This window comes from Schistocerca americana, chromosome 7, assembly GCF_021461395.2.
Source record: "Schistocerca americana isolate TAMUIC-IGC-003095 chromosome 7, iqSchAmer2.1, whole genome shotgun sequence".
NCBI lineage: Eukaryota > Metazoa > Arthropoda > Insecta > Orthoptera > Acrididae > Schistocerca > Schistocerca americana.
In genome coordinates this window covers 260,753,020-260,897,198 of record NC_060125.1, presented here as the reverse complement: position 1 = coordinate 260,897,198, position 144,179 = coordinate 260,753,020, and the positions used below count along the sequence as shown (strand labels likewise).

The following is a 144,179-nucleotide window of genomic DNA, read 5'->3' as shown; positions in this document are numbered from 1 at the left end:
TTCGCATACAAGACTACTTTCAAGTGCCCCACACGTAAAAATCTGAATGGTTGATGTGTGGAGCCCCTGGCGGGCCACGCCACTGGATCATCTCGTCCGATCTATTGACTATAATAGATTTTGTCGTGACACCTCTGCACAGAAAAGCGAAAGTGAACTGTGGCACCATCATGTAGTAACCAGATTGCCGTTCATGCCACCAAAGCCACGTCTTACATCAGAGAAGGCAGGGCCACCTGCATAAAATGCAGATGTGCCTCGCCTGTTTCAACGATATGGACAACATAACCACCCTTTCGAGAGTGGAGCTAAACCAATACTACAGATAGAACGTTCCCACTTACCTGGCGTGTTCTAATATTTACTTTCATTTAATGGACCTTACATCTACAACTTCGAATGGCTGTATCTCTCTTGGAACACAATTTTGGCCATACGTTCATATGACTTTCTTCTCGTTATCCTCTCAATGTTTGTTTTCTACAGTTTGTCTTCATTTAGTAAAATCACCCTGAACAAATGTAGAGACACTTCTGTGTGCCACATTTTTCATTACTAGTCTGCATGGGAAGAAATAACGAGGCACAAATTTATATAAAATATATCCCAGTTTAAGATCTTAATAATTCAGTTAAATTCAGTCTATTGCCTGAAAGCGTACGTCTGTGCCTTAGTCAAAAGGCTTAACTTCTTTCCTAGGACGATTCTAATGAAACGGATTCTATATTCTGTGGTGGAAGGAGGATGTACGATGAGGAAAGGCATTTCAGATTTTATAGGAACCGGTTTTGCTCACACTTGTAGGACTAGCATGGTTGGTATAAGCTACGTGTATTACATTAGACTGGAACAGCATAATGGGACGATGTCTTACAAGGGGAGGCCGCCAATTGTGAAATTCAGATTCGATTCATACTGCGCATAATAAAAGCTCATGGCCAGAGGTGTAACGTGGCAAAGCACCAAGATGCACTTCTCAGCCGTTGTCGAGAAAATCGACAGTTAAAAGAAACTGTTGCAGTGAAATACTATCTACGATTAAGAATTTTCTACAGCGTCGTGGCGCAGCGGTAAGCGCTCTGGTTTGTAATCCGAAGGTCGCCGGGTCGAATCTCGCACCATGCAACTTTTTTTTTTTTTAGTATTTGTTTTTTGTAATTCAAATGTCTATACACACACACACACACACACACACACACACACACACACACACACATTTCCTTGCAATCAGTAGCAACAATTATGCATATAATAAGTTGTTGAATGTCGTTTGTCGTGGAAAACCTGGCGACTTCGAACATCGTTATGTTTTCCGCAAACAAAGTTGTATTTCACAAATGTTATTAATTGTCTTCATAATGTTAACCACGTATAGTTAACTGAAGACGTAGAAACGATATTCCGAAACGAATACGCATAGCGTAAGTCAAACGTTCGAATTAGAATAGAGACCCCACGAACACAAATTCGCTGTGGCAGGTATGAAATATAAACTCCGTTACTCGCTCGTTGCACTTGAAGGACAGATGTGGAATGGGCCGAAACGAGCCGCCGCATAACAGCGTAGTTGCCTGCTAACTTCGAAAGAAGGTAGATGCGGTCCCTAGCGCAACTTATAACATCGTCGAAAATCAGTGCGGACGGGAGAGCTTTGGTACACCCTGTTAAAAAAACGGAAAAATGGACGCGGTACAATTGGAGAGCGACCCGCCTTCACCAACATGCATAAGCAATTCATTAATATATATATATATATATATATATATATATATATATATATATTTGAATTACAAAAAACTAATAATAAAAAAATTGCATGGCGCGAGATTCGATCCGGCGACCTTCGGATTACGAACACAAACGCTTACCGCTGCGCCACGACGCGGTGAAAAGTTATTAATCGTAGAGAGTATTTCACCGCAACGGTTTCTTTTAACTGTCGATTTTCTCGACAACGGCTGAGAAGTGCGTCTTGGTGCTTTGCCGCATTACACCTCTGGCCATGAGCTTTTATTGTGCGCAGTAAGAATCGAATCTGAATTTCACAATTGGCGGCCTCCCCTTGTTAGAAGCTTTTTGACTTTGCGATAGAGACATGTGGGCAGATTTTATACTCGGTTGGGGGGGGGGGGGGGGGAGGGGGCTTCTATATTGTGACTAAGGTTGTAAATTGGTAAATGAGTGCGCCATAGGGAATTGGGAATGTAATACTGAATGGAGATGATAAACAAACATGGACAAGGAATGTGGGACTAAAGTTATTAAAGACAGATCACAGACTAAGTTCCTGTACAATTTCCTCAGCTGCTATGTCTGTGTCTACCCTCTGAACACGGCAATGATTAGTAGGTGGCATGGGTGTTGAGGGTAGCCTGAAGTTTACAAGAATGCGTGATATACATGAACTGTATGTTAAGGAGATACTTTATTACTTCAAGGTATTTTTGAGTAGAGCACAATAGGACAGTGGAATAGGATAGAATAGGATTTTGGAATGAAATCAGGACCAAGTTCACTGGTTCGGAGTCAGCAGATTCCAGAGGATATATATGGGGGGACGGGTGTTTAGTATGCCAGTATTCTATTATCTCTGAGAACTGTTTTTGGGTAAAATTTTTGCGGAAGTTTATTGATTAGTGGATTGGGGTTGTTACAACAGGGTGTCTTACATGGGGAATAACCTGGCTGATGAAACAGTGCTGACGACGCAGGTGCAATGGAGGTTTGTGAGACTGTGGCAGGCGCAGATGTGACTTTTTATGAAGATAAGACCTGTGTGCCACAGCTAATGTTGCTACCGTTGGGTGATACTTCTGAAGGTTTTGGGTAGCAATGGAGTGCCGGCTCATGCTAGTGCAATAACAGCTTCAGGGAAACGTAAATAGAGCTGGTTACTATGGATAAGGTGTAAATGAGCGTAAGGTGAAGTAATAACTGGTGAAGTCACCCAGTGGGTTTTCATATTCTTAGGTTACGGTGTCGTATTAAAGGAATTTTAACTTCCGTGTAGTTGGGTATTCACATAAAAAAGAGCACAGTCGTCAACAGCTACGTAAATAATGCACGGAATAAATAAAGGCCAGGCTACGAAAATTCTAGAAGAGATGGAAATTTGTAATCATTTAAAAAGGTCAGAAGGTGATTTGGTAAACGAATTGACAGGTTTAGCAAATGAAAGATTCCTATATAATTTCAGTATGATCTTAGAGTATATTAGAAAATTCAGTAGGTTATGATACAGAAGATATCAACTGGTTAGGTCCTACAATCATAATTATTTATATTGTAACAGATATTTTCTGCCTCTAGTAGCAGAAATGTACACAATTCATAAGGTTGATAGAGTTGCGTTATCCAGGCACCATTCGTTATGGATTTCATAAAAACTTTGCACTTGTGTTTTCAAGTTGTTGCCTGGCAACTTCAACAGCGCCTGAAAGATAACACAGTTTCGCACAAAATAGCTTATAGTTCACTAGGTGCCGAATGTTTATCGCTGCAATTTCCGAAATATTACTGACAGTAAATAATAAATAACCGCGATGCCTAATAAATATACCTCATCGTCGCAGTTGAGGAAGCTGTCAGTTTACAGTTGGCGGTTAAGGTAAAACTTCCTGAAAGGAAAATGTATTGGATCGTAAACTCTCTTTCTCCTACAATTTTGCTTGAAATCTGATCGAAGACAGTACAGTTTTTACGATTCAGAGCGTCTGACGCTCCATTCCGTAAATTTGGCATCAATGTTTTGCTTCGATCTGCTATGGCAGCTGGTAGGTCCTAGCAAAGAAATGCAGGAATTAGGTTTTATAGATTGTCATTTCTACTAGTAAAGCATTATTCTTTGTTGCTACTGCAGCACAACCGTATCTGCATCTCCATCTGTACTCTTCATGTCACTTTACAGTACGTGGCAGAGGGTACTTTGTGGAACACCATGGCTTCTTCCTTTTTCTGTTACTGCCACAAATGGTTTTTTTTTTTTTTTTTAAATCCAGCAGGCAAATACAGTCAAATTGTAACGTCCCCTTAGAAATCTCATTGATGACTGTGCTTAAACTGACATACAATATTTTTAGCGCAACGCAATCTGACTTTCAATAATCCCTACGAAAGAATGGCCCTGACTAACATTAACCTATACCTTTCACAAATCACGTACCTCACAATAATCTTCGTTACTCGAACTACTGCAATACAGCGAGCGCCACTACTACCAGCTAAATAAAAGACTCAAACTACTGAAGGCACTAACTACTGATAGGCATAGTTAGCAAATGAAAGATTTTGATAGAGAACAAACAATGTATTTACCTTAATAGTGTTCAAAAGTCATTATATATATATATATATATATATATATATATATATATATATATATATATATATCCAATCTTACAAATTTACTGACTCTGATGGACACACGTCCAGATCATCCGCTCTCAAAACTCCGCCATCTCTCTCCCCACATCCACCACTGCTCGCGGCTCACCTCCAACTGCGCAACGCTACGCGCTGTTAACATCCAGCTGCCCAACACTACAAAAGCCAACAACAATGCAAACCAGCCACAGACTGCACACAGCACAGCCAGTGATTTTCATACAGAGCGCTACGTGGTGTTACCAATAAAAAAAAAAAAACCTAAACAGCCTACATACAAAATCTCAGCTCCAGGCCTTTCGTACCGGCGGCTTCCGGTGGCTCGCTGTTGGAGAGTTCATGCTGAGTCTGCACCGCACCGCAATGCTGTCCAGCAGCTACCAGCAATCTTCGTGGGACATTGTTTGCGTACTGAATAAATGTACTCATCATAACTGACGTTTCTACGGACTTCGATATGTAGTCACCTCTGATCAAGGACGAGAATTTCAGTTGTTGCTGTTTTATGTTGAATTTAACTTTCTGTGCTGTGTTGGTAAATAGAGGCCAACGACCTTGCCGCAGTGGTTAACACCGGTTCCCGTCAGATCACCGAAGTTAAGCGCTGACGGGCTGGGTTCGCACTTGGATGGGTGACCATCCGGCCTGCCCAGCGCTGTTGGCAAGCGGGGCGTAGTCAGCCCTTGTGAGGCAAATTGAGGAGCTACTTGATTGAGAAGTAGCGGCTCCGGTCCGTAAACTGACATACGGCCGAGAGAGCGGTGTGCTGACCACTTGCCCCTCCATATCCGCATCAAGTGACACCTGTGGGCTGAGGATGGCATGGCGGCCGGTCAGTACTGGTGGGCCTTCCAAGGCCTGTTCGGACGGAGTTTAGTTTTTTTAGATGGTAAATAGAAGTGTTTTGTCGGACTATGTGGGAAATAATTAATCACAAAATACAGTATACAAGAACTGGTGATGAGGATAGTCCAGAATCACAGCGGTCGCATCAGTGCACTACAAAAGGTGGCGACGAAGATAAACGCTCACTGGCTCCAAGGGCCAGCGTCAGGTTCACACTCCAGTGTCTCATCCACACCCGACTTCCATCCCCATCCATCAGTGTCTGCTGCTCCTACAGCCATGTTCAATCCTTTCCTCAAGCGTGGCACTGCTCGGACAAAAGATGACGACAAGGATAAACGCTCACTGGCTGCAGCTCCAGCTTTTTTGTGTTCCAGTGTCTCATACGCCATCCGGCGGCCGCCGTTTACCAGCCAAGCCCAACACTCCTGCAGCAATGACGGAACCCTTTCTCGATGATGGCACATCCCAGATGGAATATGCTGGGAAAGTACCTGCAAGATTTCCCAGCGTGCTTCTCCACGTCACAGCACTCGGACTCCGCTCCAACCATTTCCTGCCTGGTGGTTTCCCTCCGTCTGAGCCTGATGCTGCTAACTGTCATTGTGGAACCCTTATCCCAATAAGGAACAATATCTGGACAATACCCACTCACATTCATAGCATACTAGCTTACAATTTACATCTAATCATGAACTACTTCCACTCACTACACCACCTAGCAGTAATGGTGGCATCCAAAGCAGTGATACCAACTCAGCATATGGTGCACTGTTCCTTAATGGATTCCACTGTAAGCACTTTACTGGTTACAAATGGTGCTCCCTACAAGTGCCATGACATTGTGTCAGATCCACCGGTTCCTCCGTCTTGATAAATACTACTCTCAAGTTATGATGACAATCCTGCCTAGAACTTATCCTCTGCCCATAAAAGTAGGAGAAGAAAACAACACAGTCTGTCCTCTCAGCCCACTGTAGCTCTCGATGCTAATCACTGCAGCCGCTACATCATGCTGGGTCCAGCTGCAGATGCCGGTAACAGACAGCCAGTGGCCGACTGGCAGCCAGCTAGCAGCTGGGTAGGAATGAAATCATGAGACGCCGGCCGCGACATGTAAACTATCCTGTCGCAATTCCGCGGTTCAGGGCAGGGCTCGCCTGCAGACGTAGAAAGCCGCCGTGATTCTTGCAGAGCAAGACAGCGACCACTGATGATGTCTGCCCTTGCTTACAACGTCAGTTTACTTACACAAGTACAGGCGGATAACCTGCTGCACTTCCCAGTCACCAATGGCTGTCCTCGAAGGCAGAAGTCCAGCTGTGGCTAAAGTGAGCTCGAAGGTGCCCGCCAGCTGAAAGGCACCAAGTCCATGGGTGTGAACTTAGAACCACGTCAGTTTGTCAGTGATGGAACCCCAGCCTCCTGGGGGCACCTTGCAAAATCATGTCGCCCCGTCACCTGGCGTAGGCTATCCCTCGTAGTAGGTGCTCGCAAACTAGGATGTCTTTGGCTAAAAACATAGATATTAATACACATTTGGTGCTGCTTGTTGTGCAGAGGCACCACTTCCAGCTACTTGCACCAAAATGGGGCGGCGGCCAGAAAGCGTGCAACTGACCTGCCATTGGCGTGGTCGGCCTGCCCAACTACTGTGCCGTTTGTACAGCGAGCGCTGGCCCTTGGCCCACAATCCGGAAACAGGGTGTTCGTATTGCTGCATATGATGTAATGGTATATACTAAAGCTCAGATTGCTGCTGTAGCACACACCTCAACAGAAGTTTGGAACATCATAGTGTTTAATACTATGACTTCTTACAGTACACCCATTGCGGTTGGTACAATATCTTATTAACAAAATAAACATAATTTCTTCTGAAAACAGATCTTGGTTAGTTACAAAAAAACAAAACAAAACGAAGTAGGCTCTCTCCTAAGTGTACATCTTGAAAACAATAAGAGTGAAAATCTCTACCTCACCGTGATAATTATGAGTCTTTAGTAATGAGCATGTTCTCCTCGAACGCGGATGAGATCTTCCACTCTGCGAGGCATGCTCTGGATGAGACAATAAAGTTTATCTTCGGGTATGAGGTCCCACTCCTCAATGGCAGCTTCAGTGAGGTCCCGAAGATTGTCAGGTGGATTCGGACTCCGCACAATGCCCACCTTCAACAGGTCCCATGCACGCTCAATTGCATTCATGTCTGGGGACTGCTGGCCTGTGCATTCGGTTGATGTTTCTTCTTTGAAGATACCGAGACGCTGCTAGAGCACCGTGCGGTCTTGCATTGTTATCGACTAGGATTTGCTTGTACTTCTGTAATGCTGATGCTCGGTTCAGTAAGGGAAAATCTATTCCAAGTACCTATGCAGGGGCACCACTTGCAGGAATAAGCTTCACCCCCAGGAAGAGTTTCCTAACAACTTCACAGCCCTTAGAAGGGTCAGCTGCGGCTACCCGACTCACCAAGTGGAAAGAAAGTTGCCAACACCTGTCTACCTGGATGACACCACAAGAATCCCTGCCGCCTGGACACATGGAGAAGTGGGTCATCTGGAAGTCCTTGAACAGACTACGGACTGAAGTCGAGGGACAATCTCCTTAAATGGAACTTCCAACTGCCAAATGCCAATACAACACTGTGCGAATGCGGTGAATTGCAGACAACCCGGCATCTCTTCAAATGTAATTCATGTCCAACCAGCTGTAGCATGAAGGACTTAACGTCTGCAGCACCCAGTGCTATCAAAGTTGCCCAATTCTGGGTGAATACTGTATGGTTTTCTTTGTATGTACTGTATAGGTGTTTATTTTAGTGTACCTCTGACACGAATAAAAAAATCGACTAGGATGGAGTTATCACCGACTTAACGAGTGTAGGGCCTTACAGTCGTCTGTAGGACCTCTTTGAGGTATCGGGGACCAGTCAAATTGCCGTAGATGTGAATTAGGGGGATCCGCCGTTCCATCGTTATTGACACCCAGAACATTACCCTTCCACCTGCAAACGGATGGACTTTCTGGACGTATCGGTGTTCCTGGCGTCGTCTAGCGCTTCTAGGGACCCTCACACGTCTAGATTCCGATCACAAACCAGTCTGGGTCTCGTTAACAAACATAATTTTACTCTATTCTGCAATATTCCAATGCTGGTGTGCAGGCGCCCAGGTCCTTCGACTGCGTCGGTTCCGTTGGTTCAATGCAAAACTTGCCATTCGTCTTCTGGAATGAGGTCCACTCTGAGACAATGTTCTACGCACTGTTTGGTCTGAGATACGAATCCCTGTTGCCAGGGAGAAGTCATTTCCAATATTTCTAGCAGATGATGTTGGGCAGCTGCGAAACTACAGTTGGAGGAAACGACCCTGCATTGGTGTTGTCGTACGGGGACGACCACTGCGAGGTACTTTCTCCACACTTTAGACACACCACTTAGACTGACATGCAACCTATCGGCAATATCTTTCCGTGTATGAGTTGCTCAAAGTAAAGCCACTACTCTGACTCTATCAAAGTGTTATATGGCTCAATGTGGCATGTTACTGCAGTAATGAACACAAACTGAATGTAGCTGTTCTAGGTACTGGACTGCTGGTGATGTGCCGCTGCGGCGTCGGTATGTTTACGTGACTGGGAAACGGCCACAGAGCATGCCAGTAATAAACGCCATCCCGGATATGTGTTCTAGCTGAATAATGCGTGCAGTGTCTAGGTCAATGATACCTGTAGTATCGAAGACTACATTTTACGACAGTATTCAAAACCTTTGATGAGCGGTGGAGTTTAATGATGTATTTATGTTCAAATGTGTTTGAAATCTTAAGGGACTTAACTGCTAAGATCATCAGTCCCTAAGCTTACACACTACTTAACCTAAATTATCCTAAGAACAAACACATACACCCATGCCCGAGGGAGGACTCGAACCTCTGCCGGGACCAGCCACACAGTCCATGACTGCAGCGTCCTAGACCGCTCGGCTAATCCCGCGCGGCTATGTATTTATGGTGGTGGGTCTATTTCGGCTAGATTTCCATCTTCAGACTATCTGCGAAAGTTACGTAATACTTTGTGTTTTATTATAATGTTGGTTAGTCGTATTTTCACGTGTACAAATTTGGTACTTACGTCCATACATCATCAGTGGTCGCTGTCACTGTGTATTGTATTAGAACACGGTGTAGATTTAGGACCCTCATGCTGTAAGCTATTTTGTGGTTTGCTGCTCTTGTTATTCATTCTTTCTAGAAATTTTTGTAATTTTCCGTTTCATCGTCAGATTTGACAGCTATGACAGTTAGTCAAAGATGCAATATGGTTACGGTCGCTATCATGAAGGTAAGAAAAGAACGTATATGTCATTACGTCACAAACTTGAAGCCGACGTCTACCACCATCTTACATAGCCCAAAATATTATGTTCACCGCGTTTATACCTCCATGTTTCACCGAGGTCATACTTCCCCGTGATGTCACTCTGACGTGCCCTTGCCAGTTTCCACCGTTGGGAACACATATCGACTTTTGTGGTCATATCTCAAATAGCACCTGCTGCTTTGACTGTGTGGAGACGTAACTGATTCATCAAAAATGCCAGCTTGCGTCGTTTGCGATTGTAGTAATCTATCCGACCGTAATCTAAAGTTTAAAGGAATCACATTTCATTCGTAAGTTGGGCCGTTCAAGCAGTACTTCTTTTGTATATGTGAATTACGGTTCCACTTTTTACTTTTATTCCGTCCTGTGTTTTTCGTTGCCTTCGCAAACGCTCCGCCATCTGAGCCACAATGTATCAACGGCTCGCCCCCTCACAACACACGGCTATGTGATCGCACAAATTATTGGTGCAGCATCTCACGTCCTAAATTCCTTCCGCTGATAATTACACTACAGGCCATTAAAATTGCTACACCACAAAGATGTCGTGCTACAGACGCGAAATTTAACCGACAGGAAGAAGATGCTGTGATATGCAAATGATTAGCTTTTCAGAGCATTCACACAAGGTTGGCGCCTGTGGCGACACTTACAACATGCTGACATGAGGAATATTTCCAACCGATTTCTCATACACAAACCGCAGTTGACCGGCGTTGCCTGGTGAAACGTTGTTCTAATGCCTCGTGTAAGGAGGAGAAATGCCTACCATCACGTTTCCGACTTTGATAAAAGTCGGATTTTGCCCTATCGCGATTGCAAAATGGTTCAAATGGCTCTGAGCACTATGGGACTCAACATCTGAGGTCATAAGTCCCCTATAACTTAGAACTACTTAAACCTAACTAACCTAAGGACATCACACACATCCATGCCCGAGGCAGGATTCGAACCTGCGACCGTAGCGGTCGCACCGTTCCAGACTGAAGTGCCTAGAACCGCTGGGCCACACCGGCCGGCTATCGCGATTGCGGTTTATCGTATGGCTACATTGCTGCTCGCGTTGCTCGAGATCCAATGACTGTTAGCAGAATATGGAATCGGTGGGTTCAGGAGGGTAATACGGAACGCCGTGCTGGATCCCAACGGCCTCGTATCACTAGCAGTCGAGACGACAGGCATCTTATCCGCATGGCTGTAACGGATCGTGCAGCCACGTCTCGATCCCTGAGTCAACAGATGGGGACGTTTGCAAGACAACAACCATCTGCACGAACAGTTCGACGACGTTTGCAGGAGCAGGGACTATCAGCTCGGAGACCATGGCTGCGGTTACCCTTGTCGCTGCATCACAGACAAGAGCGCCTGCGATGATGTACTCAACGACGAACCTGGGTGCACGAGTGGCAAAACGTCATTTTTCGGATGAATCCAGGTTCTGTTTACAGCGTCATGATGGTCGCATCCGTGTTTGGCGACATCGCGGTGAACGCACATTGGAAGCGTGTATTCGTCATGGCCATACTGGCGTATCATCCAGCGTGATGTTATGGGGTGTCATTCGTTACACGTCTCGGTCACCTCTTGTTCGCACTGACAGCACTCTGAACAGTGAAAGTTACATTTCAGATGTGTTACGACCCGATTAACCGAGAAGCAGGATACCAGCTAAGCACTGCATGGAACCCGGCATTTGAACTGATGAAGCAATACCGGAGAAAATATGTTTCCAACACCAACAACGAGCCTCAGACATCCACACACGGCGGGCACGAACCAAGAAGGGAACACCAGGAAGCCTCACTGTCACTATCACTGTCACTTGTCCATACGGGTCTGCCCTGACCCGTGTTGGGAGCAGGCTAAGCATACACTGCTGTTCCTGCATAATCCTGTATCTGTGGTGTGGCTTCCTCACGGTACGAATTGGCCTGAGGTGTTTACTGTGGTGGAGTTGTCCTCTCTCTGCCACGAGATATTAATCTCGTAACAGGTCAGGCCAACGCGTGGTTGGCCTGTGGTGAATAGGATGGCCCAAGTCCCTAATGACCCTATTGTCGGACTGTACAGTCTGCTCATAGAAGAGCCGCGCCGATTGTTTAAATCGGTCGCGGAGGAAGGGGATGCCGGTTTGGCGGTGTAGCCGAGCGGTCGAATAGAGCCTCGGGAGGCTCAGAGCGAGCTTGAGCGCCCTGTTCTGCATGCTCTGCAGCTTGTTGATGTGTGTGTCGGCTGCGTTGCCCCACACCACAGCTGCATATTCCAGCACTGGACGAACCAGCGCCAGGTACAGCGTGATGCCGTGGTGGGGAGGCAAGGCAGACGACGGGTTGAGCAGACGGTACAGAACGCGTAGGCGCCCTATTGCTCTGCCACTGACGTCCTCGATGTGGGCCTTCCACATTAGCTTCTGGTCGAGAATGACTCCCAGGTAGCGGCCAGTCCTGCTCCATGGGACAGGGCTTCCCATGACGGTGACTGGCGGAAGATCTGGAGGCAGTGGTCTTCGTGTGAACACCACTGCCTGGCTCTTCGCCGCATTCTGTTTCAGGCGCCACTTGGTCGACCATGCACCAAGGGCCTCACATCCACGCTGGAGCAGGCGGCGCATCTCGACTGCCTTCATACTCCGCACGAATAGCGTCGTGTCGTCGACGTAGAGTGCCAACTTCACCGGCGCCACGCGCGGAGCGTCGGCCGTGAATAAGGAGTAGAGCAGGGGGCCGAGAACGGACCCCTGCGGCACTCCAGCACGGATGGGTCGGTGCGTGGACGTCCCCTCGTCCAGGCGGACGTGGAAAGTCCTGTCGGCCAGATACGACTGGAGTAGGACCCCGTGCGACGTCGGGACCCCGTGCACAAAAAGTTTGTACACGAGGCCGTCGTGCCACACGGAGTCGAATGCCCTGGAGACGTCGAGGAACACCGCCCCAAGGTATTCCCGCGTCTCCAGGGCGCGCATGGCCTCTTCCACCAGCCGCATCAGCTGATGGACCGTGGAGTGACCCCTCCGGAAGCCGAACTGCTCATCCGGTATCACTCATTCTGCTGTCACGTGGTGAAGCAGGCGCCTGGCGTAGAGGCGCTCGAACACTTTGGAGAGGGCTGGTAGCAGACTGATGGGTCTGTAATTGGCAGCGTCACGCGGGTCCTTGTTTGCACACAGAGGGGTAGACACCCGAGCGAAGGACCTGGTTGAAGATACCCGCCAGCAGCGGATGGGCCCCTGCTGGAAGGTTCCTCAGCAGGTGGTTGGTGACCCCATCAGCGCCTCCGACCTTCCTACTATTGAGCGCCTTCAGCTGTGCGGCCACCTCCGCCTCGGAGATGGCTTCGATGACGTCCCCGTCGTCCCTTGCCTCCAGGAACACTGGGAGTTGCTCGGCTACCCGCTGGATGTGGTCTTCATCCAGATTGTTATCCGCCAGGGTGAATGACGATTGGAATTGGTCCGCCAGCACACCTGCTTTGCCGTCTGGGCTGCAGACGACATCTTGCCCAACCAGTATTGGTGATATGCGCTGTCGTCGGTGCAGGAACGACTTCACCGTGCGCCAGATGCTGCCGTCCTCTGGGTTGAGGGAGGCAACGAAGGCCGACCACATGCCGTTCCTGTGCACCTCAGTCGCTGCTTTGATGTCTCTCCGCGTGCGGTTGAGGCGTCGCTTCGCCTCGGGTTGGCGGGTGAGCTGCCACTCGGAGGCGGTAGGTTGCGGGAGAAGTCCCTGGGCCCCTGTGGCTGGGGGGGGGGGGGTGGCTGCGTCGGCTGCGGGAGAGGACACGCAGAGCGGCGTCCGCGCCCACTGCGTCGGGATCGGGTGTGTCCGCGATCGATTCCAGGACTATCTCCTGGAAGCGCTCGCAGTCCATGCGCCGGTACGTCTGTCGGCGTAGTGGCAGCGTGGCTCCGGCGACATCTATGTCGAAGACCACCGGCAGGTGGTCTGACGACAGTGCACACCGTGTGTAGGCGGTCGTGTGGTGCCCGATGCCTTTTATGACTGCGACATTGAGCACGTCCGGCTGTCCCCTGGCTGGGTAGATTGTGGGCTCCTGTGGGCCCAGGATCAGAGCGCCGTTCCTCGCGGCAGCGCGGGAAAGTCGGCGGCCACTGACATTCGTGAGGCGGGAGTTCCATTCCGGTTGCTTCGCATTGAAGTCACCCGCAATGAACACCCTCCCCCCAACTGTCAGCAGCGCGTCGACGTCCGCCTCCTGGAGGTGTCCGCGTGGTGGCCTGTATACTGCCACGAATGTGATCTGCCCGGCTGTCGTGGTGACCGTCACCCCAGTGGCTTCCAGGGTTGCCAGGTCCGGAAGTTGCACCGGGTGGTGCCTGAGTGATGCACGTACATAGATGACGGTGCCACTGCCGGCTGTTGGCTTGTCATTGCGGTAGCAAACATAGTTTGCTACACGCACGTGGACCCCAGGTTTAAGGTGAGTTTCGTCGACCAGGCAGAGGTCAATGGCCATGAGCTGGCGAAACTCACCTTGTTGGGGGAACAGGCTGTTTGCATTGAAGCCGCTAACGGTCAGTCCATGGATGAGTGGATTATCCATGGTGCGGCTTCATGGTGACGGTAGCAGCCTGGAGGGCCTCCGTGACTGCCGTGACTGCCGTGACTAGCACGGGCAGTTGTTGGAGCAGGGCAGAGAGAGAGCCCAGAAGGGCTCCCAAGTCTGCGGCTCCTGGTCCTGTTGATGTTGCAGGTACAGCCGCAGCGGCGGGCGCGGGGACGGCCGGGTGCGGCGTCGCCGTCGCGTCTGTTCGCTGGACCGCGCACCCAGCAGCCTGCGGTGCGGGAGTGTTGAGTGGACGGGCAGTGCGTCGTCCACCCTGGTGGTGGTCGGCCTGGGAGGCAGCCTGTGGGGCTGACGAGCCAGGCGCGGTGGATGGTGCGGTCTCGTTCGAGTCCCGTGGCGGAAGTGGCGGGAAGGCCGCTTGTCGCCTCGTGGTGGCGTCAGCGGACTCCCCCTTGGTGGCGGAGGCGTAGCTGGTGCCAGGTTGCGCCTTCCTGGCAGGTGCTGATCGTCCGTTCTGCCGTGGGCGCCGGCGGAATGCAGCGCAGCCCCTGTAGCTCGCCACATGTGGCTCGCTACAGTTGCAGCACTTTGGCGCCTCCTCTCTCTTCTTCGTACAGTCCCGACTCTGGTGGGAGTCGGCGCACTTGACACAGCGGGCCGGCATGGAGCAGTAGCGAGCCACGTGGTCAAGGCCCTGGCAGGAGAAGCACTGGGCGCGCCTCCCCTTGGCCTTGAGCGGCTCCACTTCCACCCCAATTCGGGCCACCATCTGCAGCTGGAAGATTTTTCGGTTTTCGAAGTTGTCTGGGAGGACAACTAGGAAAAGAGGCATGTCTCGCCTCGTCCTGGGTGACTTCATGATGGTCACGGAGCTGGCCATGTAGCCCAGCTCAGCCAGTTCTTCTTTGAGGTGCGAGGGCTCCATTTTCAGCGGGAGGCGGCGGAAAACCACCTTCAGCTGCTTCACGGGCTCCTCATTATGTGTAAAGCAGTGTAGCTTGTCGGTCTCAATGATCTTCATGGCTGCACGGTAGTCATCCATGGTGGCGGTCGAAACCCGGCATAGGTCTCGCCCAACACATTTGACCTTGGCAGCGGACGCAACTGTCTCAAATTTATCAAGGAAGGACTTGTAAGTGCGCGTCCATGAGACAGTTATCGGCGGTGGGGCGGGTGCCCGCCTCTTGGGTGGCTCAGTGGCCTCCATGGCCTCTGGCTCGTCGACATCGATGAATGAGTTCGTCGTCGGGAGTGGCTGTACTGTTTGGAGCCGTTTGGCCCGAGCAGTGTGCCGCCGCTTCGGGACGGTGAACCCGTCGTCTGGTGTCTGGTCTGCCTCAGTGGGGGCAGGGTCGTCTGCCATCTTCTGCTTCTGGCTTCTCCTGCAGGCAGACTGAGAGAATGTGGAGGAGTCGTCCTCCTCTATTGCTGCCGGCCTCTTCCTGGAGGGCTGCGGTGTTGCCATGGCTTCCACCTCGAGCAGGTCGCCAAGGTTGGCCTCTATGATAGTGTCGTCACGTGGCAGGACGGTGACTTCTCTCGTCACGCCTGGCGGGACAGTTTCCAGTATATCTGTGGACTCTTCACTGGAAGAGACCGGAGTGGCATCCAGCAGTACACCAGTTTCTTCTGGAACTGGGACTGGTGGCGCAACACTCATCGGGGCCGCCGCTGACAGAACAGTGTCGTCTGTATTCAACACGCCTGTCAGGGCTCCCGACGGTACTCGTTCCTCTTCATTGACCACGCAACCGAGTGACTTGAGGTACTGGTGGAACAAGTGGAGAGCTCGTTCGTCGGCTGCTCGTTCCCGGTAATCAGTATCCCGTGACATTCGGTGCAGGATGACGTACAATTGCGCCGCTGTAAGCGGGCCTGTTTCCCTAGAATATGCCGTCTCGTGGTCCATTGTCGTTTGCTGCGTCGTCGTACGTGGGGGGGCCGGATGGGGCCGCAGACGGGGCGGACTCGGTCGCCCGAGCCCGTCCCGCCTGGCGGCGATCCGCCACACCCTTCGCTTGAGTAGCATGGTCCTGCTTGCACTGCATCGCTTACTCGAGTGACCAGGAGGCCTCAGCCGCAGTCGGAGGCGGCCAGAACGGGGGCGGACGGAATAGGGAACGTCCAGAGCGGCAGGGGAGCGCCACTCACGGGCGCGGACCGAGAAGGCAACACCAGGAGGCCACGACCGCAGTTGGAGGCGGCCGGAGTGGGCGCGGACGGAATAGGGAACACCTAGAGCGGCAGGATAGCGCGACTCGCGGGCGCGGACCGACTAGGGAACGGCAAACAGAATACCAGGCACCGGGCAGGCATGAATATGCGACCCGGTCCAGCAAGCAGCCAGTCTCAGGGAACACCTGATGAAGACGTCAAGTAAGCACGTCGAAATATCGTGTTTGGAAGACGCTGATATCCGGCAGAAAACCCGATTTCCACGAGACGTCATTAAAAATGTTGTGGATACGAGTTGAAAGCTGAAAACACTGGCTTCAAAACAACGGGCAGCGTAAGTCTATAGTGCCATCTCTCTTCCTTTTTTTTACTTCCATGGTTGCTGTGGTGTGTTGATGTTACCATTTTTGGCTGTATGCATGTTCCTTGTAATCGATGTGTCTATGGATAGTTGTTTATCCGTCATCTTGAGTTAGAATTTCAATAAAATTGCGCCGGCCGTTGTGGCCGAGCGGTCCTAGGCGCTTCAGTCTGGAACCGCGCGACTGCTACGGTCGCAGGTTCTAATCCTGCCTCGGGCATGTATGTGTGTGATATCCTTAGGTTAGTTAGGTTTTAGTAGTTCTAAGTTCTAGAGGACTGATGACCTCAGATGTTAAGTCCCAAAGTGCTCAGAGTCGTTTGAACCATTTCAATAAAATTGTGTATGTAAAGTTTACACTTTAAATCCGTTTGTTCATTTAAAATGTCAACAATGCGTTGCACTGTGTGAATGTACCACGAAGACAAACAATAGACACTCTCACCGTGTGCGGACAGGAATTATCTTGCTGAAATATAAACCCAGGATGGGTTGCTAGGAAGAGCAACTAATCAGAGCGTAGAATGTCGTCTATGTATCGCAAAAGTGCCGTGGGTGACAACTGTCTATGAAGACAAATGACACTCCAGCCCATCACTCCTGGTTGTCGGGCCGTAAGCCGGGTGACAGTAAGGTTGGTATCCCGCCACTGTCGGGGGCGTTCCCAGGCACCTCTTCGCTGGACATCGGGGCTCAGTTACACGCGGGACTCATTACTAACGACACCTCTACTGCAGTCAATGAGATTCCAAGCCGGACAGCAGTGGATACCAACCTGACTGTCACCAACCATATGGCCCATCTACCAAGAGTGGTCTGGTGTGCCAGTTCATTTCATAGCAAGACCCCTCTGGTTGTCATCCTCTGCGCTCTTACAACACAGTGGTGTGTCTACGATACCCCACGCCCTGCTTTGTTGGCCCTCATCCAAACCATTCTGGACTTATATTTCAGCAAGATAATGCCCGCCAACACACGCCAAGGGTTCCTTCTGCTTGTCTTCTTGCTTGCCAAACCCTACGTCGGCCAGCAAGGAAGCTGGATCTCTCCCCAGTTGAGAACGTTTGAAGCATTATGGGGAAGCCCTCCAACCAGTTTGGGATTTTGATGATCTATGGCGCCAATTGGGCAGAATTTGGCAAGAAATTACTCTGGCGGACATCCAACAATCCTATGAATCAATGCCAACCCGAATAACTGCTTCCATAAGAGCCAGAGGTGGGCCAACGCATTATTGGCTCAAATGGCTCTGAGCCCTACGGGACTTAACTTCTGAGGTCATCAGTTCCCTAGAGCTTAGAACTACTTAAACCTAACTAACCTAAGGACATCACACACATCCATGCCTGAGGCAGGATTCGAACCTGCGACCGTAGCGGTCGCGCTGTTCCTGACTGTAGCGCCTAGAGCCGCTCGGCCACTCCGGCCGGCCCAACGCATTATTGACTTTCTCAATTTGTGAAGCTCTTTCTCTTGAATATATCATCCATTTTTCTGAAACTGTAATCATTTGTTTGTCTGTACATGTACATCACATCTAGCGATTGCCGTTCCATTCGGATAACTCCTTCGTAATGCGCCATTTTTTTGTGTCTTACTTGTTAGGTTGTATGTCGAAATTGATTCGCTGACAGCGAATTCATTGAAATCAACTGTATTAGATATAGATACACTACCCAACAGCGACACATGAAAAAGAGTATATACTGGTAAAGGCGACTGTTCGCGTTTGCTGAAAATCCCAGTTCTGGGCCCGGTCCGGTATAAATTTTCATTGTCATCCTTGCATGATACAGCTGATGAACATGCATGCATGTTCGAAGGAACATTACGTCGTAACTCGGAATAACACAGGCACTGCAATTTCGTATCACGAAATTCCGTTCCATTTGCTAATGCCTGTTTGCATATTATATCGTCTCCACTTCTTCAGTCGTTAGATATTTTGCTGAGATCAGATCTCATCAACCACATTTAGTGTTTCATGTGCTGATCTTATTCCCTCAGCATCATTCAGTCCGATTCCACTTCATTACGATTGTTTCACTTTCATTGATGTTCATCTTATATCCTATTTTCAAGACACTATTCAGTTTCCCAGTTTTTCCAGTTTTCCGTGCATAATTCATGTTGTTATTATACAATTACAACTAATTAAACTGATGGTTCATTAATATTCACACCAGTCAGCACCTATGTTGTTTGGGATTGGGATGATTACTGTGGTATCCGCCTGGTAGTCGTTCTCCCGCAAACCAGGTAGGCCTTATGGGCAGCCGCCCCATTAGGAGGATGGGCGTAAACGGCTCTCGTCAAAACAGAGATACACTACTGGTCATTAAAATTGCTACACCACGAAGATGACTTGCTACAGACGCGAAATTTAACCGACAGGAAGAAGATGCTGTGATACGCAAATGATTAGCTTTTCAGAGCATTCAAACAAGGTTGGCGCCGGTGGCGACACCTACAACGCGCTGACATGAGGAAAGTTTCCAAACGATTTTTCATACACAAACAGCAGTTGATCGGCGTTGCCTGGTGAAACGATGTTGTGATACCTCGTGTAAGGAGGAGAAATGCGTACCGACTTTGATAAAGGCCGGATTGTAGCCTATCGCGATTGCGGTTTATCGTATGGCGACATTGCTGCTCGCGTTGGTCGAGATCCAATTACTGTTAGCAGAATATGGAATCGGTGGGTTCAGGAGGGTAATACGGAACGCCCTGCTGGATCCCAACAGCCTCGTATCACTAGCAGTCGAGACGACAGGCATCTTATCCGCATGGCTGTAGCGGATCGTGCAGCCACGTCTCGATCCCTGAGTCAACAGATGGGGACGTTTGAAAGACAACAACCATCTGCACGAACACTTCGACGACGTTTGCAGGAGCAGGGACTATCAGCTCGGAGACCATGGCTGCGGTTACCCTTGTCGCTGCATCACAGACAAGAGCGCCTGCGATGGTGTACTCAACGACGAACCTGGGTTCACGAATGGCAAAACGTCATTTTTTCGGATGAATCCAGGTTCTGTTTACAGCATCATGGTGGTCGCATCCGTGTTTAGCGACAACGCACATTGGAAACGTGTATTCGTCATCGCCACACTGGCGTATCACAGGGCGTGATGGTATGGGGTGCCATTGGTTACACGTCTCGGTCACCTCTTGTTCGTATTGACGGCACTTTGAACAGTGGATGTTACATTTCAGATGTGTTACGACCCGTGGCTCTACCCTTCATTCGATCCCTGCGAAACCCTACATTTCAGCAGGATAATGCACGACCGCTTGTTGCAGGGCCTGTACGGGCCTTTCTGGATACAGAAAATTTTCGACTGCTGCCCTGGCCAGCACATTCTCCAGATCTCTCACCAATTGAAAATGTCTAGTCAATGGTGGCCGAGCAACTGGTTCGTCACAATACGCCAGTCACTACTCTTGATGAACTGTGGTATCGTGTTGAAGCTGCATGGGCAGCTGTAACTGTACACGCCATCCAAACTCTGTTTGACTCAATGACCAGGCGTATCGAGGCCGTTATTACGGCCAGAGGTGGTTGTTCTGGGTACTGATTTCTCAGGATCTATGCTCCCAAATGGCGTGAAAATATAATCACATGTCAGTTCTAGTATAATATATTTGTCCAATGAATACCCGTTTATCATCTGCATTTCTTCTTGGTGTAGCAAATTTAATGGCCAGTAGTGTATTTTCCTTGTATGGCCTGAGCTGTTATCACGCAGTTACACGTCGCCTCCACAGTGTCTGGGGACGATAACCTCACCGACATGTAGCGTGCCTGTCGCAGCAGAGAACGCTGTCGACAGGGCACTGTTTTGCTACTGTACATAATGTGCCCTCGCAGCGCCACGCGGATATCCGTCCGCGCCCGACTATTTAGGCCACCCCGCCGGGCCGCGCTAGGTCAGTCGCCAGTACCAGCAGTTCAGTTCCAGCGTCACCGGTTAGGCAGTACCATCAGTTTCGTCTCAGCGCTCGACTCCGGCACACACTGTCCAGCTCGTCCTGGACTTCACCAGCAACACCTCAGCTGTCACACGCCACCGCTACAGCCCCAGCACCGTCCCAAGTCTTCACACAGCCACCTTCCACGACTCAAAGATTCCGTCGTGTAGGCACATCACAGATAACGCCACAAGGAGAAATTTCTGTTGTGTGTATTTGCGTGTATATTAATCTAACGACATTATAACTGAGTTTCGTTTTGTTAATAAAATTATTCTTTTCGAGGTGTCTTCGATCACTCCTCCATACGGGGATACTCCAGTTACGTTCTCCTTTAAGTCTGAGAATAATTCGCATGCCTCATATATCTTGCATATCAGAAGAAACGGTTTCGTGGTGGTTGGTTCTCCACAAGGTCTTATGAATTCTGTGGTGCATTATATTTTTTCTTTTTTTCGACAAAGCTTCCAGTGCATTGCCAAATTCCTATCTAAGTATCACTTCTCCCATCTCATCTATTTCTTCTTGCATTTCGATAGTAATGCATTCCTCTAATATCAACAACTAATGTGTATCACACATCTTAATCTAACATAAAAAGATAAGCTAACTTGTATATCCTTCCTCTGCAGATATTTCAGCTTTCCCTTCTTTTCTTCGTACTGGCTAGCCATCTGAAGTCTTGATATTCATGCAGCTGCAATTTTCTTTCTTTTTTTTCAGTGGTTTCATTAATTCTCCTGTACGCTACATTAATCTTTCCCGTAGTCATACAATCGTTTACAGCTTTGCATTCCTCCTCTAGCCACGCTGCTGTGCCATGTTGTACTTTCTGTCAGTCTCAGTTTTCAGAGGTCTCTATTCTCTTTTGCTTGTTTGACTTGCTACGTTTTTATACTTTCTCCTTTCGTTGAGTAAATACTGTATCTTGTGTGTTAAATAAAGCACTTCTAATAAAACTTGTCTTTTTGCCTAGCTTTTCCTCTGTTGCCTTCACTACTGAGTCGTCTTCTATTATTCCCTTTAAAATTATCAACAGCCTCAAACCCTTTCGGCGTGTGTCTCACAGATTGTTCCTTCCATCTCGTCCTCTGAGCGTCAGTGATCTCAGCCGAAATCTCACTCACATCAGGGATTTGAGCGATGCGCAATTAGCGAGACAAATTACGAGAAATATTGCCCTGCAAATTTACTCGAAAGCGTTTATTGGCAGACCGAAATAATTCTCTAAATTGCTACACTCTTAAATAACAGCAACCAGCCTCGCTTTTATCCGCGGTACATGGCTAAACCATCCCACAGTTAATGTCAAAAATCCTGTAACTATGTAAGTAATACTTTCATTTAAAAAATCTCAGCTCTGACTACTAAATTGGAAAGCAAACACCAAAAAAGTCACTACACGATCCCAACTGATTTCTAGCAAATTCAGCCGGTAACTCCCACCATAAACAAAACAGACGATGCTGAGGAAATTATAGGATATTAGACGCTTAAAGTGGTACACGAGTTTTGTTATTTTGGCAACAAAATAATTAACATCTGAGTTCATCAGTCCCCTATACTTAGAACTACTTAAACCTAACTAACCTAAGAACATCGCACACATCCATGCCCGAGGCAGGATTCGAAACTGCGACCGTAGCAGCACCGCGGTTCCGGACTGAAGCGCCTAGAACCGCTCGGCCACAGCGGCCGGCAAAATAACTGGTGATGGCCGAAGTAGAGAAGATATAAATTGCAGGCTACTTACAGCGAGAAATGCATTTCTGAAAAACAGTAATTTGTTAACACAAGGGGTAGCGTCAAAATCATAGAACGTATAATTGTGCAAATGCAACTACAGAATGATAAAAATTATCATTCTGTAGTTGCATTTGCACAATTATACGTTCTATGAATTTGACGCTACCCCTTGTGTTAAACTCATGACATCCCTACCATCTCTCCAATCAGCCTCACTTCCATTCTCCATACCCCCCTATCTCCCCTAACTCCAATATATACCTATTTGAAACACTGACTACAGTTGCAAGACACAGTACTCTGATGTGTGGTTCTGAATAGACAAGGCGGGTTGCTGACGCAACTGCTTAGGTAAATTCTACATTTATGTCCAATTCTTTTCTGTTCTACTTATTGTAAAATATTAGACGATACATATTTAAATTTACTTCGGTTTAGATCTTAAGATAATCCAGAGTGATCGAAAAATGTAATCCAATTAAAAATGTGTGACTGAGACGGAACAATAAATGAGAATTATCTTACGTACCAATATGCTTGCTGTATCTCTCAAGACTATCATATCGGCTGTACTGACTACAGGAGAATGGTGGAGATAAGATAGATAGAATGAGTAGTTAATGAGGAGATACTGAAAAGAATTGGGAAAAAAATTATCACACAACCTGGCTAAAAGAAGGGAAAAGTTGATCACATTCTGAGGCACCAAGGAATCGTCAGTTTGGTAATGGACTGAATTGGTGGTGGCGGGGGTGGAGAGGGGGGGGGGGGGAGGTTAAACATTTTAGAGAGCGATTAAGACATAAATATAGTAAGCAGGTTCAAATCGGTGTATGTTGCAGCTGTCATTCAGAGATGAAAATGCTTGCACCGGTTAGTGTAGCGTGGAGAGCCGTCTTCGGACTGAAGACCACTACAACAACACAAAATGCGCCGACCTCTCCTCCTCCATACCAAAAGTAAACTTGTGGATATCTTATAGATACCGGAACCATTATACCAACGGGATTCACCCTGGTCCTTGCCGCCCTTTAATGGGCGTTCCATCTTTCATGATGGGCTGTAGGCGGTAAGGGGCTTTAAAAACATTTTCGTCTGGTTTTTATAAAATTCCCGGTAGCAAACTAAATATCAGACAATATTCCATCACTGTCGCCCACTCTTAATTTTATTCGATATTGCATCAGTGAAACTAAATGGCGCTGTAGTGCAACCTGAAACAAACAAGCCTCGTCCCAGAATACCTCGCGCCATCTCCTCCCACACCACCCAACTCTAACAGACAAGCAGAGCCGGTGGGTGGCGCCGCCCACACCACAAATCCAATCTACAATGTGGGACGGGCACGTACAGACGACAGTATAGGGCACAGGCTCTTTTGTTTGCCGTCATGCAGGTCAGTACTACAGTACATAGTGCTGCGCTTGGGCATGACCTCACAGCTCGACAAATGTTGGACTTTACTCGAGCTTTCGATCGCCGTACGATCTAGCAGCTTTCGTTGGTACTGTCTTCAAGATACGTCTTTTTTTAGAATTATCTTTGTATTATGGATTTGAATCACAAAAATAAACTTGGGACGCGTACTGCAGTATCTTACAGAGCGCAGCAAATACGTAAACAGAGCACTAATAAATAAATGAATGATCACATTCACCCGTCAGTCTAATACTCTAATTCTCGAGCTTCTTATAGACTCTCTGTCGATATTTAGCTCGTCCTGCGATTTAGTGACGTCTGTAGATATTTAAACATTTTTTACATGTTTGATTTTTTATCTTTATGAGGCTTTTAGTTCCTAATTAACTTTCTTCCTCGTTTGATTTGAATTTAACACCTTATTGTGAAGATGATTACAAATTGGTAACTTCTTTACAGTTTTTTCCAATATGTTAACAGAGATCGAAATATTCATTTCCAGTTCACTTGGTAAATCATTTTAGTTTCCAATAAATAAATATTGTACTGTATTGGATTCAGAGTCGAATAATGTTTTAAAAGCACAATACCTTCATCTTTGTCTGTTAGCTTTACATACAAGATCTCTATAAACGTCTGTATACGGTATCTTTATATGTGCTGTATGAGAACTCTTATTGTAAATAAGTTCGAGTACAACAGGAGTTCGTGCGGTGGTAGGAGTCATTACCATTTCCATCTGTGTTTCACGAAACTCTCAAATTTCAAGAAGAACTATAGCTAGTTCCGCAATCGATTACATTCGCGCCGTATCACTCCAAGGTCCGTCAGCGAGTCAAATACCACGTGATTGTTCGAGCAGCATTCGATACTGAATCGAGCTCTGTGGCGTATCGGGAAATCTCGAGCCCATTCGAAAGCGAGTCAGTAGGCTGTTAAGATTTGCGAGGCCACGTGTCCAGCACTTCAACAAAATTCTGTGAGCCTATGTCTCAGAAAAAGAAATGTTTTCGTGGCTATCTGGCAGAATCTGTTGCAATTAAACAACTTCCAATGCGTTTGCTGCGTCAGAAAATACCCAGTAGGCAATGATAGCTAATTGCAAGAACATCTTGCTACAAAATATGCAAAAGATAAGAACAAGCCCGTTGAATATTTTCAAAAAATTTAAAATCGTTCGATAATCGCTGTATTATTTAAGAAACAACAGATAGCGAATGAAGATATATTAATTGCTACTTATTTCATTTCACAGTTAATTGCGAAAGGTCATGAAAGTTGCAATGTTTGAAGAAGTGTAATATTACCATTTATTTCAACAATAGTGCATGAAGCAAGTCCAAAATTTTAAAAACGTTGCCACTAAGCGACTGCACAGTAGAGCAGCCGACTGAAGAACTGGCAGTTTATGCTGAGAAAAACTTGTAAGTATTCTTTAGAACTCTTCATTTTCCTTGCAGACGGGTGAGTCAACCATTGCAGACAATAATGCTTCACTAATAGCATAAGTATGTTATTCTGATAAAAACAGTTCATTACGAGAAGAAACGCTACTCGGAAAATATCTCATTATGGATACAACTGGATTATCTATGTTTAATACAGTGAAATCACACTTCACAAAAAAAATCGATGGCTGTCAAAGGGTACGTCTTTGGCTCGTTTTGTAGCATTATATCACAGTGTCATACAATTTTTTAAAAATAATAATGAGACAGTCTTCGTTAAAAGTTAAAAACAGTGGAATACTGTATAATTCTTTTTATTTGGCAGATATTTTGTAGAGATCTTGCGATGTTAATATGCAGCTTCAGCGAGATAATAAAACTCCTACAAGTTTCCAAAGTATTGCGTTACTAGTTATTGACAACCCTCAACTACTTTGTTATAATCTATTGCACAGAGAATATTATAACTTTCCTGAATTGTCATATACAAAACTCGAGAGGAAGTTGACTAAATAGTGGTCACTTAAACGAACTTAAATTAATATGCAAAAAAGATTTGAAGATATTTTGAAACTGAAAGTGTGCGACTGATGAATAATCCTTTTACCAATTGAAGAGACTGATAAAACCTACCAAGAAGAGCAGTTAGAAATTAGATACGCTGAAGAAAGTAAACATACATTCGATAGTGGCGGATATGAAAACCTAAGGCCAAATAAAGAAGTGCTTGTCTTATATCGAAATATGTGAAAATGATATTTAGTTTATACCTCTTCTTGCCTCATATCTTGAGGAATGAGAATTTAGTGCCGCTAATCACGTTATGACCAAAGAAAGAAACCCCCTAAAATTTCCAGAAGACGAGACTTTCGTTTGTTCCCTAGAAAAATTGAGCTAGTCTTTAGTTTCTCAGCATCAGCCTCGGGGATCTCATTAACAATACACTATGTGATCAAAAGTATCCGGTTATCCCCAAAAACATACGTTTTTCATATTAGGTGCATTTTGCTGCCACCTACGGCCAAGTACTCCATATAAGCGACCTCAATAGCCATTAGACATCGTGAGAGAGCAGAATAGGGTGCTCCGCGGATCTCACACACTTCGAACGTGGTCAGGTGATTGGGTGTCACTTGTGTCATACGGCTGTACGCGAGATTTTCACACTCCTAAATATCCCTTGGTCCACTGCTTCCGATGTGATAGTTAAGTGGAAACGTGAAGGGACACGTACAGCACAAAAGCGTACAGCCCGACCTCGTCTGTTGACTGACAGAGACCGCTGACAGTTGAAGAGTGTCGTAATGTGTAATAGACATCTATCCATACCATCACACAGGAGTTCCAAACTGCATCAGGATTGACTGCAAGTAGAATGACAGTTAGGCGGGATATGCGAAACTTGTATTTCATGATGGAGCGGCTGCTCATAAGCCACACATTAAGCCGGTAAATGCCAAACAACGCATCGCTTGGCGTAAGGATCGTAAACATTGGACTATTAAACAGTGGAAAAACGTTGTGTGGAGTGACGAATCATGGTACACAATGTGGCGATCCGACGGCAGGGTGCGGGTATGGCAAATGCCCGGTGAACATCATCTACCGGCGTGTGTAGTGCCTGTGGTAAAATTCGGAGGCGGTGGTGTTAGGGGGTGGTCGTGTTTTTCATGGAGGGAGCTTGCACCCCTTGTTGTTTTGCGTGGCACTATCAGATCACAGGCCTACATTGATGTTTTAAGCACTTTCTTGCTTCTCACTGTTGAAGAGCAATTCGGGGATGGCGATCGCATCTTTCAACGCGATAGAGCACCTGTTCATAATGCACGGCCTGTGCCGGAGTGGTTACACGACAATAACATCCCTGTAATGGACTGACCTGTTCAGAGTCCTGACCTGTATCCTATAGAACACCTTTGGGATGTTTTGGAGCGCCAACTTCGTACCAGACCTCACCGACCGACATCGATACCTCTCATCAGAGCAGCACTTTGTGAAAAATGGGCTGCCGTTCCCCAAGAAACCTTCCAGCACCTGACTGAACGTATGCCTGCGAGGGTGGTTCAAATGGCTCTAAGCACTATGGGACTTAACATCTGAGGTCATCAGTCCCCTAGACTTAGAACTACCTAAACCTAACTAACCTAAGGACATCACACACATTCGTGATCGAGGCAAGATTCGAATCTGCGACCGTAGCAGCACCGCGGTTCCGGACTGAAGCGCCTAGAACCGCTCGGCCACAGCGGCCGGCTGCGAGGGTGGAAGCTGCCAACAAGGCTAAGGGTGGGCCAACACCATACTGAATTCCTGCATTACCGATGGAGGGCGCCACGAACTTGTAAGTCATTTTCAGTCAGGGTACTTTTGATCACACAGTGTATAAATACCTAAATGTGATTTCATAAGACTTGATGCTTCTATGTACGCAAAATATTAATAAAAAGATAGATTTAACTACTGTAAATTGCTTTATAAAGATTTGTTTTGTCAAACTTAGCGAAAGTTTGACGTAAGGTATTTGGTAGCAACTCTCATTATATGCCTTAACATGTTGCAACTCTGCTTTATAATTTAGTGAAGTGACCTCCCTCCTTTATAAATAACGATTACTATGGAACTGGTAGGTGGTGAGAAAATTTTACTACTAACAGAGATATAAAAGTGGGTGAGAAGTATAAAAAGGTTTACTACCACTGCCTTACACCAACCATGCCATTGTTTCCTTCGTTATTCCCATTCCAGTGTTTCTATCAGAGGGCACGCGCGCGCACACACACACACACACACACACACACACACACACACACACACACACACACACACACACACATCTCTCCTCCCCCACCCTACTCATAAAAATAATTCTCATTAAAATATCCAACCACTATCACCCTTAACAATTATGAACTCAGTTCATATCATTTATTCTCGATAATCTGCTGAAATAGGCCTTTTTTTTAATCTTTTTAAAAACTAATCCAGATATTTTAATGTTTAATCTTAACACTTTTTCCAAACAATCTAAAACTATTTGCACATACTTTAAAATGCTGTAGATAAAGACTAGGTGCGATTAATGCAAGCGTATCACCCCAACCGTGTGGTGCGATGGACATGAAACTACGAAAAAAAATGTTCTTTGGATCTATTACGCTGTAATTTTCGGAGACAAATCTACATTTTCTAGTCCTGCGAACAATTTAATACTCAAGGAATCTACGATAAATTGTTGTCAAGAGATGAGTTAACTAACCTTCAAATCTCATATGAAACCTGACAGGAATACGTATTGTTCATTTTTTTCAGTGGTATGATACAGCAAATGATTGATTTTTATTTACGAAGGCTATTTGTAAATGAAGTTCAGCGTTTCGGTTTTCGTTTTGATTTTGCCTGTATTGACCATAATTTTGCTCTGCTGATGGCGTTAACGCGTGAACAAAATTTATCAGGTTTTGGCAATTGTCCTGAGATAGTATGTCACTGGTTGTTTCGTCCATTAGAGCCTACCAGTTTAGTAGCGAAGTCTGTTTCAATTAACATCTGCCGCTCTGCAGATCAATACTTAGTTTACTACAAGCATTTCCAACATACCATGTTATGATAATTGACGGTGGGTATATTACATATCACATCCCCTCCTCTCCCATTCACATCACTACCCTATGCCCATTACAAATGGGATGTTTGGGGAAAACGACTGTCGGTAAGCATTTGTCTAATTTGTGTGATTTTCAAAAATGGTTCAAATGGCTCTGAGTGCTATGGGACTTAACATCTGAGGTCATCAGTCTCCTAGAACTTAGAACTACTTAAACCTAACTAACCTAAGGACATCACACACATCCATGCCCGAGGCAGGATTCGAACCTGCGACCGTAGCGATAGCGCGGTTCCAGACTTAAGCGCCTAGAACCGCTCGCCCTCTGCGGCCGGCTATGTGATTTTCCTTCATAATCACGTCCTGCGTCGCGTGAGGGAAGAAGTGACGCGTTGCATGTCTTTCTTGGACCGCGTGCTCTCAGAATTTACCGGAAGCCTCTGCAATAATTCGCAGTGCTTCTTGTGGAGTGCTATCGCTACTGAATTGATAAACCCCGTGAACGACTAAACGAAGCTGCGACGGAACTCACAGATATTCTTTAATCTTCATCTCCCTCATTTATTTACTTGGTATATGTCAGGAAACAACGAGTAATAGTTTTTAAAAAAATATGAAAAGGAGATATTGGGTATTGTTTGGATAACGAAGAGAGGTCTAAATCTGCGGTACCGATAATTATTGTTCTGCGTTCAGTAACTTCATCAGGATTATTAGGTAGAGGTGAACGAGAACGATCTGTTATGGCACATATACCAAAATACCCGTAGTCTCTACGTTCTGGTAAGTTTACTAATGGGTACTGACATTTTCACAAAAGAAGGCTATACTACTTTCCCCGGTTATTTGACCCTCAATTAATTCTCGACGAATGCATAAGATTCGTTAATTTAAAGTATACTGATCAGCAATATTATCTGCGAATTATGTACTTTCCTCCCACCGGCTTCATACAACCTCACTCCGCCGTGACTTGTCACCAACAGAGCTGCTGGAGTGCTGCTACGCCCCACCACGGCGCGGCAGCACAAGCGCGAGGAGAGTGAGTGTCTGGCTCGTCACGTGACCGGGCTCAGTTTGCAGTATGGCAGCTGAAGACGGGAGGAGTGGACCGCTGCTCCGGGTAGACCCGCCTTTTGCACTCGTTAATACGTGACTGCGGTCACCGAACGAACGAAGCGCAGTATACGAGTATTGAGCCTCCGTATAACAAAGCTCACGCAAATAAGTGACTTTTGTACGTTCATCCATAGAATTCGGGTCATCAAAACGGAATTTGCACTTTCGGGTCCCAGCCACCACCATCTTTTCCCAGTGCCTGCAAACTACTGACAATTTTTTTTTTACGCTCCGTCTTTACTTTTACCTCACAGTTCTGCACGGAAGGCTTCTTCCGTTGCGACATAAGCCGGTTCTCGTCGGTGGTGAAGCAAGATAGGGTGGTTCGTCTGCCATCCATACTCCTACGCGCCGAGACTTAATTCATCGGTACTTTTAAATCTGGTTTATTGATTCAAGGAATGCTGCTTAATCTCTGTTAAAACTGTAGTGAAAGTGTGATTTTGGTGACTTCTGTTTTCAGGGGTGTCGGCGTCCAAGGCGAAGGAAGTGAGTGCGTATGTGCAACGATATGTCACTATCCTAAGGTGAATGACATGCAGCAAGGATTGATGAGATAGGTACATATATACTTTAAGTTTTTGCGCGTCAAAGCACTGTATAATAGAACGAAAACTAATGCTCTAAGTTTATCGACGTTCAGTTTTACATGTTCCGCGAGATGCAGTTGGTCGAGAGCGAACTAGCGCAGCGTACATGATTACGATATACTGCAGAGACAAATAAAAATTATTATTGTGCCGTGACGAGCACTGAATGTGATTAAGAATTATGATCATACATCACAAGAAATAATGGTTTATAAATAGAAAGGTTTCGTAATCTTTTTCATCCTTAATTGTCCGGATGTTCGTCAATGGGCACATAGTATAAACAAAATGCTGTATGTCAGTGTTAGCCGACTTTATATTACACACAAAATGATACGTAACTACTATCATCATCTGAAGGCCAATGATAGATGTACAATGAGTCCGTTAACAACGCGGCAAAGATGCAAATGAGAAACAGGATGAACTCTCTTCATTGCACGCAACAGCGTTTTTAAATGCAGCTATAATTAAAAAATATTTGCTTACTCTATAAACCCGCAGAATGCTTATAATAACATGATGGACGGAATCTTCTGGCCTCAGTTTGAATCCAAAATTGTGCAAGCAATAGCGTATTCAGTTTCGAAACTGTGACCATTAAAACTTCCAAAACAATTGTGATACCGGTACTGCGTGGCTTCTTCTTTAAGCCAACCATTTTGACGTAAATGTTTTCAAGAGCCACAAATTCATTGACGAATACCTTGATTCTTAATACATATGATAACTGTTAGGTTTCAAGAACAGAACGTCAAAATCCAGTGGCTTTTTAATTGTTTTATTTTCAACTTTCATATGATCTGAACACATATTACGAATAGATTCTTGCATACTGATGTTTATTTCACTGTAGCCTATGTGCCCATATTGATAATTTGTGATGCACGTAGGTTAGTCTGCTTGTCGTTCATGAATGTTTGTTTCCTTCATTTGTACGGAAACAGCAGTCCAGTTGGAAGCAGAGATGATTTTTGACGTTGTGTGCAGACGATGTTAATTGCTTCAGACCAAAAACAGAAAATAAATCCATTCAGAATGACCTGTCATAACTTGTTTAGAAAGTGTTTTCCAGATTTCTTTTTCACAGAAAATCGTGTTTAATGTTAATGATATTCAGCAGTGACACTCTTTTACTAACTTGATTCACTTTCACAAGCGGCAAACTTCATTAGCTTATCATTTGAAAAGTGCATGTCGGTCAGTTTCGAATTGTATTTTAAGTACCAATAGATGGAAATTTGCCTCTTCTCTACAACGTGCAGCATTTGCATTTTAATATGTTTGCGCTGTTGTATGACAGGGAGAAAATCATTTCGTGTTTCTAAACACTGTAAACTACCGGTGAAATGCATTGCGCGCATTATGATGTGTAGCGCGTAACACCGCCTTAGTGATCGACCTATGTGTCAATGAGCACATGAGTACGTAACATTGTCAATATATTAGTTTATAAATGACAGTAGTTCAAAAGAAAAACGACCTTTTACATGGTACCCATTAGGCTTTTTTTAATTTTATTTTTTTTTGTATTTATCTCGTGCACCCAGACGCGTTTTGTCTTAGTTACAAGGCATCTTTAGTGGTTGTCAGATCAGCGTCTGATTCATTATTTGTAATCCAAACAGCTTTCGCTCATGTGGCAAACACGTTGGAATATTACAGTTTTCCGTTTGGTCACTGTTACCAAAATTTAGCACTTTTTGAAAAAGTGCGCTGGCCAAAAACAAAACTGTAGCCTTTCAACCAGTTTGCCACATGAGAGAGAGCTGTTTGGCTTACAAATAACGAATCAGACGTAGATCTGACACCCACTGAAGATGCCTTGCAACTAAAGCAAAATATGTCTTAGTGCACAAGATAAAAAAACTGGATGTGCAGCATGCGAAAGAGGTTTTCTTTTGACTTCTGTAATTTCGATATAATTGCTTCGAAAACGGCCACCACAACAAACTTTTTACATTCGTTTATACTTGCCAGTGTCAGTATTCATTAGTTCTTGTTGGAAACCCTGTTTAATTACAGGTAATGTTTTTACATTCGTTTATACTTGCCAGTGTCAGTATTCATTAGTTCTTGTTGGAAACCCTGTTTAATTACAAGTAATGTAGGCGTAAATATTTTTTATTGAAAGAGCGGAAGAAAGCATATAATTCCGCATTAGCTTTTCTGCCATTTCAACTCTTCTTGCAGCTAATGTCAGAATTTGTCACTGAACTTTTTTCAAGTAAATCATAGTATATTTCACAGCATAGCCCAGTTTGGGATCTGAAAAAACATAAAAGTTTTCATACGTCATCTATAAAATATTAACTGCACGCAATATTACGAATAGTAAGTTTTGCTTTCATGGTGTAAGTTTGTCTACCTTCATACTTGGAACGACATAACCTATGTAATGGTGTGTTAATTTCCTGTTTCTTTCAAAACATTCATTGAGAAAGGAAAATCTTCTGATATTGGCCACAGCAGAAATTACCATCACTGTAATTTCTCTCTTCTGATTGGAAAATGAGTGATATCCCCCACACGAGTTTCAGTAAATGTGTTGCTGATTATTGTAAATGAAGTAACGTGAAACACAGATAATCAAAAGGAAGATTAGTTTTTAATGTCCTGTTGACATGGAGGTCATTAGAGATGGACAAGTGAATAATCAACTGAGGCCCTTTGTATGATTTTGTAGTGTAAAGCTCAAGTTACCTTACATTAGGAATGTGAATGCACTCAACACTGTGATATGACTTTCAACTGATAGAGCACAGCAACCAGTCATCCTTTTCTTTCAACTTTTTGTTAGGCAAATCTAGATTTTTGCTAGAGCCTAGTCAGCATCAATGCACTATTTCATAGTATCAATGCATGTCCTATTACATCAGTCCCCTGTTGTTGTAATCAACAACCTCACACACCGGGAGAAACTCAGATCTCCCAAATCTTACACTATGTACCTAACCGTTTACTGTGTTAGCAATTAATCATTTTCCACACAGTATGTTTTATTGTAGTATAATTTAACTTTCTTTTTAGAAAATGTATTGGTTTTAGTTAACTCTCTAATCTCTTTTGGCAGTTTACTTTATAATTTAGATTCTGTGGTGGAAAATATTTGTTTGAGCTTTCAGTTTTCTTTTTTTTCTTTTAGTAAGTGTAAATTATGTGCAGTGAAATGTAGTAATTACTAATATTTTTATATTGTGCACCTAATGGACAGGTGGATATACTCAGATGGTTGTTAGAATTACCAATCCTTTGAACAGATTTCTCCAATGGGTCCTATTATTTTTGGTTAGTCTTATGATATTTTTCTATAGTTTTAAAACTGTGTCGACATATTGCAGATTTCATGCCCAAAATGGTTCCATTTCTAATAGCAGTGAGTACATAATTAACTATGAAACACTTGCTGTTACACACTGATAACCGACTTGTGAGGCTTAACGTGCTAGTAATATTGTCTTTGCTATTGTCTGTGTATTCTCAATCTAGATTGATAGATAGTCAACATTCATCCCTAAATTACTGCAGAATTTGTTTTAGTTTGACACTATTAATTATGCTTACTCTCCTGAAATTTTTGCTGTTGTGGTTTATTATATATTGGTGACTTTTAAATGTATGAGGGTTTCATTTGCTTCCACTGCCATTTTTTTCCCCTCAAATCTATGATTACAATTTTCTTTTCATTGCCAAAAATAGCTGTTTTGTTTTCTCATGCATAGCTTTGTGTGGAAAGTCATTGATATGTATCAATGACAAGACTGTTCTTTAGAACTGACAAGCACTTCACAGAAAATGTTTGTCAATTTGAGACCTATACTATCACTAATCACTTGTCCTGTTTTCCAGATATTGTCAGAGCCAGACATTTTCTATGCCACCTGTTCTTAATGGTATAATTTAATTTGAAAAATTAGGTCAACAGTTTCAAAATCTTAGGATAGATGTAAAAATATGCCTGTGACTACATCATCATCATCATCCACTGCTGGAAGAGGCCTTCTCCTTGCATTGCAGTTGCACATTGTGCCTGCATGTTCTCTACTGCCATCTGTTTCATTAGGTCATTGCCTCGGATAAATTTGTATACTCCAGTGAGGTACTGGTTTGAACCATCTATAGTTAATTTGGCAGATTATATGTCCTGGCCACATCCATTTCATTTTCTTAATGGCCGTAACTACTTCTTCACTGTAGACTGTCGCCTAATTTGTTTGTTTGTTTTCGTGTTGTCCTATTATTCCAAACTTAAATGTCTCCATTGTTCACTGAGCAACCCTCAGTTTTTGAATGATTTTTGTATTAAAGATTTTCTCTGCCTCAGTTTAAAATTGCGCAATACTGACTGTAAACTATCCACATAATATACGCTGGAAGCTTCATTGTAACAGTGTATTTAGCTGAGAGCACCCCAAACCATTTTTGTTATTCTATTTATTTATTTATTTATTTGTTTCACTGTCGATCCATTTGTTTTGACTGCTTTAAGTGCAGAAACTCAATACATTTTGTGATGTATTTGTTAATTTATGCAATTTCTTGTGTTAGTGACACATTATTTCAGTCTTATTGTAACAGATTTTCAGTCTCGCTATAGGAAGTTGTGGCAGTCATTCTTGAAGTTTATCTGAATTAGAGACAAACTGTATGATGCCACACAGCAGGAAAAATTATTCAGTTTTCATTTTTTAAGTTGGTAGATATACAGTTATAGTTGAAACTATTCAGCATATTTAAGAATTAAACTATTTGGCAGTTCACCCCCTTCCTATCGCACCAGAAGTTTTCAGGATGCTGTTAGTACCCTGTGGTATTTTTTCACTTATAAAGCCATAAGTATACCAAGTTTAACTGATATTGCTCCAGGGATTCCAATGTTATGCTTGAGGAAACATACATCCCCCTGCGTAATCCATTTTAATGCATGTAAATCAATTTTGGTAATGTTTCTGTAACTTAGTTCTGTGTGGTGAATAGCATCATTGTATTTGTATTGGCTGCATAAGTTTTCCAGAATGAACAGTTGCTTATGAAAATTTTTGTTGAAACTTCTTTCTAACTGCAAGTTATTACTAGGCTATGCATGAACTTGCAGCATGTTGCACATGAAAAATTAGTCCACAACTTGTCTTGCAATTGAAATAAATGGTTGTAGCCGCATCATACGTTACATTGAGAGTATCTATTTTTTTATTTCATGTTAGTGACTAGTTTCCAACACCTGCATCCATTTTCAAACCACCCATGCTGTAAGTGTGACAAATACAGGCAATAGCCCACGTACAGAAACTGCCCCTGCAGTACTCAAAGCAAGTACTTAACGACAGCAAGTTACATCACATAGGAGAGACATTAGAGAACTCTCTAATGTCTGACCCAGTGATGTAACTTGGTTGTTGTTAAGACGGCCATGTACCACTCTGATTGATGCAGGGGCAGTTTCTGTATGTGGGTTGTCACCTCTATTTGTCACGCTTACAGCACAGATGGTTTGGAAATGGACACAGGTGTCCAAAACTAGTCATCATGAAAAAATAAAAAATAGATTTTTGTCACTGCAACTTATGACAAAGCTACAACCGTTTATTTCAATTATTAGGTTATGTTTTTGTTTGTTTTTCCCTGTTTTGTAACCCTTCAGAGAGCTTTACCGTTGTTTCCAGAATTATTTTATCATTTCAGAATTTTCATGGTAAACTGTATCCTTCTGTAATTCAACAAAAGTTTAGAAAGTCTAGCTAACTACATGGGTTTTTTTAATGGAACCAAAATATTTAAGAAGCTCAATCACTTTCTTATATCTGCCACTGTCCATTTGTTTATCCTGCTCTGTGCTATTTTCATAGGGGATTCATTTTTAAAAGTGTAGAGAACCTGGAAAAACTTGATTTTTACATTGCTTTCTGTATATACATACGTCCTTCCAATAATAATACTTTTGAAATATTCTTCATTTTAATATTGAAGAAGGCCTTGTGTTGACATGCAGTTTTATTTCATGGAAACCAGCCCATACTTTTGTTATTTGGTGAAACCCTTACAGGTACACCTGTGTTCCTTCTATATAGGCCTAGTTGTAACCATATGGTCAGATATTCATGTTGCGCTTTTTATCTGGTAGATAGAGTATCTTTCATGCAGAGGTAAACTGGTTCGAATCCTGGTAATGGTTGAAGTTTTCACTGCCAGTATTTGGCTGGCATAGGGGAGAAGAGGTGGTGGTATACTCTTTATTACCAGTCTTTGCAGCAATGCCCTGTATTAAATTCCAAACATCTCTGCAGTGTCTCATGAAGTGAGGGCATATGACACTGTTGGTGGTGATAGGTCTAGGTCTGTTGTATGAGTATGTTAAGCTCGGCAGTGCCCTTGGTGCTTTTCAAGAGAAATAGGCCGTGTGTTGGCATTGGGTTCTCTAACACAAAAAAACATGACACTGAACCCCCCCCCCCCCCCCCCCCCCGCCGCACCCCCACCCGCACACCAATTACGTGGCTGAACCTGTCTTTCATGCTCTCCCAGCCATGAGGCCTACTGTCTATTGAAGCTGAATTTTATTTTGCCAAACATATTTCTGGTAGTTGTTTTAGGCATCTTCAGTGGTGTACAAGGAAGTAAAAGTAATAATTTATTGCATGACTATAAATATTTTGCTTTGAGACTTGCAGCATTTCATTGCAGCACTTTTAGACTAACTTAACATTCTCATTATTTAGAGTATAAGTCACCTATGTTTCATGGAGACACATACAGCTTTACTTTCAGAATTTGTGTTTGTATAAAGTGATAGGGTTAAGTGTGGTGCAAGCTGTATGGTATAATAGTAAAAGTAACAGCTGCTTCTGAAACTATTGAGAGGTATGTTATTTTCATTATAGCTTTAAATCTGGCCTTAGAGGCTCAACTAGTGGTCGTCACACTGTAGTCCCATTAAAGAGAGATGGTCTTAAGTTGCAGTCATTCTGTATTTCATCACACATTTTACAGCTGATGCTCATTGGATTGTAAAATGCCTGAAGGATGTGCAGCAAATAATTTTGTTACAATTTTTTTTAGTTGACATAATTTCCTTAAAACAGTGGGGGCCTGTATTTCTGAGTTCCATAAAGCACATACTTCTTTCTTTTTCTAAGGGAGAGAGAGAGAGAGAGAGAGATAATGTATTTCTCAAAGTTTTGAGATGAACAAATTTCAAATCTAGAGATTTGTTTTCTTTTTGTTTTCCCACTGTTTAGTTGCTTGCAATCTTGCTGCTGCTATATGTGGTTCACTCGGGTAAACCTGTGGTTTTTCTGACCACTTAGTTTGAAACATTACAGATGAATTCTGCATTTTCCCCTCACATGCCCACATGCGCGCGCGCGCACGCGCGCGCACACACACACACACACACACACACACATTATTTGATGTATATTAGAGACCATTTCATGTGATCATTAGGCTCTCGTTTTATTCTAGTTAGGGAAAGATCGCTAGCTGCTTCTGTGTACATTCATCTCTTACTTGTTTTGCCATTATGATCTTTACACGAAATATAAAAATACCAATTTCTGCTTAAGTTTCCTGGGCATATAGTTGTAACAGCCTTGTCAGAAATCTCTTAATTTCTTCAGGTTTATTTGCACCAAAGCCATTTGAAACTTACTCAGTTTCTGAATGAAACGGTAGAGATATCTAGTGATAAATCATTGCACCTTCAAGAAAGAGACAGAGGACTGAAAAAGTGATGATTCAACACTCCAAATATTACTGCATTTTCACTGAGTGTGGCTATTTTATCTGAGCATAGATACTGTGTAGCTTTTGTTGAGTGGGATTAGCCTTGTTTATTATGTACAGGCTTTCACCGTTGACTGTACAAATTTCACAAGCATTGCTTCTTTCTATTTGTTGTCGTATAAAAAATTATATATATATCTCACACACACACACACACATGCACTGGTTGGGAGGAGGAGGAGGGGGGGGGGGGGGGGAGTGAGAGATTTTTCAAATTTTTGATGTGAAACATTGTCTTCCTTTCTGAGCTGAAAGTCATAGACAGATATGTTTAGATGCTTGGCAGAATAATGGAGTACACAAACTTTTTTTTTTTCCTCAGCAAAAAACTTCACAATTGTTATAGCTGTATGACTGTGTACCCTGTTATAACAGAGAGTGAAGTTTTGGAATGCTGATAGTATGTTACTCAAGATTCAATATTTGAGCCATCCCAGAGGCAGTAACAAGCTACTCTGCTCCTCCAGAGGAAGTCAATATGAAGTCTGCTTTCAGAAGGACAAAAAGCATTTTGATCTTAATATTATAATGTTTGGTTCTAACTACATTTTTTATCTAATGATGTCATTCTGAAAACATCATATCACCAGGCACAGTTTTTTTTATAATCATTCATATTTGTGTGGCTCAGATGTCATAATTTTACACAGGTTTTGAGGTTTCCCCTCTGTAACTTCTTCAGCATGCGACTTTTCAAACCATTTCTCTCTCCCCGTCACCCTTCCTGTGATAGAATTTGTCACCCAACAACTATAGTATAGGCTGTTTCACATACAATGCAAGCATCACCTCTGGTGTTGCATTGGAACCAATATCCCATTAGGCAGGCAGCAATTATCAAATGACATTTCATGCAGTTTCTGAGACAGTGTTGCTGGTGGCATTTTGGTTGTAATCAAGAATAAACTATAGAAATACAAGCGGCCATGGAAAGATGTCTGAAAAATTTGGTTTGTGAGAAGCATCTTTGCACAGACCCAAACTGGAACTTTATAAAACAGTGGAAACTCCATGCTGAAATATCAACAGTGTTAGGGAAAGGACAGATTGCTACTATCACAAAGGTGACACACTGAGTTGCAGACAGGCAAAAAGAAAACACACACACACACACACACACACACACACACACATATACACACAGAGAGAGAGAGAGAGAGAGAGAGAGAGATAGCAAACGTGATGCACACCTCATGCCAGTTGCATTCTGGTCTTAGCTGATAAAGATGGCAGTTTTTTGCTTTAGCTGAATGCATGATGTGTAACAGGCTTTTTGTTGTGCCTGTCTGCAACTCACCATGTCATCTCTGCAGTGAGTAGGAATCTGCCCTTTTCCTAATATTGTTGAAACCTTGTAAAGAGTGGCTAATGCATCAACTGACAATTTCAGATGCTGTTGCTAGACATCAGTACTGCAACTGACTATTGAAGTCTGTATGTGTGGAGAGACTTAGCCTGAAATGCTCTTTTCCTCTCATGATGTGTGGCTGCTTTTATTGGGCTACCGTAGCCGATGTGAACTCACTGAACAATTAGTGTTGAATTACGGAAAATTGCATTGACTGAGTGTTCCGTCAGTTCTTGGTAGAATGTATCATACATTGCTGGGTACCAGGTGCTAATGTAATACACAAACACTCGTTTGTAAAATAAAATAATAAATATTGTAAACTATTACATCAATGTCATGTGTGTTTTCATTCGTAATGTAAATTCTGAAAATCAGTTGTATAAAGAGCATCTGCCTGATGCAATGTGCATCATTAATTATTGGATTGTTATTCACAAAAGTGTGACTTCTGGTAGATAAACAATACATCAGGTATTTTTCCACAGAACCAACAAAAAGGCCTATAGTTAGTGCCTGAAGAAACATTTCTGTCATCAGAAAGTACCTTCTAACAGTAGATGAACGACCCTTCCATGAAAACCACCTTGAAATACTGTTGGTAATGTGTGCTGCGTGCATCTGTTTGTTTAAAGAATATCTGGAATTGTACTGTCAGTTTTCCCCATTGGTATATAATGAACATAAAATATTTCTTTCTCTACAGTACCCTCAAAAAAATGAATGGAAAAGGAAATGAAAGGAATTGAATTAATACCTTTTAATTTATGGTTTTAAAATCCCCGTGATCTTATTACTGGCCTTCAGGGTAAGAGTCTTGTACCAAAGCAGAAATCAAACTGAAATGTTTGATTTGAATGAGGCCATTTGTACTGTACATGACTTTCTGCTCAGGCATATTGTGTGTGTATGTGAGGGGGATTCTGGGGATGTGGATATGTGATTGTTGGTACTCGTGCATCTGACATTTAACTGTAGGTCCCTATGTAATTGACTAGGTCATGTTATTCTGGAGGCAAAGGGAGGCAAGGGAATACGTCACCTAGATGTTATGGTGTTGATTCCAACCTGTTAGTTGACTGCTTTGTATTTTGGTAGGCAATGGTGAAGATGAAAGATGGTGCAAAGCTCGGAAAGCAGTTTAACAGAGAACTGAGTGGGTGCCAAGGTTCTCTTTCAACTTCTTTTTGGTATGGTATTGCAAACACTACTACTAAAACTCGTGGGTGTATTCGTTTTTGAATGAGGCATTCTACCTATGCAATATCTATGCTGATAAACAGGAATGTGGCTTTTTGTTTCTTCTGTGAAATAACTTTTTGAAAAATAGTTTATAATATGTCTAATTGTCCAGAGTGGGTTTTGATCTTGGTGCTTGTCTGCTTACATCATTGATTTACACCCTTTAGCAGCTAGTTAATAAGAACCAAACTACTTGTCTAGATTTCTCCAGTTTGCCAAGCACAGTTTGGCACTAGAATTGTCTCTTCTTCATATGTTGCTCGATGCTGCGTCATTGCTGTTAAATTTTTCGTCAGTTATTTTTTGGTTGCATATTTGAAATTTCTTTATTTATTTAGTCATCCAGGGATCATCCTACAATGATATGATATTTGTGACTGTAATATAATGAAAATAGGTACCCCAAAATATACATAAGCAAACAGGATATAAGTATGTTTTTATGAGGATAGGGCTGCACAAAGCTTTATATTCTACATAGGTTTGTGCTGTGTAACTAATGAAAAAATTGAACCTGAGTGAGAACAAATTGAGTGCCAGACTGGGATTCAACTTCATAACCTTGCCTTCTGCAAGCAGTTCTCTTATCAGATGAGCAATACAGGCACAGCTGATGACCTCATCTTACAGCCCCCTTTCTTTCAGTAGCTCTCTCGTTTTCCTAATTTCTTTTTTATCTGTTGTTTGCTGTTGACTTTAAGTTAAAGTAGTGTGTCTAAAATTGTTAGGAAAGAAAATTATTTCAACAGCATATACGATCTGTGCCATTAGTTTAGTGAGGAGATTTAATAATTTCATCTATTATTGATGTTGATCATATTGTGCTCCATGACAGTTTTTTGTTAATTTCGATAAGAACCACCACAGCTGTGTGAGTCACATTTATTACATCACAACCAGTTTCACTCAGCGATTATCATCAGGAAACACTAAAAATTCACCATCAGCCTTTGTATCATCCTCACAAAATTGTGTCAGTCTCATGGTTCAGGAAGTCTAATTGTCTTACACTGGAACATAATTAAAACACAAATACTCTGTTGACTGCTTGGCACAAGCACATCCAGCAGTAAGACTTATATAGGATGTACTGTTGGCTCTTTTTGTGTCATGCTGTTACTGGAATGTTTGTATGCAGCTCATGTTGCGAAATATGCCTTTAATGTTGTGTAAGACACTTAGACTTCCTTATTGGCACAATTCTGTGAGTATGTTACGAAGGCTGTTGGCAAATTTTTAGTGTTACTGGATATGATCATTGAAGGAAACCTGCTGTGACGTAGCAAAAGTACCTAAATATAATTGTTACTGTGTTATATCACAATATGAATAATATGACAGGTCACACGCTTTGTCAGAAATCTATGTGTCTGCCTTAGATTAGTGATGATTCAAAGAAAATTATATATGCATTACACATGTTGTAGAATAACAAGCAAAACTGACGGACGCGGGAAAGCCTTAGGTTATGGACGTGGGAAAGCCTTATGTTATGCTGTTCATTCTAAGTGTAAAATTTCCCATTTCATTTTAGGAACAACCTTTGCTCTTGCTATGTAAAGAATGTAGAGAAGTGGTCTTCACAATTTTAGTCAATCAATTCAAGAAAGTAAGAACACATTTAGAAACTGAGAAAAAGAAATAATAGTGAGAGATACATATACCCCTAGCTGACCATATTGTGCACTCCATAAGCCTGATGCAACTGTGATGCATCACAGATGGATTTTCTGTAATCACACTGTACACATCAGAAAAGGTTTTTAACAAACTTCATTGTCACTATTTTTATGCTAAGAATTCTCAGTACTGCAACAGTCACATTCCAGATGTTTGTGAGTTTCAAATACCTTTTATCAGCTTTTTCCATTAAACCTGTTATTGCTGATTAATATTTGCCAGTCAGGGGGTGTGCAGGTAGTTACACTTTGCAGAGGTGTAGTAGCAGTCAGACTTCATACATTGTTTGTTTTATTTTGCAGTATTGCAAGATGGCAGTCAGGCATGCACTATCAGCAGTGCTGCTGCTTGTATGCCTTCTCTGCTATTATAACAGTTTACAATGCGGATTTGTTTTCGATGACATCAGTGCCATCAAGGATAACCGTGACCTTCGGCCTCAGACTCCTCTCCGCAACATCTTCTCCAATGACTTCTGGGGCACTCCTATACACAAGGTAAGTTTATACTTCCTGAGGAGAGTTAGCTTTAGTGTATGTATGACAGCAATGAGACAGCAAAAGCACAGGACCTTTGAGGAACAATTCAGTGAACCAAATGAATATTATGTAGGTATAAAATGTTTTCTAAGCAAGATACTACTCAGGTTCTTGAAAGCCTGCCTGCAGCCTAACAGAGAGGTCTGGCAAATTGACAGTGAAATTCAGATTCATTTATTGAACATTCATTTTCATTCAGAAAATGGAAAGTACGATTATATATTTGTAATGGGAAAATATTGGTATGGTGTACTCCATTGCAATGGAAATGCTGATCCTTGTATCTGTATCTTATGCTGAGAAGTACTGTTCTACAAACAAATGTACTTAGCCACCAATAAAACTTAAGAGTCATCAAAAAGAAGTAGGACCATCACATTTTCTCTGGCAATTAACTGTGATTGTCCTCACTGCAAATACTTCTGTGAAATGCTCTCAATAGGATATGTGTAGTATTGTCCTTTATATTGACATCAGCAGCAAGTTCTTGGCAAGTGTAAGTTATTTGATTCTCCTGAAATTTTTGTGCAGAAGTAATATTTGGAAAACTGAGAGCAAAATAAGTTATGAGTGAATCTCCATTTCCCTGAGCAACCCCACATGGCAAGACATGGTAATATGCCATTTCAAGTATCACTGTTCCTTTTTAATATTTCTGACATGATTCTGTGCTTAATAATACAATAAGTCTCACTATATCCTCTAAAGGTTTAACAGCAATACAGTTAACAAAGTGAAGTGTAAAACCTTCATGTCAAAATGACAAAAATCTAAAATGGAGTCAGCACATTGATAAACTGATAGATAAGCTCAATTTTGCATATTTTGAACTAACAAATATCCCATTGTACTGTTCTGCTGACAAATTATGACAATGTATTTTAGATTATTTCACCCCATGTTGCAATATGGAATTATCTTTTGGGTCAAAGTAGGAAAGTCAATAAAGTATTTATTTCACAAGATCATGTAGCAAAATCGTTTTTGAAGATTCTCTCTTCTGAGAATATTCACTCTCTTTATTAGCTATAAAAGCTTTCCTGATGTTCTGAAAAATATTGTTTATTTGATCACTTTCCTAAAAGGTGAAGTACACCCACATACAAGAGAGTTTATTCACAAGAAAAGATATTTAAACACAATGCTTCTAAAAGCGGTGCAAGCTATCTTAAGTCCATATTCTCAAGTGAAGTCCAATCCAAGTCATATGAGAGTTTCATCTATTACAAATAGTCCACCAGAATAACACAGTAGACAACGTGACAGGCTTGGGGTGTGCAGCCTACTGCTCGCATGTACACTGGCTCAGGCAGGCCCCAAGCACCTTATATGCCAGAGTTTGGCATGATCCCATCAGAGGCCATGCCTAAGGATCAGTGCCACCTGAACAGTGACACCAGAACAGTCAATAGTAATGTTGTGCCAGCTATTCAGTTTCCATGGTAACATCAGATGGCACCAGTATTTCTGCCCCCCCCCCCTCCTTCCCCCCTTTCTACTTCCAAGCAACGCAACTGCCAGGGGAGAAGACAAAGGTGGTGTATGTTGTGGAGGAATTGCCACTGAAAATGGGGGTCAGTATCCATGCGCATCACTATGCAGGTCTGAGGCAGGACAAGGCATGATGGGAGATCAAGTCACCATGGGACTAGAAGGTCTGCCAGAGGAGGGGGAGCGAGTGGCTGTTGAGAAGGATGGTGGAGGAGAAGTTTATCTCAGTCGTGCTACAGAAGTCTGTGGGTGGAGGCCACTGTATGCAACAACTATCTGTGGTTGGTGGAGTTCATCCAGTGGATCCAGGCTGGGTGGTGCCTGCACTGATGAGTTTACATGAAGGTGCCCACCTGGAGTGGCCAGACCTTGATGACGGCATGCACCAGCAGTGGGCATAGTGTTGTGTCCCAGTTACAAACTACCAAATGAAAAGTCGTAATTGATTATAGCGTAGAAGATTTATTGTGAAAACAGGTGAAACATATTGTTGTGGTCTTCAGTCCTGATACTGGTTTGATGCAGCTCTCCATGCCACTCTATCCTGTGCAAGCTGCTTCATCTCCCAGTACCTACTGCAGCCTACATCCTTCTGAATCTGCTTAGTGTATTCATCTCTTGGTCTCCCTCTATGATTTTTACCCTCCACACTGCCCTCCAATACTAAATTGGTGATCCCTCGATGTCTCAGAACATGTCCTATCAACTGATCCCGTCTTCTAGTCAAGTTGTGCCACAAGCTCCTCTTCTCCCCAATTCTATTCAATACCTACTCATTAGTTATGTGATCTACCCATCTAATCTTCAGCATTCTTCTGTAGCACCACATTTCGGAAGCTTCTATTCTCTTCTTGTCTAAACTATTTATCGTCCACATTCCACTTACATACATGGCTACACTCCATACAAATACTTTCAGAAACGACTTCCTGACATTTAAATCTATACTCGATGTTAACAAATTTTTCTTCTTCAGAAACGCTTTCCTTGCCATTGCTAGTCTACATTTTATATCCTCTCTACTTCGACCATCATCAGTTATTTTGCTCCCCAAATAGCAAAACTCCTTTACTACTTTAAGTGTCTCATTTCCTAATCTAATTCCCTCAGCATCACCTGACTTAATTCGACTACATTCCATTATCCTCGTTTTGCTTTTGTTGATGTTCATCTTATACCCTCCTTTCAAGACACTGTCCATTCCGTTCAACTGCTCTTCCAAGTCCTTTGCTGTCTCTGACAGAATTACAATGTCATCGGCGAACCTCAAAGTTTTTATTTCTTCTCCATGGATTTTAATACCTACTCCGAACTTTTCTTTTGTTTCCTTTATTGCTTGTTCAATATACAGATTGAATAACATTGGGGATAGGCTAGAACCCTGTCTCACTCCCTTCCCAACCACTGCTTCCCTTTCATACCCCTCGACTCTTATAACTGCCATCTGGTTTCTGTACAAATTGTAAATAGCCTTTCGCTCCCTGTATTTTACCCCTGCCACCTTCAGAATTTGAAAGAGAATATTCCAATCAACATTGTCAAAAGCTTTCTCTAAGTCTACAAATGCTAGAAACATAGGTTTGCCTTTCCTTAATCTTTCTTCTAAGATAAGTCGTAGGGTCAGTATTGCCTCACGTGTTCCAACATTTCTATGGAATCCGAACTGATCTTCCCCGAGGTCGGCTTCTATCAAATTTTCCATTCGTCTGTATAGAATTCGCATTAGTAATTTGCAGCTGTGACTTATTAAACTGATAGTTCGGTAATTTTAACATCTGTCAACACCTGCTTTCTTTGGGATTGGAATTATTATATTCTTCTTGAATTCTGAGGGTACTTTGCCTGTCTCGTACATCTTGTTCACCAGATGGTAGAGTTTCGTCAGGACTGGCTCTCCCAAGGCCACCAGTAGTTCTAATCGAATGTTGTCTTCTCCCGGGGCCTTGTTTCGACTCGGGTCTTTCAGTGCTCTGTCAAACTCTTCACGCAGTATCGTATCTCCCATTTCATCTTCATCTACATCCTCTTCCACTTCCATAATATTGTCCTCAAGTACATTGCCCTTGTGTAGACCCTCTATATACTCCTTCCACCTTTCTGCTTTCCCTTCTTTGCTTAGAACTGGGTTTCCATCTGAGCTCTTGATATTCATGCAAGTGGTTCTCCTTTCTGCAAAGGTCTCATTAATTTTCCTGTAGGCAGTATCTATCTTACCCCTAGTGAGATGAGCTTCTACATTCTTACATTTGTCCTCTAGCCATCCCTGCTTAGCCATTTTGCACTTCCTGTTGATCTCATTTTTGAGGCATTTGTATTCCTTTTTGCCTGCTTCATTTACTACATTTTCATATTTTCTCCTTTCATCAATTAAATTCAATATTTCTTCTGTTACCCAAGGGTTTCTACTAGCCCTCGTCTTTTTACCTATTTGATCCTCTGCTGCCTTCACTATTTCATCCCACAAAGCTACCCATTCTTCTTCTACTGTATTTCTTTCCCCCATTCCTGTCAATTGTTCCCTTATGCTCTCCCTGAAACTCTGTACAACCTCTGGTTCTTTCAGTTTATCCACATTCCATCTCCTTAAATTCCCACCTTTTTGCAGTTTCTTCAGTTTAATCTACAGTTCATAACCAATAAATTGTGGTCAGAGTCCACATCTGCCCCTGCAAATGTCTTACAATTTAAAACCTGATTCCTAAATCTCGGTCTTACCATTATATAATCTACCTGATTCCTTTTAGTATCTCCAGGGTTCTTCCATGTATACAACCTTCTTTCATTATTCTCAAACCAAGTGTTAGCTATGATTAAGTTATGCTCTGCACAAAATTCTACCAGGCGGCTTCCTCTTTCATTTCTTAGCCCCAATCCATATTCACCTATTATGTTTCCTTTTCTCCCTTTTCCTACTCTTGAATTCCAGTCACCCATGACTATTAAATTTTCATCTCCCTTCACTACCTGAATAATTTCTTTTATCTCATCATACATTTCATCAATTTCTTCGTCATCTGCAGAGCTAGTTGGCATATAAACTTGTACTACTGTAGTAGGCATGGGCTTCGTGTCTATCTTGGCCACAATAATGCGTTCACTTTGCTGTTTGCAGTAGTTTACCCGTACTCCTATTTTTTTTATTCATTATTAAATCTACTCCTGCATTACCCCTATTTGATTTTGTATTTATAACCCTGTATTCACCTGACCAAAAGTCTTGTTCCTCCTGCCACCAAACTTCACTAATTCCCAATATATCTAACTTTAACCTATCCATTTCCCTTTTTACATTTTCTAACCTACCTGCCCAATTAAGGGATCTGACATTCCACACTCCAATCCGTAGAATGCCAGTTTTCTTTCTCCTGATAACAATGTCCTCTTGAGTAGTCCCCGCCCGGAGATCTGAATGGGGGACTATTTTACCTCCGGAATATTTTACCCAAGAGGACGCCATCATCATTTAATCATACAGTAAAGCTGCATGCCCTTGGGAAAAATTACAGCTGTAGTTTCCCCTTGCTTTTAGCCATTCGCAGTACCAGAATAGCAAGGCCATTTTGGTTAGTGTTACAAGGCCAGATCAGTCAATCATCCAGACTGTTGCCCCTGCAACTACTGAAAAGGCTGCTGCCCCTCTTCAGGAACCACACGTTTGTCTGGTCTCTCAACAGATACCCCTCCATTGTGGTTGCACCTACGGTATGGCTATCTGTATCGTTTGAGGCACGCAAGCCTCCCCACCAACAGCAAAGTCCATGGTTCATGGAAGGGGGGGGGGGGGGGGGGGGGAGGGGGGGAGTTGAAACATACTCAGTGTAATCACTTATGTCCAGGTCCATAGCCAAAGTTCATCTCTCATAAACACTATCACAGTAACAGTGTCGCAACTGAGAGGAGACCTGCTCCTTACTCCAGGAGGCTCACCAGATGACTGTGCTTCCAGGCCGCAAAGCCACGACTTAATCACATGGGGCTGCATATTGATTGACTCTGTCAACTTCAGCAGTACGACTGCTGCATCTCTTCTGGTGCCCCCACTGTGAGCACTTTCAAGTAAGCTACACTGCTGCCACTGGAGCATTGGCACACAGTGGTCGAAAAGGCGGTGGCCACATCTTATGTGTGGCGACAGCACTGTATGAACACACGGCACAACACATAGTATACCCAAAACATTGTGATGAGGGTGACCGTGAAGCAGCTTCACAGGCTGTGGCCCTTGATCAGAATGGCCCTGTAAGTTGCTAGAAAGCTACAGACAGCATTAGATGCAGTGTTTGAGATCATTTCCTTCTGGAGCTGGGTTCTGAGTGTGCAGATAAAGCTTTACACAAGACTGTTGGAGGATGGGTGCAAATGTGCAGTACAAAGTTCTTGAATCCCATTATGGGTGCAAAATCATTTGAAGTCATAGGACATAAAAGTCATCCTGTTATCAGAAACCAAAGTGCGTGGGAAGCCTTCAAGGGCAAAGACTTTTTCTCCAAGCCTGCAATAGTAGCAACAGTAGTAACCTGAGACATGCAGGACACAAAAGGGAAACGAGAAAAGCAGTAAATGATGATCAACCACATGGAGTCCAAAAACAGGCTGCAAAATCTAAATATATACAATCCCACAATTCCCCAGTGTCTGGCCATGTAGAGAACTGCTAGGGAGGTACATCTGGATGAGCCTAACAGGCAGACCAAGTTGGTGATGGTAGAGTCACTATTTGGTCAGAATATATGTTGGCATGCCAAAATTTTTATCCAGGACAAGTCCCACTGGGCAGTGTGCAGGAGGAGCAACACTTGGGGCCTTAGAGGAAGAGGAATCAGGACATAGCAATGGTCCCAATTTGAAACCCACAACAGCTTTCCCTGATTTAGACGTACTTATTGCTGCTGTGACTAATAGGCACAAAATTTGGGTAGGAGGTGTGTCTGGCCACCTAAGTTGTACAGAGTGTACAAGGCGGGTTCTTGCATGTGGCAGTCACAACACCATGCAGTATTAAGGGAAAGTTGGAAACAGCTGAATAGAGATCTGAATTGATCAGGAAAGACACCAGTTCATGTTGGTTAAATTTATGATCTGCTTAAATAATGGCAAGGGCCTCCCTCTCTATATGAGAATAGTGTTGCTGAGGGCATATGTGCATATGCGATAGAACACTCAGTACTGTCAGGATATTTATAGGAGATGTGTTTGTTGCTTCTGCCAGAGGCAAACCAGGGGTGTACATCATTAAATACAATGCCCAATTAAGGCAGTCTTTTAAGGAAATGCATTCACATTTGCGATTGTGACGATATTGCAGCTGCACAATGTATTGGTGACAATGAAAATTTGTGCCAGACTGAGCCTCTAACTCAGATTTCCCACTTTACGTGAGTACATCCTGTACTTGCACAATTGCTGTGATTCCTGCACAAGGAGAGACTTAAGATTATTGTCGCAGCCTTGTCTTGACATGAAATACTATATCTGAAGGACATTGCAGAGTACATTATAAAAACAGTGTGGAAAGCTTGTTGATAGCAAGATGACCATTTAAAACATGTGCCGTGGCATAGCTGTTTCAGTGGGTAAGAGATATCTACTAGGTTTGCATGGAATCAGCCACAGTAGTGGATCTTACCCAGATGCACTTACAAGGCTGTGACATTCATGGGGGACTGCATTTTATTGACCACTGCAACATTATCCTGCATTGGTACCAGTTCATTTACCAAGAATTTAAACCCAAAATAGCCAAGGAAGATTGCACAAAAGAACACTTGTGGATGTTGCATTTAAGTTGTCTTGTAACCAGTGTCTTGAAAAAAAGCTCAAGGTTTTGAAGGTGATCCTCTGGAGTCCCACCTTTTAACAAATATTCTCAAGGTATGCAGCATAGTTGGGAATGCCCTGTACTACTTGACCCATGAAATGCTGAAATATGGCAGGGGCTAGAGAGGCTTGAAAAGATAAGCATTTATATTAATAAAGGCCATATGGAATGTTTAACTGAAGGTAAGTTTATGATACTGCTTCAAAAGGGATTTATTTATTTATTATCTGCCCATAGCACAGAATTTTACATGCTGGGCATTGTATAAATTTTTACAATTATAAATTACAGATACTTTGCAATATGCTACAATTACTGTACTCATTTCTAGTACAGGACTGTTTCTTCTATTAATATTCATGTTATATCCAAGTTACATGGGCATCTTTGGATAAGCCACTGCTTGAGTCACTTTTTAAAACTGTCTTTAGTCAGCACATGAGCTTCATGTAGTAACAAACTATGAGACCAGCTCCTTTGATGTACTGCATTACAAATACAGTATTTAAATGAAGGTGTTTGCTGTATCATTTTCTGGTTATCCATTACTTTAGTCCTCTACAACTATTTTCCTTGCATAGCCTTTGTTTTCAATAAGTCCGTAATATTTTATCCACTTGTTCTTACATTCCTTTGCATGTTGTCTCCTGAATCTGCTGTAGTACCTGATCATCTGCAAGCAAAATTTTCATAATATATGTGTTATCCTCAGTTTTGTTCTCTGTTGGTATGTACCAAGCCATTTCCACAGATTATTTATGCAGAAGTAAAAAAATTTGACAAGTCACATCATTATCCTAGAGCTCGATTGACTATTATGGACTTTCCCATTTCAGTGTCCCCATGTCTGCGCAATCATATAGAAAGTTGATAACATTGACTGACAGGTGTAGAAGAAATACAACAAAGTAAATGGATGCACTAACAGGCACTTTGGGAAACACATGATGAAAGATCTTAAAATCAGAATGCACAACATCTCTAAATCTCTGTTATGTTGGAGTAAGATGTGGACATTAGGCACTGAGATAAGAGAAGGTTAGAAACATCAGAAATAAGATATTTACCAAGATGCGCTAAAGTAGTGACTTTATGAATGACAAGTGATGAAATCATTAGGGAAGTTAACATTAATAAAATGAAGTATAGAATTACTGGAAATAAAAGGCTCTTGCATTTGCAGTGAATGACCCGAGACTGTCTTCTGTGGCAGGCATACTTTTATAAGCCCAAAGGAATATGAGACTCTGGTCTACCTTGAGCAGTATTGTCAGCAAGATTATTTTCCCAAATGTGTTGCATACATTGATAACATTTGTTAATAGGTGGACCTCCAGAGGATCACCTTCACAACCTTGAGGTTTTGTTCCAGACACTGGTTACAAGAAGACTTAAATGTAACAGCAGCTAGTGTTCTTTTGTGCAATCTTCCTTAACATATTTCAGGTTTCAATTCTTGGTAAATGTCAAAGTAAAATATGGTGTTTGGAAAACGAAACTTTAAAATATGCTTTGTCATAAAAATTATTAAGGATTTTTTTTTTTTCTAAAAGTTTCTCCTTGTGGTTTCCAGAATTCATTTCTTGCTTGAAAAACCTCAGTTTTATTTTTTATTTTTTTTCGTTTGAAATAAGTGTCTCACTGTCACGAGGCAAAACTGTAGTATGTGGATAGAAAACTAACTGCTTCAGAGAAGCTGAAATCTTCATTTTGAAAACTTTATTTCCTTTCCCAAAAGCTCTCCAGAGCTTTCTTGCTCATCTATTTCTGTTCCTGTGTCTACAGTCATGTAGCATAAAGTTATCAAAATACAAAACTTTATTATCTGATAATATGACTTCATTGTTAATGTATACAGTTTTCTTTTCATTGTATTAATTACACATTATTTCAGTTTCCTTGTGATTTCAGTGTCCTTGTCAGTTATTTTTGCTATGTACTGTCAGACTTGCTGTATTAAGTTCTTACAGTGTTGCTAAAGTTTATCTTCTGTAGAGGCAAATACTGCTGTGTCATCAGAAAAATGAAGATGGTTGAGATGTGTTCCATTTAGATGTTTCCCTTCTTTGATTTCACTGTTAAAGGTGTGGGAACTTCATTTAGTGCTACTGATAATAGTGTGATAGAGAATCTCCTTGCTGTTTTCTATTTAAATTCTGAATGTACCATTGCCCTGATGAAGCTTAATGGGAGCTATAGCATTAATGTACGTGTTTAACAGAGCTAGATTACTAGTGGCGGTATGTCTATTAATTGTCAGCTGTTCAAAAGTACAGCGAATAATGGCACCTCTTAGGGAAGTGGCAGCAAGGGACAAGAACAAACAACAGCTGTACTCAGTGTATATGCGTACATACCTTTTTCAACATGTTGAAGAGGCTACTCCAGCAGCCAATGGGGGAGCAGGGTGCAACTAACTGCGGATTGTGGTACACGCTCGAACAAATGATGCCTGTTATCTGGGCACTGAGGTCATTCTTGGATCATTCCAGCAAATGGCAAAGAGGCTTGAGAAGACCAGCCTTATGTATGAAGTTTAAACAGAGCTCACAGTTAGCAGCATTGTCCCCAGAACTGGTCATGGTGCCCTGGTTCTGAATCGAGTAGAAGGATTGAACCAGAGTCTTTGAAGGTTCTGTGACAAACTAGTTTAAACTTCGTAAATTATGCGTCTCTACATCCAGTGCAGATAATGGCAGCTGTAGGAGACTGAGAAGTATTAGTGTAAGATTGAAAGGAATGCCCTCCCCCCCCCCCCCCCCCCCCCCCCAATAGTAGTGTTAAAAACCAAGCAGTTAATTGCTGAAGCATTTGCAACAAAATGCCAGAGTCTAAAGTGACTCTGGAAAGAGGTGAAGTGCACATACTTAATGTCCACACACTACATTTGTAGTGCCCCTGCCCATTACACTCATTACTTGTGGTAGACAATCTTACCGAGTCCCAAAAGAGTTCGGGCAGTGCGTGTGCATCCGCACACATTAAGTTGGGAATGTGGGTCTCATGGGGAGCGTGCAAGGGATAAATCCCTGAAGTCGCACTATCCTCTGTGCCCTCGATGGTCCAGATGGATAGAGCATCTGCCATGTAAGCAGGAGATCCCAGGTTAGAGTCCCGGTCGGGGCACACATTTTCAACTGTCCCTGTTGATGTATATCAATGCTTGTCAGCAGCTCAGGGTCTTGATTTAATTATCATTTCAACATTATGGAAGGCTGCAACCCTGTTTCACTCCATTTTCAACCACTGCTCCCCTTTTATGTCCTTCAACTCTTGTAAATTTCAGTCTAATTTCTATACATGTTGTAATTAACCTCTCACACACTGTGTTGTATCCATGCCACCTTCAGAATTTTGAAGTGTATTTTCTGCTCAACAGTGTCCAAACCTTTCTCTGAACATGTAACTGATATAAACATAGCTTTGCCTTTCCTTAACCTATCTTCTAAGAGAAGTTTTGGGATTAATGTTGCCTTGTGTGTCCCTATATTTCCCTGGAGCCCAAACTGATCTTCCCTGAGGACAGCCTCCATCAGTTTTTTCATTATTCTGTAAATAATTAGTGTCACTGTTTTGAAAGCATGAGTTATTAAACTGATAGTTTGGTAATATCGAGACCTGTAAGCACCTGCTTTCTTTGAAATTATGTTCTCCTTTAAGTCTGTGGAGGTGCTTCACCAATCTCAAATATCGTGCACACCAGGTGGAATAGCTTTGCCATGGCTGGCTGTCGAAAGGATCACAGTAATTGTGAGGTAATGTCATCTACTCCAGGTATTTCAGTGCTGTGTCAATTTTTCTTCTCACTGTCCCATATCTCCCATCTTATCTTTGTCTACTTCCTCTACTCTTTCTGTAATATTGCCCTCAAGTTCAGGAGGGGGCAAACAAAAGAGAGTAGCAACCTAACCAGCGTAGGAAGAGTAGAAACTGATAAAACTTTGCAAGTATAGTCAAAGGTTAAAAGTTGGCATGGTGGGAGGAAGCTTAACAACAAAGTCAACAAATTGCAAATCAAAAGTGTATCCAATAAAATGAGGCAACTGAGGCAAACTTATATCCATTTTGTGAACAGTTCTAGTAATTGCTTTTCCCTCAGCTCAGTTTCATCATTAAGTAACTTATTCACTCTTCTTTTCATGTGACTGTAGATTTCCATTTCCTCCAGCATGTTCATCAGTGAAACCTTAGCAGCAATATGTAAAATTCCAGTATTATTCCCTGTGTCTTTTATGGTCTGTTGTATGCTTATTTTTAGTTAGGTGATTACCAAAGGTAAGTTTTCTTTAGATGCTTCTACAGTATTTTTAAACATTGTCAGAAAGTTGCATCTCAGTTGTCCGATATAAAAACCATTATACTCCTTACAAGAGATTTTGTAAATACCTGAATTGGATGATCTTTCTTTGCACCAACACTATGGGAAAGCATGTAACACAATGAACTTTTGGCTTTGAAGCTTATTTAAAATTTTTTCTTTTGGAGGAGGAGGACCTTGTGAGTTTATCCATAATGCCTCCCATGTAAGTTATACTTACATATGTTAAATTGGTTTTAGTATCTAAATCTCGGTTAACTTTAGTTTCCATGGTTTTTTGTAGGCATTCAGTTTCTTCAATCCTATGACCATTGGCTGTGGCAGTTTTCTTTAAAATGTTCACCTCCTTAGTTTTCTCATGATTAGTAAGTGGCAATTTCAGAATTCTGTGGAACATAGCTCAGAAGAATGCCATTTTCTGTTCTTGTAGATGGTTCACACTAACACTTACAGTTGAGTCTGTGGTTGTTGGTTTCCTAAAGATTCCAAAAATATGTCTACTGTATTCTTTCTACATATGCAAATCTAAAATGTTTATAGCACCCCATCTTCGTATTCCACTGTAAAATTTGGTTTCAGATGTGTACTGTTGAATCTTGCCACGACATATGTTCCATTTGTTCATGATCACCTCTAAATAACATTGTGTCTTTGTTGACATACTTTTTATAGTAAATAAGTTTGCGTTTTATATTAGGAAAAATGTGTGGTGTCTTCATCAAAAAAGTTCCCTGTATTTCTGTGTTTATCGTGAAATAATTTCATCAATCTGTATAACCTTCATCAGTGGTGAGGCTATCCTATGATGATGATGTGAATTACTGCTTAATATAAGCATTGCTCGTTGATTTACTGTCTCTTGCATATGCTCATTTTCAACAGCAGATTTCTCACTGTTATCCATTACCTATAGATTGGTGCATAAATCCATGGTCTAAGCAAGAGGAATTTGACAACTTAAACTGTGTTACTATTGATAAAACTCAATGATGGGGTTTGGGTGAGAAAGGATGAGAGGAGGAGGAAGGGGGGGGAGGGGGAGGGAGAGTGGTGCAAGTTGAACACCATACGTACACAGTGAGCACTGAGAATAGGACTGCTTCAAACATAAGAATACATGCACAACCACCTCAAAAATCATTTGTTACTTGTGGATACTGTTCCCAAAACTGCAAGTGTAATCTCAGAACTGTAAAGTATAAAATACTGTACGGGGTGGCTTGAGTGGAATGTGGGTGACATGGAAGAAGTGAGGTTATAAAGGAACCTCCAGGAATTATATCCCATGTGCCAGTTGCATGGCCAATGGTGTGGGTTGTCAGAGGTTAAAAGGTGTTAAAAAGAAGGGTGATATTTCAGTGTGACTGTGGAATGGTAGGAAGAGACTGAGGCAGAGAAAGATTAAAGTTACAATTGAGGCAGGGACAGATGGCCTAAGCCATCTGCCAAGGAGGAGAGATAGAGCTTAAGAGAGTGGGATTCAGAAGCATCTCTGTATAGGTTAATGCAGGAAGCAGTCACATGATTTCTCTGTTCTTGATTGGTTATTCAAAATATGCTAGACTATGCAGCATCTTGGAATTTGGTCTGTCAATTCAGCATGCATATAGTAGCACTTGTAGGTGACTGCAATGACTGGATGTTAATTCAAAATCTTAGGAAGATAGAACTGCAATAAAATTACTAATTTCTTGGTGTCCACAGTGTGACTGACAACTGAAGTTGTACATACTGACTGGCTTGTACAATACTAATTCTATGTGCTGGTAGTAGTGTCATTATTTTCAGAAATATCTCCTTCCATTGTCTTTTTCCTCTCTCCTTTCTCCTTGGCCCCTTTCTCTGTTCTCTCTTTTTCTTTGTATTTTTTACTGAAACTGAGTAATGACTGTTATCTTCTTTTTATAGCAGAGAAACATTCTGTGCTCTGTGACAACAAATTGCTTTATTTTTGCAGCAAATTTTCTATTATCTACAGGTTCCATAAAACCATCAGAATTGCTTTCATCTGTTCCTGAAAAATAAGTTTAATTGCTGTTCTGCTGCTACCTTGCTAAAATAATACACACAATACAGTATATGAGGTCTGTTCAAGAAATTCTGGAACTTTGTCCACAAAATTTTTCTATGCTCACCTTTGACTTATTCTGCATGGTCTCCTTCAAAATATTCTCCTCCAAATTGATAAACTGCTCCCACACTGTCTGCAAGCCTCTGGCTGGATCATGCGCAGAGCTGTCTGTGAATCTTCTTGTATCTCATCTATCATTGCAAATCTTTGTCCTTTCAAAGGGGGTTTTCAGCTTTGGAATTAAAAAAAATCCACAGGGCCAAGGTCTGGAGAGTATGGAGGATGAGGTAACACAGTGATTTTGATTTTTGTGCAATAGTCATGCACCAACAGGGATGAATGTGCATTTGTGTTATCATGGTGCTAGAGCCAAAAACAGTCTCACCACATATCAGGCTGTTTCCATCTCACGTTTTCTCGCTGATGTTACAACACATCCCAGTAGTACCATTGATTACAGTTTGTTGCCATGGCACAAGTTCATGATAAACTAATCCTTGGAAGTCAGAGGAAACTATCAGCATTGCTTTGACATTTGACTGACCTGGCGAGCTTGTTTTGCTCTTGGAGAACCTTTCCCGTCCACTGTGAAAACTGAACTTTGGTCTCAACTTCATAATCATAGACCCATGTCTTGTCACCAGTTATGATTCTCTTAAGGAACATCTCATTCTCACTTGCATGATCCAGAAGCTCTTCAGAGATTGTGAGGCGAAGGTCTTTCTGGTCTTGACTCATGAGCTGTGGGACAGACTTGGCAGCAACACAATGCATTCCAAGATACTGTATCAGAATTTAATGACATGATCCAAATGAAATGCTACATTCTTCTGCAACATCTTGGACAGTCAGTCTTGCACAATTTCGTTGATGTTCCTGACATAAGCATCGTCAGTATACATTGGAGGGCGTCCTGAACAAGGGTCATCTTTAACTTCTGTCTGGCCATTTTTAAACCATGTGAACCATTTGTAACACCAAGTAAGTCTCAACTCCTTACCATCGTAGGATTTCTGCATCATTCGGTGTGTCTTTGTAAAGTTTTTCTTGAGTTTAATGCAAAATTTAATGCAGACCCATTGGTCCTGTAACTCTGCTATCTCGAAATTTGCAAACTGTGTGACACAGCATTCTACTCAATACAGCTCTGAACAATAACTAACAGATATACAACAATGAAACTTCCAGCTGTTACATATTAAACACAGGCTTGCACAGGGGTGCCTCGCTACAACAAAAAATTACAAATGTTCCAAATTTTTTGAACAGACCTTATAGTTTCTATTGGCCCTATGCAAATACTCCCAGACAGCGTAAGCTCCATTCTGTTCACTGGGCCCACAGATTTTGTATGTCTACCAATGAATTTGGACACAGTCTACATCATCTCTCACATTATATATGAGTGGAAATTGTGATCAAAATATATTCAATAGAGGAAATGTGCACAGTATATCTGGAATGGGATATCATTTCCTACACCAAGTAAGATGTCACATTGTCTGCACTTCAGTAGTTTTGCAGAGTGTGTATGTAGGTATAGATGTATTGTGGAGTCGCAGTTTCCAATTATCCATCCGGTCACCATGAGTTAAGTTTCCATTGTTTCCTTACAGTTTATTTATGTGGATGCTGAAATGGTTTCTTCAACAAGTCTGTGATAAACTTCCTTTGCCATTCTTGTCCACTAGAGCCAGTGCTCCATGTTTAATGATGTTGGTGACAATTAAATGTTTAAGTCTGCCCTTACTTTAATATCCACCTTCCCCCCTTTAAGATGGAGATTGATAAATGACATGTTTCTTATTTGCAGGAGCAGAGTCACAAGTCATATAGGCCACTCTGTGTTCTGACATTTAGATGGAACTATGCCTTGCATCAGTTGGAGCCCATGGGCTACCATCTTATCAACATGTTGCTACATTGCTTAGTAACACTCATGTACTTCAGGTAAGTCCCATACTGATATTACAAATTACTATTGTTATATCCTAGCCAGTAATGCCACCCGAGCCCGCTGCCAAAAGGTTGGCAGCATCAAAGTCCGGACGCCGTCCGCATAAGCAGCGCCAGCGAGACAGGAAATCGCCGCAAGTCTGCGCGCGCCACCGCTGGCTTCTGGCTTCTTAAGCGCTGGAGTCGCGAGCGCTAGGACAGTTCTGTATTCGCCGCTCAGTTGTATACTCGCCACCGAATTGTGTACTTGCTAGTCAGTTGTGTGTTCATCGCGGCAGAGTTGTTGTTTGTCGTCAGCCGACGCTGACCTAGCCGCTCCGACTCGAACTAGACAGATCTCTGTAGACACTGAGTTCACTACTGTGTTTCTGTATCTTCATTAATAAAGATAAGTACCGACTTTTATTTAATCAGAGTGTTTGGGTTTTCATCTTTCTGTTCACTGTTCCAGCGGACCGGTCGGCCCGCTATTAAAAGTGTGGCGGTGACTTCGTAAGCCGTTTCTACCGTGAATTGTTTGTCGCTACGAACACCGCCACAAAAACTATAATGTTATTTGTCCTGTTTTCTTTACTTCAATTTTTTTGTCATTGTTGGTCTTGCTGAATTTACTGTGGTTCCAGTGCTTTCTGCAACTGATGCTGTTAGTGAAACAGATTAATACCTTTTAGATTTCTTGACCACCTGTAGAAACTGTAGGCAAGAGTTTCCATTCACTCTTGAAGTAGGAGAAGTGCTATTATTAGTAATTGTGTGAGGTATATATAGGTTCTACACTTTCAACTGTTGTGACTCGCCAATCTTTCAAAGTGCCGCCGCACAGATATGCACATCCTCTACATGCGGCGTTGTCTGCCAGCCATGCAGCAGCAGCGCCACCTAAGCGGCCAGCCAGCCAGCGGCCGCTAGTCTCGGACTCGGTTATGATTTGACTGTTAAAGTGACACAAGTCTTACTCTGTTTACTTGATCTGTGACTTTCATGTATTGCATCGTCCTTGAAATATATTTGTTCAACTTGAAGCTATAACAATTGGTGACGAGGTAGTGAATTTTTCTTTTTCATCGTTGACCCACATGTTTCCATGGCTACTTTAGAGCAACTATTGCAAGGTCTAATAGAACAGCAAACGCTTCTCACAAATATGATTCATGATTTTGTCGCGGCATCAAATGTGGGGCATCTCTCGTCATTCTCTCTACCTCCTTTTCCTTCTTACGACAAGACGGTGGAAGACTGGTCTGATAACGAAAAACGTCTTCGACAGCACTTCTTGGCATTTCATTTCGCAGATGACCAAACATGTAAGTCTCTGTTCCTTTCATGGATTTCACCTCAAATGTATTGGTTGTTGTCGCAATTGGCTCCTTTGAAAGATCCTGCGTCTTTTTCCTTTGCTGAAATGTGCTCACTTCTGTCCGTGTATTTTCAAAAGCATACGCATGTGGTAGCCTCTCGTGTTGCCTTTTATCGTTGTCAAAAACAACTGCATCAATCCTATCGCACTTGGGCTGCTGAACTTCACGGCCTCAGTAGAAAGTGTCAACTTGTTACTGAAGTTCACAAAGAATCCTACGCCGATTCCATGGTACGAGATGCTATTTTCCGGTCGGCGCCCGACAAAGAAGTTAGGCAACGTGCCCTTCAATTGGCAAATCTGACTCTAGATGAAGTCCTATCCATCACTCATTCTTTTGAAATTTCCCGCACCCCTGGAGCGCAAATAGAGGCATGGGGTGATGTCGGGGAAATACAACCTCTGTGCACTGTTGACAAAGCGTGTGGCATGTCCCCACCGGCCAACGTGGCCGCAGTACACTCCCAAGCGCAGCCTCGGCCTAACCGTTCACAAACCTCTAAGAAACTGCAGCAAAACCCACAGCAACTTCCTTCATGTCCGCAGTGTTTTACGAAACATTCACGAGAGGATTGTCCACAACGTTGGGGTGTGTGTCACAAATGCAAAAAGAAAGTCATGTTTCATCTGTTTGCAAATCCGACCGCACACATGATGTTCATGAACATGGCGCTGATTCTGATTCTGTGTTGTCTGTCAATTGTACTTCTTCCCTTTCAGGGAAGTTATTCCTCACTGTCCAAATACTTGGTCGAGACGTTCCCATGCAGGTGGATACTGGTTCTGCTGCCACTATCATCGATTCTCAGACATATCTTCAGCTGGGTTCTCCAATCCTGTCACCTGTCACTAGGCAATTACAGACTTACAATAAACAGAAGATTTCTCTCTTGGGACAATTTGATGCTGAGGTATCTTACAAATCTGTCGTTTGCACTGTTCCAATATTTGTGGTCGACCATAGTAACGCGGAGAATCTTTTTGGTTTCGATGCCTTCCGCATTTTCGGGTTCTCCATAGATGACTCTGTCAGTATCATCTCTATTCCTTATGCTCAATTGGATTCCTTGTTGACGACATTTTTGTCCCTTTTTTCTCCTGGGTTAGGCCGTGCAAATGACTTTGAAGCTCATATCATGCTCAGACCCACTGGTCGGCATAAGTTTTTTCGGGCTCGGCTCATTCCTGTGGCCTTTGTGATCAGGTAAAACAGGAGCTGGATCGTCTCACTGCTTCAGGGGTCTTGCTTCCTGTCACTTCCAGTGAGTGGTCCTCTCCTGCCATTGTTGTTGCTAAGCCAAATGGTGATATTCATCTCTGTGGTGATTTCAAAGCCACTGTAAATGCTCAATACCGTATCAACACTTACCCTATGCCTTGACCTGAAGAATTGTTCACTAAACTTGCTGGAGGCCAGTATTTTTCTATACTTGACCTATCAGAAGCTTATCATCAACTTCCTCTCGACGCTGCTTCCCAGTAGTTTCTGGTCCTTAACGCGCCTTTCAGCCTCTATCAATACCAACAATTGCCATTCTGGGTTGTCAGCACCGCTGCTCTCTTTCAGCGATTCTTGGAACAATTATTGCTCACTGTCCCTGGACGACATTGTTGTCACTGGCTCCACCACTGAAGAACATCTTCAGAAGCTCCACACACTTTTTCATGTCTTACAGACTGCTGGTCTTAAGTGTAATCTTCAGAAATCAAAATTTTTTCAGGCATCTATCACGTACTTGGGGTTTCAATTCTCTCGGGATGGTATTCGTCCGCTTCAGCAAACTGTCGCTGCGATCAAAGCCCTTCCTTGCCCTACATCTGTTAAGGAACTGCAGGCCTTCTTGGGGAAAATAGCATACTATCACAGGTTTCTACCATCTGCTGCTTCGGTGGCTCAGCCGTTGCATCGCCTGTTGCATAAAAACGTGCCTTTTCTCTGGCCCGCGTCATGCTATGCGGCTTTCCAGAAATTGAAGACTATTCTGAAACAGGCCCCGTGCCTGGCTACTTATCGACTTGGCCAACATCTTGTTCTTGCCATGGACGCCTCTCAATACGGGGTTGGTGGAGTCCTTGCGCACCGTTTTTCTGATGGTTCTGAACAACCCATTGCTTATGCCTCCAAAACGCTCATGGATGCCCAACAAAAGTATTCTCAAATTGAAAAAGAAGCTTTGGTCATTATTTATGCTCTTCATAAGTTTGGTGTTTTTCTCTATGGGTCCAAATTTCATCTTGTTATGTATCACAAACTTCTTGTTTCCTTGTTTCATCCATCAACGTCATTTCCCGACAAGGCTGTACACCACCTCCAGTGTTGGGCTCTTTACTTGTCTCGTTTCAATTATGAGATTCATTTCTGGCCAATGGCTCAACATGCGAATGCTGATGCACTGTCTCGCCTTCCCATGGGTCCTGATCTGGCATTCGATAGGGACGAACTTTTGTGTTTCCACCTGGATGTTGCCGAGCAGCGGGTTGTGGACGGGTTCCCCATCACCGGGGACCGGCTGGCGGCTGCTACGGGTTCTGACCCTACCCTCTCCCAGGTTTTACACTGTATTCAGAAGGGTTGGCCAGATCGTCCGTCCGCTAAGACTTGTGATCCATTGCGGAACTACTACACTTTGCGTTATTGCCTCATGGCTAGGGATGGTGTTATCCTCCTTTCCGCCGAAAATGCTTCACCGCGTGTTGTAGTATCTGCGTCTTTTGCGTCCTTCGGTCTTGCACCCCCTTCACTAAGGGCACTGGAGTGTCTTTCGCACAAAATCTCTGGTGCGCTGTCGTGTGTACTGGCCTGGCATCGACTCTGAAATCGCACACATGGTCGCTGCCTGCAGCCCTTGTGCGTCACAGGCCGCCACCCCGAAGTCATCTTTGTCACCGTGGCCTTCACCCTAGAAGCCCTGGGAATGTATTTATGCTGACTTCGTGGGACCTTTTTTAGGTACTTATTGGCTTCTCGTTGCTGACGCCTACTCTAACTTTCCTTTCGTTGTCCGTTGCACGTCGCCTACCATTGCAGCAGCCACCAATGCTCTAGCTCGCATTTTCTCTTTGGAAGGCCTTCCTTCTACTCTTGTCACTGATAATGGTCCGCAATTGCCTCTTTCAGTTTTGCGGATTTTTGTGCCCGTGACGGCGTCATGCATGCCACGGCCCCTCCATTCTATCCACAGTCAAATGGTGAGGCTGAACGACTGGTCCGCACATTTAAGGCTCAGATGAGGAAACTCCTGACTTCGTCTGCTCCTGATGATGCGCTTCTCCAGTTTCTGGCTTCTTACTGTTTCACCCCCATGGGCGACAGCCCGGCTGAGCTCTTACATGGCCGACAGCCCCGCATGCTACTTCATCTTCTGCGGCCTGCCACCTCACGGCCGCGGGTGCCTTCGTTTGGCCAGTTCACTGCCAGCGACCATGTATGGGTACGGGGATATGGCAGGCGGCCAAAATGGAATCCTGGCTGTATCTTAGGACACCGTGGCCAACGCCTGTATGAAATCCAGACAGACACGGGTGTTGCAGTGTGTCATTCAGACCAGCTTCAGCCTTGTGTGCTGGCAATGCCTGTTGCGGATGCCGCTACACCACCTTCAGCTCTACCTGACGCTCGGGATCCTGGAATCTCTCATTACTCACAACGCAGTCCTCTCACCATCATATCGGTACCAGCACAAGAACTGATGCCAACAGGAGACGTGCCCATGCAGGAACCAGATGACCATCATCTGTCGGAGTAACTCTACTCGCCTCCTCCTATGGACGTGGACACATAGCCCATGTCTCCTGTTGTTTTAACAACTGGACTTGACACAATGGGCAGATTGGTGCACGGGGCCCCAGCAGATTTGACCCCTATGTCTCCTGTCATCGCGACCCGTTATCATCGGGAACACTTCTGTTCGTAATGGAAGCTTCCTCCTTGAGACTTTAGGGCCAGTCAAACAACACCTATGAACATTATCAATCTACAGGCCACCTCCATCAAGACCTGTGCAAAAGCTTCAAAGGGGGGAAAAGTGTTGTGACTCGCCGATCTTTCAAAGTGCTGCGGCACAGTTATGCGCGTCCTCTACATGTGGCACTGTCTGCCAGCCATGCAGCAGCAGCACCACCTAAGCGGTCAGCCAGCCAGCGGCCGCTAGACTCGGACTCGGTTATGATTTGACTGTTAAAGTGACACGTCTTACTCTGTTTACTTGATCTGTGACTTTCATGTATTGCGTTGTCCTTGAAATGTATTTGTTCAACTTGAAGCTATAACATCAATGTACACAGAGCTGGGTGCGGATACTGCTTTGTTCTTTGTTTATAACATTTCCACAGAGAGTATTGTCCCATTTATTTTGACTTTTGTTGTAGAAAGTATTATGTGCAGTAGATCTGAGCCAGAGTAAACATTTTAATTCCTGCTATCTTTGTTGCGATTCCTCCTTTAATTCAACATATAAAAATAGAAAAATAAAAATATCATTGTCCTTGTCTTCTAAGAATTTCCAAGAAAATTATCATTAACTAGTTTTTGTTTATTAATTGGCAGAAAAGTCACTTGTATTTTGTTTTCATTTTACAACATAGCTTTCCATTTTTGTATAACTGCATCAGTAATTGATACGCTTGGCATTCTACTCATTTTACTATGGACAGCTTTTTATTATTTACTTCAGTCAAGATATTCTTTCAATAATACAAGATGGAGAGATGTAGAGAAGGGGGGGTGGGGGGGGGGGGGGGAAGACTATGGGCACCTTGATGTAATGTGTGGTGCTTTAGTGGGAGCACCAAAGAGGATTGGTAGGGAGAGAACAGGGATTAGTGAAGGTTGAGTCCAGGGGGGTTATGGGAATGAAGAGTATGTTTTAGGGAGACTTCCCACCTGGGCAGTTCAGACTAGCTGGTGTCAGTAGAAAGGAGCCAGATGGCACAGGCTATGAAGCAGTCATTGAGATGAAGCATATCATGTTGGGCAGCATGTTCAGCTGTGGGGTTGTCCAGATGTTTCTTGGCCATAGTTTGGTGGTAACCATTCATCCAGACTGACAGTTTGTTAGTTGGCATGCCCACATAGAGGTGTGAATTTACAATAACACACATTGAGGTAATGTTACCTTAGTGTGAACAGTTAGCTGTTCAGTCATCCACAAGTTAATTTAAAATGATATTAGACATACCAGCTTAACACAACAATAAAACATAGTTAAAACTTAACTGGTATATAGTAACTTACAGGTCTAGATTATATTAAAACTAATGTTACATTGTTTAATCGCAAGATGAAAGGAGATTAGCATTTTCCATCATAGAACCTTGACAAATTTTCCAGTAAGATGATCTATAATCCAGAAGTATATTGTGGAATGACAGGGACTTTTTTTTTTTTTCAAATTTTCCCAACATTGCTTTAAGAGTATTTTTAAAACTGCTGATTTTAGTTATCTGTTTAATTTCCTTGGGCAGTGTATACTGCACTTGGGCAGTGTATACCGCACCGTTAATTCCCTAGTGGAAAATACTATAGAATCCCCCCCAGTACATGCAAGTTTGGTTCTTTTTCCAAAATCGTTAGCAGAGCTGTTACTTATTTTTCTATTAATATGCATGATGTTACACTCATGATGTAATGACAGTTCCACTCAAATGATTCTGTTAGATTCCCCAACTCTTAAAACAGATTTTTGTAGTGAGCCAATTTTTGTATTTTAGTTACTACTCTTACTGCACTTTTTTGTAGTTTCATTATTGTTGCCAGATTTTTTGCATATGGTGCCAAACGTATGGTAGCTAAGGACTAAGGAGTGCACACAGGAATAGTATGTAACTATCAGTTGTTGTAAACTGATGATAAGACTCTTTAAGTCTTACAGTGTAAGAGTTTAACTAGTTGGCGAAATTCTTATTGATGGTATCTTGGTGTACTCATTCCATTTGAGCTGACAGTCAATATTCACACAATTTTTATATATATATAAATCAGACATGTCTGAAAGAACAGACACCATATATATATATATATATATATATATATATATATATATATGGTGTACTCATTCCATTTGAGCTGACAGTCAATATTCACACAATTTTTATATATATATATATATATATATATATATATATATATAAAAATTGTGTGAATATTGACTGTCAGCTCAAATGGAATGAGTACACCATATATATATATATATATATATATATATATATATATATATATATATATGGTGTCTGTTCTTTCAGACATGTCTGAAAGAACAGACACCGTTGATGGCCTGCAGCCGTCTAGAACGAAATTAGAATTATATATTACTACCTTCAGCTGCTGACGGGTGTTGATATATATCAACGGGTACAGATGAAAATGTGTGCCCCGACCAGGACTCGAACTCGAGATCTCCTGCTTACATGACAGACACTTTATCTGTCTGAGCCAACGAGGACACAAAGGATAGTGCAACTCGACTGCAGGGACTATCTCACGCACGCCTCCCATGAGACCCATATTCCCAACTTAATGTCCACACACTACATTTGTAGTGCCCCTGCTCATTACACTCATTACATGTCCGAAAGAACAGACACCATATCTATATAAGTATATAGTTCTGGCAATACTGGCCATGACCTCCTTCTTCAGTGCGGATGCACACATATTACCCAAACTCTTACGGGACTTGACAAGAATGTCTTCCACGAGTAATGAGTGTGTTGGGTAGGGACACTACGAATGTAGTTTGTGGACATACAAGGTGAGAATGTGGGTCTCGTGGGAGACGTGTGCAAGATAGTCCCTGCAGTCACACTATCCTCTGTGACCTCGGTGGCTCAGATGGATAGAGCATCTGCCATATAAGCAGGAGATCACAGATTTGAGTCCCAGTCAGGCACACATTTTCACCTTTGATATATATCAATGCTCGTCAGCAGCTGAAGGTATCAATATATAATTGTGTTTCCTAAAAAAAATTGTTTTATTATGCAATCTAAAGAATTATCATATTTATTTAGTGTATTATTTCCTCTCTTTGACAGAAATTCATGGTGTTAATTTTATCTTCAGTTTTAGTTGTAAACAATACTGAGGATTTTATTTGCTTTTTATACCAGGAGTTTTGTCATTTCATCTATAATTAACATGTTTTTCTCAGCTACGAAGAGAATTTTTTCTCCATGCCTAACATTTCTAAGTCACTTATGTATATTAAGAACAACAATGATCCTAAGTTGCTGCCTTGTGGAACTTTTCTATTAATGTATTTTGGATCTGATAAATGTTTTACTAAGTCATTGGATATAAGATCTGCTTCTTAAGAAAAACACTGCTTTTTAATGTGACACAAACATTTTTTAGCACCTATGCACCATTGTCAGTGGGTTTCCTTTATTAAAATCTGTGAAATGTGAATGTGTTTTGCATGATGCCTAATCTACAAAAATTAGGTCTAAAGAACAGTTTCCATTTTACATTCTTCTGCAGGACCATTTGTACATTATCATGCACTGGTAGCATGTCGTCTGCAACCAAAAAACAATGTAATAATTTACTAAAAAATTCACTGTGTGCAAGTCCCTTTACTATCTTTATGCCTTGTAACCATTTTTATAAATATGGTTGCAACCATTCATTAGCTACCCTTCTTATTCCTAATGATTCTGTCTTCTCCAGTAGAATTTTATGACTGACATTGTCAGAGACATTTTTTAAATCTAAAAATATATCTGTTAAGCAGTTCATTATCTGTTGCATGTAGTACCACTTTTATAATCACCACTGATTCTGTACTTCTACTATTTTGGAACCAAACTGCACTGTTCTCAGCTAATTCATTAGTCTTTCTTTCACAACTGGCTACAATTTTTGAGAATGGTGACAGCAGAGATACAGACCTGTAAGTTTCTCTGTCTCTGGTGTTAACTATATGTGGCAGAGGCTTGTTTTAACTACTGTGGAAAGTTACCTCTGCTGTAGGGCTTATTTATTTTGTTAGTTAAGGGAGCTTGCATGCTGTCTAGGCATTGTTTGAGTATAAATACTGGCACTTCATCTGTGTGTGCTGACTTTTATTCTTCTGCTATCTTGACTTCAATCTCTTTCATAGGCAACACCATATTTGTATTTGTTGCATCATTATTTACATAAACTGCATCTGTGTTCCATAATTTTTATTGTAACTTTTGCAACATTATTAGATAAATATTCATTTTCAAAATTTGCTAGTTTCTGTGGAACATTTATCAATTGACACCTGTCCTTTAAGTTGTAATGCTTTTGTTTATTTTTACCTGTTTCCTGTTTTATGACCATCCAGACAGCTCTGCTTTTATCAGCATTAAATATTATTTTGTTAATTGAAGACTTGTTTGCAAAAAAGAATTGCCCTTAAGTAGACCTTTTTGTAATTGTGGTAAAAGTCTAGGAGTTCTGGCTCACTGTGGCTCTTTTTAATGGAAATGAGTGTCTGGAAGAACTTTCTAGTGGGTGGTGATGTCCGCTTGTTATTTGAATGCCCTACTGCTGTGAGTACTTCTGGAAATGTCTGATCAAAATTCAATTTAAGTAGTGTAGCAAACTCTACAGACTTGAGCTTGATATTTTTTCTGAGTACTTTTCCTCCTATATTAATTTTTAGAATACAGTACATTCAAAAAAATCTTAGCCATTTTATTTTGAAAGGAATCTTTCATAGGCCAGCAGTTATGAGCCTTTCCAAACCAGCTTTCACTCATACTGTGCAAATGAGATGCATCAATGACCACTGTCTGTATTTGTAAACACATGAGGAGATGCTTATGCAGAATTTTTAGTTACTCATGTTGCATTGTTAACCAGCCATGCCACTGCATAACTGGGAATGATGCTTATGAGGATGTTATTGATTTATGATAGTGTTCATACTTATGTCTTCACATAGCACTAGTGTACTTTTGTGAATTGAGACTTTATGCATAATATCGGTTGATTTATTGACTGAGACGTCTATACTACCTCAAGGTGATGGGTACACACAAAGAATTTTAGTAAATGCCAATATCTGTTAATTCAGAGCTTGGTGTCACAAAATATTTATACTGAATAACAATAAATATATCACATGTTACTTTAAAGTATTTAATAAATGCGTGGTCCTTTACTCACTAAGGAAGCCCGAAAATAACAGCTTACTTTTGCTTATGACAATAGTACTATACAGCAGTATTCTGTGATGCATGTTACTGTGCTGTTTGAAGACTACAGTCCGTTTTTAATTTGCTGTACTTTTATTTTTATTGATTGAATTCTTTGATGAAAAGTTGTATCTGTGTGTGTTCCAGTTTTACTTTTCATTGTGTCTTCTTTTATCTTTCTGATATCTTTCTGGGGTGTAGAGATGTCTCTTGTGAAATAAGTGGAAATGTTTCTAAATTGCTGGAGACGTTGAGTAGACAAGGGCACCTGTTGTCTGATTTTATTTCAAAATAGGCTTATTACTCCTATCCAGGACAATGGGTCCTTGATTTGAGCGATGCGAGATTTAACTTCTATACTTTCACTAATCATCTCAGCCATCCTTCACTTGATCCAGACACATGGTGAAACCTGTTTTTTGTGTGTACAATAAGACTGTGTCATCCTTCCAGCCTTTCTACCAGCCACCAGTTCCCAAACAAAAAACTGAAAGAAGAAAAATACCAATATGACCAGGTGAATTGGGGAAGAGGGTGTATGAACAGAACACAAAGGCTTGTTATAGAAACGATTTCGCAGAATACACTGGGAATTCCTGTAAATGTGTCATTCACCGTTTTTTTCCATTCATATATTCCATTTAACAGTGGTACAGATCAGAGTATGGAATTTTCACCAACGTGTCTTATAGTGCTACAACCTTACTTGTTCCCCAAATTTCCTATCTTCTGCCTCCCAGCTTGGTCGCTATTTACTGTCCTACAGTTATCTTTATTACTGTTTCTTTTGTGCTCTTGTTCACTATTGTTTACTTCACTTTTAGTTATTTGTTTTTTATTTTTGTCTCTCATGTTTATCCTTCTATTTTTATTTACTTATTTGCTTTTTTTATGTACGTATTTCTCTCTGTTTATTATTGTCCTTCATACGACAAATGAAATGCTCCCTCTGTTTTGTTTATTTGTGCATTAATTACAACAACAATAATAATAACCCCGTGGAGGCCCGGGAAAAGAATAGGCCTCCGGTATGTTCTGCCAGTCGTAAAAGGCGACGAAAAGAACAAACCACTAATAGGGCTATCCCCCCTTTTAGTGTGATTAGTTGGTTCAGGACAGAACTAATGAAGCCTCAGACAAGCGCTGTCATGGTCGGGGACGACGCTTGAACCCTATGCCTGTCCACAATGGTAACGACACTGCTAGCCACACGGAAAATGATTTAAATCCAAATAGAGGTGTTTTGCAGGACATGCTTCCTGCAACCACCCTAGAAGGAAAACAGTCAGAGGATGAGATGGTCTGATGAAGTTAACCGACACTTCATGTTCTGTTATTACCAAGCAACAAGCTTAGGAACCAACACAACTGGATACAGATCACAAGTATACACAACATTTATTACCAGATACCCAGAATTAAAATTTTTAACAGAACAATGACTAGCTGATGATCAGATCTGTGTAATAATAAAAAATAACAGGATACCCTAGTCAGAATTAGAAAACATCAAACAACAAGTACAACAAATACTGGAACAAAATAATGTACAGTCAGAAGAAGAAGAAAATACAGTAATGGACTCAAACATCCCAGAGCAAACAAACCGATAACAACACGCATCAATTAAACAATCAGAGGAAAACGAAATCTTAAGACAGCCACCAGAACAAGCACAAATAGAACATAAAGTGACACACATGTTAGATATAGAAGAAAAATTTCAGCTGACATATATAGAATACAAAGACACAAATACAGACATTAGACCATTCTTGCATAGACCACCAAATAACCCACAAGTCAAAACAACAATAACAACTATCAACACAATCATACACAACAAAATAAATGAAAATACAACTATGGAAGAGTTACAACTACTGGTTTATATAGTAGCACTCACTACACTAAATATACACACTAGGCAGAGATCAGAACCAACCAACACACAGAAGAAACCCATAAAACCAGCATGGCAACACAGGCTACAGAACAGAATAGAAAAACTTAGAAAAGACATTGGACAGCTAACACAATTTATAGGAAATGAAATATCAGACAAAAAACGAAAAAGGTTAGGTAAAATCTCACAAGAAGAAACGATAGAGCAATTAGATGAAAAGAAGCAAAAATTACAAGCATTGGCCAAACGACTTAGAAGATACAAAAAAAGTGAAAATAGAAGGCAACAAAACCAAACATTCAACACAAACCAAAAGAGATTTTACCAGACAATAGATAACACACACATTAAAATAGACAATCCACCAAACATAACAGACATGGAAAACTTCTGGAGCAACGTATGGTCAAACCCGGTACAACATAACAGACATGCACGGTGGATACAAGCAGAAACAGACACATACAAGATGATACCACAAATGCCTGAAGTGGTAATTTTGCAACATGAAGTCACCCAAGCAATTAATTCTACGCACAATTGGAAAGCCCCTGGAAAAGATAAAATAGCAAATTTCTGGCTAAAGAAGTTCACCTCAACACATTAACATCTAACTAAATTATTTAACAGTTACATTGCAGACCCATACACATTCCCTGATACACTTACACATGGAATAACCTATCTGAAACCTAAAGATCAAGCAGACACAGCAAACCCACCTAAATATTGCCCCATAACATGCCTACCAACAATATACAAAATATTAACTTCAGTCATTACACAGAAATTAATGACACATACAACACAGAACAAAATTATAAATGAAGAACAAAAAGGCTGTTGCAAAGGAGCACGAGGATGTAAAGAGCAACTGATAATAGGTGCAGAAGTGACATATCAAGCTAAAACTAAACAAAGGTCGCTACACTACGCATACATTGATCACCAAAAAGCTTTTGATAGTGTACCCCACTCATGGTTACTACAAATATTGGAAATATACAAAGTAGATCCTAAATTGATACAGTTCCTAAACGTAGGAATGAAAAATTGGAAAACCACACTTAATATCCAAACAAATTCAAATAATATCACATCACAGCCAATACAGATTAAGCGTGGAATATTCCAAGGAGACTCATTAAGTCCTTTCTGGTTCTGCCTTGCTCTTAACCCACTATCCAACATGCTAAACAATACAAATTATGGATACAATATTACTGGAACATACCAACACAAAATCACACATTTGCTATACGTGGATGATCTAAAACTACTGGCAGCAACAAATCAACAACTCAACCAATTAGTGAAGATAACAGAAGTATTCAGCAATGATATAAATATGGCTTTTGGAACAGACAAATGTAAGAAAAATAGCATAGTTAAGGGAAAACACACTAAACAGGAAGATTACATATTGGATAACCACAGCGACTCCATAGAAGCAATGGAAAAAACAGATGCCTATAAATATCTAGGATACAGACAAAAAATAGGAATAGATAATACAAATATTAAAGAAGAACTAAAAGAAGAATATAGACAAAGACTAACAAAAATACTGAAAACAGAACAGACAGCAAGAAACAAGATAAAAGCTATAAATACTTATGCTATACCAATATTGACCTACTCATTTGGAATGTGAAATGGAGTAACACAGACCTAGAAGCACTCAATACACTTACACGATCACAATGCCACAAATATAGAATACATCACATACATTCAGCAACAGAAAGATTTACGTTATGGACAGGTAGACAATTTAAGAAAATTCTTTCTAGAACAAGCAGAAACTAGCAAAATACACAAAGCAATCACTCATATAAATACATCAGCTACACCACTGCAATTTCATAACCACTCCTAAAACCCTTTAGATCACATAACATCAACAGATACGAAGAAACTAAATTGGAAAAAGAAAACACTACATGGCAAGCACCCATATCATCTAACACAGCCACACATCGATCAAGACGCATCCAACACATGGCTAACAAAAGGCAATATATACAGTGAGACAGAAGGATTCATGATTGCAATACAGGATCAAACAATAAACACCAGATATTACAGCAAGCATATTATTAAAGACCACAACAGATAAATGCAGACTTCGCAAACAACAAATAGAAACAGTGGATCACATAACAAGCGGATGTACAATACTAGCAAATACAGAATACCCCAGAAGACATGACAATGTAGCAAAAATAATACATCAACAACTTGCCATACAACATAAACTAATAAAACAACATGTTCCCACATACAAGTATGCACCACAAAATGTACTGGAGAATGATGAATACAAATTATACTGGAACAGATCCATTATAACAGATAAAACAACACCACATAACAAACCTGACATCATACTCACCAATAAAAAGAAGAAATTAACACAACTAATCGAAATATCCATACCCAATACAACAAATATACAGAAGAAAACAGGAGAAAAAATTGAAAAATACATCCAACTGGCTGAGGAAGTCAAGGACATGTGGCATCAGGATAAAGTTGACATTATACCAACTATACTATCAACTACAGGAGTCATACCACACAATATCCACCAGTACATCAATGCAATACAGCTATATCCGAACATATATATACAACTACAGAAATCTGTAATTATTGATACATGTTCAATTACCCGAAAGTTCCTAAATGCAATGTAACATATACCGTACAGTTAAAAGGAAGTGATGCTTGATCAAGGTCCGCGTCACTTTCCATTTTTAACCAGACCTAAGGTCTGAGAAAGGAAAGAAGATAATAATAGTAATAATTTTGTGTGGCTCAATGGTCTAGTGCAAGTCTTTCAGTCGGACGCCACTTCAGCAACTTACGTATCACTAACCTACACCGGCTATCCAACACAGGAAAGGAGACCTATAGTTTAATATGGAATCCAAACCATGTGTTGTTCCTAGTAACTCCTCACGCTATTGAGGGGTAGGCTAGGTTGAAACACAGATTGAAAAATCAGTAGTCAACTGAGATTTGATCCCATAACCTCTGTGTTTCCAGGCATGTGCTTGACTAGTAGACCAGCAGGCTGACTTCTTTTATTCTGATAATACTGTCGTATGTTCTGTTGGTCCGTTAAGCTGGGTATTTTTTCTTCATCCATTTGTTTAGTTACCCTTCTCCTGGTCTGAGTTCCAGAATCCTGTGGATTAGGAATCCTATTTTAAGGATCATACATTTACTTTGGATTTGCACCTACACTATTCTTTGCTCAAAAGTAATTTTTCATGAGTGTACTTTTATACAATGTGTGTGTGTAGTTGTGCTGAATAACAACTTTGTGAATAAAACTGTTACTGTAATTAATGTTATTGTCACTGTTTTTGACAGGATGTGTTGTATATTCTTACCGGAAATAACCAGTTTTGTGTGTGGAATGCTGTTTGCCGTCCATCCGGTACACACAGAAGCAGTAAGTTTGTTTCTAAGTTTACAAATACCACTTTAGTTTTGTATAATGTCAATTACATGCAAAATTATTACAAAGTTTATTGATGAAAATGTAACTTTTCAGGTTACTGGTGTAGTGGGGAGAGCAGAAACATTATCATCAGTATTTTTTCTGGCAGCTTTCATGTTTTATGCAAAGGCTACAAGGAAGAAAAGAGTAACAGGTAATTTTTTCCTATTGATATACCCATAAGTCTCTTGAGAATTAAAAAAGAAATATATTTATTCATTCTTGCAATATTTGTACTGTCATGCTAAGGAAATAAAGATAGGGCACTACCGTTTCAGCCAGATAAAACTTAATGTTTAACTTGGGAGTATGTGTAATTTGAACTACCTACACCCGTAATGATTCATCCGTTGCATGTTTTGGACAGCGATTTAATATTTCTCACATTATTGGGTTTCTTTTTCAGTCACTTGCTGCTATATAAATCATCTCATTTTATCACTGCAGTTCCAGTGTTATCTTTCTTAAACACACAAAGTATCATTTCTTTCTCACCTACCTTAATTTGACTCTTCACAATGAACTGATTCTTCCCTTTCTGTCCCTGAGTAAAAGTTTGCTGTTTTTACATTAGGACATGGCTACATGGAGAAAGATACATGAGCAACAAAGTATTATAGCTTCTAAGAATTTGTTGCACATGTTATCAGTAAACAGCCTCATGTTGCAAATATGATAAACAACTGTATCTGCCATATTGTCCACTCTGGATTGCTTATGGATGATAAATGTGGGGTTCATAATGTACGCTGTAATCCATTAAACTAGAGGAAAAACATCATCTAGTCAAACGATAGAACTGTGATACCCAACAGCTGATTTAAGTAGCTGCAACTATTACCAGGTTAGTACAAAGTGACTAAAAGGAATCTGGCCACAAAAGTGTTTTCTGCATTTTGTGACACAGTTTCTTTAATTGCATACAGCTATGCAATGTTGCCAAAGGTGATCTTTTCCAACAGCTACTGTAAAGACCAGTTCTGTTGCTCATTAATCAAGGTAACATATTTTGTGTCAGGCTTGTATGTGCCAGGCCTGTTTTATGTGGGCCACATGGTAAAACTATCATAACGTATTTGTTTTCAGAGATGTTGTTCCTACAGTATTACACCTTAATTTGGAGATGTTACCTTATATTTTGATAATTTACAAGAAAAACATGCTAGATATTTACCAATATCACAGTTCTGTAAGTGATTTTTTGGTATTTGTTCACAGGTTGGCATTCACTCCTTCTGTCAATCTTGTCTGTTGCAACAGCAATGCTTTGCAAAGAACAAGGAATCACAGTAACAGGCATTTGTGCAGTCTATGAACTCATTGTTGCTCAAAAGGTATAGTTGTATGATGTGTTGATATATCTTTAGAATCAGTAAAAATCTTTCAGTAGCATGAACAAATTGTTTGGTATCTATCCTACTGCATAGATAGAACATATTTTATGACCAATCACACTGATAGTAATACAGAACAAGCTGATGGTTTTGAGATCAATGGCAGTGGATTCATAAAGTGAATGGCTAGTCAGAAAAAGTCCAGAGCATAGCAAAGCTGTCTTAAGCATATACAACAGCCCAGCCAGCAATCCAAATCACAAATGTAATACAGTCTAGGTCACAACTCTTGAAGGGCACATAACTAACTACTTCAAAGACTATCAAGAGACCGGCTGGCAAGTGTTGAGTTGTGGTATTTACAGGAAGTCTGCCTCAGCGTATGGCTCCAAATGACATGCTTGTCATGACAGCACATCAAACAGGAGTGAGCTGTGGCAGAAGTATGTTGGTCAAGTATCTGTGACCTGTTCTCCATATTGATACTTGGGCTGAGCACGGAATCTGAATCACTGCATCAGCTTTAATCAGCGGTATTGCTAAGCCATGCGCAGCAGGTTGAAGGGGTGTGGCGTCTCCGCCCATGTAAAAATTTCCAGGCTCTGTGCATTTGCAGGAGTGGACCAGTAGGTGGTGAGCAAGCTGATGTGTGCTTTCCCAGAGTTGGTTGTGTTGTGACAGTGCCGCCACGACAGTACGCACAAACGGCGATAGAGGCGCTCCGCAACTCGGCTGAGCGCGGGAGCGCCACCTAGCCACAAACGGCGCCGGCCGCATGTCATGGCACGGCAGTCGAATAAGAGATACTGAGTTGTTATCATGTAACCAGCTATTGTTTCTAAGTGAGTGTGTTTGAAATCCATGCAATTATTGGTGATTAAAGGTTATAACACTTTTTGGTGACGAGGATGGGATATTTTCACTGCGTTGTGGATTTGTGTGTTCGTGACGGGGCAGACATGGAACAGCTTATGCAAGCGCTCATTGACCAACAAACACAGCTGTCGGCTGCTATTCAGGCGTTGTCGACGTCGCTTACTCATCGTCTGTCTTCCTCTTCTTCGCCTCCATTCCCTCCTTACGACAAGGCCGCTGAAGACTGGGAGGATTATGAGAAGCGTTTGCGGCAACACTTCTTGGCTTTCAGTGTTGTCAACACTCCTATGTGTAAGTCGTTATTTCTATCTTGGATTTCCCCACGGATCTATCAGCTGCTATCTCGGTTAGCCCCTCTGCGGGAACCTGCCTCTCTGTCCTTCCAAGAAATGTGTGACTTATTGTCTAACTATTACCGAAAATCACCCATGTCATTGCCGCCCGCGTGGCATTCTACCGGTGTCGTAAACAGCCCCATCAATCTTACCGGGCTTGGGCGGCGGAACTACACGATCTGAGTAGGAAATGTCAGTATGTCACGGACACTCATCATGAGTCTTATGCTGATTCAATGGAAAGGGATGCTATTCTACGGCTTTATCCTGATAAAGAAGTTCGGCAACGTGCCCTACAACTGCCAAACCCGTTGTTGTCAGAAGTTCTAAGCATCGCTCAATCCTTTGAAGTGTCTCACGCTGCTGGCATGCAAATAGATGCGTAGTGTGATGTAGGTGCTGTACAGTCAACTTTCGACATGGACAATTTGCCCTGTTTCACAGGAGAACGAAGATGTGGCGGTGGTTCACTCGCATAAACAATGTCGCGTTGGGCCGCAACGCTCGCAGCGAAAACAGCAACTACAGAAGCAGGTTCGTTCCGCACTTCCTTCTTGTCCATGTTCTTTCGTACAGCATGACAGGGCCGCATGTCCAAAACATTGGGCCACGTGTAATTCATGTAGGAAAAAAGGCCACATTGCTTCTGTGTGTCAGTCCCCTAAAGTTCCTGTCAACGAGGACGAGGCATCGGACATGGATGTTAACTGTGTGCTTTCTCAAACAAATAAGTTGTTTGTTACTGTTCGTGTTCTGGTTAAAGACATTTGCATGCAAGTGGACACTGGCTCTGCAGTAACTCTCATTAATTCTCACACGTATTTGGAGTTGGGCTCCCCTCCCTTGTCTCCAGTTACGAGAAATCTGAGAACTTATAATAAACAGAAAATTCCTATCATTGGCCAGTTTGATGCTTCCACTGCCTACAAGTTTGTTGTTAGGCCCCTCACGTTTTATGTGGTGGATCGTGCGGGCACTGAAAACCTGTTCGGTTATGATGCTTTCCAGTTGTTCGGGTTCTCCATTGATGATGATGTGCACCTCATATCTGAGGATATTCCGTATCAACAGCTGGATGGATTGTGTCCTGAAATTTCCTGCGTGTTCTCTGCTGGTCTGGGTCGTGCCAAGGATTTTGAAGCCCACATTACTCTTAAACCTACAGCTCGCCCAAAGTTTTTCCAGGAACGCCCTATTCCGGTGGCGTTGCATGCACCTGTCAAGGCTGAGATAGACAGGTTAACAGCTTCAGGGATTCTCCTTCCTGTTACCTCCAGCGAATGGGCATCGCCAACCGTGGTGGTTTCTAAACGAAACGGGAGTCTGCGATTGTGTGGTGATTTTAAAGCCACTGACAACGCTCAGAGCCTCATTGACACTTATTCTCTTCCCCGTCCTGAGGAGTTATTTACCAAGCTCGCTGGGGGCCAGTTCTTTTCAAACTTGACTTATTGGAGGTGTACCATCAGTTGCCGTTGGATGCTTCTTCCAAGGAATTTCTCGTCATCAACACTCCTTGTGGGTTGTATCAGTACCAGCGGTTACCATTTGGCGTCACTAGCGCGCCGGCCATTTTTCAGCGGTTTTTGGAATAGCTCACGGCTTCCGCTCCCAGCTGCATCAACTATCTGGTTGACATTGTTGTCATGGGGGCCTCCACTGAGGAGCACTTTTGCAATTTGCGTTCACTGTTTCGGGTTTTGCATTCGGCTGGGTTGAGGTGCAATCTGGACAAGTCACAGTTCTTCCAACCCTCCATTGTGTATCTTGGTTTCCACTTGTCCCGTGAGGGTATACGTCCTCTACGTCAGCACGTTGTGGCCATTAACGCCCTACCCCAGCCATCTACGGTCAAAGACCTTCAGGCGTTTCCAGGCAAGATTGCTTATTATCACAAATTCATTCCATCCGGGGCGGCGGTAGCTCATCCTCTGCATCAGCTGTTACGCTAAAACATCCCTTTCTGTTGGTCCGACGAGTGTGAGCAGGCTTTTGTCCGCCTGAAGGCTCATTTGCAGTCGGCGCTCTGTCTTGCCACATTCCGTCCGGGTCAGCACTTGGTTCTGGCGACTGACACGTCACAGTACAGCCTATGGGCTGTTCTCGCCCACCGGTATGAGGATGGGTCAGAACGACCCATCGCCTATGCTTCGAAGTCCCTCAACGATGCGCAACGGCATTACTCACAAATCGAAAAGAAGGCGCTCGCTATCATTTATGCTCTAAAAAAGTTCAGCGTTTTTTTGTATGGTTCTAAGTTTCACCTCATCACCAACCACAAGCCGCTGGTCTCTTCGTTCAGCCCATCGGCGTCACTTCCGGATAAGGATTTTGGGTAATAGGTAGAAGGTAGGGGTACGTGGCTCAGGTGGAGTGAGTAAGTCTATGGAAGCCGTTGTGAGGCCTTGTGAAAATAGACCGCTCTATTGTCATCCTCCCGGCGGACAAAGGCTCCACAACTGTCGTACTTGACTGTGTGGAGTATGTGGCAGAAGGACTGCGTCAACTCTCTGACACCTCAACCTACAAAGCTGTCACCCAGGATCCCATTCCCTCCATCCAGACTGAGCTGCAAAAAATCCTAAAAATCCAAGGTCCCTCACAAGGCCTCACAACGGCTTCCATAGACTTACTCACTCCACCTGAGCCACGTACCCCTACCTTCTACCTATTACCCAAAATCCACAAAGAGAACCATCCTGGCCGTCCCATTGTAGCAGGCTTCAAATCCCCAACCGAAAGTATCTCAGCTCTGGTAGATCAGCACCTACAATCTATCACCCGCAGACTCCCATCCTACATCAAAGACACAAACCACTTCCTAGAACGCCTCAAATCCATTCCCACTCCTCTCCCACCTGAAACCTTTCTTGTCACCATAGATGCTACATCCCTTTACACAAACATCCCACATACCCATGGTCTCTCTGCCCTTGAGCACTACCTCTCCCAACGCCCACCCGAAGATCTTCCAAAAACCTCGTTCCTTATCACACTTACCAACTTCATCCTCACCCATAATTACTTCACTTTTGAAGGCCAGACCTACAAACAAATCAGGGGAACGGCCATGGGAACCAGGATGGCTCCCTCCTATGCCAACCTCTTCATGGGCCGCATGGAGGAGGCTTTCCTGAAGACCCAACAGCTGCTTCCCCTGGCCTGGTATAGGTTTATAGATGACATCTTTGTGGTCTGGACTCATGGTGAAGAAACACTCCTTAATTTCCTCCATAACCTCAACTCCTTTTCGAATCTGAATTTCACCTGGTCCTTCTCCAAAACCCAAGCCACCTTCCTGGATGTTGACCTTCATCTTGTTGAAGCTCACATCCACACCTCTGTCCATATCAAACCCACAAACAAACAACAGTACCTTCACTTTGATAGCTGCCATCCTTTCCACATCAAACGCTCCCTTCCCTACAGCCTAGGTATTCGTGGCAAACGTATCTGCTCCAGTGACGAATCCCTCAACAACTACACCAATAACCTGACCAGTGCTTTCCTCTCCCGCAACTATCCTGCAGACCTTGTCCACAAACAGATATCCCGAGCAATACATTCCTCCCCATCCAACAACAATGTTCCTACCCCCAGACCACACAGAAGCATCCCCCTTGTCACCCAATATTATCCTGGCCTCGAAAACATCAACAAATTACTCCGCCAGGGATATGACTTTCTCAAGTCAACCCCTGAAATGAGATCATCCCTTGACAAAATTCTCCCCACACCACCCAGAGTTGCCTTTCGTTGCCCCCCTAACCTCCGTAACATCCTTGTTAAACCCTACAATATTCCCAGACTACCTTCTCTACCCAGCGGTTCCTACCCCTGTAACCGACCCCGCTGCAAAACCTGCCCCATGCATCCCCCCACAACCACCTACTCCAGCCCCGCTACTGGTAAAACATACACAATTCAAGGCAGGGCTACGTGTGAAACCACACGTCATTTATCAACTGACATGCCTGCACTGCACAGCCTTTTACATCGGCATGACAACAACCAAACTGGCTGAGCGCATGAACGGACACAGACGAACTGTCCGCCTAGGAGATGCCCAATACCCAGTAGCGGAGCATGCCCTCCAGCATAATTCTAGGGACCTAGGAACCTGCTACACCGTATGTGCCATTTGGCTTCTCCCACCCAACACCAGTCCCTCTGAACTGCGGAGATGGGAACTTGCACTCCAACACATCCTTTCATCCCGCCATCCCCCTGGACTGAACCTACGTTAAACCACCTCACTCCCATTCACTCTTCAGTCTTCTCCTCTTTCCCTTTCCTCTTTAGCCATTCACGCATCTTTTCATCCTACATAGTTGTGTTTATCTTTATACTATATACCTCTTTACTTCTGTATGCATCCTCTTTGGTTTGAAGCTGGCACAGTACTTACAGTAGAATATCTTTGGCTTCCCTCTGACAACCATGCCTCCATCCTTGCTACCCTCCCTGTTTACCTTTCCCTGTTGCTTCATAACCTGGGTTGTGAGTAACTGAATCCACTTTCCCTTCTTCCCTTTTTTCCCCTCTCTCCTCCCTGATGAAGGAACAAAGTTCCGAAAGCTAGGAATGTAAATTTTCAGTTCTGTTTTATGTGTATCTATCGGCTGTACTGAGCTGAGGTAAGTACTGGCCAGCCCCTCTATCTCTTTGTTAGTATTGTTTCACATCTTATATGAGATTTTCCATTAATCATTTAGATCACTCTAAACATAAACTCCAATATGCCTAACACCAAATGATATCATTGATATGACAAAAAGTATCCAATCTTTAACATTTTTATAATGACTCTGTGTTCATCCTGATTAACTAAAACAAAATTTTCTTATTTCAGCTTCGATTAAATGATTTGTACAACATGCTTCGCTCTACTGTGAATGGGAAGGCAACATTCCATGTTTCATGGTCATCTGTTGCTACAAAGCGACTGACTGTACTGGCAGTCACCACCATCTGCCTGTTAATGTTAAGACTGCAAATTATGGGCTCTAGGCTTCCAGTTTTTACAAGGTGTGTTAATCTATAAGGTTGTGGATTTTGCTCATAGCAAAAAATTTAATGTTAACCAAGATTATTGTGTATTGTTCATATCCTAGAGGATCTGACATGCATCTAGATTCATTATGTTAATGACTACTAATATTTTTGATACAGAATGTTCTTTCACTCTGCAGAAAAATATACAGTGCAATCAAACTTCATAACAGATTAAAATTGGCTGATGGACATGAGCTTACACTCCTATCTCCATTTCACAGCTCACACTCTGCCAACTGGGGTTCATCTGCAAGCCATGTGAGCTTTCACAGTAATTAACAAATTGGGCTTGAATTTTAGAGACAAATGGTTCAATTACCCGTCCATCTATTAAGATTTTTCAGCCCTTCTCCTACATCATTTCAGGTGAACACTGTGATGACTCCTTCAATAATGTGACAGCCAAATCTTCCCTCCTCCTTGTGTGTCCAAGTGAGATAGGGCTCTGTCCGTGGTGAAGCTATCAAAGCCTCACTCCATCATTAGTCATCATATAATTGTTCAAATAGTTCTTAAACGACCTATGAGGAGCTAGTATTTTGCTTTTATGTTTGTTGTGGCATACAATATGTTGTCACAACTGTCTGCACTTTTATTTATTTTCTGCTGTCTGCTTCATCTTAAATTACAACTACCTGTAACTCATTAGTAATTTGCAGTTGGAATCTTAACTCTGTGGACTTTTTATGTGCAATCCCTTTACTACATCCAGTGTGTCTCATAACAAACTGTTTGGGGAAATAGAAATCAGTTTTCTGTGTACTGTATCTTTCTTTACTGAAGGAATTGGTTTATCGGTTTATAAGTTCCTTCCTGGGCAATCTCCTCATCCAATCTCTAATTAGTCTCATTTCCTACAGTCTATTCCCTCCAATGTCACAATTTCTTTTTATTATTCCTGTTTCTCCTGCCACCTGACACGTACACTTTTTCTCCTATATGTATCGTACTAGAGTTTCAGTGTCGAAGCTGTTCAACTAAATTCTTAACGGTCAAAAGACTTAATAACAAATTTAACCCAGAACTACTGTTTTTATTTATGCAGGAGTGACTAAAGCACAAATTGTAACAAAATGTATGCACTACACAATTATTCTCACATTATTTTTGGGCATCTAGTCATTATCTGAACATTCTATGAGTACTCATTGTTTAAAAAAAAATTGTTTCTTTTCTAGATTTGATAACCCTGCATCAGTTGCACCAACTCCAGCTAGGCACCTCTCCTACAATTACTTGATTAGTGTGAACCTATGGTTGCTGCTGTTCCCATGTGATCTTTGTTGTGACTGGACAATGGGAACCATACCCCTTGTTGAATCATTAACCGACATACGTAACCTTGCAACAATTGCAGCGTATGCCAGCATTTTTGGGTTGGTATGTACCGCAGCTCTCACAGAAAATCGCCAGCAAGCAACTGTTATTACTATGGTGAGTAAAGCTTGTCATATCTATTAAGGTCTTAGCTGTAGTACAACGGTAGAACTTTAATTAGCTAATGGTTGCAGGTGACACTTAAAAAAGAGTAGATCAAACATAAGCATTGTGAACCTTGAGTATTTCATTAGTTGATTCCTTTGTCATCATTTGGTTGAAAATTTTGTTATAAAAAGTCCGTATTGAGGTTAGAATTGCAGCAGAACTCTCACAGTTATTCATTATGTTTTTTTTATGAAAAGTTACCAGAAAACAATTACTCTCCTTTTAATAGACTGAAAAGACTCTGTGAGATGTGTAACAGCTTGGAACTACTATACTGTAAAGTGCACAAGGTTCAGATTCAGTCTGTGTGAATACTATTGTCTCAAAAGACAGAACCTGTAATTTTGACATCATTAAAATGACAGACAACTTGGAAAACCTGTTTCTTTAACATTTCTTATTGGAGTACAGAATCATCTCAAACATAGGAGCCATTTATGAAATTTAAAACATCCCATATCAAGTGTTCCCTTACTGAATCAACTGTTTCACAAATTTAACATAAAAAGTACAGGAAGCCAGTGTATGAATTTCTGAAAATGCAGTTAGCCTCCTATGCCAGTTATACCAAAGAAGGGACATTTCAAAACATTTGTCAACATCATGCATGCAATTGCAGATTGTTTTACAAATATTACCAGAACTGCTTTCCTGGCTCCAGCATCCCATAAAATCACATAATTGTCGTGGAGAAGGATGAACATGATTTTAGGTTAAACAATTAGTGTCCCAGAACTGTTCTTTCTCCATGTAAAGATTGGATGTAGCACAGTCTGAGGGTTGTGATTCTGTACCCAGTCAAATCAAGTTTGAATCAACCATACCTTAGTTTTCCATCTGAATGACAAACATAAAAAGGTACTTTTCAAACATTTTAATAAAATATGGCAAACAGGGCAATTTCAAACCTTAGGAGGAGACAATTTTGGGCCTTTCCCTTAAGCTGGCAAAGGACTGAACATGTAAATGTCAGCTATTAAGCTATGTGGAATGGAATAATGTCACTTCATTGCAGCCTGTTATGTACAGCTGCATGTTGTACCACAGGGTGGCCCACTTTGCTATTGGCCACAGTTTGGCAGTGGCTATTCATCCTAGTTGGTAGCTAGTTAGTAGTCATACCAGTATAAATGCTGAGCAATGATTGTATCTTATACATGACATGGCTGGTTTCACAGGTGGCCCAGCCTCTGATGGGGTAGAATAAGCCCTTGACAGGACTGGAATAAGAAAAGCTGGGTGGGTGGACTGGGCAGGTCATGCACCTCAGTCTTCCACAGAGATATGATTCCTGTGGCAAGGAGTTGGAATTGGAAGTGGCATAGAGATGGACTAGGATGCTGTGGAGGTTGGTGGGTGACAGAACACCACTTTAGGAGGGATGGGAAGGATCTTGGGTGTGATGCTCCTAATTTCACGGCTTGATGAGAGATAATAAAAGACCTGATGAAAGATGTGATTCAGTTTTGCCAGCCCAGGGCAATATTGGGTGACAAAGGGGTGCTCCTTTGTAGCTGGTTCCTGTGGGTGGTGGAAGGTTTGGGAGTGTGTGAGGATATGGCATGGGAAATCTGTGGACTAAGTCTTTGGGATACTGTCTGTCTCGGAAGGCCTTAAGGCCTTTGCGAGACGTTCAGCTTATTGGACAAGGGAGTTCCAGTCACTGCAGTATACCATCCCTGGGTGGCCAGGCTTTATGGGAGGGATTTTTTTTCATTTAGAAGGGATGACAACTGTTGAAATGCATGTACTGTGGACAGTTGGTGGGTTTAATACAAACAGGGATGTGGACAAAGCCATCAGAGAGGAGGTGATCAATGGGTTGGGGAGGACCAAGTGCAGTGGAGGGAGAAAAGACGTAGAGGTTGTGAAGGAATGAGGAGAGGGTGTCCTGGCCCTGAGTCCAGTTCATGAAAATGCCATCAGTGAACCTGAACAGGACCAGATGTTTCTATAAACAACTCATAAACAGGTTGACATAGGAGGGTGCCATGCGGGTGCCTATTGCTGTTCTGTGAATTTGTTTGTGTACCTTCCCATCAAAGGAGAAATTGTTGTGTTTTAGGATACAGTTAGTAAGGTATTTGAGAAATGAGTCAGAGGGTTTGGAGTCTGAATGACACTGGGAGAAATAGTGTTCAATAGTGGCAAGGTCTTGCTCATGAGGGATGTCGGTGTACAGGGAAGTGGCATGAACAGTCACGAGTAGGGGTCAAGAAGGTAAAGGGATGGGGCTGGAGGAGAACTGGTAAAGGAAGTGGTTGCTATCTGTGGTGTGAGAGGGTAAATTTTGGGTGGTAGATTGGAGATGTTGGCAAATGAGGGCCAATATTCTTTCAGTGGGAGCACAATTATCAGCTACAATGGAGTGTCCAAGATTGTTTGGTTTGAGAATTTTAAGAACATTTAGAGGTGGGTGTGCAGGGTGTCAATAGAGTGAGGAGGGAAATGGATTCTAGGAAGGTCTAAGGCTTTACACAGGAATTGGAGGTTATGTTGGACATCTGGGATGGAGTCACTGTGGCTCAGTTGTAGATGAAGATGTCAGACTGTTGGCAGAGGCCTTCTGCAAAGTAGTCACTGTGATCCATTACAACAGCAGTGAAACCTTTGTCTGCATGAGGAAGAGGCATGGGAAGGATGGTGAAGCCAAGTTGCAGGTAGGGAATTACTGGAAGGTGAACTAGGGGATGGTTAGGTGGGAGTGGGCAGGAAGGGAGGCAGATCATGGTTGGATGGTAGTGTGAACTGGGAGAGGCTGGATTCAATGTCAGGATTAGGTTGAGTTGGAAGGGTTGGTGACAAAGAAGTGTTTCCATACAGAAATTGGGAGAAGTAGACTAGGTCTTTGACAAGAACAATATGTTGAAATTTGGGTGTAGGGCTGAAGGTGAGGCTTTTAGATAGGACTGAAACTTCTGTGGGGCTGACAGTTTCTGTGGAATGGTTAACGACAGTGTTGTGGGATTGTTTTGGCCCTGGATTTAGTGGAACGCTCAGCTAGGCGGATCTGGGTGCTGTGAGGGATTGACAAGGAGGAACACTGTGGGTAGGATATGGGTTGGATAGTGGCGCCCCAAGGCAGTAGTAGGGTGTCTGCAGGCTGGATAAGTTACAGAGGTGGTGTCTGGAATACTCTTCTGGGTGCTGGAGTGCAAGGGTCTCAATTTCAGAGACATGATATATAAAGTAGGGATTGCACAGCAACAGTATCTTGCAGAGGAAGCTGAGGTGGTTCTCAGATGTCTGTCCCATGGAGATGTGTTATTGTAGTAACAGGTTTGTAAGGAGCAGAATTGGGTGGAATCTGAAAAGGTGAAGGTCATTGTGAAAAGAGGGGTGGGATCCAGAGAAAGGAATTTATGTGTTTAGGCCATTGGTAGATTCTACAGCTTGGGTAGAATTTAAGGAACAGTATGTGAGACTGGGTTTTAGCCATGTAAAGGGATACTTTCCTGAACATACAGGAAGGTGGAGCAGGGATGCATGGTAGCAAGGATGGTGTTGGGGAAACAGGAAATGGTGTGTGTGTGTGTGTGTGTGTGTGTGTGTGTGTTTGTGGGTGCATGCTTGCAAATATGTGAAATTGCTCATAAGGAAAGTCTGGTAATCGTATGGTTTCAAAAAGTTTAATTTTAAATTGTAACTCATGTAATAACATTACCAGTATTTGATGATTTTTCTGCCAGTAAACAGTAGTTATATAGGATGTCTAGAAATGGAACAACAAGAAAAACATGATTCTGGGAAACTATTGCATTTATTGTGATGGGATTTATGCATATGGCAAGAACAACTCATTGTTTTAATAGGCTTTAATTTCTTTTTTCCCCCCAGTCATCACTCTTCTGACTGGTTTGCTGCAGTCCCTCTCCTTTGCCAACCTCTTCGCCTCAGATTAGCACTTGCAACCTATGTCCTCAGTTATTTGCTGGCTGTATTCCAGTTTCTGTCAAATTTTTTACCCTCTACAGTTTTTACTCTCCACAGCTCCCTCTAGTACCATGGAAGTTATTCCCTGATTTCTCAGCAAATGTTTTATCATCTAGTCCCTTCTTCTTGTCGGTGTTTCCCATATATTCCTTTCCTCTCCAATTCTGTGCAGAACCTGCTCATTCCTTACCTTATCTGTCCACCTAATTTTCGGTATTCGTCTGTAGCAAAACATCTCAAATGCTTAGATTCACTTCTGTTCTAGTATTTCCACAGTTATTGTTTCACTATTTTACAATGATGTGCCCCAGATGTACATCCTCAAAAATTTATTCCTCAAATTAAGGTCTATGCTTGATACTAGTACTTCTCTTGGCCAGGAATGCCCTTTTTGCCAGTGCTAGCATGCATTTGATGTCCTCCTTGTTCTGTCCATCATGGTTTATTTTGCTGCCTAGGTAGAACAACTCCTTAACTTCATTTTCTTTCTGATGTTAAGTTTCTCACTGTTCTCATTTCTGCTACTTCTCATTCTCACTGCTTTTGTCTTTCTTCAATTACTTTCAATCCTTATTTTGTATTCATCTGCTTTTGTCTTTCTTCAATTACTTTCAATCCTTATTTTGTATTCATTAGACTGTTTGTTGCATTCACCAGATCCTGTAATTCTTCTTCACTTTCACTGAGGATAGCAATATCAGTGAATCACATCACTGATAACCTTTCACCTTGAATTTTAATTCCACTATTGAACCTCTCTTTTACTTCCGTCATTGTTTCTTCGATGTACAGCTTGAACAGTAGGAGTGAAAGACTACATACCTGTCTTATCTCTTTTAATCTGAGCTATTCATTCTTAGTCTTTCACTCTTATTATTCCCGCTTGGGTCTTCTACATGTTGTATATTACCTGTCTCTCCCTGTAACATACCTATTTTCCTCAGAATTTTGAACATCTTGCACCATTTGTCATTGTCAAATGCGTTTTCCAAGTCGACAGATTCTATGAATGTGTCTTGATTGTTCTTTAGTCTTGCTTCCATTTTCAGCCACAATGTCAGAACTGCCTCTGTGGTGCCTTTCCCTTTCCTAAAGGGAAACTGGAAGTCTTTTATCACATCCTCATCTTTCTTTTCCATTCTCCTACATATTATTCTTGTCAGTAACTTGGATGCATGAGCTGTTAAGCTGATTGTGCGGTAATTCTGACATTTATCAGCTCTAGCAATCTTCAGAATTGTGTGGATGATATTTTTCTGAAAATCAAGTGGTATGTTGCCAGACCCATACACTCTACATGCCACAGTGAGTAGTTGTTTTGTTGCCACTTCCCCCAAACAATTTTAGAAATTCTTATGGAATCCTACGAGTCCCTTCAGCCTTGTTTGATCTTAAGTCTTCCAAAACTCTTTTAAATTCTGATTGGAATATGAAATCTGCTCTCTCCTTCTTCTTCTTCTCCTCCTTCTCCTTCTTCTTTCACATTCTATTTGCTCTCTTCTGTGCATTTAATAGTAGAAATCCCATTGTGCTCTTATTGTTACCACTCTTGCTTTTCATTTCACTGAAGGATGTTTTCTCTTTTATATACAGTGAGTCAGTCCTTCCAACAGACATTTCTTTTTCAATTTCTTCACATTTTTCATGCAGCCATTTTGCCTTAGTTTCTCTGCACTTCCTATTTATTTCATTCCTAAGCAACTTGTGCTTCTGTATTCCTGCCTGAACATTTTGTACTTGCTTTGTTTGTTGATTGTTGTTGTTGTTGTTGTTGTTGTTGTTGTTGTTGTCTTCAGTCCTGAGACTGGTTTGATGCAGCTCTCCATGCTACTCTATTCTGTGCAAGTTTCTTCATCTCCCAGTACCTACTGCAACCTACATCCTTCTGAATCTGCTTAATGTATTCATCTCTTGGTCTCCCTCTATGATTTTTACCCTCCACGCTGCCCTCCAATGCTAAATTTGTGATCCCTTGATGTCTCAGAACATGTCCTACCAACAGTCCCCTTCTTCTTGTCAAGTTGTGCCACAAGCTCCTCTTCTCCCCAATTCTATTCAATACCTACTCACTAGTTATGTGATCTACCCATCTAATCTTCAGCATTCTTCTGCAGCACCACATTTCAAAAGCTTCTATTCTCTTTCTGTCCAAACTATTTATCGTCCATGTTTCACTTCCATACATGGCTACACTCCATACAAATACTTTCAGAAATGACTTCCTGACACTTAAATCTATACTCAATGTTAACAAATTTCTCTTCTTCAGAAACGCTTCCCTTGCCATTGCCAGTCTACATTTTATATCTTCTCTACTTCGACCATCATCAGTTATTTTGCTCCTCAAATAGTAAAACTCCTTTACTACTTTAAGTGTCTCATTTCCTAATCTAATTCCCTCAGCATCATCCGGTTTAATTCGACTACATTCCATTATCCTCGTTTTGCTTTTGTTGATGTTCATCTTATACCCTCCTTTCAAGACACTGTTCATTCCATTCAACTGCTCTTCCAAGTCCTTTGATGTCTCTGACAGAATTACAATGTCATCGGCGAACCTCAAAGTTTTTATTTCTTCTCCATGGATTTTAATACCTACTCCGAATTTTTCTTTTGTTTACTTTACTGCTTGCTCAATATACAGATTGAATAACATTGGGGAGAGGCTACAACCCTGTCTCACTCCCTTCCCAACCGCTGCTTCCCTTTCATGCCCCTCGACTCTTATAACTGCCATCTGGTTCCTGTACAAATTGTAAATAGCCTTTCGCTCCCTGTATTTTACCCCTGCCACTTTTAGAATTTGGAAGAGAGTATTCCAGTCAACATTGTCAAAGGTTTCTCTAAGTCTACAAATGCTAGAAACGTAGGTTTGCCTTTCCTTAATCTTTCTTCTGAGATAAGTCGTAGAGTCAGTATTGCCTCACGTGTTCCAATATTTCTACGGAATCCAAACTGATCTTCCCTGATGTCAGCTTCTACCAGTTTTTCCATTCATCTGTAAAGAATTTGTGTTAGTATTTTGCAGCTGTGACTTATTTAACTGATAGTTTGGTAATTTTCACATCTGTCAACACCTGCTTTCTTTGGGATTGGAATTATTATATTCTTCTTGATGTCTGAGGGTATTTCGCCTGTTTCATACATCTTGCTCACCAGATGGTAGAGTTTTGTCAGGACTGGCTCTCCCAAGGCCATCAGTAGTTCTAATGGAATGTTATCTACTCCCGGGGCCTTGTTTCAGCTCAGGTCTTTCGGTGCTCTGTCAAACTCTTCACGCAGTATCGTATCTCCCATTTCATCTTCATCTACATTCTCTTCCATTTCTATAATATTGTCCTCAAGTACATCGCCCTTGTATAGACCCTCTATATACTCCTTCCATCTTTCTGCTTTGCCTTTTTTGGTTAGAACTGGGTTTCCATCTGAGCTCTTGATGTTCATACAAGTGGTTCTCCTTTCTCCAAAGGTCTGTTTAATTTTCCTGTAGGCAGTATCTATCTTACCCCTAGTGAGATAAGCCTCTACATCCATACATTTGTCCTCTAGCCATCCCTGCTTAGCCATTTTGCACTTCCTGTCGATCTCATTTTTGAGACGTTTGTATTCCTTTTTGCCTACTTCATTTACTGCACTTTTATATTTTCTCCTTTCATCAATTAAATTCAATATTTCTTCTGTTACCCAAGGATTTCTACTAGCCCTCGTCTCTTTACCTACTTGATCCTCTGCTGCCTTCAATACTTCATCCCTCAGAGCTACCCATTCTTCTTCTACTGTACTTCTTTCCCCCACTGCTGTCAATTGTTCCCTTATGCTCTCCCTGAAACTCTGTACAACCTCTGGTTTAGTCAGTTTACCCAGGTCCCATCTCCTTAAATTCAGTCCTTTTTGCAGTTTCTTCAATTTTAATCTGCAGTTCATAACCAATAGATTGTGGTTAGAGTCCACATCTGCCCCTGGAAATGTCTTACAATTTAAAACCTGGTTCCTAAATCTCTGTCTTACCATTAAATAATCTATCTGATACCTTTTAGTATCTCCGGGATTCTTCCATGTTGATAGGCTGAAATATTTCTTCTGTTACCTGTGGTTTCCTCACAGGTACATTCTTTGTATCTATATTTTTCTTTCCAACTTCTGTGATTGCCCTGTTTAGAGATGTCCATTCCTCTTCAGTTGAGCTGTCTACTGAGCTATTCCTTATCACAGTATCTATAGCATCAGAGAACTGCAAGCATATCTCTTCATTCCTTAGTACTTCTGTATCCCACTTCTTTGCTTATTGATTCTTCCTTACTAATCTCTTAAACTTCAGCCTACTCTTCACCATTACCAAATTGTGATTTGAGTCTATATGAGGTCCTGAGTATACCTTATAGTCAAATATCTGATTTTAGAAGCTCTGCCTCACCAAGATGTAATCTAACTAAAATCTTCACGTATCTCTTGGCCTTTTCCAAGTACCTCTCCTCTTGTGATTCTTGAGCAGAGTTTTCGCCATTACTAGCTGAAATTTATTGCAGAACTCAAGCATGGATATTAAATCTTCTGCCATAAATTTGCAATCATTGCTAGTGTGACCAGCCATATTGTCCTCATGATTAGGCGATGCAGATTTGCAACATCATCATGTGAATGTCATAGTTCTCTCACAGGCCCTAGTAGATAGAATTCCAATTGGGTCAGGTCTCATGAGCATGGTGGCCACAGCACTGGTCCGTCTCTCCCAGGCCAGCAGTCTGGAAATGTCTGATCAAGAATGGAGTACATAATGTTGAAGTAAGGAGGAGGGCACCCATCCTGTTGAAAAATTATGCCCAGTTGAGGCTATATGACAAAGCCATTCTCCATCATATCCTGATGTTGGGTTTATGTAAGAAATGGTCCAATGATGCCAGTGTTCCACAGGCAACACCACAATGTCCCCTTTGGCTTTCGTGCCCTTACCAAACCAAAGCATACAGATTTTGAGTCCATCACCCTACAGTTCTGCCCGTTCCCTTTCCCTCAAACGTGAAATGTGACCTCACATAAAAAGGCTACCATCACAAGATAAGTGCCATGTTTTACATGCTCTAGCATAAGCTCAACAATGTGTTTATGATCAGAGCAATCACCTGGCCAAAGAGAATGGAGTATTCGTGGTTTTGTAACATCACAGTTGTAAGTGTTCATTGTATGACATAATGCATCATGGATTTTGCCATGTTCTGTTTCTGTTTTCATGCCTGGGCAGAAATAAATTTCCTGAAATAATGACATGCAACACTTGAATGTGGTCAATAGCCATCTGATATGTGCTGGGTCCCACTGCCCCACCATGGGTCAGCACTTACTATCTGCCACAATTTCTGGTCCCAGTGCAGTTTTCTGTTGTGAGATTAGATGCTGAGCTGTGCTCTGTGCAAAAACACCATTGCTCGCCCATGTTTTTTCAGCCAACCACAAGATGCATTCTTTGTTCTCATCCACAGAATCATCGTGTTGCACTACTGGCCGCAACACAGATGCCTTGAACTATTATAATCCACATTTGTCATGTATACCTGCACATCTGGTCCACCACCTCACAAAACTTTGAGCATTCTTCCTTGCTGCTGTCACCTGTGTGACCTCAACCTACTAGTTTCCAAGACATATCTTTTTTCTTGTTATTATTTTTTTTATCAGTTCAACACTGGGCATGTTGTGCAATGGCTTATATTATTTACTTTTGTTTACAACAATATTATGGAAAGGATAGTTGCTACTCACTTTATAACAGAGGTATTGAGTCACATACAGGCACAACGAAAAGACTGTCAGAAAATCAGCTTTCTGCCAACAAGGCCTGTGTTAGAAATAGACAACACACACACACACACACACACACACACACACACACACACATGACTGTTTGGTTTTACTTTTGTTTAATACCATTACGTTTCTTGGTCTCCAAAGAGTAAGTGACTTCCTTTTGTTTTTCCATCAGTGCAGTTCCATTCTTGATCTGTCCACCCTTTAACACACTTTTTCCACTGATATGTTCTCCATGGATGTTTGTCTCTTTAACATTTTATTGCTCTGACTCATTTTGATTATTTGGTGTGTAACATAATGTGTGCCACAGAAATATACATATATATCAATATAATAGAGGGAAACATTCCACGCGGGAAAAATATATTTAAAAACAAAGATGATGTGACTTACCATACGAAAGCACTGGCAGGTCGATAGAAACACAAACAGACACATACATACACACAAAATTCAAGCTTTCGCAACAAACTGTTGCCTCATCAGGAAAGAGGGAAGGAGAGGGAAAGACGAAAGGATGTGGGTTTTAAGGGAGAGGGTAAGGAGTCATTCCTATCCCGGGAGCGGAAAGACTTACCTTAGGGGGAAAAAAGGACGGGTATACACTCGCGCACACACACACACACACACACACACACACACACACATATCCATCCACATGTATACAGACACAAGCTGTGTCACACACACATATCCATCCACACATATACAGACACAAGCTTGTCTGTGTGTGCGAGTGTATACCCGTCCTTTTCTCCCCCTAAGGTAAGTCTTTCCGCTCCCGGGATTGGAATGACTCCGTACCCTCTCCCTTAAAACCCACATCCTTTCGTCTTTCCCTCTCCTTCCCTCTTTCCTGATGAGGCAACAGTTTGTTGCGAAAGCTTGAATTTTGTGTGTGTGTATGTGTCTGTTTGTGTTTCTATCAACCTGCCAGCGCTTTCGTTTGGTAAGTCACATCATCTTTGTTTTTTAAATATATATATGTATATATATCCTTTCGTCTTTCCCTCTCCTTCCCTCTTTCCTGATGAGGCAACAAGGATGATGTGACTTACCAAACGAAAGCGCTGGCACGTTGATAGACACACAAACAAACACAAATATACACACAAAATTCTAGCTTTCGCAACCAACAATTGCTTCATCAGGATTATGTCTGCTTGTGTCTGTATATGTGTGGATGGATATGTGTGTGTGTGCGAGTGTATACCCGTTCTTTTTTTCCGCTAAGGTAAGTCTTTCCGCTCCCGGGATTGGAATGACTCTTTACCCTCTCCTTTAAAACCCACATCCTTTTGTCTTTCCCTCTCCTTCCCTCTTTCCTGATGAAGCAACCGTTGGTTGCGAAAGCTAGAATTTTGTGTGTATATTTGTGTTTGTTTGTGTGTCTATCGACGTGCCAGCGCTTTCGTTTGGTAAGTCACATCATCTTTGTTTTTAGATATATTTTTCCCACGTGGAATGTTTCCCTCTAATATATATATATATATATATATATATATATGAAAAACTTTTAAGTATCTTCCATTGATCACAATGATATAACATGATTTCTTTGATATATTAATTCCTTTCATTTGTCTTTCCAGAGCCTTGCATTTCTTATTTTACCATTCTTACCAGCATCAAACTTGTTCTTTCCTGTTGGATTTGTGGTTGCTGAGAGAATATTGTACATACCGTCAATGGGTCTGTGCATGCTAGTTGGTTATGGTTGGAGTTTGCTGGCAGACAAGAGGTAGGTTTCAAATAACTATACTAGTGTGTTGTTTTCTTTATTTCCTCCTCAGTTGCAAATGACACATTTGTCTTGTTAAAAGTTCTATCATCTACAATGATTCGTGCTGATTTCTTTGCACCATCATTTAATGTATGATGGAAGAAGGTAGGTCCCCTGTATTGGATTCTCATGAAACCTTTAAGGAATCTATTTTATGAAGTTGTAATTGTATATGCACAGAGAAAATCTATTTTAATTTGCAATGAATATATGACAGTTTTAAGATCTTTTGTTCCTCTGTTTTGATCTGCATTGTACAGTAAGTTTTCTGTGACTTATATATACTTTAAGTATTAATCATGTTCAGTTATACTATATTTGACCGAAGATTTTGGAATTTTACAGAAGCAAGAAAATAGCCTATATTAGCCTTGGACTGTTGCTGTTGGTGCACAGCTGCAAAACTTACATTCGCAATCTTGACTGGGAATCAGAATACACAATCTTCATGGCTGGCTTGCGTGTCAATCAACGCAATGCAAAATTGTTCAACAATGTTGGCCATGCCCTAGAAGGACAGGGTCGTTTTGATGAGGCATTACAGTACTTCCAAAAAGCTGTAAGGTGAGGCTATGTGAAGACTTTGTACTGCTCTTATTAGTTGCTTAATTTTCCAACAATTTATGACATGGGACAATACCTACATCTATATCTACACCTACATCTATACTCCGATTGTTTGAATGGCTCTGTGCATGCAGTAATTATTCTAATTTTACCCTCAAGATACTTGTATGAGTAATACGTATGGGGTTGTAGTACATCCCTAGAGTAATCATTTAAAGCTGGTTCTTGAAACTTTGTTAATAGAGTTTCTCTGGCGAGTTTACGTCTATCTTCAAGAATCTTCCAGTTTAGTTCCTTGAGTATCTCTGTGATATCCCATGGATTAAACAAACCTGTCACCATTCATACTGACCTTCTCTGTAAACATTCAATATCCCCTGTTAGTCCTATCTGGTACCCATTCACTTGAGCAATATTCTTGAACCAGTCACCTGAGTGATTCGTAAGCAATCTCCTTTGTAGACTGATTGCACTTCCCCAGTATTCTATCAATAAACCAATGCCTACCACCAACTTTACCCATGACTGAGCTTATGTTATCATTCATTCCATATCCCAACAAAATGTTACACCCAGGTATTTGTATGAGTTGGTTGATTCCAGCAGTGACTCATTATAATCAAAGGATACTGCATTTTCTCATTTTATGAAGTGCAAAATTTTACATTTCTGACATTTATAACAAGTTGCCAATCTCCACACCACTTTGACATCTTATCAGGAACTGACTGAATATTTATGCAGCTCCTTTTAGATAGCACTTCATTATAGATCACTGCATCATTTGCAAAAAGACTGATTTTACTGTTAATATTGTCTGCAAGGTCATTAGTATACAACATGAACAGCAAGTGTCCCAACACATTTCCCTGGGGCACACTCAAAGTTACTTCTATATCTGACAATGACTCATTAAATGTGTCGCATCCTCCCTACCAAAAAGTCCTCAATCCGGTTACAAATTTCACTTGATATCCCATATGATTATGCTTTTGACAATTCTGACAATGAGCATAGCTGTGATACTGAGTCAAATGCTTTCCATAAATCAAGAAATACTGCACCTATCTGAGTGCCTTGATCAAAAGCTTTCAATATGTCATTTGATAAAAGTGCGAGTTGGGTTTCACATGATTGATGTTTTTGAAACCCGTGCTGGTTGGCATTGAGGAGATCATTCTGTTCAAGAAATCTTATTGTTTCAGCTCAGAATATGTTCTAAGATTCTGTGAAAAGTCGATGTCAAGGATATTGAAAAGTGATTTTGTGGATCACTTCTACTACCTTTCTTGTATACAGGTGTGGCCTGTGCCTTTTTCCAAGACCTGAGCATGGTTTTTTGTTAGAGGAATCTACAATAGATTATATTTAGAAGTAGGACTAACTTAGCTGCAAATTCAATATAGAATGTGGCAGGGATTCCATCGGACCCTGGAGTTTCATTCAGTTTTAACAATTTCAGCCATTTCTCAATGCCACTGACACTAATACATATTTCATTCATCTTTTCAGTGGTATGAGGGTGAAATTGGGGCAATTCTCCTGGGTTTTCCTTTGTGAAGGAACATTTGAAAAAAGACTTTAAGCATTTCAGCTTTTGCTTTGCTACTCTCATTTTCAGTTCATTTTTTATTCACTAGGGACTAGACACTAGCTTTTGCGCCACTAACAGCCTTTGCATATGACCAGAATTTTCCTGGGTTCTGTGTAAGATCACTTGACAGTATCCTGCTACAGTAGTCATTGAAGGAATCATGCATTGCTCTCATGACGGCCAACACGTCTAGCTATAGCTGAGCTTCATTTTACACCTATTTTGCAGTAATCTCTGTTTCTTTAGAAGTTTCTTTACAGTGTCTGTATACCATGGAGGTTCCCTCCCCTTATGAACTGTTCTACTGGGTGCATATCTATCTACTGAATGGTCAACTATTCTTTTAAACATGTGCCAGAGTTCCTCTATGTGGTCCTCGTCAGTGCTGAAAGTTTCAAGTTCCTCATTAAGATATGACACCACTGATTTTTTATCCAGTTTACTGACCACATATATCTTTCTCCTTCTTTTTGTTGTCTTTTGTACTTTGTTGATCATTGTTGCCAGATCACTGATAACATGATTCTGGCACGGAACAATATGAAAATATCAAAATTTCTCTTAACTTACTTTGTAGTCTGTGAATCAGTAGTCAGACAAACAGTGTGCCATTGCTGGTTACAAAACTAAGAAATGACTTGTGTAGATTGATTGTCTGAAATAGTGGTGGCTGCCATAATAGACCAGAAAATGTAATTAATTTCATGGGATTTATAAAGAGAATTTTATGAAGTTTTGAAAGGTGGTGTTCATGCGTGTAGTAGCTACTGGAAACTTGACTGGATTTTCTGTTAGAGTAGTGCTTCTTGGAAAAACTCTGAAAAATAGAAATATTTTATCTGACTAGCACAAAAAATGTAATACTCCAGATTCTTATCTATGGAAAAATGTTAGTTTCCATTCCAGTAACTTTTATGACACAAGTCTATTACACTCTCATAAAAAAAATTACAGCATAAAAAATAAGTGAAGTAGAGTGATGAAATTTCAGGAATACATTTGCCACAGTAACAAATTTACACGGTTAACATTGCATGAACCCAGGTTAATGTGAGATAAGCTATTGCGTATGTGAAATTCTGGTGGATCAAGAACTGGTGTAACTGTCAGAATGTTGAATGCAAACATGCAGACTAACATGCATTGTGTTGTATAGGTGTTGGATGTTAGTTTAGGAGATGGAGTTCCTTGCCTGTGGCACTTGATTGATCAATGCAGGAATGGGTAAATGGTGTTTGTGGATGATGCTAGAGTTGTTGTGCGATGCTGTCCCGTAAGTGGTTGATTGGAGACAGATCTGGTGATTGAGCAGGCTAAGGCAACACATTGAACATTGTAGAACATGTTGGGTTACAACAGTGGCATGTGGGCAAGTGTTATCCTCTTGTAAAATGTCCCCACAAAAGCTGGTAATGAACGGGAGACAACAGGTTGAATTACTAGACTGATGTAGAAATTTTCAGTCAATGTGTGTGGGATAACCACAAGAGTGCTCTTGCTGTCATATGAAATCACACCTTAGACCATAACTTGGGTCAGTGGAATGCTCACTTCAGTACAATGCAGCAGAGCCATATGCTTAACATGATGTTCCTCTCTTTTGGTAGTGCCACGTGGCTGTCCAGAGCCTGGTCTTCTTGTGATTGTACATGCACATGACCACTGCTCCCAACTATCATCTACAGTGACTTCATTCCTGTCAAGTCTTTGTGTAATATTGCAGAAAGAACATCCAGCTTCTGTAGCCCTATTAGATGACCTCATTCAAACTCAGTGCGGTGCTGATAGTGGCATCTTTGTCACTTGACTAACATCAACCCACCATGTCCAGTCTAAAAGGTAACTAAAGCTCATGACTGTTACAGTGTGTATTTAAAGCAAACCTGATTTGCATCCTTATAATAGCACTATTAGTGCCAACCTTAGGCAACTGCATGAAATATGAATAGAGATCATCTTTTAGGTGTAGAAACAAGTCTACCAACTACCATTTATGTCATACAACTCTTTTTTTGGTGTTGCAGTTTTTTCCATCAATGCATTTATGGTAAAATATTGTTTTATGTTCTCATCTGAGTGTCTAAAAATGAAAAAAAGACAATTATAAACAAATTGCAGAAGAGATGCAGGAATAGCACAAATGGATTCACACTGCAAACAAATTTTGAGAAAGCTCATGAAGGTATGCACCAGTGTTTTGGTTTTCTCTACTTAAAACTTCACTTCAGAGACCTCTCTTCCCGTAATCGAAACTGTGTATTATCTTCTCTGGCACCAATCACATCTTTCAACCTTTCAGGCATGCTTGTACATGTACATCTACATCTACATGGTTACGCTACAATTCATACTTAAGTGCCTGACAGAGGGTTCATCGAACCATTTTCATTATACTTCTCTATAATTCCACTCTCGAATGGTGTGTAGGAAAAAGGAACACCTAAATCTTTCTGTTCGAGCTCTGACTTCTATTATTTTAGTATGATGATCATTTCTCCATATATAGGTGGGCATCGACAAAATATTTTCACATTTGGAAGAGAAAGTTGGTGACTGAAATTTTGTAAATAGATCTCACCACAAAGAAAACTGCCTTTGTTTCAGTGACTGCCACCCCAACTCGCGTGTCATATCAGTGACACTCTCGCCCCTATTGCACGATTTCACGAAATGAGCTGCCCTTCTTTGTACTTTTTTGATGTCCTCCATCAATCCTGCCTGGTAAGGATCCCAAACTGAGCAACAATATTCCAGCAGAGGACAGACAAGTTTAATGTAGGCTGTCTCTATAGTGGGTTTGTCGCATCTTCTAAGTGTTCTGTCAACAAAGTGCAGCCTTTGTTTTGCCTTCCCCACAGTATTATCTATGCGGTCTGTCCAATTTAAGTTGCTAATTGTTATTCCTAGGTATTTAATCAAATTGACAGCCCTTAGATTTGTGCGATTTCTCATTTACCCAACATTTTGGATGACCTCGCACTTTTCTTTGTTTAGTGCCAATTGCCACTGTTTGCACTATACATAAATTCTCTCTAGATCATTTTGCAATTGGAATTGATTGCCTGATGATTTTACTAGATGGTAAATTACAGCATCATCTGCAAACAATCTAAGGGGGCTGCTCAGATTATCACCTAGATCATTTATGTAAATCAGGAACAGCAGAGGCCTGTGACACTACCTTGCGGAACACCAGATATCACTTCTGTTCTACTCGATGATTTACCATCTAACTCTACGAACTGTGACCTCTCTGAGAGGAAATTGCGAATCCAGTCACAACTCCTGATTAACATTGCAGTGTCATCATGAGGAATCAACTCCCATTCTTTTGGGGGAACTTCACACAGGTCCTGTAGGTTCTCTGAAAAGTGTTGATGGGCCCTTCTTCCCAGCTGGTCCAGTAAATCTATAATAATAATAAAACTGTGAAACTGCCATGTCTGTTTGAACACACTAATCTCTTAAACTGAAGTCCACATTGTGTAGGGAGGCGGCTCTGTTTTCAGCTGCTCTGTGCATCCCAATAATGTGAAGTGCTTCACAAGCAAGCAAGGGCAATTATTTACAGCGTAGATAACTTTTCAAATATGAATTTGAAAGCAGGGTGTGTACTGAAACATTGGAAGACACAAGAACCAACTGCATAAGCTTTTGTCTCAGCAAGAGAAGTGCAAATAGAATTGTAAGTGAAAGTATTGGAGCTGCAGGAGCCTTAGGAAACATTGGTTGTGTGTCACCTGGAAAGCATTGAAATCTTCAGGGGTTGACAGCATGTTTACTCCAGAAAGCTGATTACAATAATCGTACAAAGATCCTACAAACACACGTGATTGAGAACAGTACAAGGTACAACAATAAGTGCTACAAGAGCTGGAAAACATTATTGCCTCACGTACAGTGATGTATGTTTCACGTTGTGTGGGAAGAAAAACGGTTAAGGATAGTGCAATAATCAATTGCAGCTGCATTGTTTGCTTGCAAAGCAATATCAATAATGTACTAATAACACACCCACTCTTAAGATGCTGGATAAAGTGCTACACTTTGATTAAATCAGTAATTATGCATCACTCACTACATATTGCATTTTTTGTACCAGTCACTGTGTCTCCATGCTGTTCTCAAACATTGGTTTTCCCTTTTACACTACTAATGATGCAATTTACACTATTGCTTTTGCAAGACCGTGATGAAAACAAAATAGCAATTTACATTCAAAATCAACACTGTGGTAATTAAATGTCGCAGGACAGATGAGGGGAAGCAATAAGTAAGCCTAGTTGAAAAATGTTTATCATCCTCTCTGTTGTTTCTTCAACATTATTCGTATATAAAAATCTTACATAAAAGAAAAAATGGTTTAAATACTGAATTCTTATCAATGTAACCCTTAAAATATTATAGGGTTTGTTTCACTGGTTACTTAAAATATGCTGAAAAACAATGCCAAAGGGCAGTGGAAACATATGTTAAACAATGCAGACTACAAGTGTACTCGCTGATAACATCATTTATGTATTGTAATTCTCACTTTAGGGCTAACAAAAATTTATTAAATGCAAAATTAGCCTTCTGTTAACAACAAATTGAATCATGCATTAGTCTATAAAACCAAATAATAATGGTTCCTAATATAAGTCCATGCACTACTACTTTGTTGTGCATGTGTATTGGAATTATATCATTAAGCACAGTTCCGAGTAAGTCTTCCAGTGGTGGAAATCACACACTCATCAAATAGAATCACTATATTGAAGTGTTATACCAGCTCATATAGTGCAAATAACAAGACTCCTCATTCCAGTCACAATGGAAATGGAAAGCACAGCAGCCATTATCCAAATACAGGTCCAGTCCACTCCAGTCCAGGTAAACAGCAACGGCTGTTGTAGTTCACATCATAGAAGCTGAGTCTGCTGATAGCAGCTAACCAAAGAAGAACTCAGTGGAAACCAGCTGCCAAATAGCCTTATATTGGCCTGCTTTGGAATTTCATATGACCAGCATCTGATATCAGTGGCATCCCTAATTGAGGCAGTGATGTTACACATATTGATATATCTTTATCTTCCATTTGCACATCCAGCAGGGTTACTAAAGCCTGTTCCTTCTATTTTATAGCTGGAAGAAAAAGTTGGCTTTATATACTGTATGCCCTTCCGTGGAACAAACTGAGGTAGACTGCAGTGTCAAAATCTTAACTTACCATTGATGATTGACAGAAATATTTCTGTCTTGTGCTAAATAATTCAACTAACATTTGTTGTTTTTAATTTTATAGTGTACAAGAGGATGATATTGGTGCTCATATTAATGTTGGCAGAACATATAATCACCTAAAAATGTTTAAGGAAGCAGAAGATGCTTACCTGAAGGTATGTGTCTCTCTCTCTCTCTGTCCTTCTTTCTTTCTTTTTTTCTTCCTTTCTTTCTTCTGTATTTTCTTCCTTCCTTCAGTGGGCAAGTTAATCTGCTGATTGTTTTGTTGGCATGTTAGTAGAAAACATAGTATCATTTCTAATATTTTTGAAGCTTTTTGGACTATCTAAAATGTGGGCTCCATGCCTCAGTATATTTGTGTACATCTACTTTAACTGTTAAATTTTTTATATGTAATGTGTGATATTAAGTATCCAGATATCACCCACAGGTTTGTTGTAGATATAACAGTGTCCTGTACTGCATAAAATGTATATTTAGTCCCAGTCTGTACTCGGTTCAAAATTACTGTAAATGACAGGCACAAAGAAAATAATGATCTGAGCATCATGCAGGAGAGTCCCACCATGCTTTCAACCAGTCTCAAAAGACCCTTAGCCACAGCAGCAATCAGCTATTGTAAAGCTTTCCCCTTTCCACTACAATATTTCCCACTTTTACTATGTTTGTTTCTGAAAATCTGCTGTCCTCTATGGTTGGTCACTGCATGCTGTAGTTTCTGTTGATGTTTTAGTTTCTAATGTTTGTGGAAGTTTATTGTTTTATTTTCTGTTGTTAGTGTTTCTTTTGTGATTGTGAATAGTATCAGAAGCAAGTTAATAAAATAGAACTAACCTTACTCCCCTGCTGGGGAATTTCTGTATGTCAGTATAGAGAAGTTTGCTAAATTTGAACCTACTCTCAGAAACAATCAATCAATGGTGGCATACATATCTTCATTAACAAGGCTGTAGAAACAACTACTGCAACTTCAAATCTAGACAAGAACACTGTGGGAGAGATTAGCAGGGAAATAAGCAGAGTACTGATTTACCAAAATTTGCTTGGGGTATTATACATTGTCAGTGTTGCAGAAAGCCACACCAGAAGCCTATCAACTTATTAGCAGACCTTAAGGCAGTCACACACTATCATTTGCACTTATTTGCTACTTGAGTTTTTGTTGTGACTCGCCGATCATTCAAAGTGCCGCCGCGCAATTACGCGCATCGTCTACATGCGGCGCTGTCTGCCAGCCATGCAGCAGCCGCGCCACCTAAGCAGCCAGCCAGCCAGCGGCCGCTAGACTTGGACTCAGTGCTCATTCAAATGTTACAGTGTTAAGTCTTGCTTTGTCAACTTGCTCAGTGACTTATATGTGTTGTATCGTTACGAAATACACGTGTTCGTGATGTTATAACAATTGGCGACGAGGATGGGATTTTTCCTTTTCATTCTTGACCCACAGGTTTCCATGGCTACTGCCGAGCGACTATTGCAAGGTCTCATTGAACAGCAAACGCTTCTAACATCGGCGATTCGCGATTTCGTCGCGGCATCAAATGCGGGGCATTTCTTGTCGTTGTCTATACTTCCTTTTCCTCCTTATGATGAGACGGCGGAAGACTGGTCTGATTACGAAAAACGTCTTCAACAGCACTTCTTGGCATTTCATGTCATGGACGAACAAACATGTAAGTCTCTGTTCCTCTCATGGATTTCACCTCAAATGTATCGGTTGTTGTCGCAATTGGCTCCTTTGAAAGATCCTGCGTCTTTGTCCTTTGCTGAAATGTGTTCACTTCTGTCTGTCTATTTTCAAAAGCAAACGCATGTGGTAGCCTCTCATGTTGCCTTTTATCATTGTCAAAAACAACCGCATAATCCTATCGCGCTTGGGCCGCTGAACTTCACGGCCTCAGTCGAAAGTGTCAATTTGTTACTGACGTTCACAATGAATCCTATGCCGATTCCGTGGTTTGGGATGCTATTATCCGGTCGGCACCCGCAAAGAAGTTCGGCAACGTGCCCTTCAGCTGGCTAATCCGACTCTAGATGAAGTCCTATCCATTGCGCAGTCTTTTGAAATTTCTCGCGCCGCTGGGGCGCGAATAGAGGTGTGGGGTGACGTCGGGAAAATACAATCTCTGTGCGCTGTTGACGACGCGTGCGGTGCGTCCTCGCTGGCCGACGTGGCCGCAGTACGACCCCAAGCACAGCCTCAGCCTAACCATAAACAACCCTCTAAGAAACTGCAGCAAAACCCTCAGCAACTTCCTTCATGCCCACAGTGTTTTACGAAACATTCACGCGAGGACTGTCCCCAACGTTGGGCCGTGTGTCACAATTGCAAAAAGAAGTGTCATGTGTCTGCCATTTGCAAATCCGACCGCATACATGATGTTCATGACTGTGACGCTGATTCTGCTTACGTGTTGTCTGTCAATTGCACTTCTTCCCTTTCAGGGAAGTTATTCCTCACTGTCCAAATCCTTGGTCGGGATGTTCGCATGCAGGTCGAAACCGGTTCTGCTGCCACTATAATTAATTCTCAGATGTATCTTCAGTTGGGTTCTATCACCTGTCACTCGGCAATTACAGACATACAATAAACAGAAGATTTCTCTCTTGGGACAATTTAATGTTGAAGTATCTTACAAATCCGTCGTTCGCACTGTTCCCATATTTGTGGTCGACCAGAGTACCGCAGAGAATCTTTTTGGTTTCGATGCCTTTCGCGTTTTTGGGTTCTCCATAGATAACTCTGTCAATATAGTCTCTGATGCTATTTCTTATGCTTAATTGGATTCCTTGTTGACGACATTTTCGTCCCTTTTTTCTCCTGGGTTAGGCTGTGCAAACGACTTTGAAGCACATATCATGCTCAGACCCACTGCTCGGCCTAAGTTTTTTCTGGCTCAGCCCATTCCTGTGGCCCTTCGTGATCGGGTAAAACGGGAGGTCGATCGTCTCACTACTTCAGGGGTCTTGCTTCTTGTCACTTCCAGTGAGTGGTCCTCTCCTGTTGTTGTTGTTGCTTACCCCAATGGTGATATTCGTCTATGTGGCAATTTTAAAGCCACTGTAAATGCGCAATGCCTCATCGACACTTACCCTATGCCCCGACCTGAGGAATTGTTCACTAAACTTGTGGGAGGCCAGTATTTTTCTAAAATTGACCTTTCGGAAGCTTATCATCAACTTCCTCTTGACACTGCTTCCCAGCAGTTTCTGGTCCTTAACACGCCTTTCGGCCTCTATCTGTACCAACGATTGCCATTCGGGGTTGCCAGCGCCCCTGCTCTCTTTCAGTGATTTTTGGAACAATTATTGCTCACTGTCCCTGGGTGTATAAATTACATGGATGACATTGTTGTCACTGGCTCCACCACTGAAGAACATCTTCAGAACCTCTGCACACTTTTTCATGTCTTACAAACTGCCGGTCTTAAGTGTAATCTTCAGAAATCTAAATTTTTTCAGGCACCTATCACGTACTTGGGGTTTCAACGCTCTCGGGATGGTATTTGTCCGCTTCAGCAATCTGTCGCTGCGATCAACACCCTTCCTCGCCCTACATCTCTTAAGGAACTGCAGGGCTTCATGGGAAAAATAGCATACTGTCACAAGTTTGTACTGTCTGCTGCGTCGGTGGCTCAGCCGTTGCATCGCCTGTTGCATAAAAATGTGCCTTTTCACTGGTCCACGTCATGTGATGCGGCTTTCCAGAAATTGAAGACTATGCTGAAACAGGCTCCATGCCTGGCTACATATCGACCTGGCCAACATCTTGTTCTTGCCATAGACGCCTCTCAATATCAGGTCGGCGCAGTCCTTGCACACCGTTTTTCTGACGGCTCTGAACAACCCATTGCTTATGCCTCCAAAACGCTCATGGATACCCAACAAAAGTATTGTCAAATTGAAAAAGAAGCTTTGGTCATTATTTACGCTCTTCATAAGTTTGGTGTTTTTCTCTATGGGTCCAAATTTCATCTTGTTATGTATCACAAACCTCTTGTTTCCTTGTTTCATCCATTATCGTCACTTCCCGACAAGGCTGCACACCACCTCCAGCATTGGGCTCTTTATTTGTCTCGTTTCAATTATGAGATTCATTTCCAGCCGACGGTTCAACATGCGAATGCTGATGCACTGTCTCGCCTTCCCATGGATCCTGATCTGGCATTCGATAGGGACAAACTTTTGTGTTTCCATCCGGATGTTGCTGAGCAGCGGGTTGTGGACGGATTCCCCATCACCGGGGACCGGCTGGTGGCTGCTACGGGTTCTGACCCTACCCTCTCCTGTGTTTTACGCTGTATTCAGAAGGGTTGGCCAGATCATCCATCCGCTAAGACTTCTGATCCGTTGCAGAACTACTACGCTTTGCGCTATCGCTTCACGGCTAGGGATGGTGTTATCCTCCTTTCCATCGACAATGCTTTGCCGCGTGTTGTGGTACCTGCATCTTTGCATGCTTCGGTCTCGCGCCTCCTTCACCAAGGGCACTGTGGTGTGTCTCGCACAAAATCTCTGGCACGCCGTCATGTGTACTGGCCTAGCATCGACTCAGAAATAGCACACATGGTCGCTGCCTGCGGCCCTTGTGCGTCACAGGCCGCCGCCCCGAAGTCATCTTTGTCACCGTGGTCTTCGCCTGAAACGCCCTGGGAGCACATTCATGCTGGCTTTGAGGGGTACTTATTGGCTCCTCATAATTGACGCCTACTCTAACTTTCCTTTCATTGTCTGTCTGCACGTCGTCTACCACCGCGGCAACCACAAGTGCTCTCGCCCCCATTTTTTCTTTGGAAGGCCTTCCCTCTACTCTTGTTACTGATAATGGTCCACAATTTGCCTCTTCCGAATTTGCGGATTTTTGTGCTCATCACGGCGTTATGCATGTCACAGCCCCTCCGTTCCATCCACAATCAAACAGTGAGGCTTAACGACTGGTCCGCACATTTAAGGCTCAGATGCGGAAACTCCTGACTTCTTCTGCTGCTGATGATGCGCTTCTCCAGTTTTTGGCTTGTTGCCATTTCACCCCCATGGGCGACAACAGCCCGGCTGAGCTCTTACATGGCCGACAGCCCCGCACGCTGCTTCATCTTCTACAGCCTTCCACCTCACAGCCGCGGGTGCCTTCGCTTGGCCGGTTCACTGCTAACGACCTTGTCTGGGTACGGGGATATGGCAGGCGGCCAAAATGGAGTCCGGGCTGCATCTTAGGACACTGTGGCCGACGCCTGTATGAAATCCAGATGGACACAGGTGTTGCATTGTGTCATTCGGACCAGCTTCGGCCTCATGTGCCGGCAACGCCTGTTCCGAATGCCCCTGCACCACTTTTGGCTCTACCTGGTGCTCAGGATCTTGGCATCTCTCATTACTCACAACGCAGCCCTCCCGCCGTCATCTCGATGCCAGTACAAGAACAGATGCCACCGGGAGACGTGCCCATGCAGGAACTGGATGACCATCATCTGTCGGAGCCCATCTACTTGCCTACTTCTCCTTCGGACGCCGACACATCGCTCGTGTCCCTGTTATATCAGCTGGACTTGCCGCAATGGGCAGATTGGTGCACGGGGCCGCAGCCAATTCGACCCCTATGTCTCCTGTCATCTCAAACCGGTATCATCGGGGACACTTCCGTCCGTACGGGAAGCCTCCTCCTCGAGACTTTACGGCCAGTCAAACAACACCTATGGACGTTAGCACTCTCCAGGCCACCTCCATCAAGACCTGTGCAAAAACTTCAAAGGGGGAAAAAGTGTTGTGCCTCGCCGATCATTCAAAGTGCCGCCGTGCAATTACACGCATCCTCTACATGCGGCGCTGTCTGCCAGCCTTGCAGCAGCCACGCCACTTAAGCAGACATCCAGCCAACAGCCGCTAGACTTGGACTCAGTGCTCATTCGAATGTTACAGTGTTCACGCCTTGCTTTGTCAACTTGCTCAGTGACTTATATGTGTTGTATCGTTTCGAAATATGTGTGTTCAACTTGACGTTATAACAGTTTTCAGTGTGGAACTTTCTGTAGGTATAAGTTGATGATGGAGCTTCATGGTGGTGTTTATTATTCCTGTAGATCATAATGAATATTGATATTTTGTGAAGGGGTGATGTAACAAATGAAGCAATGGCAACGCCACCAGGTGCTTCGTCTGTATGCTTACACTCTGCAAGTTGATCTCATAAATAATCTTTTTCTCTATAAGTTGAAGAAGACATAAGATTTTCATGAAGAGATAAGTCCTGACACATTCATAAAACACTTTTTATAATTGCTGGTATTATAATGGTCATTGATAATGCTTAATAACATTTTGTTGTCAACAAGGCACACACAACAACAAGCAGTAGGAGTTGTACAAAGCTGTTGGAGTTGTTGATTGATTGGCTTCAGCATTACATAGTCAAGTAACAAAATTGATGAGCTGGCAGAAACATACTGTGACATATAGCCTAAGGTGACATTTCAAAATAGAAGAGTCAATCTGAGCCTAAATTGTGGGCTGTATTCCCAGAATAAAAAATTTACAGTCAGTGGCCAAGTAAAATACCAAAGAACATGTTACGGACATCAAATTTACACGTGGTGACTGAGAAAAGTGCTAAAACAGCTGTTTTCCCATTTTTATATCAGAAGAGATGCACAGGTAGTTTTAGCAGTATATTTGGAGTCTGCAGTTTTCATTGGTAAGTGGAAGCATGGCGAATTTATATCTTGCTGTGTAACTGCTGCAGTACTGAACTATTCATCTACATCTGCATGACTACTCTGCAATTCACACTTAAGAGCCTGGCAGAGGGTTCTTTGAACAACCTTCAGACTACTGTTCCACACTTCCACACTCTTAACAGTGTGTGGAAAAATTAACACTTAAATCTTTCTGTAAAATGATAATGCCCCTTAATATGTCAGTCATAATAAAATATTTTCATATGCAGAGGTGATAGTTTGAGGAAAGATATCGCTACAGTGAAATGCACTTGTGTTTTAATGATTGCCACCCCAACTCATTTATCATACAATTGACTCTCTCACCCATATTTTGTGATAATGTAAAATGAAATGCCCTTCATAGCGTGTAGGCTTTCACGGCCGTGGAGATCCTGTTTATATAGAGCGTGTAGAGGGCGCCACCACTCGTCACGTGTTGTCAACAGTAAAACTATCTCTGGCTGGCGTCATTACTCTCGATCGAAGGTAATTGATTGTCACATCTTTGGTACAAAGTCGAAATTTCTGTTGCAGTGCGTCATTCGGACCAGCTTCAGCCTCGTGTGCCGGCAACGCCTGTTCCGAATGCCCCTGCACCACTTTCAGCCGTAACTGTTTTACTGTTGACAACACGTGATGAGTGGTGGCACCCTCTACACGCTCTATATAAACAGGATCTCCATGGCCTAACAGCCAGTCGTAGACTCACCTCAGATGATGTTGCCCGCAGCTGGCAACGAAACGTCAGGGAGAAGTATTTCTACTATTGGACCACGGCCTCTTAGCCCGGAAGTTTTAATTACTGAAATGCCCTTCTTTGGACTTTGTTGATGTCCTCCATTAATCCTATGTTGTAGAAATCCCATACTGCACAGCAGTACTCTAGTGGAAGATGGACAAGTGCATTGTAGGCAGTCTCATGGTAGACCTGTTGCATCTTCTGAGTGTCCTGCCAATAAAATTCAGCCTTTGGTTTGCATTCCCCACAACCTTATCTGTCTCATCATTCCAGTTTAAGTTGTTTGTAATTGTAATTCCAAGGTATTTAGTTCAATTGATGGGCTTTATTTGTGTGATTTATTGTGGAACTGAAATTTAAAAGATTTCTTTTCGTTCTCATGCAGAGGGCCTCATACTTTTCCTTATTCAGAGACAGTTGCCATTTTTTGCACCATACAGATATTATGTTTGTCATCTTGCAATTGGTTTTGATCTTCTAACAAGTTTACCAAATCGTAAATGATGGCATCATCTGCAAACAATCTAAGAGGGCTACTCAGGTTATCTCCTAAAGCATTTATATAGATTAGGAATAGCAAAGGGCCTAGTATAGCACTTCCATTTTACTTGATAATTTTCTGTTGATTACAGTAAATTGTGTCCTTTCTCAGGGAAATCATGAATCCAGTCACACACATGAAGCAATACCATACACCGTAAACATGCAATTTGGTAAGAAGTCTCTTGTGAGGAACAGTGTCAAAGGCCTTCAGAAATCAAGACTGTGGAATCAGTTTTTTTCTTTTTAATCACAATTTTCCTTCCTCTCAGTGTATTTAACATAAGTATTATCACTTTTATTAATACACAAATAGCTCAATTTTATTTTTATTTAAGTATATTGATTAGAAAACATGACAAGCTTGTCCTTTCTGTTTCACTTATAAACAGTGTCATTTGCATCACATTTCCTTTTTTCCATGAAAAGATCTCAGACAAATTCCATAATGTATCCAATGAAGTTCTACAATAAAAAAAATTCCTGGTTGTTTAAAAGTAGGCAACTTTATAAATAAATGCAATTGCAGGAATCTTTTTCTTTCCCAACATAAAAAATTCTTGCAAGAAAGGAAACTAAAATAAAAACATAATACAGCTTACATAGAACATACTGTCACTAGCTCCTTCTTTGTAAACTGAAACATATGAAGGTTTTAGTGAAATTAATGAAATGCAGTATGAAGTGTTTTGTGGAATATGATGTGTTGGTAAATGTGCCAACACCTTGTAGATATAGGAGGCTGAAATGCACGCTATCTAACGCAGACGGGCGTGAATTCTGGAACAGGATAAGGAGTGAATGCTAATAAGAAAAGTATGCAGCTCCTCGAATACTTAACTTTATATCGTCCTTGTGGTACATCGCTCTTGATAATACAGATAAGACTATCTTCAGATACGGTGAATGGCGCCTTGCTAGGTCGTAGCCATGGACTTAGCTGAAGGCTATTCTAACTGTCTCTCAGCAAATGAGAGAAAGGCTTCGTCAGTGTAGTCGCTAGCAAAGTCGTCGTACAACTGGGGCGAGTGCTAGTCCATATCTCGAGACCTGCCTTGTGGTGGCGCTCGGTCTGCGATCGCACAGTGGCGACACGCGGGTCCGACATGTACTAAATGGACCGCGGCCGATTTAAGCTACCACCTAGCAAGTGTGGTGTCTGGCGGTGACACCACAGAATACATGCAACTCTGTTTTTTACTAGCATACATCTGCCAAAGTGTCAAAGTGATTTTAAATAGAGTGCAGCACCTCATGCAAGTTTCAGCATTCCCAAACATATCTAGGTCAACAGTTTATATTTCATAGGTAAGTGACAGTGCAGCGGAAGAAAAGTAACCAGGCTGACAACTCTTTATTAGACACATACACAGCTGTGCTAATAAAACCTTTCTGACAAATTGGCTTTCTATCATCCTTCCCTGCACCAAATGAGTATCCACTTGTATCATTTTCTTCTTTTACTGGTGTTAATGTTGGCTTTAATTCACACTGAATTTTATTACCGTACCCAACCATAAGACCACAAATCGCACAACATTCAGACAAATTTTAAGTATGTCTTGATGTTCTGTGCTCTGTAATATCGCAGAACACAGTAAGAGCACAAACATGTTTACTGTAATGCTAAATCATGTTGTTATGTTATATTTTGTTTTGTTATGTTCTGGTGAAATTGAACAGAATATTGTTACATGAATATCTGTTGGACTTTGTACCTGCAGTAAAATATGCAGAGATGTCAGCTATCAAAAGACAGTGCTGAAAAGAGTACAGATGAAACATCACTTGCGCAAGTAGAATGGTTTACAGTCGAGAGATAAAACAACAGAAAACATATTTTTATGGACCATCCAGCTTAACACTGTGTATTTACTTAAACAGACTCAACAGTTACAGAAAGTTTAGAAATACACCAATTCTGCAATCATTGTAGATCTCAATAAAGAATGAACAGGCATTGAGTAGTATATTACTGATAACAAAGACTGTTATAAAGATGAACTAACCAATCTCATACCATTCCCCAGCTACTGTACTCATAGTGAACATCAAAGGACATTCATTGGATATCTGAGTATTGTCCTCGGTACAAATTTTTAATTCAGTTCTGCAGTATGCTGTTTCAGGCATTGTAAAAAGTGCTTTCCCTCTCCATCAAGTACATGCAGCTGTAAAATAAAAATTGTTGTCTTTTGCCATTTAATATAGTACTCATTTTTGATGACGCACAATGAACATTTTGTCTTGTAGTAGATTGTGTACTATTAAGAAATTTTTGGATAAATTATTAATGATTGCCAGACTGGAACTCAAACCTGAAGTCTTGCACTTTGTTCCAGTAGGACATACAATTTTAGTCTTTCAGAAAGTTTTGTTTATGTATATTTAATACATTGTAAGTACAATCTTCATTGCTACATTTCAAAGATTACTGTGTTCTATACATACAGCGAGTCTTGACCTCACTCAAGAGAAAAGTGAAAAGTAATTTTTTCCTGTTTTTCCATAGGCAAAATCACTCCTGCCAAAAGCAAAACCTGGTGAGTCATACCAGGCACGTATTGCTCCAAACCACCTCAATGTATTTCTGAATCTGGCAAACCTGATTGCACGAAATGAGACACGGCTAGAGGAAGCAGATTTGCTTTATCGACAAGCTATCAGCATGCGTGCCGATTACACACAGGCTTACATCAACAGAGGAGACATATTGCTGAAGCTTAATCGCACGAAAGAAGCACAAGAAGTGTATGAACGAGCATTGTTCTATGACAGCAACAACCCTGATATTTACTATAATGTAAGTAACTAATAAAAAGACATTGTGTCAGTGGTTCCAAGAATTCGTATAAATTAAAGTTTAGCTTTATTAATTGTTCATATTGCAGGCCTGTAGTTAACTACAGGAGGTAAAATATGTAGCACTGTAGACACATGCAGAAGTACACACTATCCTAGCTTTTTGAACTATTAGTTCCTTCCTTGGGCAGTAGAGAGGGGTAGGAAGGAGGAGGTTAAAAGAAGCGGCAGGTCACTCAGACCCCAGAATGAGAGTGCTCTCTCCTCAATGTGGAGGAAATTAATAGTTCAGAAAGCTGGGATTGTGGATCTACTTTAATACGTGTTTACAGTATAAATATTTCACCTCCAGAAGGTAATTTATGACCAGCAATTTTGGTCATAAGTTTTAGTTTTCCTGCCTGGATTTCCCTTTTGATATAATTGTATATACTGTCAGAAATGAATAATGTGGTAACATACCACAAGTATTAAGATGAAAATTATTTTTCCAAAATTATAATTCCTCACAGTTGAATTGCTTTTTCCAACAATGTACAGTGGAACTTCAATTTTATGTTCTCATTTTTTTTTTAATATATATATATATATATATATATATATATATATATATATATATATATATATATATGCCTTACATTCATAGTCTCTGTGAAAAACCCCTAAGATCTATGCTAAGATTTCTCCAATTTTACGTTTCTTTCTAGTAAGGTTTACTTCAATTCTATATTCCTACTTGGCATCTCAGTTGACAACATTCCATTTTCTTCCTGTTGACATCTGATGTGACTAAACTAGTTATTTTGTGGCGGCGTTCGTAGCGACAAGCAATTCGCTGTAGAAACGGCTTACGAAGTCACCGCCACACTTTTAATAGCGGGCCGACCAGTCCGCTGGAACAGTGAACAGAAAGATGAAAACCCAAACACTCTGATTAAATAAAAGTCGGTACTTATCTTTATTAACGAAGATACAGAAACACAGTAGTGAACTCCGTGTCTACAGAAATCTGTCTAGTTCGAGTCGGAGCGGCTAGGTCAGCGTCGGCTGACAACAAACAACAACTCTGCTGCGATGAACACACAACTGACTAGCAAGTACACAATTCGGTGGCGAGTATACAACTGAGCGGCAAATACAGAACTGTCCTAGCGCTCGCGACTCCAGCGCTTAAGAAACCAGAAGCCAGCGGTGGCGCGCACAGACTTGCGGCGATTTCCTGTCTCGCTGGCGCTGCGTATGCGGACGGCGTCTGGACTTTGATGCTGCCAACCTTTTGGCAGCGGGCTCGGGTGGCATTACTGGCTAGGATATAACACTCCTCCCCCCCCAAATCGCCGCACTGTCGTTGAATAATGACGTGGCGAGCATTGACGGCGGGGGAGGGGTCTGGCTGCAGGCGTAGCAGAAGAGACCGGGGCGGAGACTGTTGTCGGTGTCAGTCCCCGGTCCGCACCCCAGCATTGGCTGCGCGGGGCCTCGGGAAACACCGACTGAAAACCGAGGTCAGGGTGCATGCCTGTGACCACGGGCGCAGCTTCTGGTACTGGACGCGACGGGGCGTCGGGACCCACGAAGAGAGGCAGCGTCTCCTGACGCTGCGTCGGCGGCTGCTGACTGGGCGCCGGACAAGGCGCTGCGGTGTCAGACTCCTTGGGGGTGCCCAAGGAAAGCGGCTGCAGGACAGGCTGCACAGCCACTGCTTGGGAAGGCGGCCCGGCTGAGGGGTCGACGTCCATCAGCTCCGAAGGCGGTGGCGACTGAAGAGGGACCGCAGGCGCCGGAGTGACCACCTGGGGCGCTCCCAGATGAAGCTGCGCGGGAGGCATCAACGGGATGGGCTGTCGGCCTGGTAGCGGCGACGGCTGCTGCTGCTGCCCTGGGGGCGGCAGCGAAGTCGGAAGGCGCGGCTGGAACCCGCCGCGGACCAAATCTGTGGACAAAGAACGAGCGGCAGAATCCGGGCGGGCAGCGCGGCGCAACTGGTTCTGATGCCTCCTGTGCACCCCAGTAGCACCTTGAATAGTATAAAAACTGCAACCCTGGGCACTTATCACGGTACCACGTTCCCAACGACGGCGACCGTGATAAACTCTGAAAAAAACGGCGTCGTTGCGCTGAAAACGCGTGCGATGCTCAGAAGCGGCAGCTCGATCCGGGGGGTGCAACAACCGTAGTAGGGTGCGATGATGACGGCCGTGGAGAAGCTCCGCAGGCGAAGGGCCGTCGCGTGGCGTGGTCCAGTACGACGACAGGAACGTGATGAGGGCCTGCTGACGAGAGTGCGTAGCACGAAGGCAGTCCATATGATCCTTGAATGTGCGTACAAAACGTTCCGCTGCACCATTCGATTGAGGGTGGAACGGCGGAGTAAGAACATGGCGATGCCATGGGCAGAACAAAAACTTTCAAATTCAGCAGAGGTAAATTGTGGACCATTGTCAGACACTAAAACTTCTGGAAGACCCTCAATACAAAAAATTGAAGTCAACGCCTGTATAGTTTGTGCAGACGTTGTAGACTGCATGGGCACAACAAACGGAAAATTACTAAATGCATCTATCACGATGAGCCAACGAGAATTCCAATATGGACCAGCGAAATCAATATGTACTCGCTGCCAGGGACCGGCAGGGCGTGCCCACTCAAAATAGCGTTGAGGCGGAGCAGCTTGGTGTTCGGCACACGTCGAACAATCTGTAGACATCTGCGTAATCTGCTTATCAATGCCGATCCATGTACAATGATGGCGGGCAAGCTGCTTGGTGCGGACCACTCCCCAATGACCTTGATGCAACAAGTCGAGGACCTTGGATTGGAGCACTTGGGGAACCACTACACGAAGCTGGTCATTCTCGGTGCGTAACAGCAAAACTCCGTGCGAAACAGACAACAGATGACGTTGCGGATAATAGCGACGAACCACAGGATCCGATATGTCCTTTGCCTTGGACGGCCAACCACGTTGAACAAAATGTAATAGTAAACTCAGATGAGGATCCGTAGCTGTCTCACGTGCCACCTGACGATAATCAATCGGAAAATCCCGGAGGGATTGATGCTCATCGGCGTCAATCTGATGGCAAGAGTCGTCAGAGGAATCGAAGACATCATCCGCAGCAATCGGCAATCTAGAAAGCGAGTCAGCGTTTGCATGCTGAGCTGTAGGGCGATACAGTATCTCATACTGGTATTGTGATAACAAAAGAGCCCAACTTTGTAGTCTCTGAGCTGTCCGCTGAGGAACTGGTTTAGACGGATGAAACAGTGACGTCAGGGGCTTGTGATCTGTTACTAAATAGAATGGTCTACCATAGAGGTAGTGATGGAATTTTGTGACACCGAACACAATAGCCAACGCTTCCTTGTCCAATTGGCTATAATTACACTGAGCTTTGTTTAGCAATTTAGATGCGAACGCAATAGGACGTTCGGTGTTACCGACTCGGTGAGACAACACAGCACCGAGGCCGAAAGAAGAGGCATCACAAGCTAACACCAGAGGCTTGTTAGGGTCGTAATGGACCAGACAACGATCATTCAATAAAGCCTCTTTAAGCTGCTGAAAGGCTGATTGGCAATCAGCTGACCACACAAACGGAACATTCTTACGGCGGAGACGATGCAACGGTGCAGCAATCTGTGATGCATTAGGTATAAACCTAATATAATATGTCAATTTGCCAAGAACTGCTTGCAATTCATGCAGATTGCGAGGGGCGGGCAAATCACGAATAGCTGCTAAATGTGACTGGGAGGGATGAATGCCTTGATCATTAATAACCTGTCCCAGATACTCCTTCTCCGTAAGGAAAAATGAACATTTATCGATGTTGCAACGTAGGCCTGCCTGAGACAACACTGTAAACAAACACTCCAAATTACGGAAATGTTCAGCAGGCGTCCGACCGGACACAACAATATCGTCTAAATAGTTGCAACACGATGGCACATTAGCCAGAAGTTGTGACAAAAAACGCTGAAAAACAGCTGGAGCTGACGCACAACCAAAAGGCAAACGCAGAAAACGGAACAACCCCAACGACGTGTTTATGACAAAATACTGTTGTGATTGCTCGTCGAGGGGCAATTGCAAATATGCTTCACGGAGATCAATTTTGGAAAAGAAACGAGCTTTCCCTAACTTATCCATCAGCTCGTCCGGTCTAGGCAAAGGAAAAGAATCAGTGACAGTCTGAGGATTAACTGTCGACTTAAAATCAGCACACAAACGTAACTTGCCAGACGGTTTCTTTATAATAACTAAGGGAGAAGCCCACTGGCTCGCGGAAACGGGTTGAATAACACCGTTGTTTTGCCAATGACGAAGTTCATCTTCTACAGGTGCCCGAAGGGCGTGAGGCACTGGACGAGCACGAAAAAATCGAGGCTGAGCATTATCTTTTAACGTAATATGAGCGGCAAAGTTCGCAGCACAGCCTAGTTCGTCTTTAAATGTCACTGTATTGTTTACACAAATCGGTTATGCTGTCTTGAGGAACAACACAGAATTAATTTGCAACACATTGTCTTGGATAGACAGGCCAAACAAGTCAAAACAGTCTAATCCGAAAATGTTTACACTGTCTGTAGCGCGGAGCACTGTGAATGAAACTGTTTTTGTATTGCCACGGAATGTGGCTGGCACGCTACATACACCTAACATAGGAATTTGTTCTCCACTATAAGTAGCCAAAGAATGTTTTGCCGCTGAAAGTTTAGGGCGGCCGATAGCCGCATACGTAGCACTATTTATGAGCGTCACAGACGCACCAGTGTCTAATTGAAAATTGAAGGTCTTATCCTGGATGCGTAGCTTCACAAATAGTTTATTACACTGTCTCTGGATCAGTGCAGTGGAGGCGGAAGACACAAAATCAGCACGTTTAGCGCGTGTTCGCTGCTTACGACAACTCGTGGGTTGGGCGGGTGGAACAACAACTCCCGCTTCACATGCAGTCTGTACATCACTGTTTACAGCGTTTGAATTACGCTTGGGTCGCATAGCAGAGGGCTGGGTGGGTGGCTTATTGCGAACAAGTTTATTACCCACACAAACCGTGGAAGAGTCTTTAAACGCGACCATCTGGGCGGGCTGGCTTTGAAGAACATGAATATCCATGGGCTGGGCAGCACTAGAATTGTTCTTGCGTTTACGCAAACAAACAGTCTGGATGTGTCCTTTCCTTTGACAAAAGTGACAAACCGCGTTTTTGAACGGGCAACGTTCATGAGGATGAGCAAGAACACACTTAGGGCAAGACTTAACTCTATCATTTTGCACACGCAGCTGACGAATGTGTTTAACATGACGCAGCCGGCTAGTGTATACAGTCTGACTCTGCCGGTGGGGCCGCGGGCGTGACATAACTTGCTTAGCACAGGCAATTTGATAAATACATGGCTGATCTAACTCACACTCAGCATAGTCAAAAGTATCTTGGGCTTCAATGATGTTCATCACAGTCTCTAATGACGGGTCAGGCAACTTTAAGATAGCAGCACGAATACGAGAATCTGCAATGTTTTGAGTAATAGCGTCTCGTAACATGACATCACTGTAGGAAGCTCCACACACACAATTAAATCGGCACTGACGGGTGAGGCCCCGTAAATCCGTTAACCACTGTTTATTAGATTGATGTGGCAGTTTCTTTAATCTGAAGAACTTGAATCTGGCTGCTGCCACATGAACTCGCGACTCGAAATACTCAGCAAGCTTGTTAACAACAACGTCATAGTCTAAAGCGTCTGGCTTGGATTCCGGGAACAACTTACAAAGTAGTCGATAGACTTCCACGCCTGCAGTGGAAATTAAATAAAGCTGCCGCTCAGTACCCGTGATTTTGTAGACTGTCATGTGCGCCTGCAACTGCGTGAAATATTCTCGCCATTCTTCTCTTGATGCATCAAAAGCACGGAAAGGTGGTGCTGCCTGTGCTTGTTCCTTTTGTGTTGGAGGATTAGCCGCTTGTTTGGCGATTGCTTCCACCAGACTTTGTATTTGCTGACTCTGTAACAAGATCAACTGTTGTAATTCGGCAGACATAGTGAACACAAATTAAACCAGCCCCCAAAATTTTATCGCTATAGTTAGTATAACCAGAAACAAGTTGAACCAGCCCTGCACACGAGTTCGGAAGTCCTCGTCGCCAGTTTTGTGGCGGTGTTCGTAGCGACAAGCAATTCGCTGTAGAAACGGCTTACGAAGTCACCGCCACACTTTTCATAGCGGGCCGACCAGTCCGCTGGAACAGTGAACAGAAAGATGAAAACCCAAACACTCTGATTAAATAAAAGTCGGTACTTATCTTTATCAACGAAGATACAGAAACACAGTAGTGAACTCCGTGTCTACAGAAATCTGTCTAGTTCGAGTCGGAGCGGCTAGGTCAGCGTCGGCTGACGACAAACAACAACTCTGCTGCGATGAACACACAGCTGACTAGCAAGTACACAATTCGGTGGCGAGTATACAACTGAGCGGCGAATACAGAACTGTCCTAGCACTCGCGACTCCAGCGCTTAAGAAACCAGAAGCCAGCGGTGGCGTGCACAGACTTGCGGCGATTTCCTGTCTTGCTGGCGCTGCTTATGCGGACGGCGTCCGGACTTTGATGCTGCCAACCTTTTGGCAGCGGGCTCGGGTGGCATTACTGGCTAGGATATAACAAGTTATAAGTGGCACAAAAGACAGACGGCTCACACCATGGGTGGTGACAGAGTTAAGGGAATATTTTAGGCCATTGTGGAGTGGGGAGACATGTTATTGTTGTTGTGGTTTTCAGTCCTGAGACTGGTTTGATGCAGCTCTCCATGCTACTCTATCCTGTGCAAGCTGCTTCATCTCCCAGTATGTAGTGCAGCCTACATCCTTAGGAATCTACTTAGTGTATTCATCTCTTGGTCTCCCTCTATGATTTTTACCCTCCACACTGCCCTCCAATACTAAATTGGTGATCCCTTGATGACTCAGAACATGTTTTACCAACTGATCCCTTCTTCTAGTCAAGTTGTGCCACAAACTCCTCTTCTCCCCAATTCTATTCAATACCTCCTCATTAGTTATGTGATCTACCCATCTAATCTTCAGCATTCTTCTGTAGCACCACATTTCAGAAGCTTCTATTCTCTTCTTGTCTAAACTATTTATCGTCCGTGTTTCACTTCCATACGTGGCTACACTCCATTCAAATACTTTCAGAAACGACTTCCTGACACTTAAATCTATACTTGATGTTATCAAATTTCTCATTTTCATAATCTTTCCTTGCCATTGCCAGTCTACATTTTATATCCTCTCTACTTCAACCACCATGAGTTATTTTGCTCCCCAAATAGAAAAACTCATTTATTACTTTAAGTGTCTCATTTCCTAATCTAATTCCCTCAGCATCACCCGACTTAATTCGACTACATTCTATTATCCTCGTTTTGTTTTTGTTGATGTTCATCTTATATCCTTCTTTCAAGACACTGTTCATTCCATTCAACTGCTCTTCCAAGTCCTTTGCTGTCTCTGACAGAATTACAATGTCATCGGCGAACCTCAAAGTTTTTGTTTCTTCTCCATGGATTTTAATACCTACTCCGAATTTTTCTTTTGTTTCCTTTACTGCTTGCTCAATATACAGATTGAATAACATTGGGGAGAGGCTACAACCCTGTCTTACTCCCTTCCCAACCGCTGCTTCCCTTTCATGCCCCTCGACTCTTATAACGGCCATCTGGTTTCTGTACAAATTGTAAATAGCCTTTCGCTCCCTGTATTTTACCCCTGCCACTTTTAGAATTTGGAAGAGAGTATTCCAGTCAACATTGTCAAAGGTTTCTCTAAGTCTACAAATGCTAGAAACTTAGGTTTGCCTTTCCTTAATCTTTCTTCAGAGATAAGTCGTAGAGTCAGTATTGCCTCACGTGTTCCAATATTTCTACGGAATCCAAACTGATCTTTCCTGATGTCAGCTTCTACCAGTTTTTCCATTCGTCTGTAAAGAATTTGTGTTAGTATTTTGCAGCTGTGACTTATTTTACTGATAGTTTGGTAATTTTCACATCTGTGAACACCTGCTTTCTTTGGGATTCTAATTATTATATTCTTCTTGAAGTCTGAGGGTATTTCGCCTGTTTCATACATCTTGCTCACCAGATGGTAGAGTTTTGTCAGGACTGGCTCTCCCAAGGCCGTCAGTAGTTCTAATGGAATGTTGTCTACTCCCGGGGCCTTGTTTCAGCTCACGTCTTTTGGTGCTCTGTCAAACTCTTCACGCAGTATCGTATCTCCCATTTCATCTTCATCTACATTCTCTTCCATTTCTATAATATTGTCCTCAAGTACATCGCCCTTGTATAGACCCTCTATATACTCCTTCCATCTTTCTGCTTTCCCTTTTTTGGTTAGAACTGGGTTTCCATCTGAGCTCTTGATGTTCATACAAGTGGTTCTCTTTTCTCCAAAGGACTGTTTAATTTTCCTGTAGGCAGTATCTATCTTACCCCTAGTGAGATAAGCCTCTACATCCTTACATTTGTCCTCTAGCCATCCCTGCTTAGCCATTTTGCACTTCCTGTTGATCTCATTTTTGAGACGTTTGTATTCCTTTTTGCCTGCTTCATTTACTGCACTTTTATATTTTCTCCTTTCATCAATTAAATTCAATATTTCTTCTGTTACCCAAGGATTTCTACTAGCCCTCGTCTTTTTACCTACTTGATCCTCTGCTGCCTTCAATACTTCATACCTCAGAGCTACCCATTCTTCTTCTACTGTACTTCTTTCCCCCACTGCTGTCAATTATTCCCTTATGCTCTCCCTGAAACTCTGTACAACCTCTGGTTTAGTCAGTTTACCCAGGTCCCATCTCCTTAAATTCAGTCCTTTTTGCAGTTTCTTCAGTTTTAATCTGCAGTTCATAACCAATAGATTGTGGTTAGAGTCCACATCTGCCCCTGGAAATGTCTTACAACTTAAAACCTGGTTCTTAAATCTCTGTCTTATCATTATTTAATCTATCTGATACCTTCTAGTATCTCCAGGCTTCATCCATGCATACAGCCTTCTTTCATGATTCTTGAACCAACTATTAGCTATGATTACGTTATGCTCTTTGCAAAATTCTACCAGGTGGCTTCCTCTTTCATTTCTTACCCCCAATCCATATTCACCTACTACATTTCCTTCTCTTTCTTTTCCTACTATCGAATTCCAGTCCCCCATGACTATTAAATTTTTGTCTCCTTTCACTATCTGAATAATTTCTTTTATTTCATCATACATTTCTTCAATTCCTTCGTCATCTGCAGAGCTAGTTGGCATATAAACTTGTACTCTTGTGGTAGGTGTGGGCTTCGTGTCTATTTTGGCCACAATAAGGCATTCACTATGCTGTTTGTAGTAGCTTACTCGTACTCCTATTTTTTTATTCATTATTAAACCTACTCCTGCATTTCCCCTAATTGGTTTGGTATTTATAACCCTGTATTCACTTGACAAAAAGTCTTGTTCCTCCTGCCACCGAACTTCCCTAATTTCCAATAAATCTAACTTTAACCTATCCATTTCTCTTTTTAAATTTTCTAACCTACCTACCCGATTAAGGGATCTGACATTTCACGCTCCGATCTGTAGAACGCCAGTTTTCTTTCTCCTGATAACGACGTCATCTTGAGTAGTCCCCGCCCTGAGATCCAAATGTGGGACTGTTTTACCTCAGGAATATTTTACCCAAGAGGATGCCATCATCATTTAACCATACAGTAAAGCTGCAGGCCCTCAGGAAAAATTACGGCTGTAGTTTCCCCTTGCTTTCAGCCGTTTGCAGTACCAGCACAGCAAGGCCATTTTGGTTAGTGTTAAAAGGCCAGATCAGTCAATCATCCAGACTGTTACCCCTGCAGCTACTGAAAAGGCTGCTGCCCCTCTTCAGGAACCACACGTTTGTCTAGTCTCTCAACAGATACCCGTCCATTGTGGTTGCACCTATGGTACGGCCATCTGTATCGCTGAGGCATCCAAGCCTCCCCACCAGTAGCAAGGTCCATGGTTCATGGGAGGACATAAGAGAGGAAATACTGATGCCAATACAACTTGCAGTGTTTAGCTTCACCACACAATTATGTTACTACAGCCTGTTTTAAACAAGCGACTTTCTGAAAAAAATCGGCTATTGTAAGTGTGTGCATCTTTTGTGTCTGCATGTAAATCAGCAACCAACAATGACAACAGTGTGTGTATCATAACAATAACGTATAGATTGTGCCAAGTGTGGAATCCTAAATTTGCACATTGAGCTTGCACAGAAAGAAGGGACTTGGTGGTGTCTACTAAAATCTAAAGTTAAACTATTTTCGCTGAGCTCTCTCATGTTATAACAATTGTTTTTATGCTTTTGTGTCTTCTTAATCTTTCTTGTATTGTTTGTTTTGTTTTTATGACACATTGAAAAGTCACATAAGGTCCTGATATTTTTTCCTTGTAGTGTCTCTTGAAAGATAGACAAAATATCTAAAAGCATAAAGCCATTTATGTTTTACAGAGAAAAAGCCTACACTATGCATAAAGAATGCAAATAGATAAAAGTGTTTTAAAGGAAATTATTTCAATAGTGGAAAAGTCAGAATTATTTGTTGAGAAAAATTATTTTTGATGTTTTTGGCACTTTTCAAGGAAAGAACATACAAAGGGTAAAGCAAAAGGCACTATTTACTCCATTATGTTTGCAAGTATATATATTCTTGAACAAATAAAGGTACATGTTTGGGAATGTTTTGATGACACTTTTCACATTCTTTAAATTCTCAGGTGTGTAAAGAATTTACCAACCAGCTTTTGACAAGTGTGTCCACTATGAATGCCCCTTTGCTCACTAATAAACTCTATTATTCTTGCTTGTTCATACATTATGCACTATAAGTATTGTGATTTTTTCGTAAAACGGATAGTCCTTCATAAACTCACTTGCAATGTTCAGATACCAAACTGCACAGCAAACAGCTCTCAAATCATGCACAATTTTTGCGCTGACATGCAAACAAACTTGATCACTTGAAACAGATGAGACTCAGTACACGAATAAAATGCCAGGGGCACTTCTGAAATCTTGAGTAGTCATTTGAGACAAGAAAATTGATCATGTAACAGGGGTTTATTGTTAGGTTGCAGCAGCAATGGAAATACAAGATAGTGTTCCAAACCAAGCCAATATGTGACAAAGGGGCCCAGCTGCCACCTTTTCTTGTGCCACTTACAACTCAATCTCATCTTTCTGCGGGACCGATGACCATGGCAGTCTGGTCCCTTTAACCTTTAAACCAACTATCTTTTTGCATATATTTCTGATGTACTGTACAGCAACAGTATCAATTGTCAACCTTTTAAATTAAAAACAGAGTCTCGAAGAATATGCTAGGTCAGAATCAATAAAATGTCGGTCATTTCTGACTAGTAAGTTCTTACTGACTGACGACGTTTTATATCACCCAACAGCTAACACAGGCACCACACCACACTAACACATGCCATATGAGCTTGCCTGCTGGGTGTGTGGAGGAGGGGATGGCCCTTTAACAACAGAAGTGCAGCTAGGGATGAAAGCGTTTTGTGAAGTGCTGAAAATATACTTTTCATGCAGATCATGTGCTCTGGCAGAGATATCACATGGAAATAGAATAAGAGTTTTGCGATACCACATTTTAAAGACTTTCATGTTCAAATCTGACACAATACAGTTGCAGCAACTACATACACTACTCACATATATACTTGGCACCACACACTGTAGATCTTAAAGATTGGCAGCTGTGACAGAAGGTATGAAGTGAAACTGTAGTGCTTTAGGTTTCTTGTAAATTTTCACTTTACACAATGTGCAAAAATTCACTGAGCCAACTTCTAATAAGCTTGCAACATCAGTTGGGGAAGTAAACTCATTTTTTCACTTCTCTGTTTCTCTCGTCAAACCTGTTTTGACATATAATTTGTGGTCATATCATGTTGGAAAATAGCTCAATTACAATTACCTTGTATCCAGATACCAGTTTCACTTTTTTTGATGAGTTTTTATTTGCTGTTACACAACTGTGATTTTTTAAGGGTTGATAAAATTTGTTACCCCAAATTATTGTATAAACATTGTATTGTGCACTGAATTTCCTGCACTTATACAGATTTTATACAATATATTGGAGAGGATTATGATTTTTAATCATATATGCCAATTTATTGCATTTTTGCTTGTATTTTGGGAGTTTTAATATTTTCCTTAATTCTGTGTTTTCCTCACTTGTGTGTTTTTTAAGTTTGGACTGCTCAAAAATGTAAAATAGGGGTTTCACTGTAGTTATTGCAGCAGTTTCTTTGTAGCTTCTAGGAATTTTTAAAATGGATTAGTGACAGTACTTTTAGTTCTCTTTCACAACATGTGTGTGTCTGTGAGTGACAGGGTTTGGCAAATAATTACATCTTCCATAAAAGAAAAGGGATTCCTTATGTTGTGAATGGTGAGTGAATCAAATGATTGAGGACCAGTGCTATTTATGATGATCTTTATAAGATAATAACATTCTGATTTTGCATCATTACAGAAATAAACTTGGCTTTCGAAACTGACACCTGTTCAGAGAGAGGTTTTTCCATGGTGGAAAAAAGTATAAAACCTGATGCATATGAACACACACATACCGATATTTTCAGTTTATCAGCTATGTTGGAGTATTTCTCATATCTTCAAGTTAGGGTTGTTAGTCAGTTCCTTGAACAGACAGGTAAAAAGTTAGTTATAATAAACTTGCATAATGAGAGTACGTAAATCTGAAACTCAATACGGTATGTTAAAATTTAGTCTTGATATCAAGCCTAGAAGACAATGTTGAAATGATGCACGAGCATTCATTATTTATGAGATAGCAGCATAATATTGTTTCCCGTATCAGTTTCACTCCACTAAGTTTGTAAAGTGTTATGGATTATTTTGAATTTTGGTGTAGAGTGGTTCAGTGTTACTAGTAAAATATCAGTAAAAAGTAGTAAGAGATTGAATTTTCATTCTTTTCTTTCCCACCCTATTTATTGCCAAGGCAGTAAGGCACTTCATACAAAATGTCAGAATTTAAGTCCATATCCAACATATGGTTTTAATCCAGTTCAAATTACCATTAGCTCTTTAATTCAGTGGTGGTGGTGATGGACTAATTACAGGTACTAAAGCTGCAGAGCTAAAGTGAGCTGCACCTGTAGAAACTTACTAAGGTGTGGAGAAACAGATATTGATTTTCATCTGGCAACACCTGTAGATATTTGACCAAGGGTTGCCAACAGATTGTAATGAAGACTGTGGAAATGTAATAGACTGTGGAAATGTAATAGACTGTGGAAATGTAATAGACTGTGGAAATGTAATCACAGCAGTAGCTCCATAACAAAGTAAATCAGAGGGCATATTAATATTAAGTTAGCACATGACAACATTATTTTCCTTTTGTTCAAATTTAAACATATCTTGTGTTTAAAAAGATTTCAAGAATTAAGGTTATTTTACAAAAAATAATTTCTTTACTTGCAGCTTGGTGTTGTGTTCTTGGAACAAGGGAAAGCATCTCAGGCACTTGCATACCTAGATAAAGCACTTGAATTTGACCCAGAACATGAGCAGGCACTACTAAATTCTGCTATTTTGCTGCAAGAGTTGGGACGTGCTGAGCTCCGCAAAGTGGCTCGAGAAAGACTTCTTAAACTTCTCCGCAAGGTATAAATATTGTACTGTAATCTGATTTTTTTTTAGTGATGTTTACAAAGGTTCTGTGTAGTGTAGTAATTTTAATTTGTTCCTTTTACCTTAAGTTTGTACAGTAGAATAGCTTTCTGATATAGTCTACACTATATATAAATTATGTTTTGCAGAATTGTAAACTGCTAACATTAAAATCATTACTTAGTCACTAAGGTCGGCTGTGCATCATTCACTCACACCATTACATGCTGATGTAAGTTAAGATTTAAATACATCTACACAGATATAACAATGGAAAAAGTCCTTAAAAGAATATAAAAACAGAATGGAGTAAAGGTAACTACTCCCTGTGTAGATTAGGCATTGAGGTACTGATGGGCACATAAAAAAGACTGAAAATGTTATGCACATGTGCTTGTTGCAAGTGAGTTCATGCACGCACGCACACACACACACACACACACACACACACACACACACACACACACAGTGCCATCCTATGCCAACTTTGTATTAACATTTTGAGGAAACCTCCCTTGCCACCAAAAATATCCATACTGTATGGTTCAGGTTCATTGATGACATCCTCATAATCTAGACCATGGCCAACACACTCTATCATTCTTCCACTGCCTCGACACCTTCTCCCATTTATTTCACTCGGTCCTCCCCAGACCAAAATGCCACCTTCCCAAACGCCGGCTTCACCTCTCTGATGGCTTCATTCATACCTCTGTTCTTACGAAGCCTACTAACCATCAACAGTACCTTCTTTTTGATAGCTGTCACCCCTTCCATACAAAAAATCACTCATATATACCTGTGAAATGACAACACATGGACAGCAGATCTGCAGTGATAAGATTTTCACTATCGAAGTATGCTGAAAGTCTAACCAGTGCATTCGCCGACAGGCAGTACCCCCAAAACTACTCCACAGACAGATTTCCTGCACCACTACCTCACACAACCTTAATTCTTTTGCCACCCTCAAAAATCCAGCTGCAAAGAAGCATCCCTTCATCACCTAATATGATCCTGGACTTGAACAACTGAACCTTATCCTTTTCCAGGGCTTATACTGTTTCTTAGCAAGCTCAGAAAAGAAGAATGTACTATCCACAGTTCTTCATACAGCTCCCAAAGTGGTATTTCCCTGTTCGCCCAGTACACCCAAAATGCTGTCAGTCCTTGGGCCATATCATTCATATCCCTGTGGAAGGCCCCAGTGCTTGACTTATCAAATGCATTCATCCAGCACATACTATTGCAGTTGCATCACAGGCTTATTCTATATCATTAGAGGCAGGGTGATGTATGAAATATCATATACCAGGTCTGCTGCAGTTTGTGCACACATTTTATGTGGGAATGACCACCAGCCAGCTACCTACATGAATAAATGCCCCCTACTGAACTGTGGCCAAGAACAAGAGGACCATTCGGCAGCGGAATACACTGCCAAGCAGAAAATACTCAGTTTCAGTGTCTGCTTCACAATCTATATCATCTGGATCCTTTTCCCAAGCATCAGATTCTTTGAACTACATAGAAGGGAGCGTGTGTGTGTGTGTGTGTGTGTGTGTGTGTGTGTGTGTGTGTGTGTGTGCATGTAAATTCTTCAAGGAAGAGATTTCTAACATTGAAGAAAGCTTCTTATCTTCATTAGTCTAAAGTCCAAACCTTCATTCCTTTATCAATTTGTGAAGTTTTGCAGCCTACTACTACTACAAAATATTCCCAATTTTAACTTTTGAGACTCCTTTGCTTCTTTGATTGTATGGCATTTGCGTGATTTTTGTACTGGATAACCTGTTAATTCAATCCACTATTTGTGATTTCCCCAAATCTATCATTGTGAGTTTCTTTGAAAAGGCGATTTCCCTCTCAGTCCTTGCCTTGTACAAGTTTGTGTTCCTTCTGTAATGATGGCATGACAGATTTGGATGCAAAACATAATCTTTCTTTCCGTCCAAAATTCAAGTCAATTCTTCTTTACTCTTAACTGTAAAATCAGAGTCAACTGACTGCTACTCCTTTTACAGATGGTTTCTTCATGAATTATTCCTTCATTTTCTTTAGTGTTCTTCCCAAATTCCATATGCACTTACTCAAGGCAATTAATTTCAACAAAACCACTTACATAAAATGTCCCTGTGTATAATTTACCAAGACCTCATGAGTCCGTATAAGTCGTATGTAGTTGAAACTTCTAGTATTCTGGTATATTAGATTAAATTGTGCTACTGAAAATTCAACACAGTACCAGGAAACTTTATGAATGCCTCTGGAATTCTTTTCTACAGGGGGGATGGGATGGGCACAAAATTCACAGTGAAAAATTGTTGGAATGGTTTCCACTACATTCTAATACCTGTGCTGTTGATTACTGTTAAGATTATTTATCAGGTATTGTGCAACCCCAGAGCTATGGAATTACATCCTTACTCCCACCTTTTTAAGATTAAATTGAGTAACATTCCTCATTACAATAATCTTCATATTTCTTTCAAGAAAACCATTTAGAGCCATAGCTATGAACTGAAACTATGTGCCTCATATTAACAGGCAACATAGGTCTAGGAGTATGCTGAGGTTGAAAAGATGGTCAGCAGTTGTAGAACAAAACGCAATCTTCTACTGAATGAATTTAATTTCATAAGAGTGGCCGAGAACTTTCTATCACACAACAAATCTTTGTAAGAAATATTCTGATCACCACAAGCAGCTTTTGAACCCTGACAAGTCTTTCATGTGACTTCTTTGTATTGATAGTCACTAAAACAGTTAGTGATTAATAGAAAAGAAGTGTAGTATAAATTTAAATTCAGTTAGCTTAGGTCTCGTAAGATCAGAGTCTAATTGTAACTCTTCTATCTAAATGAATTTTATTAGTATGTTACATGTGTACACAACTAAGAATTCTAAATTAATTGCTGTTCAATATTACCTAGTAGATCTGACTAAATAATTTGACACATCAGTCACATATTTCACATTATTAATTGTAGCTGTTTATTGACAAAGTAATTATTTTTCAGGAGTACTGTGAAACTTCATGTACACTGTTACATACATTCTCATTGTCAATAATAGTTGCAAATACACAAGAGTAATCATCCTGCTCAAAACTTTGTTGTTAAAATCAGCAACTTTAGCATATGGCAAATATCGTTGCAATTTTAGTATAATTAACCACAAACTTCTTTTAATAAAACATTCTTCGGTTTCAAGCCGCGTCAAGTGGTTTACTGCCCACGAGCTTTCAGCAGAGATCTCCTCTGCCATTGTCAACTGGATTACTGTTGTGTGATTGTCATTGCCATGCTTATATAGCCACGCCGTCACTCATGACGTCGCTCGTGACTTCACTGGTGCTCGGTCCCACACCATATATGGTAATGTTTTGGCCACGCGACTGCCGAGACCACTTCAACTCCCTCAACACTAGATCCCACACTGTACTCAGCTGCAATCAACTGACTCTATTGAAGGTGTTGTCAGAAATTTTAATCTCTATGTCCTTGTGTATCATGCTATCCCAGAAGCCACTAGTCCGTTTAATAATAGACGTCTCATCGAATGCAACTCAGTGTCCATTTTCCAGAGCATGTTCTGCTACAGCTAACTTTTCAGGATAGCGCAGATGGTAACACCTTTCATGTTCTATGCGGTGCTGTTCAATAGTGCAAACAGTATGGCCGACATAGAACTGCCCACATCCACACGTTATCTTGTAAATTCCTGGCGTTCTGAGGCCTACATCGTCTTTCACAGATTTCATTAGTTGCCGGATCTTTGCCAGAGGTCTGAAGATTGTGTCTATTTTATGCCTCTTCAGGAGCCGACTAATCTTCCCTGTTGTCGAAACACAAAACGGTAAGAATGCAACCTGCTTGGTGTCTTCTTCAGAGGTCTTCTTCCTTTGAGGCTTGGATGACACTGCTTGTGAGATCTGTTTGTTGTTGTAACCATTTTCCTTAAAAACTTTGCGTTGGTGGCTCAATTCTCTCAGCAAGTTTTCAGCATCTGAGATGGTTTCAGCTCGATGTACTAAGGACCTCAGAACTGACAGTTTCTGTGCTGGGTGATGAAAGCTGGTGGTGTGCAGATACCGATCTGTGTGGGTGTGCTTGCGGTAAACACTATGACCTAGAGACCCATTGGGTTTATGGCAGACAAACACATCCAAAACTGGCAGGGAACTCTCCTTCTCTACTTCCATTGTGAAGTTGTGTGGTTGTGGATGCTGTTGAGGTGCTCCAGGAACTTCTTGTCCATGTGGCCAAATGATGAAGGTATCATTGATGTAGTGATAAAAACAGCTTGGCTTTGCAAGTGATGTCTTCTAAATGCCCCATAAAGAGCTTGGCTACTACTGGAGCTAATGGACTTCCCATCCCCACGCCGTCAGTTTGGTTAAAATATTCTCCATCATGTAAGAAATATGATGATGTCAGAGTCTGCTTAAATAAATCCATGATGGCGTCATCAAAGTGCTGGAACAGCAAGTCAATACAGTCTGTGATGGGGACACATGTGAATAAAGAAACCACATCGAAACTAACCGTAATATCCCCTTCAGCAAGTCGCAGACCTTTAAGCCGATTGATGAAGTCCGTCGTATTCTTTATATGGTGTCCACAAATGTTTAGCAAGTGTATAGGTCGGCGATCCAATGGTACTCGCTATTGGCCTTAACAGAGTGTCCTTCTTATGCACCTTTGGCAAACCGTAGAACATGGGTGTTCTTGGTGCCTTGGGGAGGAGGTTCTTAATAGTATTCTCTTCCAGCAATGATCGTTTGAGAAGCTCTGAAGTCTTCCTCACTATTCTGGATGTTGGGTCCTGAGGTAATTTTTGGTATGTCTTCCTCCAACATCCATCTGATTTTTGCGTCATAGTCGGCTCGTTCCATTAAGACCGGCAGCATTGCCCTTGTCTGCTGGTAGGGCGATGGTGAGAGGATCATTCCGGAGAGCACGGAGGCCACTGCATTCATCTCTAGTCATGTTTGAAACTGGTGGTTTGGATTTTAAAAGAATACGGCTCATTTCTCTATGAATTTCCACAACCACATCACTTGGAAACTTGCAACCCACTTGTTCAACATCACTCAATATGTCAGTGATGGGGATGCTTCGTGGTGAAGGAGCAAAGTTAAGTCCTTTCTTAAGTGCCAGGAATTTACAAGATACCATCTGGATGTGGGCAGTTCTATGTTGGTCAGACTGTTTGCACTATAGAACAGCGCCGCATAGAACATGAAAGGTGTTACCGTCTGTGCCATCCCGAAAAGTCAGCTGTAGCGGAACATGCTCTGGAAAATGGACACCAAATTGCATTTGATGAGACATCTATTATTAAACAAACTAATGGCTTCTGGGATAGCATGATAAATGAAGCCATAGACATTAGAATTTCAGTCAACACTTTCTATAGAGACGGTGGATTGCAGCTGAGTACAGCGTGGAATCCAGTGGTGAGGGAGTTGAAGCAGGCCCAGCAGTTGCACTGCCAAAACATTACCATATATGGTGTGAGACCAAGCACCAGTGATGTCATGAGTGACGGCACGGTTAAATAAGCATAGCAGTGACAACCACACGACAGTCATCCACTTGACAGTGGCAGAGGAGATCTCTGCTGAAAGCTCATGGGCAGTAAACTTCTTGACGCAGCTTGAAACCTGAGAATGTTTTATTAATGGATATCACCACAAAAGCATGCATTCATACACAAACTTCTTTTATGCTTGTATTTGTTAACGTAATTTTCTCTTCACTGATGTTAAGCACAATTAGCCCCTAGTTTCCTGTGGACCAAGTCGCATTCTTTAGTTCATCTTTCCATTATTTTAATTGCAGGATGCAAATAACGAAAGAGTGCACTTCAATCTGGGCATGTTGGCAATGGATGACCGGGATATTGCTGGAGCAGAGCACTGGTTCAGACAAGCAGTCCAGTTAAAAGATGACTTCCGAAGTGCCCTCTTTAATCTCGCACTTCTCCTTGCTGATGATCATCGTCCACTGGAGGCAGCACCTTTTCTAAATCAACTTGTAAAATTTCATCCAGATCATATCAAAGGACTCATCCTGTTGGGAGACATTTATATTAACAACATAAAAGATCTGGATGCTGCAGAAGCTGTAAGTTTGTGGACAGAGTCCATTTCTCATTAAATGTAATCTGAGTTGCGTAAAGTTTAATCGTGCAATGTTTAAGGTACTGGACCGTCATTCTGGAGGAGCAAGGTTCACATACTTATCCACTTATACTAATTTAGGTTTTCTGTGATGTCTCTAAACCAATTATGGTGAATGCTAAAATGATCCCATTGTAAAAGGGAACTGGCAATTTCCATTCTTGTCTGCCTCTGAATCTGATCCTAAGTAGATCTTTACCTATCAACACTAGGCATTTTCTAATTGGTCACTTTACCTGTGCATTACACGCACTTCATTCTTCCATAAAAGATATAACCATCATTGTTTCTCTAAAGCAGGATGCATATCAAATTACAACATACTGAATTTAGTGCCATAAAAATAGATTTTAAGTGTGTTAAAAACTATAAATTATTTGTATGCTTATTGTGGTGTCACCGCCAGACACCACACTTGCAAGGTGGTAGCCTTTAAATTGGCCGCGGTCCGGTAGTATACGTCGGACCTGCGCGTCGCCACTGTCAGTGATTGCAGACCGAGCGCCGCCACACGGCAGGTCTAGAGAGACTTCCTAGCACTCGCCCCAGTTGTACAGCCGACTTTGCTAACAATGGTTCACTGACAAATTACGCTCTCATTTGCCGAGACGATAGTTAGCATAGCCTTCAGCTACGTCATTTGCTACGACCTAGCAAGGCACCATTATCATTTGCTATTTATCTTGTGATGCATGTACCGTCAGACTATGTTCACCAATTATGGATTAAAGTTAAGTATTCCAGAAACTACGTACCTTTTTTGCTAGTATAATTACTTTACCTGTTCCAGACCTCACGCCAGCCTGCGTGAGCTTAAACGCGTGCCTTTCGGCTATCTCCTAGTGGCTTGGCTGTCTTGCCAAGTCACAACACTTATAACTTGAAATTAATGTAATTCTGTGGCTTTTTAAAAACTATATATTTTGCTGACTAGATGCTACATATACAACTCCGCCTAAGTTTCATACAAAACAAATTTGTTGAATCATATGGAGAGTTTTGCACTATACATTGTAGTAGTTCTGGTTAGTTTAACAGCGAGTTGTACGAAAGGCAGTCATAAAGTTTTAATTTTCAGTCTGAAAAGATTAAAGCTGCATATTTACTTCTTTACTTTTTTCAACATAAGTAATCAATTTTTGAAAATATAATAAATTAACAATGTAGGAAAAGACAGATTACTACTTACCATAAAGGAGACATGTCAAGTTGCAGACAAGCACAATTAAATGACACTAACATAAAGGTTTCGGCCACAGCCTTCATCAGTAAAAGAGAGACACAGTTCATTCAAACACACAGGCAAGCACACCTCATGCACACATGACTGACAACTCCACTATCTTGGCCCAGAATGCAACTACATATGAAATACACGCAGCAATCTGGATGGGGCAGGGATAAGGAAGGGATAGTAGTGTAAGGGTGAGGAGAGAGACGAACGCTGTCTGGTGGAGTGTGCAGGGACTAGACTGCCAACAGATGCAGCATCAGTAAGCTGTGGGATAGGGAGGGGGAAGGGGGGGGGGAGCAGAAAAGGAGAGGAGCAGGGAAAGACGGACAGATACGTTGGCAGAGGGCTGCAAATAAACAGGGTGGGAGATGAGAATGGGGAGGAGACGATAGGACAGAGGGAGTGGAAACTGTTGGTTGGATGGTGTGGGGACAGTATGTTACTGTAGGTTGAGGCCAGGATAATAACAGATAATTACAGAAGCAAAGAATGTGTTGAAAGGATAACTCCCATCTGCGCAATTCAGAAAAGCTGGTGGTGGAGGGAAGGATCCAGATGGCTCACTTAGTGACGCAGCCATTGAAATCATGTGTTCTACATGCAGCTGCATGTTATGCCACATAGTGGTGTACTTTACTGTTGGCCACAGTTTGGCAGTGACCGTTCATCCTGGCGGACAGTTGGTTGGTAGTCATACCAATATAAAAAGCTGTGCAATGATTGCAGTAGAACTGGTAAACGATAGGGTTGCTTTCACAGGTGGCCCAGCCCCTGATGGTGTTGGCTAAACCTGGACTGAAATAATGTAATTAGATAGATAAAATATCTACTAATTAAGCTGTGGCGGGGGAAAACACACACACAAAGGTACTGAAAGTTGCATGCTTTTGGAGCCAGTGGCCCCATCTTCTGACAGAAGGTTTAAATCAAAAGAAAGAGGGGTGAAAGATAAGGACTGGTGAGGTTTAGGAAATCGGGAGGGTTCAGGAAAGTCACCTGGAACTCCAGGTTAGCAGACATTTACTGGGCGGGATGAGAAGGAAAGACTGGTTGTTGGGGACTAAATTTTTCAAATGTTGGCATTGAAGTCCCTAACAAACAATCTTTTCTTCTCATCCCGTGCAGTAAGTCTCACCTGAACTAGGTTCTGGGTGACTTTTCTGAACTATCCCCATTTCCTAAACCTCGCCAGTCCTTTTCCTTCACCCCTTTCCCTTCCCATTTAACCCTTTTGCCAGAAGAAGAAGCCACTGGCTCCAAAAGCTTGCAAATTTCAGTACCTTTTTATGTCTTTTCTGCTGGTGCTGCTGCGTGGTAAGTAGTTTTTTTATCTAGCTAATTACACTATACTTACTTTTTTATTTGTTTTTAAGTATATGTCTGCAGTCCTGATACACATTGAAATCCCCACACCACACTATTGTAGCATGCTGGTAGAGGAGCAAAACAAAATGGCACAGCCAGTTGATAAAGTATAATATTATGCAGCAATTAGCTTTCAGCATTTGACGGGGGAATGCTAAAACATGCTATGCTGAGTTAGTGGAAGTGTACGGCCAGAATGCACCATCATATGACACCATGTTACATGGTGCAGAAGTGTCCAGAGTGATCATCACATAAGTCTCAATGACAAAAACAAGTTGGAAGACCACCTCTTTGTGTGAGGAAGTGCAAGAAAAGTGAAATCCTGGTGCTTGAAGTCCAGTATGTCACAATTCAGTCAATAGTGGAAGAAATGAAAATTAGTCCTGGATAAGTTATCAATGTCTGGTATGACTGCTCACACCGATTCAAAAAAGCCAATGAACCGAGGCAACGGTGGACACGTTGCACCTGTGTCAGGCCAATACAGATCACTCCTTCATCCAGATAATTACCATGGAAGAATTCTGAGTGTCTCACTATGACCCCAAGACAAAGGAGTTGAGCAAACAGTGTAAACAATTGGATTCATGAGTGCCAAAATAGTGAAGATCCAGTCATCATCATCATTAGGCAAGGCACTGCTGAATATTTTTTTCAGGGCTTTCATGGTGTGTTAATAACAGAGTATACAAGCTATCACACTAGCATATTAATCTCCTGATGAGCTTATGGGAGACTGCCAAGATGAAGTATTGCCTAAAGTTTTTCATGTGGGTATTTTCACTCCTCGGCAACATCTCTACTCATGCTCCATAACTCTGCAGCTCGTGGTCGTGTGGTAGCATTCTCGCTTCCCACGCCTGGGTTCCCGGGTTCGATTCCCGGCGGGGACAGGGATTTTCTCTGCCTCGTGATGACTGGGTGTTGTGTGCTGTCCTTAGGTTAGTTAGGTTTAAGTAGTTCTAAGTTCTAGGGGACTGATGACCATAGATGTTGAGTCCCATAGTGCTCTGAGCCATTTGAACCATGCTCCATAGAGACAGTTACACATACTGTTTCTTTTATTTTGTGGCTCTAACTTGAACTCATAATTGGCCTTCTTTTAAAATTATTATTATTATTATTATTATTATTATTATTATTATTACTACTACTACTTCTTTTTACCAATGTGTAACTCCTCTGTATGTTAAATGTATTTCTGATTATAACTGTTGGGTAAAAGTGTATATTATTAGTCTTCTCTATTTCAGCAATTCCCTTTCCCTTATGCTTGAGATGTTGATGCCTGTTGTAATCATGTCTTTGGTTTTGAACTTTCGCCTGTTACTACTTGTGTTTTGAGATTGAAAGCAGTACCATAATAACAGTTCAAAAAGCTAGACAACTTATCAAACTCTTTATTGGTGTCATCTATCTGAGAAACTTGTTCCCACTATTATCACTATTCTAGGGAAGTGATTGTTTTTATGTTATAAGTATTGAACTTTTGTGATGTAGAGGATGTCAAATCAAACATCTTTCAGCCATCTAGTTTTCAAACTTATTTTATTTGGCTACCAGTTTCGGTGATTTACTACCCCATCTTCAGTCCCCTGGCCGATGTATAAGAAGATTCCACCTCAGTTCTAGTCAAAACAGAGGCCAGCATTCGAATACTGGTATCTGTAGATTTCTGCTTGCTATAGCGATCACTTCAACCACACCTGACTCTAACTTGAGCTTATCATTGTCCTTCTTTTATTGTTATTATTATTATTATTATTATTATTATTATTATTATTGGTTGTTATTTGTTGTGATGGTTGAAGTGATCATTATAGCAAGCTGAAATCTACAGATACCGGTATTCAAATGCTGGCCCCTGTTTTGACCAGAACTAGGTGGACTCTTCCTAAACATTGTCAGCAGCCTGAAGATGGCATAGCAAATTGCCCAAACTGGTAACTAAATAAAATAAGATTGGAAACTGGACCGCTTGCTGAAAGGTGTTTGATTTGACACCCTGTATCGAACAGCTTGAGTCCTGCAACCATCTCTGAAAAGATGTACATACAGATTCTTGATGTTAGTTCTTTTATAGTTGTGGGTGGACATTACACCATTGACCTGATGAGGTAGTACCACTGATACTTTGTAAGACAGCACCCCATCATTCCTTTGTAGCTTCATTGAGCTCAAAAACATATGAACATATAATATGTTCGTTATTACAAAAACTATGCTCACTTACATTTTCACTATTATTTACATGACTGTTTGTTGTTGAAAGATATATACACATGTAGTATATTTATTTGTCAATTTACAAAATGATAAATATCAAGATATATCTGTCATCACCTAATCTTGGAAAGTCAGATGTCTGTGATAGCAGCAACATCCAATACATTCACGAGTGGCCTATGACAGGATGTTAAGCTCTCTTTAGACATCACAGTGACATCCTGTCACCCATTTGAAGCATATTTCATTGGGTACAATGCAGTCTATTTTAGATCTGAAAATTATACTTACAAGTGATTTTTATGCTTTTTAGTGAGGTATCCTTATTTGGAAAAGAGAACTGAGATCAAAGCAATATTTTCCAATAGAGGGAATGTGCACTCAACTTGCCAACATTCTCAATGAAGTATCATAATTAACTTAAGCTCTAAAGTAAACACTTCCTTTTTAAATTTATTTCTCCACTGCATTGTAGTTAGTTTGAAAGCCATGAACTTAGGCTTTGTTGTAGTCAGTTATACCAGTACATTCATCCATGACATGTTATCACATGTTCGGAATGAAGGAGTTAATAACTTCTTCCTGTCATTCACAAGACTCTGCATCTCTAAACTTTTATTCTGCTAAAATTATCTTTTTGTTTATGTCACTCCAGGTTCCTTGCCACAGTAATAATTAGAGAAGAGCTCATTGGGAGTCCGCTTTTGTATATCATTCATGTGGATACCCTTGTATATACAGTTGTCATGTGATAATCTTTGTTGTATCATATGTGGAGAACATTATAAATTTCATCAACATTTTCTGTATTCAGAGTTTTCACAAGGAAAGAATACATTTATGCAGTAGTTTTATAACTGTTTGCCACCTGACATATGGTCTCATACCACGCGGATTGTGCAAGTGCTCCAGTGACATATTTTTAATGCCCATCTCCTTAATATCTTACATATGCCCACTGTAGCAGTTACATCAGTGAAACTTCTGCTTCAGAATCTTAAACAATGCCTGCAAGAGGTACTGGATTTCATTTTGCTGTATTATTTTTTGCCATTGGCCACTGAAATCATAGTTGTCAAAACAATTGTTGAGTGCCACTATATAAGTCGGTGTGGTTGTCTAATATGCTATGTGTGTTATCCTCACCCCCAACCACCTTCTCATGTGAGTCACTTCCAATCATTGAGAGCGGATGGTGTCTATAGTGTTACAATTTCTGATTGACAAACGACAAGCAACAGCTATTCTTACAGTCAGAATTTTACTTATGGTGCTGGTATTGCACATAATATATAAATAGTGAAGAAATTAGGTTAAAAGTACCATAACCTTTCCATAATTTCATTGTATATTTTTGGGTTGTATCAGTTTATTGTGTTCAGTGATAATTTTCATTCTTTCTCATTTTCAGTGTTACAAAAGAATTCTGCAACTAGACCCAGAAAATGTTCAAGGGCTACACAATCTTTGTGTTGTGTATGTCGAGCGTGGTAATCTCCTGAAGGCAGAAACATGCCTGCTTCGTGCCCATCGACTTGCACCTGAAGAGGATTATGTTTTACGCCATCTTGGTATTGTACAGTCACGTATTAATAAGCTACAACTCCGGCAAGATCCAGATGCACTGGCAGCAGCAGCAGCCAGTGATGATGGCTTTTCATTTGAAGATCCAGTATCTACAGAAGGCAGGTTGCCCATTGAAAACAGAAGCATTGACTCAGCATCAGCAGAAGGCAGTGAGACAAAATTAGCAGATAATGCTGCAAGTCAAGGGGTACACGAGACAGGACAGAAGAATGTACCTCATGGAAGGAATAGTATTCCGGAGTCCTTCAGCCCAGCATTCGTCGAGTACCCCAAGAAAGATACACGTAGGAAGACAGTAATGAGCCGTAACACAGAAATGAATAGGTTGTCATCATCTTAGCACATAGGAATGATCCTTAGTTATTGCAGACACAAAAATAATACTGTATAGATTTTTGTTTCTAAGTGAAGGACTATTTTTGTGCATCTAACAATGTAAGACTGGAAGGGTGGTGTTGGCACATCCAGTAGTAGCATCAAATGATTTTATTTCAGTTCAGACAGAGTATGTATGTCCACATATTTTGTCATCTATCCAATAGTCACATCCTTCTGCCTGTCCCTGTCCCTTTATTTATATCTGCATCCATTAACCTCTTTTTTTCTTGGATTGATGGATGGATGACAGTAGAGAAATTGGCAAAGCATTCTATCAAACCAAATTGTCATGTTCCACAATGAATTTTTAACATCCAATAAACAGTAAGTATAGTTCGCTCAGGATATAGCTGTGACATGCAGTGAGCAGTTTTCGTCAAGAGTACGGGGCGAGTTCATTCATTTGTTCAGAAGTGGAGTGTACACCTGCTTTTGCCCAGTCACCAACATGCTGTGAAGATAGAATCAAGGCACATGCCGTACAGTATTTCTCAAACAATTTTACAGAAACTATTTGGTAAAAAAAAAATTGTTATTGCATTACTTGTAGGTTTTTATGTCAGCTTCATGATGATGTTGCACCATTTCATTAATGGTCATAGTTACTGTTATATTTCCATTTAAATAAGACACTGAACAAAATTCAAAAAATGAAAAACAGGGGTCGCTACGATTTTGTGTTTCGTACATATTACATAATATGTTGCTATGTATGAAATTCAGCTAAGATATTGAATTTTTCAGTAGACTTGGCTGAAGGTCCCTGTCATCAATCTCAAGAAAACTGATCTGATGTAGCACATTGATTTGCAGTCGTATGTGTCAGCAATAAAGCCATAAAGAAATAGCCACAACATTCTTTGTATTTCATAAATTGTGTGAGATATCGAAAAGACATTTGGAATATGATAGCAAGCAAAGAGGAGAGTATTTTGCCACATGGTTATTACGCAAAACTCTATTATCTACCATGTTATTCCATTAACTACAGACCTTTCTAGGGAAAAAATGTAATTTTTAAGGGTAGTCAATAGCTGGTGTTACAAAAAAGTTGCTGGGTTTGGAACGACATAACAGAAGACATGGCACAAATTATTTTTATACCGAGTATATGTTTTTTCATAAGCTATTAACCTTAGTTTTCCTCATTTCCTAACTTAATAAACCATGTTTTCAGAATTCTCTTGCAGTTACATCTGCACAAGACGTTAGTGAGGTGATATTATGTAAACTCCACTGCGTTTTGGGGAAAAAAGCAAATTTTAATATGGTAACAAGAGAAATGTAGGTTTTACAGCAAATTTGCCATTCATGATGCTTCTCTGAAAATTACACATGGTAAAAAAGCCAGGCAAAAATAAATCAAGGCTTTTGTTGCATTATCAGTGGAATTCTTTCTAGATACCAACCAAATCAGGGGTGACAGTAGATATTTTTGAATTGTCATCATGCAAGTGTGGGCATGGAGGGACTCCACTTAATATTTACAGAAAATGTGAGTACAGCTTTCAGTTTAGAACAGTACTTCCCCTCCAGTGCTCAGCTTTTCCCATACATCACCTGCCCGCAACCCCTACCACTACCAGTCTCCCCATGCTTGTCCTGCCTGTTGTGCTTCTACCAGCCACATTATTCTCCATGGATTCTAATGAAGAGTTTCATGGCTTATTTCTAATTGGGGTACTGTGAAAGCATTTTTATCCTGTGTAGCTTCTTTTAGTGAGGGCTCACATTTTATTGAAAATTACTTCTTGTTAAAGTTTCATTCCATGTTTTTGGGGGATATTTCTGTATTGTTTTAGTGGAACTCAATCAGAAACAGAGAATTCATAGATGGAAGCCCACCAATTGATGAAAAACTGTCTGCTCATCTGATAGGTTGTTATGTACATCATTATCAGTTGTGGGATGTTATACGTGATTCCTATGCTAGTTTGTATTGACTGAAAAGAAATTCAATCTTACAGCAGAATATCATATCATGCTAGATCAACTAAAGGGCCTAGGATGAAGCATCTGATTGTAATAAGAACTATTTAAATACTTCTGTCTTTCTTATATCAATTTTAGAAGAGGATATTTGCATTTTATACAAAAAAAAACAACAAACAATATAAACATTACCTTATTAAAATTTGTACATAATTGGCAGGCTGACAGTCATCAAAGTAGGTTACCTGATGGAAAAATTAACAGAATGTGAGAGGCTGTCAGACAGTACTCTGTTAATAGGTAGATAGGGCTGCACAGATGTCAACTAACTCTTGTATTCCTGAGCATACAAAGGTTTTTGCCCCATGCTGACACAAAAATATGAAAGTAAGGACTACTTACATAGTAATTGTTTGTACATACAAAGAAAAGATTTTAAGCAGTGGCCATGTCCTACAGGTGCATTTATGGATTATTAAAAAAAAATATACATTGTAACACAGTTAAGGACAAATTGTTTTGTAGGAACATTATTTTACTTTCTCCACATTTTTCGTGGATTTACCTATAAACTGACACTTTCCATTAGAAAATGTCAAGGCAATCAGATCTTGCATACTCTGTCTGAAATTTTTAATACTGATGTGCATTTTGCCACACACCATCACTTTTTATTCATTCTTTATATTTTATTCATTTGGTAATTACCTTTGCATTTCAGTAATAAATTATTTCCATGCTTCAGATAACCCCTGAGTAAAACTGATGTGGATGAAAGTGTATGGCCTCTTTCCCAAACTCATTTTTTTTCTGTTGGCTTTAATTTTATAATATTCATGTTCCAATGCTTGAAGTGGAAACTTAGTGCCAGCAAAGCAGTTAATTGAGATTTGGTTTCTACAACTATATTCTGAGTAGATTATATTTGTTCTGTAAACAAAGTTTTTGAGGAAATTCCATATTTATTTTTATGGAGAACTAGTTTTCTGGCAAGTACTGACATTATCACAGTTTTAGTGCACAGTAAGATGAGTTCCTATTGCTTTAGTGTTTTATGAAATGTATTATTGGATATATGTGTTGTACAACTTTTCAGTATTTCAATGTACTGTTTCAAAGTATTTTTAGAAATGTGATTCAGCTTCTTATTTTTCTTCTAACAATAAGCTTTTCTTGTGCAATAGTATATTTAGTTAAGAGTGAAGTGGAAAAAGAACATTTATTTTTAATGTTGGCAAAGGACAAATAAAGATGCTTCCTATTTCCTCTGAATAGTTGTGTGTGTGTGTGTGTGTGTGTGTGTGTGTGTGTGTGTGTGTGTTTAAGGCAGCTAGTGTACTGGCAGGTATTCACACTGTTGTTCCTGTTATGTTTGTTGCAACATTTACAACAGTGTTGATATAGTCTTTTTGAAAAATTGCTGCATATAAAAATGAGTTCAGCTGCCAAGATGTACTGGAAGGCTGATGTGAATTGTAAGATTTTTTTGATATAAACAACTATTTTTCAATTTCCATTAGTCTATAAATTGTGGTTGTATGTGGAATTATTCTGCAAATCAAAGAATATGCACACACAATTTTCTGTACACAGTTATATGTAATTTTTTGTTGTATATTGTAAAATGTTCAAAATGTTCCCAGGAGTACTTTCTTCAGGCTGATTCATATTGCTACTTATGTTTACAAATATTTGGAAAACACATCTGACTATGTCAGTAATCCACTATGTTATTCATTGTAGGTTTGAAGAGTCACAAGTCTAAAACATTATGCATTGCTATAATATGTCAAATATTGCCATACTTTTTGCTTTTTTTCCCTTTCATAAGAACTATTTTTCCCAGCCTTCCTCTCTGTTACAATACTGCATTCTGTAGGAATTCTATCAAATTACTACAGTATGAAATAAATTCACCCAAGGAACTGAGTACTGAAGTGAAAAAAGGTCAACATTCTTGTAGTTGTCATGCACATAC

General features: G+C 41.6%; 1 protein-coding gene across 1 annotated transcript; it reads left to right on the top strand.

Moving 5' to 3' along the window:
• Positions 1–29,976: 29,976 nt before the first annotated feature.
• LOC124621975 (protein O-mannosyl-transferase Tmtc3) lies at positions 29,977–142,415 on the top strand. Its single transcript, XM_047147509.1, has 16 exons — positions 29,977–30,352; positions 30,447–30,543; positions 42,928–43,122; positions 58,676–58,812; positions 74,628–74,709; positions 74,812–74,911; positions 75,976–76,091; positions 82,155–82,330; positions 83,536–83,791; positions 95,173–95,321; positions 95,709–95,927; positions 102,809–102,902; positions 113,252–113,542; positions 127,101–127,283; positions 133,136–133,420; positions 139,716–142,415. The coding sequence occupies exons 3-16, from the start codon at positions 42,937–42,939 to the stop codon at positions 140,229–140,231; spliced, it is 2,790 nt and encodes a 929-aa protein (XP_047003465.1). The 5' UTR covers positions 29,977–30,352; positions 30,447–30,543; positions 42,928–42,936; the 3' UTR covers positions 140,232–142,415.
• Positions 142,416–144,179: the final 1,764 nt, after the last annotated feature.

Bases quoted from the DNA above. Each gene is read 5' to 3' on its own strand.
- LOC124621975 (XM_047147509.1), top strand. From the start codon at position 42,937: ATGGCAGTCAGGCATGCACTATCAGCAGTGCTGCTGCTTGTATGCCTT. The intron at 113,543-127,100 runs GTAAGTAACTAA...CTTTACTTGCAG, and splicing joins ACCCTGATATTTACTATAAT to CTTGGTGTTGTGTTCTTGGA. The intron at 133,421-139,715 runs GTAAGTTTGTGG...TCTCATTTTCAG, and splicing joins ATCTGGATGCTGCAGAAGCT to TGTTACAAAAGAATTCTGCA.